This window comes from Erythrolamprus reginae, chromosome 5 (genome assembly GCF_031021105.1).
Source record: "Erythrolamprus reginae isolate rEryReg1 chromosome 5, rEryReg1.hap1, whole genome shotgun sequence".
NCBI lineage: Eukaryota > Metazoa > Chordata > Lepidosauria > Squamata > Dipsadidae > Erythrolamprus > Erythrolamprus reginae.
This window is the reverse complement of record NC_091954.1, coordinates 35,368,350-35,512,528: the sequence shown is the minus strand read 5'-3', so window position 1 is coordinate 35,512,528 and position 144,179 is coordinate 35,368,350. Positions and strand designations below refer to the sequence as shown.

Below are 144,179 nucleotides of genomic sequence, written 5' to 3'. Positions count from 1 at the left end.
CTTGTGTGAAGAAGTGTGCGTGAGCGAGATTTCAGTTATTTTTGCCAATATTTTTGCTTCTATTTCAGGAAATAATATAAGGGCACACTAGATGGACCACGAGGTCTTTTTCTGCCGTCAGTCTTCTGTGTTTCTATGTTTCTGCGCATGCCCCTGCTGAAATCTTGCTTGCACATGCGTCCTCACACAAGATTTGACTTCCGGTGCATGTGCAGAAGCCAAATCTTGCACCAATGCACCCCCATCCCCGGTCAGTTGGAGTTGTGCACACAGTTCCATTTTCGCTATCGGGAGACGATATTCAGTGATGGGCCTACGGGAATGGTCAGGAACGCAGTTCTGGTAGCAAAATTTGGAGCTCCACCCCAGAGCACCCAATTTGCACTGAAAGATGTTGAAACAAAATGCATAAGCCACGCCTACGGTGTGGTAGTAAAACTTTTGGTAGCCCATCACTGACAGTATTGCACCATACCAGCTGCAACCCACTGCTGCCTGGGAGTGCTATTTGCCCAGTGAAGCTGGGCAATGAGTTAGTTTATTTTTTAATCTAATATAGTATGTGGCAACAAGACACGTTAAGATTAAAGCTAGTATTTCATAAATCAAACACATGTAGTTACATGTCCTTGAAACTAGGCTGCTTGGGATAAAGCAATCATGTAAAGCCAAAGTAAATTTACTGGTATCTTTAAAATATCTACAATACCAAACCTGAACAAGAGAAAAGGGACTATATTGTAAATGAGCCAATAATTTCTGGCAGCTGCATGTTGCTAGTTTTTCAAAGAAAATAAGCAGAAATTGTAGGAGTTGCATTTTGCTTAAAGCAATTTTGCTGAAGCTGAGCGCATAGCTGTTTAAGATCGAAACCCAGACCTGGAATTATCTTAATCAGGCATCGCTTATCATTTCTTTGTTATGGTGCCTATGCACTTTCCAAACTGTTTCCATGCCAAGAATAATCTTGCTTAAAACAAGAGATGCAAAGCTTCCCTGTCTTCAGGCAATATGGATAAAGAGAAAAAGCATGAATTGCACGAATCACATAGTTTCCAAACCTCTTCAACTGAAATGAATTGGTAGAAATTTGAATAGGATTTGGATTTATACCGAATCAATGTATTGATTCATTTTAGACCATGGAAGGAAACTTCAGTCTTATCAGAAGTGAATCAGTAGAAATTTGAACATGATTTGGATGTATACCTTTACCTTTATCGTGGTAAGGATATTGTACTTATCCAGATCTTGCTACAGTTTCCCTCATTTCTTCAAAGTCCAGAAGATGGAAAATGGGACATGGTGGAAATCACTGGCTACAAAAGGGTAATTCCTGCATAGTTTATATGAATTGATAACTATCAGTCTTGGACCAAACTACTTTTTACAATTTTGGGAGTTTCTTTCTCATCTCATTTTTAACACTCAGTTACTCTTCCTTGGTATTTAGTGAAATACTTAATCACCAACAATTTGTTGATTCAGGACATCAGTAAGCAAGTGTCCGCAAAATACTTTACTTCACAATAAATCATGTCTGGCCACTGCTGTTTTTATCTGAAGATAAGGAAGAAACAGAAAAATGGGATGAAGAAGAACTAGTTTCCTGTCGCCCAGCTCACTTAGGCAGTTAGTAGATATGGCTACAAGTCCACTTGGGACATGAATCCTTTATAAATATGTTCAGAGAAATCAAGATCTGAGATGATGGACAGCATCAGCATGATCTTTTTTGATTGACTAGATGGACTTGTTCTGTTCCAGCACTGAGCCCCCCAGAAACCAGTTTTAAATAATAAAGGATTTTACTATGTACAAGAAGTACAGTATTTGCAGTTAAAGTCCTTTAACGGCTTTGCCGTACTGCTTAAAAAGTCTTATCAGCAGGCTAGAGTCTCAGAAAGAGATAAGCATGACAATAATATTCTGGAATATTCTGGATATTCAGATATTCTGGATATCTGGATATTCTGAAATAATATTCAGAAACTGAGATGTTCAGAAGTTAGCTGGAAGCCCAGAGCTCCTCAGAAAGCCAAGAATGTGCCTCTTTAAATCACAAGCCAAAAAAACAAGAACTAGAAACTAGATGCTAGAATAAACCATGATGTTCTCTGCACAGAAGCAGTGTGTTATTCCATCTTAAATACCCTGAGGGTGTTAGTCAGCAGTGCCACTCACAAGTAAATCTCCTCCTGGATAACCACTCATGCCTCCTAGAAGCCCTATGAATCTCAGCATCAATAAGAGGCTCCTCCTTTTCACCTCTGTCACTCATCTCAAGAGATGCAGAAGGCCCTGGTTGTTCTTCAGTCTCTGACACCACATCTGCTTCACTGTCAGTCTCAGGTGACAGGAACACAGGACACCTCTACTGCACCTCCACTATTTCTTTTTTTGGGGGGGATAATTTTTTAAATTTTTCTCCATACAAACTTTTTCAATACATTTTCAAATACTTTCATAATACAATAAAAACAGTATTGAGTTAGTAAGCCAATTATAATTATCCCCCAAAATTTATAAGTTCCCAATTAATTATTTCCTGTATTTATCAAACCCACCAGACCTTGACCGCTAATTTGTCATCTAGATATCTAATTTTCTTCTAATTGAATTCAACCTTGATTTCCTTTAAACCTTATTAAGTTAATCAATAACCTCCACTATCTCTGCATCCTCTGGGTCCATGACTAATTGCGCAGGATGTGAGTGGACCCCAACAGGACTGTTACCATATTATATTTAGAAAAGCAAGATATTGATTTTGGATTTCAAAGAAGCAGAATAGGAAGAGGACCATACGGATGCATTTGAATTTTGGCATTGGAAAAGACTCCTGAGAATACTGTGGACAGCCAAGAAAACAAACAAAAAAGATCAGGAAACAAATCAGTGCAAAGTACTCACTTAGGCATAAATGATTGATCTTAAGTGATCTTACTTTGAATACAGGTAGTCCTCAACTTACCACAGTTCATTTAGTGACCATTTGAAGTTACAACGGCAGAGAAAAAAAGTGACTCAGGACCATTTTTCACAGTTACCATCGTTGTTGCATTCCCTGTGGTCACATGATTTGCATTCAGATGCTTGACAACTGACTCACATTTATGATGGTTGCAGAGTCCTGGAGTCATCTGATTCCCCTTTTGTGAACTCCTGACAAGCAAAGTCAATGTCGGAACCAGGTTCACTTAACTAATTTAAGAACTGCAGTGATTCACTTAACGAATGTAGCAAGAAAAGTCATAAAATGGGGTAACACTCATTGAACAAATTTCCCACTTCACAACATAAATTTTGGGCTCAATTGTGGTCATACGTTGAGGACTACCTGCACATGATATGAAGACCAAGCTCTTTGGGGAAGGCTCTAATGCTAAGAAAGAAGGAAGGAAAGAAAAGAGAACCAGCAAAATGTGAATGCACTGAATTGCAGCTATGATGAGTCCCCCACTAGTAAACCAGGTTAGGGACTGTTGTAAGTGGTCCATAACTGGGTCAGTTAGTCACAGATTCTGAGGAGGATGAAACCGGGTCCGTCTTGGTACTCTAGGCCAGTGTTCTTGACAACTGAGTCAGATAGTGAGAGTGAGGGAGAGCTGGAACCTGAGGAACCTGAGGAACCTTTCAGAGACTGTAGAAACCCCAATGATGGTCATGTTTGAGTCAGATGAGGAGGGAGACAAGGGAGATCAGGAGCCTCTATTAGATGCCCGGGTCAGAAGATCAAGAAGCAGATAGAAATATCTTTATGGGGAAAAGTTCAGAAAGTGAGTCTATGAAAGAGTGTCTAGACAGTTATATCTCTAGGAAACAGTTGACCACACCCAGACAGTATATAAAGGTGGATTTCTGGGTAAACGGATGTGGTGTTTCAACATTCGTAATGGTGGCAGTCCTAGATTCGGGGTTCAGAAATGCCTCACTGGCAACCTGCTATTATACTTCTAAATTCATCGGGCAGAGCTGCAGTTGTGTGAGTAAAACCTGGAGAATCGTGGGTGTACGTTTGATCGAAGAACCATGATCTCACTGAGGAATGTGCTAATTAGATTTGACTCTTGGTGGCTGCCGGGACTTTTATCTCTTAACCAATTTGGCAAGGAAACCTGCCAAAATGGACTGAAAGGCTTGAATTTGCTTGTATAAAATCCTGCTTTTCATATAAAAGTATTTAGTTCAAAATCTCAGCGCGTGGATTCTTCCTTTGTTCCGATCTGCGTAGGCCAGAGTAGAACAATTGACATTGTTCAACAACTGAACAACTGCATTGGTTACCAGTTGGTCTCCGAACGCAATTCAATGTGTTGGTTATCACCTTTAAAGCCCTAAATGGCTCAGGGCCAGACTATTTATGGGACCGCTTCCTCCCTCATATCTTGCTGTGGTCGGTAAGGACCCACAGAGCCGGCCTTCTTCAGGTCCCATCTGCCAAACAGTGTCTGTTGGCAGGACCTCGGGGAAGAGCCTTCTCTGTGGCGGTTCATTTAGAAATTGTTTGAAGTTACAAGAGCAGAGAAAAAAGTGACTTAGGACCATTTTTCACAGTTACCACCATTGTTCTCGGTGGAAGAGCCTTCTCTGTGGTGGCTCTGACCCTATGGAATCAACTGAGATTCACATTATCTCCTCCTTACCAGTTTTCCGGAAAGCTGTTAAAACCTGGTTTTTCCAGCAGGCCTGGAATTAAGATTGATTGTTAGTATGTATGGTTTTTAATTATATATATATGATTTTAGTGATGTTTTTACTGTTTTTTACTTGTATTTATAACTGTTGTTAGCCACTCATAATTCATTTTGGAGTGAGTGGCATATAAATGTAATGAATAAATAATAAATAAATAAATGGAGAAAAATCTACTTACGTGGCTGCTAACAGTCAGCAACAACTTGATGGCACACAATCTTTGAAATATGGAAATTATTACCTATGGTCTTCTCACTGAATATTATTAGTTAAGTTTCTTTTTACTTACTGTTGTGAAATAATTATATAAAGTCACAAAATTAAAATAAATGAAATTTGAATTGTTTCCTTATAAAACTTGGAAGGTAATAAAGATGCTTGTGGCAAAGAAAAGAAAGTACTGTAATAGTTTCTATATTCAATTACAGTCTGTCAGCCCATTAAAGAATTCTCAAGTTGTTGAATGTAATGGTTTTAACTGAATACGTGAATAATTAATTTATTGGCTAAATGGGCAGAAATTTCAAGTTAGTTAAACTATAATGGAACACATTAAGGAACTGGCTTATGAATAAAAGGCATTCTATTCTCTGATAGTTGGAAGAGCCATTACTTTCAGAATTGGAAAAAGGGAATCTTTTTAAAAGATTTATGCGTGGTTTTTTTAAAGTATAGAACAATCCTACTCAGCTACTGGAGTAAGCCAGCCCAGAGGAATTCACCATTATCAATACTGTTATTGGTTGAACAACAATGGAGATGCAATAAAAATGAAGAGTTCTTTGCCTTTTTATTTTCCTTCTTTAGTGCATTCTAAACTTCTTTTGTTTAATTTGGATTCAAATTCAGCTGGTTTGAAGTTATGAAGTGGAGTTGGATCACTGAGATAGTTTTTGTAAGATATTTTATGACTCACCAGCCAAGTTAAAGGAAGATAAGCTTTATTATAACAAAACAAGTAAAAAGAAGCGGGGAACAAACCACGACGACTTTCTATATGCAGCTGCTCTCAGTGAGACAGCCAATCATGTTCAGTCCTGGGTGTGGGAGCCAAGGGGAGCCAATGGGAGCCAAGGTTACCTGATTGTTTATACCCTAGGACATTACACTCCTCACCATTCACATTTGCACAGACGTGCTCTGACAAATGTGCCATTGCGGGCAACGACCGGATCTGCAAAGGGCTACTTTCGGCTCCCTTTCTGGATCAGAATCGGACTCGTAGATCTTGAAGTGTCCTTATTCACAGGCAATGGGGGAGGGGCTGCTTGCTCCTCTACCTGCGGATCTATAGGTTGCTCATTTATACTATCTAGGTTATTTCTCACAATAGGCATTGAGGGCTCATCTGCTGGGATATACATCTTAGGTCTGGAAATTACTTGAGACCTTAATTGATCCAGATGTCTATGCCACTCCCTTCAATCCCCCAAAACCACTCTATAATAACAAGGACCTAAAGTAACCACAATTGTGCCTGCCAACCACATCGGGTCCCCTGCATAGTTCCTAGCATACACAGAATCTGCTATGGTAAGAGGCCTGCCAGGTTGGGTTGAATCCAGGGGGGTTTCATTTGCATATTGGGGATGTACTCGATCGAGTAGGGTATGGAGACGTCTTCCCATAAGTAACTCAGCTGGTGATTTATTTATACATATGCATGGTGTCATATGTTGTGCATGCAAAAAGGCAGCAAGCTTTTGTTGCCAATCCCCTTGGCGCATTTTAGCCAGAGATTCCTTTGTAGTGTGCACCATCCACTCTACTAAACCATTTCCCACTGGATGCCATGGCGCTATCAGCCCTTGCCTAATCCCCTTAGATGTCAGGAATTGTATAAAAGTAGATGATGTAAACTGTGGCCTATTGTCTGAAATAACCAGATCTGGGAGGCCATTTGTAGCAAATAAAGCTGTAAGACAGTGAATGATGGCCTCCTATGTGGTGGACGATATAAGACAAACCTCCAACCAACGGGAAAATGCATCCACCACAATTAGAAACATCTGACCTTGCATGAGACCTGCCAGATCCATATGAAGAAGAGACCAAGGTACACTTGGAGTTTCCCAAACCCTAGGTTCTGCCCGAGGGGAAATGGCTGGGATTCCTGACACACTTGATACATAGCCACTGTGGCTTCAATTTCCTTATCCAGGCCTGGCCACCACACATATCCCCGAGCTAAGGACTTCAAAAGTACAACCCCAGGGTGCGCCTGGTGCAGCAACTGCAAAATTGATTGATGAAGTGCATGTGGAATAACCACACGATCTGCCCATAACAAGCACCTCTTCATAACTGAAAGCTCTCCTCTCCTAAGTTTGTATGGATCAAATTCCAAAGTTGACTACATATTAGGCCATCCACGTAAAACTCACGATGTAACTTTAGATAGGGTTGGATCTTTTGCTGTAGCATGGGCAATCTCTGCTGCCATTATAGGGAGATTGAGTTCTGAAATAGCTAACACAGTAGCAGCTGGGGCCAGGTCACCAAGCCACATAGGCAGAGGGCAACAACTCAATGCGTCCGCATGAGCAATGTGTTTACCTGGCCTGCATATCAAGTTAAATTCATAACTTGCTAGGAAAACAGTCCACTGTGTCATTCGCGGGGACATTAGTTGGGGTGACTGCCTGTCTTTAGAAAGAATTCCCAGCAATGGTTGGTGATCTGTAATTAATGTAAATTTACAGCCGTACAGGTAGTGGTGGAAATGGTGAACACCTGCTATCAAAGCCCCAAAGCCTCCTTATCAACCTGCCTGTAATTCCTTTCTGGAGTAGCAAGAGTACAGGAATAAAACGCAATTGGTGCTTCCATTCCATTAGGCAGACAGTGGCTTAACACCACGCCCACCCCATAATAAGATGCATCACAGGCCAGAACCAATGGCAATTGATCAGAATACTGGGCCAAAACAGCATTTGAAATGAGAAGCCATTTGATTTCAGCAAAAGCTACATTTTCACCCTCTCCCCACTGCCACTTAGCCCCCATGTCCAAAAGCTGATGTAATGGTTCTGCTATGGAAGCCTTGTGAGGCAAGAAAATAGCATAAAAATTCAAAAGGCCTAAGAAAGCCTGCAACTCAGCTTTGGAACAGGGGGGAGGAGCATCTACAATAGCTGTTGTTTTAACAGGGGTGGGATGAATTTATTTATTTATTCAATTTTTATGCCGCCCTTCTCCTTAGACTCAGGGCGGCTTACAACATGTTAGCAATAGCACTTTTTAACAGAGCCAGCATATTGCCCCCACAATCTGGGTCCTCATTTTACCCACCTTGGAAGGATGGAAGGCTGAGTCAACCTTGAGCCGGTGATGAGATTTGAACCGCTGACCTTCAGATCTACAGTCAGCTTCAGTGGCCTGCAGTACAGCACTCTACCTGCTGCGCCACCCCGACTCAAGGCATCCACTAAAAAAACCCAAAACTCAACTGAGGGGGCTGAAAATAAACATTTTGATGCTTTCACTCTCAACCCCACCTCCTCAAACTTCTTCAGGACTGCCCTTAATCTTTCTAGCAGTTGCTTTTCATTAGGTGAAACCAATAATATGTCATCAAAGTACAGCAGCACCCTGGGTATTCCTCTAAGGAGTCGCTCCATTAACCCCTGAAATATGCCAGGGGCTATGCTTACCCCAAATTGTAACCTTTTGCACCTAAAGGCACCCCTATGGATAGAAATGGTCTGAGCGTTAGCTGCACTGTTGTCAACCAGTAACTCCTGGTAAGCCTGAGTGAGGTCTAAACATGTGAAAACCTTTCCCTCCCCCAATGAGCGCAGCAAATACTGCACTACCGGAATGGGAAACCCCTGAGGTGCCAAGGCATGGTTAATTGTACACTTATAATCAGCACAAATTCTCACACTTACGTCTGGCTTGAGTGAAGTTACAATTGGAGTCTCCCACTCAGCTTGTTCCACCAGTTTGAGGCCCCCTTGTGCCAACAATTTGTCAATTTCTGCATCAACTTTAAGTCTCAATAGCAATGAGATTCTTCTAGGCTTGAGTCAAATAGGCTGAACCATAGGGTTAAGCTTAAAAGTCACTGGGGGCCCCTTGTATTTACTTAACTGTCCGTCAAAAACTGTGGGGAACTCTTTAATCAATAATTGTTCCCAAGTAGAGGTGTTTACTGAGTCTATGCCCTCAATAGAGAACCCTAGGGCTTTAAACCAGTCAAGAGCTAAAAGGCTGGTCAATGGTGCTTCAACAATTACCAAGGGTAGGCTCCTGGAAAATTCCTTATAGCTGACAGGAAAACACCCCCTTCCAATAATGAGAATCATTGTTCCTTGGTAATCTCTCAGTTGTACTGGACATGAGTCTAGATATTTCTTGGATATGTCAGTAAAAACATGTTTCAATGTGCTCCAAGACATTAATGACAGTGCCGAACTCGTGTCTACTTCCATAGGGCATTCTACACCCTCCAAGTTAACATTAACTGTAATCTTACGTGCAGCCGTCAGACAAGTCTGTTGAACTAGAAGACGTCTAGGAGTGTCGTATACAGAAAAACAATCATGGTGAGGGGTCAAGCAAACTGTAGGTGTCCAATTCCATGATGCAGTTGTTTACTGTCTAGAGAGGGCCTCGCTGGACAATTCCATCTGTCCGTCCATAACCCTGGGGGGGGAATTATTGACCCCCCTCAGAGAGGGTCCGCAATTTGGGTGTCCTCCTCGATCCACAGCTCACATTAGAGAACCATCTTTCAGCAGTGGCGAGGGGGACATTTGCCCAGGTTCGCCTGGTGCGCCAGTTGCAGCCCTATCTGGACTAGGACTCACTGCTCACAGTCACTCATGCCCTCATCACCTCAAGATTCGACTACTGTAATGCTCTCTACATGGGGCTACCTTTGAAAAGTGTTCGGAAACTTCAGATCGTGCAGAATGCAGCTGCGAGAGCAATCATGGGCTTCCCAAGGTATGCCCATGTTACACCAACACTCCGCAGTCTGCATTGGTTGCCGATCAATTTCCGGTCACAATTCAAAGTGTTGGTTATGACCTATAAAGCCCTTCATGGCATCGGATCAGAATATCTCCGGGCCCGCCTTCTGCAGCACGAATCCCAGCGACCAATTAGGTCCCACAGAATTGGCTTTCTCTGGGTCCCGTTGACTAAACAATGTCGTTTGGCGGGTCCCAGGGGAAGAGCCTTCTCTGTGGCGGCCCCAACCCTCTGGAACCAGCTCCCCCCTGAGATTAGAACTGCCCCCACCTTCCTTGCCTTTTGAAAATTCCTTAAAACCCACCTCTGCCGTCAGGCATGGGGGAATTGAGACATCTCCCCCGGGCCTATACAATTCATGTATGGTATGTTTGTGTGTATGTTTGCTTTAATAACGGTTTTTTTTAAATGTTTTTAAATTATTAGATTTGTCTTGAATTGTTCTATTGTTGTTGTGAGCGGCCTGAGTCTACGAAGAGGGGCGGCATACAAATCTAATAAATAAATAAATAAACTCGTGCGATATGTCCCCTGCAGCCACATCGTCTGCAGGAAGCTTCCTTAAATGGGCACTGGTCATGGAAAAGTTCCCTGCCGCAACCGTCACATGGAGATCTTGGCTTAACTAGACGTTGTAGGGGTGAGGCTGCTCGCTCTTTTGATGTCACGCGGCTAGTAAGGCGACAAACCTCCTCCTCAAATTGAAGTTCCCTCTCCAGCTGTTCCGGCAAAGCACTCACAGCATGTGTTGAGGAGCCAGTAGGCAAAACCCCACCCCCGTCTATTTGGGCCAAAGATTGCATGGATAACTCCTCCGCTTCTGATAATGCTACTGAAAAAGTTAAGTCCTTTAAAGTTAGCAGCCGCCTCTTAAGTTGGCAATCTTGCATACCAAAATCCAGGCAGTCTAGCAAGTAATCTTCCACATTCTGGAATTCACAGTGTAAAGCTGCTTTCTTCAACGCATCTATAAATTCATTAATTGTCTCTCCCTCCCCTTGGTTCTGATGGTAAAATAGATAACGCCAAGCACAGCGGGATGGCGGGGGGGGGGGGGGGCAAAATGTTCCTGTAATTTTACAAGAAGGTCTTTCCACTTTACTGAATGAATGGGGGTGGGAGCACACAAGGCATGGGCTGTTTCTAAAACTTCAGTTCCACAAAACCCAAGAAAGAAAGCTGTCTTCCTATCTTCTGAAATCTCTATATACTTGTGTGCAATTAAAAAACAGTCAAACTTTTCTATGTAAGTATCCCACGTATCCATTTGAGGGTTAAAGCCGGTAAATAAAATGAGGCTGGTGAAGCCATAGTAGTCATACTTCCAAACAGGCATTTTAAACTTTCAATGCAGCCATCAGGATCCCATCCTTGTCACCAGTGTAAGATATTTGATGATTCACTAGCCAAGTTAAAGGAAGACAAGCTTTATTATAACAATACAAGTAAGAAGAAGCACGGAACTAACCATGATGACTCTCTATATGCAGCTACTCTCAGTGAGGCAGCCAATCATGTTCAGTCCTGGGTGTGGCTAACCAATCGGAGCCAAGGTTGCCTGATTGTTCACACCCTAGGACATTACACCTTTGATCCATGAGCAGTGGTATGCTTGATAGTTTTGATCCGTATCTGCATGGGTGCATCATAGCTCTGCTGAAACTCACGGGACCTCCAGAGATGCGGAGGCGAGCTCGATTAGGCGTTCCGGCTAGTAGCCCACCCCTGTCCATCAGCCTCTCCCAACAAATTCTCTTCCTAATCTTTGAATTGCCATGATTCTGGAAAAAAGAAGCTATGGAGCCTGGGCAGGAAGTTGACTATGTCAAGGTCATATTTTTATACTGGTCAAAGGGACTTTGATCAATGAATTTTATGATTCCTGGAACATTGTCCCAGGGAATAGGATAGAAATGTAAGAATGCTTTTTCATGCATGTGAGGATAGTCATCCTGTATTTAATAGTGCTCTCTGTGTTTGGTTGTTTTCCTGCAAACGTTTCATTACCGGGTAACATAATCAGTGCTAATAGGGGAATGGGATGTGCTTTCATTTTATATGCTAGAAGTTTGCACTGTCAGTGTTGGTAAAAGTGGCCTTAGTGATTCCTTGATTGGGCAGTTGTTTACTGTTAACATGTTTAGCAGTTCCTTGACTGGGGTATTGTTTGCTTCTTGATTGTTGGTCTAATCCAGTGCTTCTCAAATAGTGGGGAGGGCCTCCCTAGGGGGGCACAGAGCGATGCCAGGGGCGGGCGCATAGTCCCGGGGAATATGCTTTTTTTGTCCAGGGAATAGGGGGTTTTTTTTGCACTGAACAATAGCACACAGCACAGAGCAGGAGATAAGAACCCTTAAGAGACACCATGGAAACATATTTAACAGGGAGGAAAAGAAAGGAGGAGAGAGAGGGAGATAATGAGACAAATGTAAGTCTCCCAAAAGCTAAGATGAGGAAATATGACAACGTGGCTTCACTGTGACTATGGTGGGAGACAAGGAAAGATCGGTATGTTTACTGTGTCTAAAAATGTTGGCAGCAGACAGTATGTAGCCAAATAAATTCAGGCGACACTTAAACACATTGCACCCCAATTGCTTGAGTTTTTTCAGCAAAATGTGCCAAATATTGCAAACAGTTGTCCCTGTGGAGAGTTGGGGAGGGGGGGCGAAGTGATTAGTTCTTCCTGGGGGAGGGCATAACAGAAAATAATTAAGAAGCACTGGTCTAATCTAACAATTAAACCCAAGTTTAACAATAGTTTTATCATGTTCTCTTATCCACATGTACATATGAACTTGTTCATGAGTCCAAGCAGACATGCAAAGAAATCTTTCTGAGAAATGGGCCATGCTCATAACACTGACCAAGGATACAAATTAATTAAAGGATACAAATGAATTCTACTGTAAATGTTTTTTAAAAAGAAGACTGTTTATTTTGTATATCAACAGTTTCGAACAGAGAAAGGAGCACTGTTTTCCAAATGCAACAGTAAGAATTGGGTGGGGAAAAACTAGACATGCAATAGTTTCTATAAAGGAGTAGAAAGGCCAGTGTTCTCAGGCCAGTATGGAAAATGTCAATGCTGGGCTTGAACTATGTACGTAGGAAGCCAAGTGTCGGAGGGACAAGAACCAGAGAAATCAGAAGAGAGATAATTGTGTCCTATCAAGGGAAAGTGTTGTATCCTGAAATGGCTACCTTGTAACTCTGTAAATAGTTTGTTCCTCTTTCCAGCGCTGTCTGAGCCCAAGCAGGAAGTCGCTCCTGATTGGCTCAGACGCGGCCGGCTCTAGCTTTGGCGGGAACCGCAAAAGTATAAAAGAAGCGGTTTCTCCAGGCAGAGTCAGTCGGTACTCGCTGAATTGTCACTTTACCTTGCTGAGCTGTCACTTGTTCTCTGAGCTGAATAAAAGTACCGATTGCTCAAAACCCTGTCTCTGGGTCTACTTCACTGGCGACGAACGAACGGAAGAAACTTCGCGTGCAACATGGACAAAATCCAGATCGGCCAGGCTCCGGAACTCTTCGATCCCGAGAAAATGACATGGGACGAGTACATGGCCACCTTCGAGATATTCCTCGAGGCGGCGGGAATGCAGGACGCCGGAGCCGATCGCAGACGGGCTATTTTTCTTAACTACTGCGGCGCAGAAATCCGTAGACTTGCCCAAACTCTCACCGAACCAGAACAAGCAAGAACCACAGCGTGGGACGTCCTTCAACAGAAACTAGCGAGCCATTTCAAACCAACCAGACCAGCCATGGTTTACCGGCATCAATTTCACATGATGGCTCAGAGAGAAACCGAGTCGATCAGCCAATTTACAACGCGGCTTCGAACGGTACTTGCTCAATGCAAGTTTAAAGACCCGGAAGCTCGCCTCACCGACGCCTTGGTTTTCGGCATGAAGAGCAACACAGTGAGAAATAAACTCCTCACCGAAGAAGAGCCGACTCTACAAACCGTGATTAAATTAGCGCAAACCGCGGAAGCAGCCGACGCAGCGGCAAGAGAATTAAAAGAGCACGGAAGGCGAGAAATCATTGCCAAAATCGACGCCGAGTCTCCCAGCGCCATGGGAACAGACGACCTCAGCCAGCCAACTAGCAACGGGGACAACCGCCTCCTCCTGCAAGACCAGCCGAGACACCCTAGAGCTACTCACCCAGCCCCCTGCGCGGGCTGCCGGGGAAATCACCAGCGCCATCGATGCCCTTTCCGAGACGCTACTTGCCGCCGTTGCAACCGGAGAGGCCACATCGCCATCGCATGCAGGGCAACGGCACCAGAAGAAACTTTTGCCACACAACAATACCAGCGACCTCAAAACCAGCCCCCCCAATCGCGAGAAAGGAGACCGTTCCGCAACTCGGGTCAAAGGAACTACTCCACCGCTAACCGCGGCTACAATAGAGGTAACTCTCAATTTTCCGTGAATAACACGGCAACCAAAAAGGGGGCTAAAATTGTTATCTCATTATTACTAAATAACCAGCCTTGCTCAATGGAGCTGGATACGGGCTCGAGATATACCATCATGCCCTGGGAAAAATTTAAGCTATATATGCCTAATGTGTCTAAGACTGACCTAATTCAAACCTCTTTGGTGATCAGAGACTTCCAAGGGGGGGTAATCTCGGTCCTGGGAACAGCGAATGTACCTATTGCATTTAAGAATGTTAAATGTACCCTTCCCATGCTTATTGTGACGGGGGCCAAACACTCCCTGCTAGGTCTAGCGTGGATGGAACCGTTGGGGATCGAAATTTCGGGTGTGTGTAATGTAAACTGTGATAATATGCCTAACTTTGTGAAAGAGTTCCCTGAAGTGTTCAGCCCCACCTTGGGATTGTATAAGGGACCCCCTATATCTTTCTCTATTGACCCCAAGGTCCCACCGGTTAGACTGAAACCTCGCAGGGTCCCCCTTCCGCTTCTCCCCAAGCTAGACATACAGCTGGACAAACTCATTAGTCAAGGTATCTTGGTCCCTGTGGAACAGGGGCCATGGGAAACTCCCATAGTGACACCCCTGAAGCCAGATGGCTCTTTAAGAGTTTGCGCTGATTACAAATCAACCCTGAATAAGGCACTCCAACACCACCCCTACCCCATCCCGGTTGTGCAACAACTCTTACACTCCCTGGGGGAGGGGAAAAGGTTCGCAAAGATCGACCTGGCGCAGGCTTACCAGCAACTTCCGGTCGATGAACAAACAGCAAACGCTCAAACGATTGTAACACACAGGGGGGCTTTCAAATGCACGAGGTTACAGTTTGGGGTAAGCATAGCCCCAGGAATTTTCCAGAGCATCATGGAACGCCTATTGTCAGGGGTAAATGGGGCAATTCCATATTTTGATGACATCTTAATTGCAGGGGAAAACCAGGAACAAGTGAACAAAAGAATAAGGGAAGTACTTAAGAGGCTACAGGACAAAGGGTTACGAATCAAGCCTGATAAATGTGTCTGGGGAACTGACAGTATTGAATTCCTTGGGTATAAAATAGATAAAGAAGGTATCCACCCCACAACAGAGAAGCTGAGAGCAATTAGAGAAGCCCCAGAGCCACGAGATAAGAATGAGTTGCAGGCATTTTTGGGCCTCCTTAATTTTTATTCCGTTTTTTTAAAGCAGAAGGCAACAGTAGCAGAGCCTCTCCATCGTTTACTCCAGAAGGAAGCCCGCTGGACATGGGGGAAAACTGAACGTGAAGCTTTTTCTCAAATAAAAAATTTATTAACTTCTAAAAGTGTAGTAGTCCAATATAGTGCTTCACTACCCATTAGGCTCACGTGCGACGCTTCACCGTACGGCATAGGAGGAGTCTTAGCTCACGTTCTACCTAATAAGACAGAGGCCCCAATAGCATTTTTTTCAAGAACCATGACCAGCACAGAGAGGAATTATAGCCAGTTAGACAAGGAGGCTCTAGCATTAGTGGCAGGGGTAAAGAAGTTTCACAATTACATATTTGGAAGAAGCTTTGAGCTAGTCACTGACCACAAACCCCTACTAGGCCTGCTAGCCCCCAACAAGCCCACTCCACCTTTTATGTCTCCAAGACTAATCAGATGGGCTCTTTTCCTCTCAGGGTATCAGTATGAGCTCACCCACAAGGGGGGGAAGGAAATCAATCATGCAGACGGCCTCAGCAGATGCCCCATAGCAGACTTAGTAGAAGACCCTGTTCCTTCCACAGATGTGCTAATGATAGAACTCGAGGAAAACCCACTAACCACAGCAAAAGAGGTAGCTGCACACACGCAGCAAGATCAAATCCTTAAACAAGTGGTGAACTGTGTTCTAAAGGGATGGCAAAGTGATATTGTTAAACCTGAATTGTGTGATTTTAAAAACAAAAGGCTTGAATTATCATATGTAAAAGGTTGTTTGCTGTGGGGGGATAGAGTGATCATCCCCAAACGCCTAAGGGAAAAGGTACTCAAAATGTTACACGTGGGCCATCCTGGGATTGTCAGGATGAAGAGCCTAGCAAGGGGGCATTTATGGTGGCCAGGGCTAGATGCTGATATTGAAAGTTGGGTTTCAAAGTGTGACCCGTGCCAAGAGTCAAGGCCCAGTCCCCCCAAAACAACTCCGGCTGAGTGGGAACAGCCTGCTGGTCCTTGGTCTAGGATCCACATTGATTTTGCTGGCCCAGTGGGGTCTCAGTACTTTTTAATAGTGGTTGATGCCTTCTCCAAATGGTTGGAAATAATAGCAATGAACAACATAACCACAAGTGCCACTATCAAGGTATTGAGCAGACTGTTTGCATCCCATGGTTGCCCCGATCTCTTAGTGTCTGACAATGGGCCACAGCTAACAGCCAGGCAATTCGAATTATTCCTAGATGGCCTAGGGGTCAGGCATGCCCTCATCTCGCCTTACTCGCCCTGGGCTAACGGGTTGGCAGAACGTTACGTACGGGTGGCAAAGGAGGCATTGCACAGGTCAGGCCCTGGGGATGTGCAACAAAACTTGGACCAATTCTTATTAACCCAGCACATTACCCCTAACTCGCACACACATGTAAGCCCTGCAGAGTTATTGATGGGAAGGAAGTTGAGGTCACCATTAGACAGGTTAAATCCAAGGTTCTGTGTTAATAATAACCAAATGTGTATGAAACCAGAAAGAGAAATGTATTTGGGACAAAATGTATATGTAAAATGTTTTGATGGAAATGTAAACTGGATGAAGGGAATTATTGTTAAGCAAAACGCACCCAAGACTTATGTTGTTAAACTAGAGGATGGTCGTTTGTGGAAACGACACATAGACCACATTCGGAAACGAACTGAAAATCAATTGCCACAAACCGCTGACATGGACTCTCCCCCTTCAACAGACTTTAGTACATTGCCCGAACTAAGAAACACGCAAAGAGACTTATCGGGCCAGGGGGAACCATCCAGCGACGCCGAACCATCCTCGTCCTCCGAAACCTTCGTTGGGCCTGCCAGGCCAAGTCCGCCGCACCGGGAGAGCGGCGGCGAGCCATCCTCCACAGTCAGTGGCGAAGGAGAAATTGAACTGCGCAGGTCAGCGCGAGAGCCTCGGAGGCCTCACCGATTGGACGACTTCGTCACATGGCTTTCTTGATGGATGAGTCCAACTATGAGGGGAGGGGTGTTGTATCCTGAAATGGCTACCTTGTAACTCTGTAAATAGTTTGTTCCTCTTTCCAGCGCTGTCTGAGCCCAAGCAGGAAGTCGCTCCTGATTGGCTCAGACGCGGCCGGCTCTAGCTTTGGCGGGAACCGCAAAAGTATAAAAGAAGCGGTTTCTCCAGGCAGAGTCAGTCGGTACTCGCTGAATTGTCACTTTACCTTGCTGAGCTGTCACTTGTTCTCTGAGCTGAATAAAAGTACCGATTGCTCAAAACCCTGTCTCTGGGTCTACTTCAGAAAGGACTTTATTTCTTGGTGGGATACAGAATTGCTGGCATTTATGGTGAGCACAGGCCACCTTCTGGCATCTCATACTTTTAACCTCATATTTATTTTGAACTTTCTGTCTCTCTCATTCTTTTCACCTCAGACTTATTTTGTGAGTCGGTCGTATGATGCCTGGTATTAACATCTAAAGGAATTGTTTTTTCTGTGGGGGTTATTGAGTGGGAGTGAACCATTAATAAAGGATCCTGGAGCCAAAACGATTTGGTTGGGGGGGGGAATGGAAGAGCCTGAGGAAAGAAGCAATGGAGGAAAATGAAATAAGGGTGTGCATATGGAGCTGACTGAACTTGACAAAGTGCTCTGCTGACATTTTGATTAGGAAGCTAATGAAATGTGGGCTGAATGAAATGACAATTCACTGAGTGACTTTCTGACTTGAAAACACTATTCAAAGATTGAACGTCAGGAGTTCTTTATATAATCGAGGGCTTCTCAATTATTTTCTGTAACGCCTCCCACACTCCCCCAGGAAGAAGTAAACATTTCACACACACCCCAACTCTCTGATCTGGGCCCCATTTAATTTTAGTGTTAATGTTTATTATTTTATTTATTATAAGCTGCAAGCAAACTATTGGCTGGGGAAGCCTGCTCTATCCAGTTATCTGGGAGTAAATCACACTCAACTCAGTGGAACCTGTTTTCGGTTAGGCAGGCAGAGGCTATCATGGTTAGGGCCCTCTTTTGACATGGGGCCAGGCAGCTTAATCAAGCTGATGTTTTAGGGTCGCCAGCCTGGCCCATAAGCGCTGCCTCTGCTGAGCATTAACAGTGAATGGTTTGGAAGGAGGCTTTAGGGTGCCGTTAGAAGCTTTCGCCCAGCTGCAGAGGATGGTCCTCCTTGTCCAGCAGCAGGTTCACCACACTGCTTATGGCTACTGCAGCACCCACCAATAACAACAAGAACCTATGCAGCCGCCCCATCCTGCCTAGCTGCCTTCTCTTCCGGGCTGGGAGCACCGTCTGGGGGAATCAATCGAGAGGGACCATGCATGTTCCCCAGGGTCACAGGCAGGGGGGGGGCCTGCTGCCCGGATGGGGGTGGGGAACACAGTGGGGTAGCGAAAATGGAGCTCCACCTCAGAGCACCCAATTTGCACTGAAAGATGTTGAAAGAAAATGGAAGGCATCCTGCAGAAGCCACACCCACAGTGTGGTAGTAAAAATTTTGGTAGCCCTTTACTGGTCACAGGTGCCCCTCTGGCATCGCTCCGTGCCCCCTGGGGGGCACCTCACTATTTGAGAAACACTGATGTAATCCAAGGGAGCTATTGAATGACATGCCACAAAATCTTGCTCCTGATACAATCCTTTTTAATATTTTTTATTAGTAACTAAAATAAGGACCTTAGGGGAATGCCATCATTTTGAATTGGAGACTTTGGCCTGACAATAGGTAATCTTTGATCTATGACCACAATTGGGATTGAGACTTCCATTGCTAAATGATGCAATCTTTAAGTGAATCATACCTTGTTTTGCCTGCCTGCCTGGGCAATTATAGGATTTGAAGTTGACAAATTTGAAGTTGCCAAGGTTAAACACCCCTAGTTTAGATTCAAGATTGATGATTCAAAATTTAGATTCAAAATTGGATAGGTCCCTGAGTCCAAGACATTCCTGGTGCTGTTTTAATCAGCAAATTTATTTTGGACTGTTCAGAAATGAAACATTTCTTTTTTTTGGTTAAGATCTAAACTGACTAGTTTCCTGGAGCTTAGGATAGCATTTCCATATACAGTATTTTTTTAAAAAAAAATTGGGGGGGGCGGAGGGTCTATTGTGCTGCTTAATCTGAAGTGCTTTTCATTAAAATTGAGATTTTAGGCATAACAATGCCAATAAACTTTGAAAAGGCAATCTACACATGAATCTAAAATCGTCAAAGTTTGTAATCTAGACTTCGGTAGGAATTGGTGGTGCCCAAATCTGCTACTTTGGAGATTTTCTGCCTAGTGGGACTGTCTCCTTGTTTTCTTGTGCTCTTGTTCCATCTGCCAATGCAGAGCGAGATCTATATTAGAGGAAGAATATGTTATGAAATGCCATCAGTCTTAAGTGGAAACTGGATTTGCCCTTCATAACTCAATGAAATGAGGATAAACAGCACTTAATTTCATAAATAACATTTAGTTTTATAAAGAATAATCTCAATATTCTGAACAATGTGGATTATTTTAATACTATAATCTTTATTTGAGTTAAGATCTTTTAGTGGCCAAAATAGCAATAGTCCCATATTTAGCATCCATAGATTCGGAAAAGCTTTTGATTCCTTTTAGGGGGGAAACATTCATAATGGTGAAACCATCCAAAGATCTCAGTAAGGAATTAGCATGATTACTGGATTAATTATGTTGTCTGGTAGGGGAAAAGGAAAAGATAGGGACTGAAACAGAATGGTATAACCTTGGGGGGAAGGGGTGTCATAACCAGTGGATTCTTAACAGCAGCTCTCAGCAATTTAACCTTTAGTAGGTTGGCAGAATTTCATTCTCCCAGTCTTGGGCTAGTTTTCTATCATAATAATCTAAGAGACAAATTTTCTCTCCCCTTTCTCCATGATTTTGCCACAGCTGTTATTCAATTAACAATGTTAACTAAATGCTGTTACTTGCCAGTACAGACATATCAAAACTATTGTGCACTGTTGCAGTTTTGGTGTTGTTTTTCTTTGTTTACTTCATTATGTTGGACTATGTAGCAGTAAAAACATGCACACAACAGTGCAGTATTAACAATATAATGGAACATCAAAATTATAAGAAATAAATGTGTAATGTGTAAATGTGTAAAGGCAAACGTTTTCATGCACTAGAACCCAACTTATCAAGTTCAATGCAAGATTCTTTCTGTGCCATTGTAATGGACAAGCCTAGAAGAATTTGAGAATAAAGGAGAACTGAATAACCACTAATCTGGAGCATACAGTGATCTGAAATGATTTAGCGGGTGGATTCCATGCCAATATTTTCTCTTTCCTCAATTATGCCAAAGTGAAGCTTGAAGACAAGATCACAGACTTGTTAAGTTGCTCCAAGCAACCATCTCCCTCCACCCCACCTACACACCCGAAAGCCGAAACTCTGAAACTGAGCTTGTGAGCTAGTGGAACTCAATATATTGTTCCTTTACATGTTGCTCCTTCTGGCAGTGGAATAAAGACTCTGCGGAATGATAAATGTGCTATTAAATTGCTTGGAATTGTTAGTCTATAATTGCCCCGCCTTACAATTTTGTATTAGTTGAGAACTCTGGATTTTGTTCATTAGGTTGTCTATGCAGCCCTTGCACAGAGAATTTCCCCGGTGATTTACAAAAGCAATATAGACTTTGATCTTTCCTTTCTGAAAAGACTCTTGAGAGAGCTGCACAGGGCTGGCCGCTGGCCAGAGAACACAGCCCAGCTCCCTTCTTACCCCTGTTCAACTGTTGGCATAGCTGCTTGAAGTCAAAAACAGAGTTGTCAGCGGAGCTAGACAGAAATATTAGTTTCACGCTCTTTGTAGAAAACTAAAACAGGAATCCTGTTTTTAACGGTGCTCACTCTCACCTGCAGATATCCCTGCAGATTATTCATATGGTGGTAGAAATAAATATTAATTGGATTATTTATTCAGTGCTAGGCAGCCAGCCAGCTAATGTTAAGTTCAGCCGTGCCTAATTAATCAGGAAGATACAATCACTGCATAGATCAGAAGGTGTTGTGTTTAATGCTCAAGATTTATTTTTTTTAAAAAAGAGGTCATACAATTCTTATAAAAATCCTAGCTGGGATGGCAGACAGAGGAGTGCTGTGGGCTCTTGGACATCTTGCAGTCATTTGAAGATTTAGTGGCAGCTGGGAGAATGCCAAGTTTTGACATTCCAAATGCTTTCATATGACAGATAGAGGGCTTCATTGTGGGTCAAAGTGACCCAGCTTTGCAGCGAATGCTGGGAAGAATTAAATTTCATTGGCTTGAAGACCATAGTAGCAAAAATAAATACATGCATAAATCATGCCATGGTGGAAAAATGAAGCAACTAAAGTTTCTAGAGGGAAAAGATCCCCACTGTACTTCTCTTGTGGGTGTCAGATGATCCCTAAATCATCTTCATCTCTCCTTGCCGAGAAGAGTTGGAAGCCTTTTCTGACCAGTTACATTTGGACTTACACCCTTTTAAATGAAACAAATATAGCAACTTGATGAAAGTTTTATTATGGATTCGCCTAAATATAACCAACAATTTCTACCAAGGATCGGAAAACAATTAATACTGGAATATCATGGGTTGAAAGCACACGGCAATTGAAAGTTCCTAATATTATTTTTTTATGTTAAATATTGTGATGAGTCAGTTTGATCAAACGGTTAAGGCCCTGAACAGAGATTAGTGAGATCAAAGTTCTAAGCCTTCCTTTTGATTTGGAAGTCAAGCGGGTGATATGGAGTCAGTCATAGTAGGTAGAAAGCAATGGCAAACCACAATGGAAATTTCTCTTATAACACTACATGGAGTAAGAAAATATTTAACACTGCAGTGTCAGAGCTCTCAAAATATGACTTGGGATTGATTGTTTTTTTAAAAAAAAGTGCATTCTTCAAAGTTTGGTAGTGATGGAGGGAAAGGAAGGGAAAGACAGAAAAGATAGAACTCTGCATTTTTAATGCAGTATCTTCTTGTTTTACGTGCTTATGAACCATCAAGTTGGTGTTGCCGAATATTTGATAGAGTTTCTTCAGGATTATTCATCCCCAAACTTGCCCCTCAGGCCTCTCAAAGGTGGATTGAGTTCATCCATTTTGCTAAAGGTCATAGACTATAGACTATTCAACAGAGTCTGTTGCATAATGTGTCTAAAATTTTGTATTTTGAACTTGGTCATTTGTGCCTTGAGTGAGAACTCTGATTTGTTTTTGTAGTTTTGTAGTTCTTTGTAGTTTTGGCTATCCATGGTATTATTCTCAAAATTCTTCTCCAACATAAAAATTCAAATGCATCAGTACCTTTTTCTATCCTTTCTTCTTCTTCTGAGCCATGGTAGCACAGTTGTTAGAGTGCAGTACTGTAGGCTATTTCTGCTGCCTGTTGGCTGCCTGCAATTTGGCAGTTCAAATCTCACCAGCTCACAGTTGACTCAGTCTTCCATCCTTCCGACGTGGATAAAATGAGGAACCGAATTGTTGGAGGCTGACTTTAAAATGGAATAGAGGGCTATAAAGCACTGTAAAATGCTATATAAGTCTAAGTGCTATTGCTATTGAACACCCAACCATAGGAGAAAGAGTGGCAGAGGTACAGTTAGAAGATCGATTAGCCAATGTACTCACAAATGGACTGAGTCCAACCTTCTTGAGTTCCTTAGGTGCTTATCAAATTGTAAGCAGATGCTGTTAGTAGAGAATATTCCTGTGCATGGGGTATTTGACAATACATCAGTTTAATTGGAACTTCTGTTGTAAATGAAGAGTCTACAGGCAGGAGATATCTTGTGGGAAAGCACTCCAGGACAAAGCGTAGCACCCCCTTTTATTGTCCTCAAGTTACATACCATTGTCATTGTTGTGGTTAGCTCTGGCCCAGCTCCTGCCCCAAGGAATGTGCAGGTGGATGTGGGGGAGACATCCACATGCCGCAGGCCTGTTTTGCTCCCGATGGAATCTGCCGATGAAGCCTCCTTTGACCAAGGAAGCATGAGTGACAGGGAAGAGGGGAGTTTGGCAGACAGCCCAGGAGGAGATCAATCATCTGTATCATCCCTAGATTCTGAACAAGAATTAATGACACATCCACGCATGTGTAGAGTGATGCATAGGAGACAACAACTGAAGGATTATTACAAGAGAAAATGAGGCCACCTGTGGTTGGGGGTGGGGCTCCAGTAATTAGGGCTGCTGCTATAAATAGCAGCGTGTGGGTTTGGCCGTTGTGAAAAAGTATCTGATCGCAGTTCTTCAGGAATCGTGTGTTGCTGTTTTCTGGACTTTGTTGATTTTTCACGCCTTTGAAACCACAGCAGAGCAACGTGTATGTGTGTGTGTCTCACTTCGTTGAAGGAAGAAGGGGTGTGAAGTTTCTTCACAGCTGCTAGCTAAGTACTTAATGACTGCTTAAGGGAAATTGTACAACTACCCGGTTGTTTTGGGACGAGTGCTCTTTACAATACAAAAAGAGTGTTAGTTAATTTTATTTTGTGATAAAGAACATTGTTTTGAATTTTCAAATGTGTGTGTGTCTGCAATTTGTACCCTTGAATTTTCAGGAGGCTCCTACCAGAGAGCCTGGCAGAACAGTAATCAAGTTACATCTCATTGGATGTTTGGAAATATTTTTACAGAAGCTCATTGGCAGCTTCATGATCATCTCGTGGTCAGTGAGTGATGAATTCATGTCATTGCCTAAGGTCCATTGCCTACGTGCAATTATGGGCATCTCTCTCCAGAGTTGATTACAATCAAAGAGGAAGTCTGCTCTTTTTAGGGAAAGGGGAATGTGTGGAATGTCACGTCAATGTAGTTGTTGATCTGGTGCCTATCACAGAATGTCACGTCAGCCAGTGTGGTTTGCCAACAATGGCCTAGTGCCCTTCTAGGTGGCAGGTGCATAAGATCAATTCTGGAACTGATCTTACATACCTGGCACCAACTTTGGCATTGTTAGAGTGTCACAAAGAAATCCATTCCCTACAGTCTTTGCAGGCATAGATGTCTCACAGCATCTGAATATTTTTTACAAGGCCATTTTTGCTATCTCACCACTTTTTGGCATATTTATTGACTCTGGGTTCACAGTTGCTCCTAAAAGTGGAAATTATCCACCATTGTAGTGCCTTCATTATTATTTTTAAGACTGACTGATTCTAAGTGCAGATTATTGATGTATTTTCTCCTGATTTTAAAACCATTCAACCCAGCATTCCTCAATAGGTATTAAGCATTTAAATTGAATAAATCATGTGAGAGTATCTGATAAATTTGTTTTCCTACTTGAAGTTAATTTGATTTCCATCTTTGAATGTTCCTATCCTGTGTGGGTTTTTCCTGAAGACAATGAGATATTTCAGAAATTAGTTTCTTGAATATATTGCACAAATCAACATGGTTGACACAAATGAATTACTTCATCTAATCAATGAACTACATACTGACTTATTTTTATTTATTTATTTATCACATTTTGGGAGTGGCCATCTCCCTCAGAGATTTATGGAATTGGTTGGGGTTCTTTCTTTCTCAATTATCTAGTGTGTATCAGCAATAAGTCTACGGAGAGGGGCGGCATACAAATCAATCAATCAATCAATCAATCAATCAAATAAATAAATAAAGTCTTTTATTCCTTGATATTTCCAAAACCAGTCTGACCACTTAGCATTTTTTTACTTTCATTTAATCTGCTTTAGATGATCCTAAGCATTATTTTGGTAGCATTTGACATTAAGGATGTTGTATAAGCATGCAGGATGTCTTCTCCTTTCTTTGGTATGCAGATTGAGCTTTTCCAAACTGTTCACATCTATGTCGTGTTCCACTTTTGATGGCCTAGCTTAGTTACAATTTTTATTCGTCATATTTTTGTAGATATTGTATTTATTTCTGTAGCTTTTTATCTTGATAATGACCAGAATTATGACCTACTGTACTTCATCTTCTAATATTATAGATTCTTATAAATAACAAATATTTTTCAAGGTAATTTGGATGTTGACTTCCATATTGCATAGAATTTCAATATACTCCTTCCATTTTGGTTGATCTGTGAATCAATTACAATTTGTGCATGATCATCCTTTATTGTACCAATCTGAAGTTAGAACCTCCTCCTGATTCAAAAGTGCTTTTTCAAAAGGAAACTGGAGTGTTTTTTCTTTGAGGAAGATGTTTTGCTTCTCGTCCAAGAAGTTTCATCAATTCTGGCTGAATGGTGGAGTTGGATTAGTTCTGAAGGATGGTGTGGAATCTCCACAGATACTTAACCTTCTGAATAAAAGCTTCTTTTGGAAAACTGTCTGTTTCCATCTTCAATGTCATTTTAATACTGCAAAATTGCTGTATCATTCAACCAATCCCTGAAATTCTTTAGGCTCCTCACACAGAATTTTTTCTTGCCTTTGGCTTCTCTTTTCTTCTTGACAATTTCCACAATATGTTCTGACATCTAGATTGGTTTCTTCAGTTTCCAGCTTTGGCACTCTAGACTATAAATTCTGCCTACATTTTCCTCTTACTATTTCCAGTTTGGATATTCTGTCCTCCAACCACAAGCTGCACATCTGTTCTGTTGAATTCAGATTGAATTTAACAATTTGGTAACCTTTCCATTTTCTGCAGCAATGCTGGAGTCTAATGTTGGATAATTGTCATATTAAAGAGTTTAGATATTATTTGAACATTGATTGCATTTTTGTCAAGAATGGTGTTTGCTGCTAACAGATCTCCCAAATCAATAGATTTTAGCAGACACAACCATGCACATGAAACCATTATAAAGCTGATAAGTTGTATAAAACAAAGTATTTGCAGAAAAAGGAACAAGTAATAAGATTTATTTGTCCAAGCTACTGACATAGACAAATTCCCCAAGAAAGCAGCAAAAGGAGCCATAGTGGTATAATGATTAGAAGGCAGTATTGCAGGCAAACATTGCTCATAGCCAGAAGTTCGATCCTGACCAGCCCAAAGTTGACACAGCCTTCTATCCTTCTGTGATCAATAATAGGAGGACCCAGATCGTTTGGGGGGGGGGGATACGTTGACACTGTAAATTACTGAGCCTACAATACTGCATTCTAGCCACTGTGCCACCACAGCTCCCAGTCCAACTTTATAATCAAAATATATTCATGAAAAGAATATCATGGAAATAATGCTTGGCTCTAGTCTGTGATACTTGGAAGAGATCATGATAACAACTTTGAAAATGAATCTCGGGTTTTAAGAACCATTTTGGCTATTAGCTATCACTCCTGAAGGTAAGAAATAAAATAAAAGCTAGAGCATTTACTATAGTTTGGTTACACTCATTTTTATGTTAAAAACTGCTTAGTTTATTTTAAATTTTGTATAAAAAACAATATGGTATTAGTAATGGGAAGATGCATAACTTAAAAATATTACAACTACTTTCTCATTGTGCCAAAGTGATTTGTTTTTAATCAAGTAACATATCCAAATTTGTTATTATTAAGCATTCAGTCTTCTTGTTTAAATTGGTGTTACAAACACATAATAGCCAAATCTATCAATCTGGTATCATATACATGCAATTTAAAACTTACAGTTGGTCCATTAAATCTAGATAAATTTAACATAGTAAGATAGCAGCCTTTGCATTCTTATACAATCAATTCTGTTCAGTTGTAAAAATCTTGAACATTTAACACTGGAAACCCTCTAAAAATAAATCTTTATCTACAAATGGTATTATCAAAAACATATTGGCCCATGGGCAATTATTTACATGATCTTAAATTAATAATTTATTCTGAAAAGGGAATCTAAAATAATATTTAATATATCTTTAAAACATTGTTTCAATTTGTCTCAGATAAATAAGTTACATTTTGTTATTAATTAAAAACAAGCTTAACTGATAATGAAGAATACAATTTCCATATTGCACTTTCCAGTGGAATATAGTGCATATGAGCTATATCAATTGTGAGCAATAATAATTTACTCTGAACCTCACCTTCCCAGTGCAAACAATTTGAGGTGATAGAGATTAATTCTTGATGTTGCCTCACTTAGATTAGATGACTGTATAGCATCATATATTTGATAGTTCTGACAAGTTTCTATCAAATATTGCAAAGATTAAGACTTTTATACAAAATTTCTATAAGAAAGACTAAACCTATTTCTATACAGAAAAAAGAATGCACTCCTTAAAAAACAACAACAGTTCACGCAGTTCTAAGTAAGACTGTCACAGTATTGAGAGATTGAAACATAAGAAGCTTTAAAGGCACAGTAGAAAGCAGGTGCTACATCCGCTGTGCTTTTTAAAAGTTGTTTTATTCTAAACCAAAGCCTTCTGCATTTGAAATCCCAATTGTCAATTTTTGCTTCAGTTCCTTTTTTGTCTTGTATGGAGGCAGGCAGAGCTGGTTGAAGCAAGTATGGGCAATAGGTAACCTAAAATAAGCAAAAGAAGATGTGCATATTAAATATGAAATAATTTAGAAGACTATCTTAAAATGTGGCTCTGATCCACATGGGACATGTGCAAATATGTATGCTGTACTGCAAACAAGATGGCTCTATTCATTTGAATTCAAAGTGACCCACTCCATCACAACAAAGGAAGAATGCTCATAGAACAGAAATAGAATTTCTTTACCAGCAACTGACAGATCTGAAGTATACAATGTTTAGCAGCTCAGTATAATTTTACTTCAATCCTTCTGAGACTGGGGAATAGCTAAATATTATGATGGATCTCCTAATCATGGCAAATTGCAATGGGGAGAAAAGGACAAGATGTGCATGATTTCATCAGTGTGCAGTCCTGAGACTTTTACACTTGCATCAGGCAACAGGATACCTGTACAATCATGACATTTATGGGATAACCTGCCCATGTCAACGTGTTGGCATCATCACATTTACTGAGATGCTGATGACCCAAATTTTGATTAGTGAATTAGTAAATCTGACCTGGGGCCTGAGCCAAAGAAGCAACAATTTACTTTTAGATGTCCAGGTAGAAAGTAAGCAAGCAACTCTTTCAATGACTCATTCACTGGCTTACATGCATTAATTTCATTCTGTAATGTCTGATTACAAGCCAGAATAACAACAGTATAAGTCAAAGTTTTTACCAGTTTGTGGATGCTTCACTCTTTGAAATTTTAAAACTAAGGTCTCCCATTCCTCCTACGGGTACTCTGTCACTTCCTGTAGCAAAATGTAGGAGCTTTTTTTGAAGTTCAAGAGGAAATTCGAGCACTACTTCCCAGAAATTCCTGAATTTTATACAAAACACTGTTAGTTCTAACTCAAAATCAGTTTCTATATTTTTGATTAAAGAGTTGCAAAAAAGAAATACCGGATAGTAAGATCAGTTTTCTGATAGCCATCATACTGTGTGTGTTTCTGGAGAGCATGCATATCCAACTCAGGACTGCCACATACCAGAATTTCAACTTCTTCAGGACGAAGCAACTGCAAAATAAAATGGATTGTATAAACTGATAAATATTTTTTCTTTGTAATATTTGAGGTTTCTTAATCTTTCATTTCAGGCTTAACAAAAGGAAATATTACAGGAAAAATAAAGAAAAGATAGATATTATCAGCAAAAATTATTATTAAATTCAGGTTCAGGCTAAATGTAAAATTTCATGACACTGGACTTAAATTCAGATAATATGAATAAAGTAATTATTAATTAAACAATATTTATCAAATTCAAAGTTGCTTATAATCAAAATTTCTTCAGTGCAATTTTATCAGTAGCTTTACACTCCAATATGCTAGATTTAAACTACTGGTAACTTAGTTACACTCACTGCTAAAGACTTAAATACAATCTTATGTTTCTTAGTTATAGAAATTGATTATAATTACTAATCACCAATTTGTTTCCTTTGGCAATTATTCTGGTTAGAGCAAGAGTAAGTAACACCATCTACATTGAAAAAAATCATACTTTACAAAATGGCAAGCCTTTTCATTTTTCTCGTGTAAGCATATCTTTCTTACAGCAATAATTTAACCAGGTTTTCCTAAGACGAATATTCCACTACAAACTACTGTATACTAACTTCCCAGTCTCTCAGAACTTCAGAACCAAATTGTAAGTACCTTTTGGAGGTGCACTGGGGAATATCTTTTCTAGCTTTGAATAGTAGCTAAACAACCTGTCATAAGTCAAGAACTATATGTATGTATTTTCCAAAATATACCACCTTTCTGTTCAATATTTTTTTATCCTTACCATCAATGCATAGGAAGCACAGACACTGTGAAATCCATAATAAAATGCAGCAAACTGTTTGTAGATTGATTTATTGAGAAGAAAATCTACATAAAGCTGCACATACTCTGAAAAAGAAATAGATTTTCTTTTAGTCACTATTAATTACATCTGTTTAATGCTGTGGTTTTGAAACTGTAAGAGTCAGTATTTAAAATTAGTACATTGTTATCAAATGTAATTTTGAAAACAGCTCAAATTAAATCAAATTATTTCTGTATTATATTATACTATACCTTTTCTATTTTCATTAGTAACTGGTATTTTATCACCACCAGACTTTAAGTCATAAGACTTTATGACACCAAATTCCTCTTGAAAAACCTGATAAGACAAGATATTCTAGTTAGATGCAGTGATAGACTAAAAGTGGAAAACCCCATTGGAAATTAAATTTGCTAATTATTATGGCCAATGTTCTTTTCCCTTTCAATATTGCTGAGATTAAAAGCAGTAAGAGGACATCAAGCATAGTGTCTCTTGAGCCCCTAAGAAAAAGTAGGATATAAATATAATACAGGTACCGTATTTTCCGGCGTATAAGACGACTGGGCGTATAAGACGACCCCCTAGCTTTTCCAGTTAAAATATAGAATTTGAGATATACTCGCCGTATAAAACTACCCCTCTTTTTTTTTTTGCATTGTCTCTTTGCATGATTTCTTCAAGCAAAGCCAAATTCTTTCACTTCCTTTGCCAGCACAGGGAAGTTTAGTTAAACCTTCTCTGCCTCAGTTTGCAAACTCTCTTTCATCTGCGCTTCTATTTCTACTAGTTTTTCTCATCATTCCTATCATCCTTTTCCTCCCACTTAGGACTGTATGACTGTAACTTGTTGCTTGTATCCTAAGATTTTTATTAATATTGATTGTTTCTTCATTGCTTATTTGATCCCTATGACAATCATTAAGTGTTGTACACATGATTCTTGACAAATGTATCTTTTTCTTTTATGTACGCTGAGAGCATATGCACCAATGCAAATTCCTTGTGTGTCCAATCACACTTGGCCAATAAACTATTCTATTATATTCTATTCATGAGCGGGCGGCTGTCTGGTTTCAATGCGAAAGCGCCGCTCGGAGAAAACGACCACGAAGCGCGCAGGGGAGACTAAGATTGTCCCCGGTTTTGGTACGCGTTCCTTCAGCTACGCTACACATAGACGGGCGAACACCTTTCCAAAGCGCAGGTTGAGAGGCGACGAGGACCAGTGGGGGCGAAACTTCAAGCGGTTCAGAGACAGGCGGAGGAAGAGAGAGTGAGAGGAAGAGTGGGAGAGAGGGACGGAGAGAAAGAGATGCTCCTCCGTTCCTTTGGGGATCCGGCTAAAGTCATCCTTGGATTTCCGGCAGGCAGCTCTGCCCTTTCCCCCCCCCTTCCCCGGGAGAAGCCGCAGGCGAAGCGCGGGATAGCGCGGGGCTTACAGGTAGGCGGTGAAGGGCCTGAGGCCGGCGGGCACGGAGCCCAGTGCCCCTTCGGAGCAGTCGGTGGAGAGCGCCACGCCGTCCTCCTCGCAGTGGAAGAGCGGTGGGCAGAGGAGTGTCACCCGCGGCGGCAGCGCCCAAGCCAGAGTGCCGCAGAGCGCCAGGACCAGCCAGCCAGGCAAAAGGCCGCCCGGCCGACCACCCGCAGCTGGCCGCCGCTTGGCCCTCTCCCTCGGCCCGGGCGGTGTGCGGGAAGGCTCCCCCGGGGCTCTGGCGGCCGGCTGTACCTTCCGAAGCTCCCGTGCGCGTCTTGGCCGGCGGCGGCGGGAAGAGGAGGCATGGCTGGATGGTCGCGGTTATTGGGTTTCAGGCGGGCTGGGCTGGGCTGGGAGGTGAAGGCACGCGGGGAGGAGCGCGCAGGGGAGACGTAAGATTGTCCCCAGTTTTGGTACGTGTTCCTTCAGCTCTCTTCCCGCCGGGCAAGAGGCAAAGGCGGCGGCGGGAGTAGTGGAGGCGAGGCGGAGAAGAAAGAAGCGGCGGATAGCTGCAGCAAGGGCTCGTTATGCCGGCTACCCCCCGCAGTTCCTGCCGCCGGGCGTGGCGCTCAACCCCAGCAAAGCCGGCGGCGGGAGCGACGGCAAAGCGGCACGGTCCAGCCCTCTAGCCAGCGCCTCGCCAGCTATCCGCTGCTTCTTTCTTCTCCGCCTCGCCTCCACTACTCCCGCCGCCGCCTTTGCCTCTTGCCCGGCGGGGAGAGCAAAGGCGGCGGCGGGAGTAGCGTAGGCGAGGCAGAGAAGAAAAAAGCGGCGGATAGCTGGCGAGGCGCCGGCTAGAGGGCTGGACTTCGCCGCTTTGCTGCCGCTCCCACCGCCGGCTTTGCTGGGGTTGAGCGCCACGCCCGGCGGCAGGAACTGCGGGGGGTAGCCGGCGTACGCTCCGGCTAACGAGCCCTTGCCGCGGCTATCCGCCACTTCTTTCTTCTCCGCCTCGCCTCCGCTACTCCCGCCGCCACCTTTGCTCTCCCCGCCGGGCAAGAGGCAAAGGCGGCGGTGGGAGTAGCGGAGGCGAGGCGGAGAAGAAAGAAGCGGCGGATAGCTGCAGCAAGGGCTCGTTATGCCGGCTACCCCCCGCAGTTCCTGCCGCCGGGCGTGGCGCTCAACCCCAGCAAAGCCGGCGGTGGGAGCAGCAGCAAAGCGGCGAAGTCCAGCCCTCTAGCCGGCGCCTCGCCAGCTATCCGCCGCTTCTTTCTTCTCCGCCTCGCCTCCGCTACTCCCGGCGCCGCCTTTGCTCTCCCCGCCGGGCAAGAGGCCGGGCGAGCAGGCCGAGGCGCTGGAACAGCGGGCAGGTGGCGCTCGGCACCCGGAATCCCGTCTTCTCGCCACCGCCCGAGCTCCCTCCGGAGCCTGGAATCAGTATCCGGCGTATAAGACGACCCCCCACTGTGGAAAAGATTTTCAGGGGTTAAAAAGTTGTCTTATACGCCGGAAAATACGGTAGTCCTTGATTTACAACCACAATTGAGCCCCCATATTTCCATTGCTAAGCAAGACAGTTATTAAATGAGTTTTGTCCCATTTTACAATCTTTCTTGCCATAGCTGTTACGTAAATCTCTGCAGTTGTTAAGTTAGTAACATTCAGTGAATCTGGCTTCCCCGCTGATTTTGCTTGTCAGGAGGTTAAAAAGAGGATCACATGACCTCTGGAAGCATTATAAGTACAGTGGTACCTTAAGATACGAACTTAATTGGTGCCAGGGGGAGGTTCGTAAGACGAAAGGTTCGTAAGACGAAACATTGTTTCCCATAGGAAACAATGTAAAGTCAATTAATCCGTGCAACCAAAAAACCCCCCGCAAAAAAACGGCTTTCCGGCTGTTTTAAAAGGTGACAGCCGGCCTGGGGGGCTTCTCAGCACCCCCCCAACCCGGGTTCGGGGTTCGGGGGGGTGCTGGCAAGCCCCCCAGGCCGGCTGCGACCTTTTAAAACACCCGCGCCGCTTCGCAGCTGTCTCCTGAATCAGAACGCGGAAGTTTGGCTTTAGCGTTCGGCTTCAGGAGACAGCTGCGAAGCGGCGCAGGTGTTTTAAAAGGTGCCAGCACTCCCCCGAACCCGGCGGGAGGTGAAGCATTGGGGTGGGGGGGCTGTCAGGACACCCCCCACCCCAGCACTTTGCATCCCGCTGGCTAAGAGCAATCGGGCAGCAGCTTCTGCCGGACATGAGGGCTGGGGGCTGCCTGGCTTTGTGTTTTTGGCTGGGGGGAGGAGGGAGTTAGGAAGGTCCTACTTCTCCCCCCCAGCCAAAACCCCAAAGCATGTTTGCTGCCCTACGATTTAGCCAGGACAGGAGCGAAGTGACGTGGAGGAATGGGGAGCTGAAACCGGGCGGTTTCAGCTCCCCATTCCTCCACGTCACTTCGCTCCTGTCCTGGCTAAATCGTGGGGCAGCCAAAACCCCAAAGCATGTTTGCCGCCCTACGATTTAGCCAGGACAGGAGTGAAGTGACGTGGAGGAATGGGGAGCTGAAACCGGGCGGTTTCAGCTCCCCATTCCTCCACGTCACTTCGCTCCTGTCCTGGCTAAATCGTGGGGCAGCCAAAACCCCAAAGCATGTTTGCTGCCCTACGATTTAGCCAGGACAGGAGCGAAGTGACGTGGAGGAATGGGGAGCTGAAACCGCCCGCTTTCAGCTCCCCATTCCTCCACGTCACTTTGCTCCTGTCCTGGCTAAATCGTGGGGCAGCCAAAACCCCAAAGCATGTTTGCATCACCGCGGCTCCTGGCTCGGTTTCCCTCGCCGCCGCAGGCAACAGGGGCTGCGATTTTCCGGGCGGCCAGGCTCAGCGGATCAAGCCGTGCCTCCCGTATCAAGCCGCGCCTCCCGTCACTGAGCCTCGCCGGCTTGGGTTCCCTCGCCGCCGCAGGCAACAGGGGCTGCGATTTTCCGGGCGGCCAGGCTCAGCGGATCAAGCCGCGCCTCCCGTATCAAGCCGCGCCTCCCGTCACTGAGCCTCGCCGGCTTGGGCTCCCTCGCCGCCGCAGGCAACAGGGGCTGCAATTTTCCGGGCGGCCAGGCTCAGCGGATCAAGCCGCGCCTCCCGTATCAAGCCGCGCCTCCTGTCACTGAGCCTCGCCGGCTTGGGTTCCCTCGCCGCCACAGGCAACAGGGGCTGCGATTTTCCGGGCGGCCAGGCTCAGCGGATCAAGCCGCGCCTCCCGTCACTGAGCCTCGCCAGCTTGGGCTCCCTCGCCGCCACAGGCAACAGGGGCTGCGATTTTCCGGGCGGCCAGGCTCAGCGGATCAAGCCGCGCCTCCCGGATCAAGCTGCGCCTCCCGTCACTGAGCCTCGCCGGCCCGTGCTGCCTGCGGCTGCGAGGGAAGCCGAGCCAGGAGCCGCGGTGATGCTGCTCTCGGCTTGGCTTCCCTCGCCGCCGCAGGCAACAGGGGCTGCGATTTTCCGGGCTGGCGAGGCTCAGTGACAGAAGGCCTGGGAGGCGCGGCTTGATCCGCTGAGCCTGGCCGACCCGAAAGATCGCAAGGCACGTTGCCTGCGGCGGCGAGGGAAACCAAGCCGGGAGTAGCGGCGACGCTGCTCCAGTTGCCTGGTCCTCTCCTGCCTCCCACACTGATGTTCCCCGCTGCGTCGGGCGCCGCCAGCCCCGAGTCGGACGCACCCTCGCCGCCACGCCCAGCCTCTGCCCGCCCCGTCCTAGCCGGATCCTGAGCCGGGCCCGCTCGGTCACGCCTCGCCCGCCGCCCGCCCGATCCTGCACCTCCTGCTTCCCCCCCCAAGCCAAAAATACAAAGGCGGTCTGCCACCGCCCGCGGAGCAATGGGAAGCTGAAGCCGCTGGTGATTTCAGACTCCGTTTGCTCCATGCTGCTCCGCCCTGCCTGTCATGCGGCGGCAGACTGTCTTTGTGTTTTTCGCTGAGGGGGGAGCAGGAGGACCTTCCTGACTCCCTTCCCCAGCGCCGGACCTCCTGCCTTCCCTCCCAGCCAAAAACCCAAAGCGGTGACAGCCGGGCTGCGGGGCTTCCCAGCAGCCTCCGGAATGCCGAACCCGGAAGTTCGGGTTTGGCGTTCGTAAGATGAAAAACGTTCGTAAGAAGAGGCAAAAATTTTCTGAACCCTGGGTTCGTATCACGGGTTGTTCATAAGACGAGGGGTTCGTATCTTGAGGTACCACTGTACAACCATGTTGCCAAACACCCAAGAGATTGTATAACAGTTATAAGTGTGAAAAACAGTCATAAGTCACTTTTTTAATGTCTTTGTAACTTCAAGTAGCCACTAATTGAATGGTTGTAGGTCAAGGATCACTTCTCCTACACACAAAGAAAAAAAATCTGTTACTTAGAATTTAGAATCATGTTAAGCCTTTCAGTCAGATCATATGAGATTTGGTAAATGTGTGCATTTCTTGAGCTATGGTGGCACAGTGGTTAGAGTGCAGAACTGCAAGCTACTTCTGCTGATTGCCAGCTGCCAGCAATTTGGGAGATCAAATTACACCAGGCTTAAGGTTGACTCAGCCTCAGCCATCTTTCCGAGGTGGGTAAAATGAGGAGCCAGGGGGGAGGCAATATGCTGAGTCTGTAAATTGCTTAGAGGGGGCTGTAAAGCACTGTAAAGCAGTATATAAATCAAAATGCTTTTGCTAATTCTAAGAAAAATTCAAACTCATTTACACACAAACAACGTGTTCCTTGGCGGTAGCTACAATTATTTTTCAATTCTTAAAATGGTATTTGCACAAACATTTATTTAATGGAAAAGTGTTCTGAGCTGTACATGGACATTAAGTAGAGGCTATAACCTTTCAATAGCTTACTAAAAGATGGAATGATTAAAACCACACTAAAATAAAATCTGAACTCATTACATAATTTTGGCTGACTTGCTATCTAGCCCCCAGCTGAAATGAAGAAAAGATAAAAAGCAAGCAGCGTAAAAAGAAAGATAAATAGCTAAAACATTCTAAATGATTGTAATAAATCGCTTGGGAAGATGGAAAAAACTAAGTTTGGATAATATAGAATTTTGGACAATGGGAGTATATTTTGAATGATGTTTTTCACTTCCACCTTTATTCTTAAGCTAATTAAATGCTGCTGTTGTCAGAAATGATTGAGAAGTGTTTTCCAAAACAATATTAATATAATTTACAATAATGTATAATAGTGGGAACAATTTAATGGATCCCTGAATTTAGCAAGGGGGTTGGATTAGACAATTATATAATATATAGTTATAATCTGCTAGATTCCTTTCAACTTAAACATTTTGATTTTATTAATATTATACCTGGAAGGTTGAATAAAAGTCTTCTTCAACATTCCCTTCATAGGCTAGCAGCTCATTTAATCCATGAGCTAACTCCTGTAAGAAAAGTTTTTTGAAAATTAAAACACAGAGAATGTCCTTCTTCCCTTATGAATCCTAGAAATGTTATGTAGGCGATCAGCTGAGTAGCCGCAAGCATTTCATATCAGATACCAAATGACACTCTTACTGCAGCAAATACGATTTACATCACTGATTTTCCTTTTGAAGCAGGTAAGTAAAGGCCACCAATTTTTACTTTCTGGATCAATGTTTTTTAAAAGGAAAAAAAGTGGAAATTAATTTCCTGCACAGCTAATACTATATACAGAAAGTAAGATGATGCCCGTTGTTTAATGGCTTCAATGCAGGATGTAAATTGCTCCAAGTAAAACTGCAGAAAACATGTTCGCCTGAGAACAAGGACAGAAACACCAGCCTGAGTTGACGAGTGGGACCTCGTCGAAACGTCGCCAGAAATTTCCAAATCCTACACGGGAAGAAACCCGAAATTTCTGATGACCGCGAGATAGCAACAAAGAAAAACAGAAAACTAAACTTTACTGCCAGTTATTAACCATCAAGCTTTTTGCAGTCCAGACCTAGTTGCCCAAGTATTACAGATTTTATAAAACATTAGAATAGGATTTCTCCTATGTAGCTTTAAAAATGCAGCATTTTTATTAAAATCAAGAACAGTAATTGATTTGTTTGACATATTTAAATACTGCCAAATCTCAACAATTTAAAGAATATTAGGCTATCGATCTAGGCTACTTTAGATCTAGACTGCCATTTGATGAAAATAAGAAACTAGTGTATTCTATTTAGTGATTGTTCAGAGTTGTGAAGCACAGAATTGCTAGTTCTAAACATTAATAGCTTTCTGTAAATACAGTAGTGGAATGGACCACAGGCAACCCTTTCATTCCAAATCATCCTAATTGTACATTATGTGCTCAATGGCAAATATTTTTCTGAGATAGATGATAAGCCTCTTGGAGAGGATTACTAAATGTTGTTTCTGATACTTAATATAGTGAAAATAGATTTTAGATATTTGTAGATATTAAGAAAGGATTTTATGTTGAACCTACACCAGAGGTGGGTTCTTCCCGGTTCAGACTGGATTTTCCGAACCGCTAGCAACCCGCTGGGGATGCTACTGTTGGTGCCTGTCTGCACACCACCATCTTTTTTGTGTGAATTTTTCCCTGTTTGGATTGTTTCTCCTCTTCCGCTGCTTGTAAAAGGGCCTGCCCGCTCGCTCGCTCTCAGTTAAACACTGATCTTTATTTCTTCACCCAAAGCACAGCTGATTAGCTCCTCAGCTATGTTTTGGGCTGATTCCTGCTACTGAGCATGCACGGAAGTCAAATTGCACAAGGGGATGAATGCGTGTGTGCACACACAAAAACCGCCACAATGCAAACCAGAGAAGATAAGTAGAACCCACCCCTGACTTATGCATGTACATGGTGCTCAGAATGGACTCTTTCATATTTCTTTAGTGCTGTTTTTATATTGTTACTTATATGTGATCTGAAATTTAGAATACTGTGACAATTTAGTAGGCAATTAAAATTACTAATGTATAATCCTGGAGGCACAAAACTTCTTGGGTTTATTCAGAGCCAACGCAACATTCCTAAACTGATTACCAAAGGAGGCCCCCTAATCTTTAAGAGTGGAATCATGTATCTCCTATTCTCTCCAGGAATTATGCTGAAAGGGGAAAAGCCCATGTTTTTATTATCCTGTTGTAACATATGACTAGTTCAATTTCTGGCAAAACATCAGATGATTACTTACACATGTGGAAGAACTATCAACTGAGCCGCACAGAAACTTAAATTGCCTGACACTTTTTCACTTTTTAAATTGCCTATATACTGGTAGTTATTTGAAGTCATTTCTAAATAAAATATGTTATGAGCGGTCCTTGATGTTCTCTGTGCTTTCTTGTTTTCTTGCAGACATTTTATTACCCAAACCATCATCAGTGGCTAGTGAGGAGTGTGGTTTGCTCTCAGTTTATATTCTGATGACTTCCCTGTCAGAGTTGGTGAGGGTGTTTTGAAAGGACTTAGTGTGTGCTATACTGATACCATGAGGTTGATGATTTCTGAGATATTCTTGATGCACGGCACTGTAATTCTTTTTAGGGTTTGCATTGGTTGTGCTGTATTGGGTTGAGTGAACAGAGACCTTTTGAGGAAATTGCATGGATATTCATTTTGCTGGAATATGTTATAGAGGTGCTCTATTTCTTTTTCATGCTGTTCTGGATTGCTGCAGTGGGTTTGGGCTCATCTAAATAAAGTCCTTATAATTTTTCTTGTGGGAGGTTGAGTTGTTGCTTTCGTAATGGAGCACCTAGTTAGCACAGGTTTTTCTGTAGACTTGCATTTCTAGTTTGCCTTTGGGGTCTCTGCTGATCAGGATATCCAGGAAAGGTAGCGAGTTGTTGTTCAAAAAATGTTTTGGATGGTTCTCTGGGTATTCTCTAATTGGTTCTTTTTTATTGTGGTGAAGGTGTCGTGTACATATCTGATTGGTGTTTTCAGTTGTATTTGTGGAAGTGCTGTGGCTTCTAGACATTGGATGATGACCTATGCCATAAGTCCTGAAAGAGGTGATCCCATAGGTATCCCTTTAATTTATTGATAAATGTCAATCAAATTGGAAGTAGGCAGTTAGGTAATTGGGAAATGAAACCTCTGCAAGAAAACAAGCAAGCTCATGTCAACCTTGACCTATAAATATTCTCCTTTATAAATATGTGTCAGTTATGAAAATTAGGGTAATTTTTCATGTGAATAGTATTTGAGTACAGTGTATCCTAAAGAAAACTTACAATTGAGTTTTCAAAAATTGCATTTTGTACTTACCTACAATAGTGCTATATTTGTTAAAATGAATAATTTTAATAATGCACTAGAAATAGAAAAGGCTATTTGATTTGGAACTAAAATAATATACATAACATATACAACAAGTATAACACCAACACACAGTATAAACAAAGCATGGGTAAAATATTATCTGTTATCATTGATGTATAAAATGTATGCTATTTCTGGGCTTTATGGTGTTATAACAATGTATGAATCTGCTAATAATAAACAACAACTTTATGAAATAGAAATAGTATTTGCTGCTTTATAAGCTCAATCAAAAATTATGCAGTCAAACCACCAATACTGTACTAAAAAAAAGTTCGCATTTCAAAATAACTCTTATACCTACCGGCATAACCCGCCAAAGGTCATCAATAGTAACATTTCCAATTCCTACAGGTGTATTCAGGTCACATGGTGCAATGGGAGGACTAAGTAATTTTTTGTAGCAGCACAGTGGAAATCGAATATCCAGTGTTATACTATTATAGACAGCTAGTCCCATAAGCTGGATGATTAATATTAAGTTTCAAATCATACTCTCATCTTATTGCATGCTATCAATTTTATTAATCTTATATGACTTAATACACATACTAAACAGAGATGATAAAAATATTGAAGATTTAGAATAATCTAATTTCTATAGCAAATAATTCACTAACAAGCTTATTAACAGGACATAAAATTCCACCTTAGCGTAAGAATTCTTTTCAAAAAATACTCCCAGAAAGAAACAAGCCATTTCCAAAATTTCAGACAGCATTGTTTGGTTGATGGGATCCGGAGAAGGCCAACTCTGTGGGATCTAATTGGCCGCTGGGATTCGTGCGGCCAAAGGCAGTCTCATACTTTGAAATACCTGCTGTAGAAATACCTGCTGTAGAAAATTGATGCATCTCATGGAAACACTAGGGATATATTTATTAAATGTTCAATATGTGCTACAATATTTCCTATGGTCTATTCTTATATGTTTATTTCTATAATACAGTGATACCTTGTCTTACAAACTTAATTGGTTCTGGGACGCGGTTCTTAAGGTGAAAAGTTTGTAAGATGAAACAATGTTTCCCATAGGAATCAATGGAAAAGCAATTAATGCGTGCGAGCCCAAAATTCACCCCTTTTGCCAGCTGGAGCGCCCATTTTTGCACTGCTGGAATTCCCCCGAGGCTCCCCTCCATGGGAAACCCCACCTCCGGACCTCTGTGTTTTTACGATGCTGCGATTTCACTGAGGCTCCCCTTGCTGGGAAACCCCACCTCCGAACTTCCGTTGCCAGTGAAGCGCCCGTTTTTGCGCTGCTGGGATTTTCCTGCAGCATCACAAAAACACGGAAGTCCGGAGACGGGGTTCCCCATGGAGGGGAGCCTCAAGGGAATCCCAGCAGCGCAAAAAACGGGTGCTTCGCTGGCAACGGAAGTCCGAAGGTGGGGCATCCCAGCGGTGGCGGTGGGTTTGTAAGGTGAAAATAGTTTGTAAGAAGAGGCAAAAAAATATTAAACTCCGGGTTTGTATCTCGAAAAGTTTGTATGATGAGGGGTTTGTAAGACGAGGTATCACTGTAAATGTCAAGTAAAATTATTTAACCATGAGTTTGTAAAATGGAAAACTACCAACACATTATTTTACAACCAGCTTAAGATGTAAACAGGAACATTTCTTTAAAACATAGTTTTAATAGAAGTAGTAAATGCCAGATTTTTAAACTGAAATTCCAGAGAAAGTCATGTTGAGTGCAAATTTTTTGGGTGATATTAAGATAAACAAAATTATTGTATGATATAGCAATTTATTTATGAGCCCCTTCATTAGATATTCTGGCCATAAAAGCATGTATCATACATAATAACCAAAGCTGTATTTCAGTTCCTGAAAATCCTGAGAATTTTGCAGTGGAAGTGATGTGCTGGTGTCTGGAGGCTGTCAGGGTCTGGATGGGTGCCAACAGGCTCAAGCTCAATCCAGACAAGACGGAGTGGCTGTGGATACTGCCTCCCAAGGACAAGTCCATTTGTCCATCCATTACCCTCAGGGGGAAATTATTGACCCCCTCAGAGAGGGTTCACAACTTGGGCATCCTCCTCGATCCACAGCTGACTTTAGAACACCATCTTTCGGCTGAGGCAAGGGGGGCGTTTGCCTGGTGCAACAGTTGCGGCCCTATTTGAACAGGGAGTGTTTGCTCACGGTCACTCATGCCCTTATCACCTCGAGGTTCGACTACTGCAATGCACTCTACATGGGGCTACTTTTGAAGAGTGTTCAGAAACTTCAAATCGTCCCAATGCAGCTGCGCGAATGGTTATGGGCCTTCCAAGGCATACCCATATTTCGCCATCACTCCGCGGACTGCATTGGCTGCCGATCGGTTTCCGGACACAATTCAAAGTGTTGGTTATGACCTATAAAGCCCTACATGGTATAGAACCAGATTACCTCCGAGACCGCTTTCTGCCGCACGAATCCCAGCGTCTGGTGAGGTTCCAGAGTTGGTATCCTTAGGGTCCTGTCGACCAAACAATGTCAATTGGCAGGGCCTAGGGGAAGAGCCTTCTCTGTGGGGCCCGTGCTCCTCTGGAATCAGCTACCCCTGGAGATTCGTACTGCCCCCACCCTCCTTGCCCGCCAAAAGAGTTTAAAAACTCATATTTGACGCCAGGCCTGGGATTCCTTAGATCTTCCCCCTTGACCAATGAATGTTTTAGTGTCATTATTGAATGAATGTTAATGAATGTTTTAAGTTAGAATTTTTAAAGATCTTTTTAGTATATTATTGGATAAACTGTATTGCTATGTTTTTATATTTGCTGTGAGCCCCGAGTTCTCAGAGAGGAGCAGCATACAAATCCAATTAAACTTAAACTTATTGAAATTGCAATCATTCATTGAAAATGTAATAGCTGCAAAATGGCTCAAAGCAGAGTAAATGAAGCTTAAAATGTAAATGAAATAAAGAAAATATGAATAAAGCTGAAAATGTTCTGTCATTCATGCCATGATCATCTTGTGTTTGGACTACTGCAATGTGCTCAACATGGGGTTATCCTTGAAGAGCATTCAAAAGCTGTAGCTGGCACAGAATGCAATTGCGCAAACAGTTTTTTGAACCCCTAGGAATGGTCCATGTAACTTATCTAATTCAAGTTGTTGGTTCTTACCTCAAAAGCCTTTATGGCATGGGGTCAAGGCTACCTGAAGATCTGTCTCAATGCCCCCACCTTCTTGCCTTCAGAAAATGCCTGAAAACCTAGAACTGCTGATTGATTTGGGGCCCACACTGGAGGTGGCTAAGAAGAAGATCCCACTTCTACTCTGTTTATGAATTGCTTCGTTTCTTATTCAGTTTTTTAATTAATTATTCATATTTTTAACATTTTAACATTCTAATTGTTTTGTATTGCAATTTTATGATGTGGTAAGCCATCCAAAGTTGCTCAACAATGAGATGAGTGGCATAAATAGTTAACAATTAGATAATTGTTTTTTAAAAATGTATCTTTTCAAGCAGCTGATGGAATTCTTTAATTGATCAGTGATTGGAAAAGATACGTAGATGTTTTAGAATAATGACATGCTCCAAATTAATTCTGTTAAAGATTATCTGCTTACTTATATCATATATGAATAGGCATTTTTATGGGAGAAAATTATTCAAAATTAGAGTATTAAACAACAAAATATTATTTGTTAATGCAGATATGTAATCTATGGGCCAGTTTGGCACAGTGATTAGAAGATTAGAAATAAGAAAACTGTGAATTCTAGTTCCACTTTAGGCACAAAGCCAGCTGCATGAATTTCAGCCAGTCATACTTCTCAGCTCACAATAAAAATGGCAATGGCAAAACCATTTCTCAAATGCTACCAAGAAAACTGCAGGGACTTGTCCAGACAGTTTCTGGGAGCCAGGATTGACTCAAAGTCACACACAAACACATGTGTAATATATTTTACTGAACAACTGCTTTAAAAATACATTTTTTGGCAATTATATTGACACAACAGCATTAAAACCATGCAAATTTAAATTTTATTCAAAAAATTTCTCCTCAGTGAGGTTTTATTTTTTGCAACCAAGTTCAGTCTCCATCATGTCAAGTCAATACAGTGGCACCTCTACTTACGAACTTAATTCATTCTGTGACCAGGTTCTTATGTAGAAAAGTTTGTAAGAAGCAATTTTCCCCATAGGAATCAATGTAAAAGCAAATAATGCATGCAATTGGGGAAACCACAGGGAGGGTGGATGCCCTGTTTCCTCCCAGGAGATTCCTAGAAAGGCCCCATGGATGCTTCTCCCCACCTTTTCCGGCTCTGTTTCTTCCCAGAAGATTCTTAGAGAGGCCCCATGGAGGCTTCTCCCTGCCTTTTCCGGTTACAGTTTCAGAGGCTTGGGTTTGTAAGTGGAAAATGGCTCATGAGTAGAGGCAAAAAATCTTGAACACCCAATTCTTATATAGAAAAGTTTGTAAGTAGAGGCGTTCTTTGGTAGAGGTACCACTGTATGTGGCACTGAAAAGGGCTGAACCTTATTTTGTATGTGAAATAATAATTTTTTAGGATGGGATTTAAACATATGATCCTTATTTTTGTACTCTTAAATTAAGACATTTTTGAATGAAGATATAGCTAAAGGTAGGGCTTATTGGGTGACTACTTCATTTAATGACTTTTTGCAGTTGCAACAATGATGGGAAAGTAACTTTGTGATCAATCCTCTCATTTACAAACTTGACGGGTCTGTAAAACAAAGAAAATTTGAAATACAGTGTTCCCTCGCTTTTCGCGGGTTCAAACTTTGCGAATATCCTATACCACGGTTTTTCAAAAAATATTAATTAAAAAATACTTCGCGGGATTTTTTTTCTATACCACGGTTTTTCCCACCCAATGATGTCATACGTCATCGCCAAACTTTTGTCTGCCATTGCTGATTGGCCGAAATCTCGACCAATCAGCGTTGTTATTGCAAAAAAAAATGTATTGTTAATAAATAATTATGTTTATAAATATCAGGATCACTAAGTGTCTTATTCAATGGTGAGTACCAGTAATAATGATGAGTAAATGGTTGTTAAGGGAATGTGAAATGGTAATTTGGGGGTTTAAAGTGTTAAAGGAAGGCTTGTGATACTGTTCATAGCCAAAAATGGTGTATTAACTTCCGCCTCTCTACTTCGCGGAAATTCGACTTTCGCAGGCGGTCTTGGAATACATCCCCCGCGAAAATCGAGGGAACACTGTAAGATCATAAGTACAGTTGCAGATTCATTTAGTGACTGTTCTGCTTAATGACAGAGTTGCTGATCCAAATTGTGGCTTCTATATGAGGACTATCTAATATGTATTTGTTCTATAATCCTCAAGTCCCGCAAACAACCTTTTAAAAGTATTTGGGTCTAAAATCTGGCCAGCATGACTCAATACTGAATCCAGAACTCTTCTTTTTGAACATATTAATTTATGCCAATCTTCCTTTATTAATAAATTGTGACAGGAAACAGCGGCTAATTCTGTTGAAATATATTATTTATTTTCATATTTGAACCATTCTGTCAAATATGAAAAAATAATATTTTTATCATAACTAATGTTTGTCTCCATTATACATAAATCAATAGATACAGTCAAATGTATGCTATGAAAATAAAAAATACATTAAAACTGCAAAGAATCTTACTATGGGCTATCAGCTGTGTATACAGCACCTTCTAGTGGACAGAAAAGGATACAGCTCCAACCAATCGGAATTCAGAGTAATTATCACAGTTCAAACTACTAAACCAATGACAGTGAGAATCTTTGTGGTATGTAAACATCCCTATAAGAGAGAATAAATGTTTTTAAAATAAAATTCTATTGTTGTTCTCAAAAGATATTTTGAACTATGTCTAAAATTTTCATTTTCATCTTTCAAAGATTTTCAAACAATGGTTTTAAATAAATGTATACCTATATCATTACAGTAAGAGAATAATTTCACTTTTCACAAATTGCGTTGATGGTTTTATTTTATATACTGAAATATAACAAAACTGGAAGGTCAGCTAGAGAAAACAATATATGAAATATTCTAATTTCATTTTTATTTGAGAGTTTATATCAATTTTGTAAAATAGTTAACATTAATATTTAATAAAATACAGTTTATACAGTATATTTCCTTATATATAAAGCTTACCATGATTATAGGTATAGTGATAATAATTCTTTAAAACATTTCAAAGAAGATTTACCCATTAATATTATTTCATACTTTAGATATCCTCTCCTGAGTTTCTTAATTTCTTTTAGCTTCCCTGTTAATTGAGGAGAAATTCTCAATTCATTCTCTACCCAGCAAGAAAATCTGATATCCTTAGTATGACAGTAAAAGGCTCTGCTATTGAGAGGATACAGGGCATACTTTAGATCAGTGATTTTCAACCTTTTTTGAGCCGCAGCACATTTTTTACATTTACAAAATCCTGGGGCACATCACCAATCAAAATGACACAAAATGACACTCTAACGCAGTACACATTATACATATAGTTAATAATATAGTTTCTAAATGTATTTATACTCAGAGTGTGAAATTTGGGCCTGTTTCGATGAACACAAAAGGGATATCCCGGCAGGAATGGTAGTTTGGGGACCCATGCTTAATTTCTCCATGGCACACCTGACCATGTCTCCGCGGCACACTGGTTGAGAAACACTGCTTTAGATATCCTCTCCTGAGTTTCTTAATTTCTTTTAGCTTCCCTGTTAATTGAGGAGAAATTCTCAATTCATTCTCTACCCAGCAAGAAAATCTGATATCCTTTGTATGACACTAAAAGGCTCTGCTATTGAGAGGATACAGGGCAATGCTATCACAAATTAGTGAGCAATACATTGACAAGCAATTGGGTGACTTAAAGGTCCTCCTTTAAAACTGTCACAAACAAACAAGTTTGAATTCATTAATTATTATCTTATTTGGTTAAATATTAAGTAGAACTTAAAAGCTCACCATAGTCTGGCTGAAAAATTTGCCTAATTAGAAGAAGAAACCATTCTTTTGTTAGACCACCCATGTCAAGACCAGCTTCTCCTACAAATGTAACTTTTAATTTCTTTTTTAAATCCGCTTGCTTCCTTGTGAGCTAATGAAAACAAAAGTGAACAGTTAAAAACTATCATCTTATAAAATGAAACAAGATAATAATGCTATTTTAAATTTTTTTTAGAGAACAGGGAATATAAATGCAACACTTACAATGCAAACTAACACTCAAATGTAAAGAAAATCCAATTTTTGTTTTAGAGGGTTCAGCTATTAGGGGTGTCGTTAACCTATACAATTTCTATTTCTAATACTAGAAATCATTTTACTTTATTCATCATAGATCATATACCACCTCTTTTACATATATTGTAAAAAATATGCAAAGAAATTGGAATAGATGTTTAATAGATTGAAAACTAAGCCTTAAAAGAGAATAATGGAACATGGTATGTTTAATTTTAAGAAAGATAATATGTGTATATTTGTGCTCATCGATTACTTGAACAAATATCATGCAAAAAAAAAAGCTTGTTCCCCATTATTTTGTCTATATGACAATATTATTGGAAGGCAGGTTTTGGTTGAACTTGAAGATAAAAATCCTAATAAAGAAAGCAATTTTTTAAAAAAGTGGAACAATTCTGCGGAGAGGGGCGGCATACAAATCTAAATAATAAATAAATAAAGGTAATGATTTCAACTTCCCTGGATCTACTGATACAGAGGCCATTTCCTGAGGATGATTTAATTTGGTACTCTGCATTTGACATAGAGTTGGACATGAGGCCCTGAAGTGCCCTTTGGGTTCTACGACCCTGTGATTTACATGGTCTCTTCTCCACAAATTCCTTCCTGTCCTCAAAGGCCAGAAATAAAGATTTCTGGACTTACCAAAGCATAGTTGTCCATTAAATCTGAACTAGGAACTGTGGACAAATCAAAACAATTTATGACTTGCATATAGCAAGGATATCAATCTGAATCCATCAGACTATTTCTTTCAACAGTTTTTACAGAAACCATTTTGCATACCTCATCCAATGAATCACTAACTAGGTGCATTCTTCTCACTTTCACATTTAGGAATAGCATATTCATATCTGGTCTCTGCCTCCGAGATACTTTATCGACAAGGCTTTGCTGTTCGAAATCCAAAGAGGTTGAGGAAGGAAAAAAATAATTGTCATATATTGTCCTCTAAGAATTATGAAAGATACTATGATACTGTAAACAAATCTTTACAACTAAAATATATAATATTAATGCCAGTTATACATGTTTCTAACCTGACCTTAATTGTGTATACATAATTAACAAAATATATAAAAAAGATATATCAAATCCAGTGTTAAGTTAAGCAATAAGATTTGATTGAAATAATTTTTGACGTAGAAAATAAGTATTACGAAATAACTATAAATGTATGCATTCAGTGACATAGGCATCTTTCTTTTGTGGATTGTTTTGACAGCAATTATAGTACTGATACAGAAATTAAAAATATGCTCTACACTTTGCTTTCAGAATTTGCTAGCAATTAACTCCTCCTTACAATCCTTACGCCTACATATCTTATAATACACTGTAGGAAAGAGGGACACTGAAGTGAAGTATAGTTACATCTCTCCGTATATGTAAAAGTACAATTCTAGCAACTGTAAAGTCATCCCATCCTGACATTTCAAAAGAACACAATCCTTTACAGTTTGTTCCATAATTATTTTAGATAAATATCTTTTCTCTTTGATATTATAAGTATTTCCTCATACTTGTTGGCTTTAGTAGGAATTCAGTCAGCAAATAAGCAGCAAATATTATTTCAAATTGCAAGATACCTGGAAGAGTTCCCATCCCTCTATACAGAGTAAACCATACCAAATACATTTTTGTAAATAATGCTTTATTAAATGTGTATGTTGCCCAACTCTGAGCAACTCTGCAGTTAACTTAAAGCATAACTTAAACTGTATCATATCAGAAATCTAAATACAGTGGTACCTCAGTACTCGAACGCTTCCTTTCTCGTACATTTCGGATAGCGAACAAAATTTTCGGCAAAAATTTGCTTCGGTATCTGAACAAAAATTCAGATACCGAACAGCCAGAGAAAATTTTGTTCATTATACGAAATGTAATCCCGGCAGCTTCAGGGGGCTGAGGAGCTCTCTAAGAGCTCCAAGCTGCAGGAAAGGTGGGGGCTGCTGCAATCTTGGCAGCTTCTGGGGGCTCCTTTTCTCATTGCTTCCTTTTATTACATGTAAGCAGCTTCAAAAACTTTCTCCTTCCCTGTGGCTGCAACAGCGGTGATTTCCCTTCCAGTAGCAAGAGCGCCGGGAAGTCACGTAATGAAGGGAAGCTGCTGGAGTGGCAGCAACTGCTGAGATGGCTCCGGCGGCTTCCCTTCATCACATGACGTTCCCGGCGCTGTTGCTACTGGAAGGGAAATCGCCGCTGTTGCAGCCACAGGGAAGGAGAAAGTTTTTGAAGCTGCTTACAGGTAATAAAAGGAAGCAATGAGGAAAAGAGCCCCCAGAAGCTGCCAAGATTGCAGCAGCCCCCACCCTTCCTGCAGCTTGGAGCTCTTAGAGAGCTCCTCAGCCCTCTGAAGCTGCCGGGATGGCAGCTTCTGGGGGCTCCTTTCCTCATTGCTTCCAGCAGCCCCCACCTTTCCTGCAGCTTGGAGTAGCGAATGTATTTATCCCATTGGAAATAAAGAAAATAGATTTAATTGGTTCCCAGCGAGTTAACAGGGGCTGGGAACCAATTAAATCCATTTCCATTATTTCCTATGGGATAAATAAATTCGGTACTCGACTAAATCGGTTCTCGACCACACTTCTGGAACGAATTGTGGTCGAGTACCGAGGTACCACTGTATAGTTAAAAAAGAAGAGACTGAATACCAAACATTATTTCAATTTTAATACCCAATTGCTTTAATAAATAAGAATGCTTACCCGTGCAATATTTATCATTTGTTGTTCTGAATCCTTTTGAATTATAGCTTTTTTTGCTGCTATAGAAATAATGAATGGATATTGACAGAAGGAAAACCTAAATGACAAAATATTGCATGTCTGTGTATATATTTATATTGAAAGGTACTAATGAAGTAATATATAAACATAATAAACTGAATTACTGTAAATATACGTAATTCTTGACTAATGATCACAATTGCTATTTGATTCTGCTGCTAAGCCAGACAGTTCAGTGAGTTTTGCCCCATTTTATGACTTTTATTGCCACAGCTGTTAGGTGAATTACTGTAGTTGTTAAGTTAATAGCATAGTAGTTAAGTGAATCTGGCTTGCCCATAGACTTTGCATGTTGGAAGGGCGCAAAAACGTGACCCAGGAACTTTGCAATTATGATAAATGTGTTAGCTGCAAAGCATCTGATCACATGACCGTGAGGATGTTGCAATGGTCCTAAGTGTAAAAAACAACCGTAAGTAATTTTTTTCAATGCTGTTGTAACTTCTAACGGTTACTAAATTAACTGTTGTTAAGTCAAGGATTACCTGTGTTAAAAAGGCAACTTACAAAAGAATTTAACTGCTTAATAGTTCATAACATAAAAATGTTTTAACTAATTCAAAGGACATAGATTTCCAGTGCTGTATTTGCTGAGCAATGTAGATTTCATTTCATTTTCATAGGAAATCTTTTTATTCCTTTTCCTATTCTATAGCTTATTTTTCTGTCTATTTTGTCTCAGTTTATCTACATTTGCATTTTGGAAACTTGAAATAACACTAGTTAGAGGCAACGTACTTGTATCCTATTGAAAAACCACTGAAACACATGTTAGAAGCCATGAAGAAAAATTGGATAAAATCTCTCTTAAATGAATGAACCGTTGTACATACCTGAACGGTCTTCTCGATGCACTGGAAGGAGAGTCCAACATGGGTAATTACCAATCCTATTGGTAGAGACTGAGTTAATTTAAATATTTAAATGCGAGGTAGCCACCGCCCCTTAGCAGCCCCCAATACCTCAGTTTTAAAAACGAAGACAGTATAGAGGTAACACAATTTATTGAACTTTAACCATATAACAATTAACATATAAACCTCGCAACCCAAATACTCCGGCGACCTGGCCACTACGCCGGGTGGGTTTGGACTCTCCTTCCAGTGCATCGAGAAGACCGTTCAGGTATGTACAACGGTTCTTCTCCACTGCACTGGGAAGGAGAGTCCAACATGGGATATACCAAAGTTCACATCCCTTGGGAGGGAAAGGGCTGTGCCACGGTCGACGGAGAGGAACAAACCCTCTGCAACACACGTCTCCCAAAGGAAGCTTCAGCCGAAGCAACCGAGTCCAGTCTATAATGACGGATGAAGGTTGTAGGCGAAGCCCAAGTCGCTGCCTTGCAAATGTCCTCAATAGATGCTTGGGTATTCCATGCGGCAGACGCAGCCGCACTTCTGGTGGAATGCGCAGTTATGCCCGCCGGAGGCGATTGAGACCTGGCTTTGTACGCTTCAGCAATACAATCCTTAAGCCAGCGACTGATCGATTTAGATGAGACCCCTAGTCCCATAGATCCCTGAGCAAATGATAGAAACATCCTGTCAGTCTTCCTGAACTGAGCAGTCCTCCTGATATAAATCTTTAAGGCCCTCCTAACATCTACCTTGTGCCACCTCAACTCCAACGGATGTTGACCATGAGTACAAAAATCAGGAAGGACCAACTCCTGCAATCTATGAAACCCAGAGTTGACCTTGGGAATAAAGGTCGGATCTAGTCTAAGTACCACCCTGTCCGAGTGGAACACACACAAATCTGACCGAGTGGACAGAGCAGACAATTCTGATACTCGGCGCGCAGAAGTGATCGCCACAAGAAATGCAGTCTTTATTGTCAGCAGACGAAGTGAAATAGTCCTGAGCGGCTCAAAGGGAGGTGAAGTAAGAGCTTTCAGTACGAGAGTCAAGTCCCAGGTCGGGAACCTATGTACCGGAGGAGAATGGGAATTGACAGCTCCTTTAACAAATTCCCGTATCCAAGGGTGTTGTGCTAGTGAACGGGAAAACGGTACCTGTACAATGGTTGCCAGAGCCGCTATTTGTCTTTTCAATGTGTTTGGCGCTAAACCTCTGTCAACACCTGCTTGCAGGAACTGTAACACCAAAATGACCGAAGCTTCTTGAGGGTTAGCACGTTGTTCTAAACAAAACCTACAAAAAGCTGCCCATGTAGCTTGGTAAATCCGGACCGTAGACGGTCGACGGGCGGCCTGCATGGTATCAACCACATTGTCCGGGATACACTGATTCGTCAACCTGAGCCTCTCAAGTGCCAGGCGGTCAGCTGGAACCACTGCGGGTTCGGATGACACACTGACCCCTGGCATAACGATATTTCGCAATCCGGAATCCTCCACGGGGAGGACACCGAAAAGGCTGTCAGGTCGGCAAACCAAGGGCGCCTCGGCCAATGGGGAGCCATCAATATCAACTCCGCTCCCTCTTGCACCATCTTGTCCAACGTTCTTTGAATCAGGCACGTAGGTGGAAATGCATAAAGGAGGCCTTTGGGCCAGGGAGACAACAGGGCGTTGACCCCTTCCGCACCTGGAGTCGTGAACCGGGAATAAAACCTGGGCAATTGGGCGTTGGCCGGGGTTGCAAATAGATCCACTGATGGTACCCCGAAGCGGCGGACTACGCTGTGGAAAAGAGCCGGAGCGAGTCTCCATTCCGAAGGATCGATGGTCGCTCTGCTCAGCCAGTCCGCCTGCACGTTGCTGGTCCCTGCAATGTGCTCCGCTCTCAATGAAGACAGATGACGTTCGGCCCAATCGAAGAGAGCTGTCGTCTCGAGCATTAGACGCTGTGACTTCGTGCCCCCTTGGTGATTGAGATGGGCCCTGGTTGCTACATTCTCTGTTAGAACCAGTATGTCTCTGCCCTGAACCCAGGAGGAAAAGGCCTGAAGTGCCAGAAACACTGCCCGGAGCTCCAGAAAGTTGATATTGATAGGAGCTAGGTCTTCCTGGGACCATAAACCCTGAGCCATATGGGGCCCCATGTGAGCCCCCCAACCCGACAGACTCGCATCCGTGGTCAGAACCAGATGGTCGTGACTGTGGAGAGGCGAGCCCCGAAACAAGGCTGGGGACAACCACCATCTGAGAGAGTGTTTCACGCTTGCTGGAATCCTCACCTGTCGGTGAGAATGACTGACCTTGACCTTTTGGTACGGGAGCAGGAACCACTGGAGCCTCCTGATGTGATATCGAGCCCACGGCACGATTCCAATAGCTGAAACCAGAGTCCCGAGCACTTTGGACAACATGGCCAGCGAGACCTGATGTTGTCGACACAGGTCGCTGACCAGGCGCCGAATGTTGAGAAGCCGCTCCGGTGTCAAAGAGACCGTGTCCTGGGTGGTATTTATAATCGACCCCAGATGTTGGATACTTGTAGAAGGCACAAGATGACTCTTTCCCTCGTTGATGGTATAGCCGAGGCTCTCCAGGACTTCCCGTGTGAGAGCCAAGTCCCGCTGCGCCCGAGGCAGTGACTTGGACATCACGATGATGTCGTCCAAGTATGCCATCACCCGCACAGACCGGGCCCTGACATGCGCCGTCAATATGTCCATCAATTTTGTAAATGTCCGAGGCGCAGATGACAGGCCGAACGGCATTGCCCGGTACTGGTAGTGAGTACCGTTGAGGCAGAACCTGAGGAAACGACGATGAGCCGGCCAGACAGGAATGTGCAGGTAAGCATCTTTCAGGTCTATTGACGAAAGAAAGTCGTGATGACGAATCGAGGCGAGAATCGACTGGAGAGAGTGCATCCGAAATCTCCGATACCGGATGAAGACATTGAGAGATTTCAAATTGAGGATCATGCGGAACCCTCCTGATGCTTTTGGTACAAGGAAAACGATGGAATAAAACCCTGTTCCTTTGGCATGCTCGGGCACTCTCTCTATCGCCTTGATGTGCAAAAGATGTTCTATTTCCCGCTGTAAATGAAGATTTTTCAACGGATCGCGGGTAGATGGACACTGGACATAACGTTGAGGTGGGGGCTGAAGAAACTCCAGACGCAACCCTTGTGCAATTGTGGCTATCGCCCATTTGTCGGTGGAGATACTTCTCCAGGAGGCACTGAAAAGTTGTAGTTTGCCTCCTATGGGCGCAAGCGAATGAAAGTCACTTGGCGTTGCGTTTGAAGCCCCGTTGGTTTCCTCTGAATGGCCTCCTAGCCTGCTGATACCCCCTTTGTCGGTCCGGAAATGGGGCACGGTCACCTCGAAAGGATGACTGTCCATACTGGCCCTGCTGAAAAGGCCTAACATTCTGCCCAACCGACGAGGAGGAATCCCAGCGAAAAGGCTGGCGACGATTATAAGGATTAGTACGACGCTCTTGCCGCCTGTACGCTCTGGGAAGGGACTTCCGTTTGTCCTTATCTTCAATTAGGACCGGATCCAGCGACTCCCCAAACAATTTCTCACCTTGGTAGGGGGAGGAAGCCAGGTTCCACTTGGACTTGAGGTCCGCTGGCCAGTTCCTCAGCCAGAGAAGTCGCCTGGAAGCCAGAGAGGTCGCCATCCCCCGAGCCGAAAACTTTGCCGCATTCAGGGTGGCATCGGCGGAAAATTCAGCTGCCGCTAACAGCTTACTGATGTCCTGCCTTAAACGGCCATCATCTGGGCCTAGACGGGCTTGAACCTCTTGTAGCCATATTATAGAGGCCCGGTTGAAAAAAGAGGCCGCCGCTGCTGCCCGAAACCCCCAACTGGCCATTAAGTGAGACTTACGCAATAATATCTCCGCCTTTCTATCTTCTGGCTTTAGGCTGTCGCCAGTCTCAGAAGGAACTAAAGCCTTTGAAATTAGAGTCATTACAGGCTGATCAATGGGCGGAAACTCCAATAATTTCTCCATATCGTCATCCAGCGTGTAGAATTTACGCTCCATGACTGAAGGTCCCTGTGCAGCTGCTGGAGTGAGCCAGGGACGCTTAATGCCTTGTATGAAGATGTCTGAAGATGGCACATGGTCAGTCTCAGGCTGGGGTTCTTTAAAGAGGACAGTAGATGGTTTGGGGTCCTCAGTGGAATCTGTAGGTTTGCTAGGACCTGGCAAGTCCGCTGTTTGTTTAGCCTTATGAAGCAACACCTTAAAGAAGGAAGCCTTGAAGAGACCTGCTACAACTGGTGCTTCAGGAGCGGTCTCGTCATCAGAAAAGTCATACTCCTTCTCGGTGTCTTCCAACTGGGGAGGTTCCTCTACCCAGGACCCCATACCCGAGAGGGGCGGTACTGACCAAGGGTTTCTGGATGGAACAGGGCGTGAATCCTGCACTCTTGTTGCCATCCCCTGTGAATAAGCATCTGTAACAAGCTCCTGCAAGGCTGGAGACATCTGTTGCCAGGTATCAGGGTTTACTCTGAGTCCAGCTGCAGTGGGAGTAAAGGTTGCTGAAGGCCCACTTTTAAAGGCATGTGCAGCAGAAGCAGAAGCAGGTCTAGGTTGACTAAGGCCTGATGCAGAATAAACAGGTTGAGGCAGAAAGGGAGATTGCCTTTCTGGGGACCAATCCCTCTCTGACAAGGCCTCCACTGTACCCAACTGGGGAGCTTGTAAATCCCTGGCCTGGAACATCAACTGCGCAGGGAGAGGCGAGGCAATCCTAGGTGTCAGGATGGCTGCCTCCAGCCTCTGCTCTAGTGCCATAATCCTTCTTTCTGCCTCTTTAAGAGATGAAGAGGAAGGCTTTGATTTCTCTTTGGGCTTTGGCTTGCCCTTATCCTTGGGCACTGTGCTGGGGGAAGATCCTTTTTCTGGCATTTTATCTTCCATGCTACTTACAATTAACAGTAGTTAAGCAAACAAGGCCTCGAGAGTCACAGAAAGAATGTTCTCCTTACAAAGAACTCTCTCCAAAATGGTGACTAATCACCTCATAAAGGCCACACATACGCCCTGTAGCCTGTACTCCGCCTGCTGATTGGCTGCAGAAATATCTCCTGACAGCAATGGCGGGCGCGGGAAAAATCGCCCCAAAATGGCGGCCCGCGAACATTAACCGTCCCCTGGGGCTTATTATAGACCCCCCTGGAGGGAAGAGCACACCGTTCCTCCTTTTAAAACCTTCTTCGCCGAACACAGCGGCTTTCAAGGCTCCCGGAGGCGGCGATTCCGGCGGCGGCGCGGCGGCGGCGGCGGCTTTATTCTTCGCCGCCGAACAGCTGAGAGGCGCTGGCGCCTTGCCAAGACCTTTCCTTCGCCGCGAAGTCCTTCCAAAAGCCTCACAGTGAGGGGGACGGACCCCCTCACCTTCGGCTACCAGCCTGGTTTGGCCGCTGAGGCCAGTGACCTCAGGCTGGGTCGCTCCCCGATTGGCATGGTACCCGCTGAGGGAAGGGAAGCCCGGGGAGAATAAAGGTGGGGGTGGTGTCCACGGAGGACAGAGACCCCTTCAAGAATCCACTTCTTCTTCTTCTGTGATCTGTCAGGAATAGAAGAAACAACATTAAACAGGTTATTTATTTACAGATTCTTATTTTAACTTATTTTAACTCTTTACACTATTCCCTCATTACAGAGGAACAAAACTCAAGTCTCTACACTTAGACTGAGTTTTTAAAACTGAGGTATTGGGGGCTGCTAAGGGGCGGTGGCTACCTCGCATTTAAATATTTAAATTAACTCAGTCTCTACCAATAGGATTGGTAATTACCCATGTTGGACTCTCCTTCCCAGTGCAGTGGAGAAATTGATATTCTGGACAGTTGCGATTAAAAAGAATTATTAAATCAGGTTTTTTGCAGCATAGTACCTTCCATGTGTATCAGACTGATGTTTCAGAATTATGGTAATTGAAAATTATAAATGATGTAGTCCAGGACATATTAATTAGATAGAGAAAATCTAGAGCCTAAAGAATAACTTGATATGACTAATAAAGGACACTGAAGGGGCTACTGATAGAACACCATATAGAGCACTGATGGTGAATCTATGGCACAAATGCCACACGTGGCACGTGGAGCAATATTTGAAAGCATGTAAGGTGTTGCCCTATTTCAGCTCCAGCAGCCTTTTTTTTTCTCATTTTCTCTCTCCTGAGGCTTTCCAAACTTCCAGTTGGCCTGTTGGGCCGTTTTTCGCCATCCCTAGCATTCAGGAAAGCCTCCATTTTTCACTCTCCCTAGGCTTCAGGAAGCATTTCTGAACTCTGGGGAAAGCAAAAAAACAAACAAACAGCCCAATGGGCCTACTGGAAACCCAGAGGTTTTTAGTGAGGCCTGTGCACATGCATGCCCGGGTGGGAGGGGGGCAACACGGGGGCTGTGTGCATGCGTGAGGGGCAGCAGGGGGGTTGTGCACATGCACAGGGGGAGGGCTTTGTATAATGGGTGCAGGTACACATGCACACATTCTTTTGGCACCCGAGCTAAAAAATAAGTCAGCTATAACAACTATAAATGACACACAAAAACGATCCTTAATATTTTATCTTTAGATAATCTCTACTCAAAAATTGAAATACTTTTTATATTCCACACAGCATTTAAAGTTTTAAGAACATTTAATTCTCTCCTTTCCATCTTTAGAGAGCTACACACAAAAAGATGACAATATGAAATGTCAAGAAAGGCTATATTCCTTTTACACTAAGTTTCTTGGAAAGTTGCTTTGGAAAAAAAAAATCCTTTATCATTTGTATTTCGAAATTGTTCAGATTGTGCCAAATACTAAGAAGGATCATTGAACTTACCTGAACGGTCTTCTCGATGCACTGCAAGGAGAGTCCAACATGGGTAATACTTCAGCCTAATTGGCTAGGGACTGAGTTAAATTAGAAAAATTATAATTAGCTCAACCCCATCGCTACCCCCAATAGCTCAGTCAATAAAAACGAAGGAATAGTGTAAACAACACAACTTTATTAACTCAACAGTAAGGAGCAACTGCGCCCCTGGGCCAACTGGGCAGGTTGGGTTTGGACTCTCCTCGCAGTGCATCGAGAAGACCATTCAGGTAAGTTCAACGGTCCTTCTCCAATGCACTGCTGCGGAGAGTCCAACATGGGATATACCCAAGATCATGATGATAGGGTGGGCAACGGCTGGACCAGGGGCGCATGTGTTTCACACATCCTCTGTAGCACTCTTCGACCGAAGGCCGCTTCGGTGGACCCAAACAAGTCCAGTTTGTAATTTATTTATTTATTTATTATTCGAGTTGAAAGGGACCTTACAGGTCATCAAGTCCAAGCCCCTGCCTGAGCAGGAAATCCTACAGCACCCCAGCCAAATGGCAGTCCAATCTCCTCTTGAAAAGTTGGGGAGTCCACAACCTCCACTGGCAGGCCGTTCCACTGGCTGATCGCTCTCACTGTCAGGAAATTCTTTCTTATCTCCAGGTTGAATCTTTCCTTGGTCAGTTTCCAACCATTGTTCCTCATCCGGCCCTCTGGTGCCCTGGAAAACAGTGTGTCCCCCTCCTCTCCGTGGCAACCCCTTAAGTACCTGTATACAGCTATCATGTCCCCCCTAGCCCTTCTTTTTACTAGACTATCCATGCCCAGTTCCAGCAACCTTTCCTCATATGACCTGGTCTCTAGTCCCCTTATCATTTTAGTTGCTCTTTTCTGCACCCTCTCTAGAGTCTCTGTATCTTTTTTGAAGTGTGGTGACCAGAACTGGATGCAATACTCAGGGTGCGGTCTGACCAGGGCCTTATAGAGTGGTATTATTACCTCTCTGGTCTTGGAGTGTATCCCCCTGTTTATGCAGCTTAGGATTGTGTTGCTTTTTTAGCCGCTGCTGCACATTGCTGGCCCATGTCCATCCACTAAGACTCCAAGATCCCTTTCACAGTCACTCATGGTGAGTGTGGTTTCGTCTAATTTGTATGCATATTTTGGGGGTTTTTTGCCTAGGTGCAGGATTTTACTTCATTTTGTTCATTTTGGCCCACTATACAAGTCTGTCTAGATCTTTCTGAATTCTGTGTCTATGCTCTGGGGTGTTGGCCACTCCTGCCAGCTTGGTGTCATCTGCGAAATTAATTAATTCCCCTTCTATTCCCTTGTCTAGGTCGTTGATAAATATGTTGAAGAGTACTGGGCCTAGGACTGATCCCTGTGGTACCCCGCTGCCTACCTCTTTCCATGTGGATTTAGTCCCGTTGAGGGCTACTTGTTGGGTGCGATTGGTCAGCCAGTTTTCAATCCATCTTGTTGTGTTACTGTCGATTCCACTCTTCTTTACTTTGGAGAGTAGAAGGTTGAGGTCCACCTTGTTGAATGCTTTGCTAAAGTCTAAGTATATTATGTCCACTGCATTTCTCTAGTCAATTGATTTGGTCACAGTGTCGAAAAATGAAATGAGGTTGGTTTGGCATGATTTGTTTCTGACGAATCCGTGTTGGCTGGTGGTTATTACGTTGTTCGATTCAAGGTGGTGGCAGATCTGTTTCTTGATTATCTTTTCCAATACGTTAGGCTGATCGGTCTATAGTTTCCTGGGTCTGTTTTTTTGCCTTTTTTGTAAATAGGGACCACGTCGGCTCGTTTCCAATCGTCTGGTAGGTCTCCTGTAGTCCAGAATTTTTGAAAGATGTGGTACAGAGGTTCAGTGATGACATCGGCTAGTTCCTTTAGGACTCTGGGATACAGGCCATCTGGTCCTGGTGATTTGTACTCATTCAGTTCCAATAGGTAGTCTCTTACTGTATCCTTGTGTAGCCAAGCTGGTTTCCTTTTGGATTTTGGGTGTTTCTTTTTCATCGGGATAACATTGTTTTGGGCTTTTGTGATCGTGGTTTTTAAGATTTCCCAAGCTTCTTGCGTGGTTTTGCCTTTTAGGACTGTTGTCCAAGGGATCACTCTCAAGTTTTCTCTAAGTTTATTGAAGTCTGCTTTTTTAAAATCTGGGGTTTTGGTGTTGTTGGGTCTAGTTGATTGTGTTGATATTATATTGAATTTGAGAATGTTGTAATGCTTTATGAATGTATCTGGAGTAGTCCACGTTGCCGCTCTACAAATGTCCTCTAGAGGGCCTGAGAAGACCACACCGCTGATATTGCCACGCTCCTTGTAAAGTGAAAGGTAATGTTTTCAGGCACCTGTAAAGATTGTGTTTCATAGGTAGTCACAATACACGATTTCACCCAATGGCTAATTGTCGCAGGAAACACTTTAGTGCCCATGGAAGAAGGCATAAATGATACAAACAAAGCTTCCGTTCTACGGTGCAAAGCCGTTCTCCGAATATATATTTTCAAGGCGCAGCGTACATCAAGCTTGTGCCAGCGCAGTTCCAAAGGGTGCGAACAGTGTGAAAAAAAATCCGGTAGGTTGAGTTCTTTCGCTCTATGGAATAGCATGTTAACCTTTGGCAAAAAGGTCGGGTCCAGACGTAGTACCACCCTATTTGGGTGGAATATGCATAAATCCAGCCTGACGGAGAGGGCTGCTAGTTCTGACACCCTCCTGGCCGACGTGATGGCTACCAAAAACGCCGTTTTAAACGATAAGAGTCTTAAGGAGATGTGTCGTAAGGGTTCAAACGGTGGAACAGACAACGCCTTTAAAACTGACGGAAGATCCCACATTGAGAATCTTTGTACTGTCGGTGGCTGCAGATTAGAAGCTCCATTTAAGAAATCCCTAATCCATGGATGATGAGTCATGGATCTCCAGTTATCAAACTTCAGAATGGTAGAGATGGCAGCCACTTGTCTGTGCAGACTGTTAGGGGCTAGACCCTTGTCGAGTCCAGACTGCAGAAATTGTAACAGAGTCTCTACTGACGAAGATTGTGGATCTACATAGATACTTGCACAGAATTGACAAAAGGTCACCCAAGTGGCCTGATATATTCACGTAGTTGATGGTCTACGAACTGCTTTTATGGTTAGAATTACGTTGTCTGGTAATGATGCTTGTCCATGCAGCTAGCTTACACCATTGAGGGTCCGGGTGGAACACTGACCCTTGGCTGAGAGAGACTCGATGATTCGGGAAGTGCCATGGTGGTGCGACAGCTAGGTCCATAAGATCTGCGAACCCTGGTCGCCGAGGCCAATACGGAGCAATGAATATGATTTCGGCCCATTCCCATATGAGTTTGGCAATAACCCTGGGAATGAGGGACACTGGCGGGAAGGCGTACAGGAGACCTGCTGGCCATGGTGACCTCAGGGTGTTGACCCCTTTGGCTCCCGGTGAGGGGAAACGGGAGGAAAAGCGAGGCAGCTGTGTATTTTGTGGTGTGGCAAACATGTTCACCAGTGGCATACCGAATTTGTTGGCAATGTCCTGAAAGGTCTCCGTACCCAGGCACCATTCTGCTGGATGTACAGTCGATCTGCTAAGCCAGTCCGCCTGTATGTTGTCCACACCCGAAATGTGCTCGGCTCGCAGCGAGAGGAGATTTATCTCTGCCCAAGTCATTAGGGCTTCTGCCTGCATCATTAGCCTGTCCGATCTCGTCCCACCTTGATGGTTTATGTGGGATTGAGTAGCCACATTGTCTGTGAGTATCAAAACGTGCCTGCCCTGGCTCTGTGATTGAAAGGCTTGAAGGACTAGGAACACGGCCCTCAACTCCAGGAAATTTATGTTTATCTCTGCCAGTTCCTTGTGTGTCCATAATCCCTGGGCCACCTGTGTTTCGACGTGTGCCCCCCAACCAGTAAGGCTGGCATCTGTGGTGATGATGACTTCCTTCTGATTCAGGAAGGGGGTACCATGAAGAAGCGCTGCTGATTGCCACCTGAGAAGGGAGAGCTTGACCTTTTTGGTTATACTCACTAAACGTGTGGAGTGACTGGTTCGGTTCCGTTGAAAGGGTAGTAGGAACCATTGAAGTGGCCTGGTGTGAAGGTGGGCCCAAGGAACAATGTCGATACACGAGACGAATGTCCCTAATACCTGAAACCGAAAGGCTAGGGATACTCGTTTCTGGTGACGGAGAAACGCTACCATACCTCGGATCCTCTGCTTGCGATCGTCTGACAGGTACACTTCGCCTGCTCGAGTGTCTATTATTGTGCCCAAGTGTGATAAACACGTAGTTGGTGTTAAATAGCTCTTGGGTAGATTTATTGAAAATCCATGATACTGCAATGTCTGGATGGTCAGTTCGAGATCCTCCCATGCCCGCTTGGGGTTCTTTGAGAGGATAACAATGTCGTCCAAATATGCCATAAGGCGAATAGAACGAGCTCTGAGAGACACTGTCAGAATGTCCAATAATTTGGTGAATGTCCTTGGTGAGGATGAGAAGCCGAAAAGCATCGCCCGGTATTGATAGTGTTGGTTGTTGAAACAAAACCTGAGGTACTTCCGATGTTCGGGATGCACCAGGACATGAAGATACGCCTCCTTCAGGTCGATGGAGGTCAACCAGTCGCCCTGTCTTATTGCTGAGAGAATGGTGCGTAGGGAGTGGATTTTGAATCTCAAATACATCACATAGAGATTGAGTTGTTTTAAGTTGAGAATCAATCTGCAACCCCTGAGGCTTTGGGTACGACAAAGACTATGGAATAGTACCCCAGCCCGGTGGAACTGGTTCTATGGCACTAATATCGAGCAGATGGTTCACATTGTGAAGTAGGAGTGCTTTTTTTTGGGAGCAACAACTCTCTGGGCACGGAAGGAATAGTTGAGGAGGCGTGTTGAGAAAGTTGATTCGTAGCCCTTGGGATACCATGGTAAGCGCCCACATATCGCTCATGATGTCCTCCCAAGTCTGGGAGAAGGACTGGAGCTATCCTCCGATAGGAATGTCTCTCACCGAGTCATTTTTGTCCTCTGAATCCCTTCTTGTTGTTGTACTTGAAGGGCTTCCTGGACTGCTGATACTGTCTACCTCGGTTGCTGAATCCTCTGTCAGCTCTGAAGTTTCCTTGGTTGTATCCCCCTTGTGCATACGAACTTGGAAACTGGGAGTTCGCCAAGGCAGAGTACTGTCGAAAGGGCTGCCTATGGAAAAAGGGAGTCTGACATCTGTTGGATCGTCTGGCGGATTTTGGCAGCACCTTTCGCTTATCCTTGTCTTCCACAAGGACCTTATCAAGTGAGTCCCCAAACAGTTGGCTTTCTTTGAAAGGTGCGGAAGCTAAACGCCACTTTGACTTGGCGTCTGCTTGCCAAGTCCTTAACCAGAGTAAGCATCTGGAGGCAAGTGTTGTGGTCATCGCTCTGGAAGCAAATTTTGCCGCGTTCAGCGTGGAGTCCGCTGAAAATTCAGAAGCGAGTATTAGCTTACTCAGGTCTTGTCGTAGACGACCCTCCTCGGGTCTGACCTTGGCTTTCCTGTCTTGGAGCCAAAGTATACAGGCTCTATTTAGAAAGGATGTGGCTGAGGCTGCTCTCAGCAGCCAGGCGGCCATCTGAAGCGTTTTGCAGATTAGGTTCTTGACCCTCCGATCATCTGACTTCAACCCTTCGGCAAGCTCTGATGGTACTATTGTGTTCGAGACCAAACTGGCTATTGGTTGGTCGATGGTGGGAAATTGAAGCAATTCCTCTATCTCTGGTTCGAAGGTATAGAAGCGGCGGTCCATCGCAGAGGGTCCTAGTGCTGCTGCCGGGTGTTGCCAAGGTCTCTTCACATTTTCAACGAAGATTTGAGAAGACGGGATGTGTCTCGATTCTTTCTGCTGTTCTGAAAATAGGTGAGCCGCTGGTTGGAGGCCTGCTGCCGCCTCTGGTGGTTTAGAGGAGCTGCTGATGTCAGTGATTAGTTTGGCCTTCTTTAGGAAGACATTGAACAGTGCCGGTTTAAAGAGTGATATAGAAACCGGTTGCTTTGAGGGAGGGTTCTCGTCCTCAGACAGTTTATGATCTGGACCACTGTCCATCTCCTCCTTTTCCTCCATCCCCAATATGGGTGTCAGATGAAGGATCTGCCATTGCGTATATCTGTACTCACAGAATCTGCAGAATAAATGAGCTCAGAGTCCTTCCAGGAACAGGAATGTACTGGGACAATCCTAACTGTTCGCTGTGAGGCTTGAAGGACGCACCCAAAATGGCTCTCTGAGCTTCGTGAGGGGGCCGAGCTGACCTTCCAGGGGTCCAAAATGGCGGGCGGAATGGCTTCCTGGCAAAAATGGTGGGCGCAACTGATTTGGCGCCCAAAATGGCGGGCCCAACTGATTTGATGCCCAAAATGGTGGGCGCAGCTGTTTTAGCGCCCAAGGATCCCAAAAATGGCGGGCGCAGGACCTCGCTGAGGAGGGCAATCTCCAGACGCTCCTCGTATCCTCTCAGGCTCACCGCGTGACGGGTGCTGTAGCTGCTGCAGGCGGCTTTAGAGTAGCGCGCCTGTCAGCTGTAAGGCGATCCGCTTCCCTGCTGAGTCTGCCGCCATTGCCGCCGCTGATTCTCGGCGCGTTTGCTCGTTCGAGGCTTTCCGAGCCTTTTAGTGAAAGGCTCTTTCCTCTCCTCACTTCCCTTAGGTAAGGCTGCCGGAGGAGCCGCGGTATGAGGGGGGCGGGGTTGCCTTTGGGGCTACAAGTCCCCACCCGTGGTATCTGTAACAGGTATGGCCACGGAGGCCAGGGACCTCACCACCGCTGTTGAGCCACCTTGGATGCTCGACTGGAGGGGAGGGAAAGAGGTATTGCCATGGAGGCCAGGGACCTGGTCCAGTAGGGGCCCAAACCTCTGGGCAGTGCTCAGAGGCCCTGAGGAGGTAAACTGGGTGCAGGCTATACCCACGGAGGGCAGGGGCCTGAGGTCTTCTATCTTCTCTGGATACCTGCATAGAGAAGGAGAGAAAAAGAAGAAAAAACATTAAGGCATTAATTTAATACATGAAACAAGCAACAATGAAGAAGAAGAAAACTCTAGTCCCTATACTACGACTGAGTTTTTAAGACTGAGCTATTGGGGGTAGTGATGGGGTGGAGCTAATTATAATTATTCTAATTTAACTCAGTCCCTAGCCAATCAGGCCCATGTTGGACTCTCCGCAGCAGTGCATTGGAGAATAAACTGATTCCAAATACTGGGAAAAAAACCCTGTACAGTTTTGTTGTGAATGGATATGCAATTTAGTTTGAAACCCCCCCTCCCCCCCCCACACACATTTTAGCTGTCAGAACATGACACATTAAATTTGATGTGAACCAAAGGCTAAAGAAAAATTGTAAGGAAACTATAATCTGGTGTAGGTTGATAACCTGTGCATCACTAATAAAGTGTTATAAAATGGATATTTTATAAATAAAAACTATTAAACCTTTTAAAAAAATAAATAATCCCTTACCTTTGAGAATTTCCATAACACTGCCAGTTATGATAATCTTCCATGAGATCAATATGATCTAGCGTAGAATTATAAAAATCCGTATATGGAATAAGAGAAGGATTAGCTAGACTATTTGAAGCATCTGCAATGACATATTTAGTTATTAGTAATAATGTTTGGCAACCAAACATTATTCTTTTTAATTAATATTTGTAAAAAAACCAATAATATTCTTTGATGCAACAATATTCTCTAACAGAAGGGATAAGTTTAGACTTTTAAAAGTATGAGTGGAACCAGAAATGTTTACATAGTTTTTGGTGGAAACATACAGGTAGTCTTTGATTTACAATCACAACTGAGCCCAAAATTTCTGTTGCTAAGCAAAACAGTTGTTAGAAGAAATGGCCTTACTATACTGCTCAAAAAAATAAAGGGAACACTCAAATAACACATCCTAGATCTGAATGAATGAAATATTCTCATTGAATACTTTGTTCTGTACAAAGTTGAATGTGTAAAACAGCATGTGAAATTGATTGTCAATCAGTGTTGCTTCCTAGTGGACAATTTGATTTCACAGAAGTTTGATTTACTTGGAGTTATATTGTGTTCTTTAAATGTTCCCTTTATTTATTTGAGCAGTGTATATTTTATGACCTTTTTTCGCCATAGCTATTAAACATTTCCCACACTGACTTTGTTTGTTGGAAGCCAGATGAGCTGGTTACAAATAGTGATGTCATGACCCTGGGATTCTGCAATTGTCATAAATACACTGCACAAAAAAATAAAGGGAACACTTAAACAACAGAATAAATCAAACTTCTGTGAAATCAAGCTGTCGACTTAGGAAGCAACACTGACAATCAATTTCATTTTGTTGTCAGCACATTCAACTTTGTACAGAACAAAGTATTCAATGAGAATATTTCATTCATTTAGATCTAGGATGTGTTATTTGAGTGTTCCCTTTATTTTTTTGAGCAGTGTATATTCTAATTGCCAAGCACCTGCATTTTGATAATAGGGATGTTGCAATGTGGTTACTTCTGTCACTAAACAAATCGTTGTAAGTCAATAAATACTGTATGTAATCCTGATCTTTTTAATAAATTAATAAAAAGAAATACTTAAGCTACTGCAGCATTCTTTTTAAAGTAACAGCTTCATTTTTATTCTTAGATAAGTGAAACAGGATCATTGCTGTAATATATTAATTTACAATAGCATTCTTTGTAATAGCTGTACAGTAATTACAAATCCTCCAAACCATTAGAAATATTACTACTATTACAATTTGAAACCTTTAAATATTTTCTCTTAAAAGTGGCTAAAAATAATTATAAAATACCGTACCATATAAAAACTAAACATATATGTTCTTTTGAAATGTTTTCTGCTTTTTTGCAATATGTTGGTTTTAAGAGAAAAAGACTAATTTTAAAATGACATAATTTGTGGTGATTTAATGCCCTACAGCTATGAGAATTCAGAAAATATTAACTGCATCTAAACTAACTTACTAAATAAAGATAAAACTTTGGTTGCTGATGGAATCCACCAGGTACACTTCTCCATAGGAGGCAAATCTTCAGGTTTTGCCGGAAACAGACGCAAAGAAATAAATTGTATGATTCGCTCTATAATTTGCTTGAATTGCTTCTGTGATATCCTATGAAATATATTAATATTGTTATATAATAGCATGAGTTGCTAATAGAATTCTTTCTTCTTTCTTCTTAATAACAGGCCACAAAATATTTCTACAAAATATTCATGAGGAATATAAATATTGTAGAGAAAATGTATTCAGCAGAATTATTAACTATTTCTATGAAACATAACAGTTACTTTTTCTAACATATTGCTGCGAATTCTGCATGTAGTCATAACTAGATAACTATAAATTGGTGAATTTATGTCGTTGAATTTAGTGGGTTTTACATTTTGATTTAGGCACAGAATTTCCTTGTCCAATACTTTGGGAAAGTCAGGATACTTCATTGCACTAGATTGTGTGGATTAATACTTCTGTTGTAATAATTATGAATAAAGTTTAATTGATATAAAACATAATTCATGGAGTTCATAAGTCTTAGCAAGATTTTCTTCAATAGTTGTGAGTACTCCAGGGTATTTTGACTAGCATACATAAATAATAACTATATATAATAACTGAAAACATAAAACTCATAATAGCCTTACTTCTTAAACCAGTGAATTAGGTAGTGATGATCATCTTCGGGTAAAGCAGCAATTTGTCTTAGCAAGTGAGCAAAAATTACATATGTTGTTGTGTTACTAAACAGAGGATTCTGAAAAAGATAAAAAAAACAAAAAAACTATCTGTCTTCAAATTATAAAAATATTACTGACATAATAAGTAAGTTATTTGGATTGGTTCTGCTAAAGTATAACCCAATCCAACTCATTGTGGAGCAACACATGGATTGTTTTATGATTATTTTCCTTTTAAAAAGTAACATTTCCTCTGACTCTTGATGATTTCATCAATGAATTCAATTTAGTGAATTAACCATACAAAATCCCTAGTAGTTAAAAGGCTTTCTTTTCCTTTGCACTGAAAATAGAGTACTGTATGATTTTGTCAATGATTAATTGCTATACAAGCAATCTTACACAACAGTGCTGTTGAGTAACGATGCAATTAAGCTAGAAACATAATAAGATGAAGCTATCCCTGTTCTAATCATATCACTGGGATAAAAGCATACATATAAGCCAATTCACTGGTTTCAAAAGTGAACTATTTCAGCACAGCAATAACCTTTTAAACACAGCAGTGCCAAAGTTTGTTTTGTACATGAACAAAATCCAGTCAAGATAAAAGCTCCCCTCAATAAATTTCACTCCAGAAGATACACAAGCAACAAAAGTTGGCCTACAAAGACCCCTGAATAAATACTTTTCCCCCTTCTTACCTGTAGAAGAACAAAATATGCTCTGAGATCATCTTTTGTTTGTGGTCTGAAAGAACATGAATAAGTGGAAAATGAAACGCACAATCTAAGAGTGTGAATTCATGCATGCATAGTTAAGTGGAATTACAGCTATTTTTTACTAGCTAGACTGTACCTAAATGATGTAGTTGCTTAATTTAAGAATAAATATAAAGGCATATCACATAGATGTTAATAGTCTCAGGTTATGTGACAAAATTATTCCTAGTTATATGCAACACTCTGGAGCTATAAAATTGAATAAGATTTTTCATCAGAAAGAGAAAACGTTTTGCATTTGTTCATGTGAGTTTTTATTTATCAAACTCACATGTTTAAAATTATATATTAATAAGCTTGTGAATTGTGAGATACAGAGAATATAAATATGTCACAATTTTGTACAGGGACATATCATTTTTTTATAAAAAGTTTTTTTATTTATAATAAATTTTAAAAACATAACATATACATAATAATATAACACAATACAGACAGATAACAAAAAGAAAAGGAAAGGTACATGATGGTCCATTCAGTATATACATTGGTTATCCCCCCTCCATTAATTTTCCAATATCTGTTTAAGTTTCAATAGATTTAAAACTTCTCCATTATACTTTCTAAGCTTTAATCTTGATTTTCCTCTCTATCCAATTATATAATTTATTCCAGGTTTCAAAATAACCTGTATCCAATTTGTCCTTTAATTCTAACATCAGTTTGTCCATCTCTGCGCATGTTAAAATTTTAAACAAGATTTCTTCTTCTGTAGGAGCTTCTTTGTTTTTCCATTTTTGGCAGATGCTATTCTTGCTGCAGTTAAAATATGTAACATTAAGTATACTTTATTTTTCTCATATTTTTCAATGGTTATTCCTAATAAAACAATTCGGGTCTCAGATTGAGTTTCATCTCTAAAATCTCTTCTAGCCATTGTTTAATTTTCTCCCAATAATCCCTTACTTTGTGGCATTCCCACCACATATGATATGTTCCGATAGTCATTTGGCATTTCCAACATGTTCTCCATTCTCAGAGACCTAATATTGATATCTGCTAATAGACTTATTGCGAGAATTGAAAGATCAACAATGTAACTACTCAATTCAACTCCCTCCTTTCTCTTCTTGTTTCCATAACAACCCCATGAGGTGGGTTTTACTGAGACTGGCCCACAGTCACCTAGAGGTCTTTTGTGCCTAAGGCAGGATTGTGTAGAATTCACATTCTCCTGGTTTTTAGGTCAGCACATTAACCACTGCATTAAACCAGCTGTTATGTCTAATAAGTTATGTTCAAATTCTGTGGAAATTGAAATGTCATGTTATAGAGATACATAAAAGTTAGTTGTATTTACCCTTTCCATTCATGCAATAAACCGTTAATTATTCCTTTTAGGACACACTTCTGGATATCGTGAGGCTAGAACAAATGAAAAAGAAGTGAAACAGCAACTCAAATTTATTTTTATCAATAGCACAGTTGAAACAATTATTATTATTATTATTACAAAGTGGTCAGATCCCAATTGTTCAAACAAGAATTTAAAAATATTTACATTAAATGCCATATATATTTTAAAGCACACTGTAATTCTGAAATGTAGAAGGAATCTCAAAATGTAACTTTTTTTCAAAATTACCAAAATCTCTTTCAAAATCTCTTTTCTAAGTTCAATTTTTCTATTTGAAACTCACTGATATACCGGTAAACTGATTTTTATTTTTATATAGTAGGGCAATCAGTTTCCTGGGCTCTATCATAGCATAGGAACAAACAATTTTTACCACTTTCTACTGGCAATAAGATACTTTTGTATGTTCATATAATTGTTTAAATAGTTATTTAAGATCATTTTCAAATGTTACTTCTGAGACTGATGATGATAATAAACACACATACACACACTATGTATACACATAGATAAGTAAGTATGGAAAAAAGATGATAAATATATGTATTATGGATGATAAGATTCCAGTTTTTAAAAGATAATAGTTTTTATTATAATGGAAAAATCCCTTTATATTTAAAACTTTACAAAATGTCTATTTTCCATTTATAGATTTATTTTAGGAAAAATATTTCATTGTAAAACACCAATTTCATTATAGTACCACTTAATTACAGAATAGCCTATAATAACATTCTAAATCAGGGATGTCACACTCGATTTCATTGAGGGCCACTTTAGGATTGTGTTTGATCTTGGGTGGTGGGACTCCCAAGCTCCATCTTTGCTGGCTGAGGCACTGTGGGCTGGTCCTTCGCTGTTTCCAGGGTTGATCTGTAGGCCAGATCTAAGCAATCTGCGGGCCAGATACAGGCCCTTGAGTTTCACACCGCTGTACTAAATCATAATGCTGAAAGTTATGACTAAAGGAAAAGGTGTATTTTTTCTCTGATGGAGAAAGGGAGTAATTTATCTTGTCAGAATTTACAGATGTTCTTTCAGTCTGTTTATATAAAAGATATTTCAAGGAAAAGTGAAGGACTTAGTGGCCGTATGCTAAGAAAGCTTTCTTTTCTAGCCCATGCACTGTATATTCAATCTCCTAATGTTATAAAGACAACTTTCCTTCAAGCTTTATCACTTGCAGTGGACAAGCAATTTCAACAACGAGTAAAGCTTTCGGACAGTGTTTGATGTTCTCATTTCTACTCAATGTTTTGTGGTAACTTTATTTACAGATATTCTTAGTTTATTTTTCTAGCTACCTACTGAGATTGCTAATTGGGAACCATGTGTTTTTAACCTGAAGATCAGTTCATACTTTCTTTTTTTAACTACTGCATATATAATAAAGTAGATTTTTAAGGATTGTTTTTATGTATTAATTGGATTGATTTTACTATTGTCTCTTTATATATATTGTGAGCTGCCCTGAGTCCTCGGAGAGAGGCAGCATCCAAATCCAAATCCAAATCCATCCATCAATCAATAGCTAAAAAAAATAAAGGGAACACTCAAATAACACATCTTAGATCTGAATGAATGAAATATTCTCATTGAATACTTTGTTCTATACAAAGTTGAATGTGCAGAACAACATGTGAAATTGATTGTCAATCAGTGTTGCTTCCTAAGTGAACAGTTTGATTTCACAGAAGTTTGATTTACTTGGATTTATATTGTGTTGTTTAAGTGTTCCCTTTATTTTTCTGAGCAGCGTATTTTTGGTAGCAAAGCTAGAGCATGTAAGACTAAATGACATTTAAATTAATGGACAGTGAGCACATTTAGTCATATATTTTACTTTGTTCCATAATACAGATGAATAGGACTTTAGTCATACCTATTTATCTGAATTCTACTTATTGAGCTATTAAATATTACAATTAAAAAATAATCATAGTTTTCTACACGCTCTTAAGGAGTAAATAATTGTTAGTAGAATTTTACTTTTAAATGTTTCTCATATTTATAAATCACTAGCATTTAATATCCCAAGATAATAATTTTAAATATTTTGAAGCTAGGTGGCAGTGATTACTCAAAATTTCTCACTCTTATGTAGGTAGATAAATTGCTGTAACTCAACAACGCATTTGTTGATCATCTTCATCCCTAAGTAATTATTATTTTGATTTTTATATATCCTATATTGCTATGAATATTAAACTTTACAAAAATTAGGTCTTACCCCTAAGTATTTACGAGATAGATCATGTTTATTTTCATGCATGATAATATTATTTATAATTTTTTGTTTTAGTTATATTATACGGTCTAAAGTTTAGGGCTATACAAATACAGATTCAGAAATTTAGGGGTGTAATTAGATTGAATCTCCAAATTAAATCAGATTTCAAAACTGTCTTTCTAAATTGCATTATAGTGTCAAATACAGAACTGGAGACTCTGAATTTATTTGGAATTTTGCGGAGGTGCACAGTGCCCTTTTAAAAAATCAAACTGTCTCAATCCAGATTTAATTTTACTATAAACTTAATTACAATTAGAAATCTCATTAAATATTTCAAAATAATTTTGTGTAGTTGGTATTTATATGTGTTAGAAATCTCTTTTTATCCCGCTTCCTTATTTTCTCTCTTTTCTGCTCAAAGTACAGAGAGCATTATAAAAACAGTTGCATTTGTTCGTTCGTTCTTTCATTCATTTATTCTTATATGCTGCCCCACTCACAGCTAAATAGATAAAAAATACAGTATAAAACGCTATAAAAACAGTATAAAACAATTTAAAACCTACAATTAACAACCAAAACAGCTAAAAAACAATGCATGTCTTTCCAGATCAGATCTGGATAGGGTACCATCTGATCAATGACCCCAGGTCTGCCAGAAAAGCCAGGTCTTTATGGTTTTCTGAAGGCCAGTAGGATAGGGGCAGTTGGAACTCGGAAGGTGGCTGGGTTCCAAAGAGACAGCTCCAGCAGTCACAGAAAAGGCCCTCTCCCGTGTGCCTGCCAGCCGACACTGTTTAGCAAGCAGGACCCAGAGAAGGCCAACCCTGTGGGCCCTTATCGGTCACTGGGAACTATGCGGTAGGAGGTGGTCTCGAATATAGTCTGGTCCTAAGCCATATAGGACTGCAAATGTAATAACCAACACCTTGAATTGAGCCTGGAGACCAATTGGAAGCCAGTGCAGTCCACGGAGGATTGATACAGCTTGCGTGGCTGCATTTTGGATCAGCTGCAGTCTCCAAACACTCTTCAAGGGTAGCCCCATGTAGAGCGCATTGCAATAATCCTAGTGTGAGGTGAAAAGGGCATGAGTGACTGTGAGAAGAACCTCCTGATGGTCGCAATTGATGCACTAGGCGAACCTGTGCAAAGGTCCCCCTAGTCACAGCTGTCAGATGATGATCTAATCCTAGCTGTGGATCAAGATGGACACCCAAATTGCGAAACCGTTCTGAGTGGGGTAATTCCTCCCCCCGAACCAAAGATGGACAATTACTGGAATCTTTCGGAGGCAATGCCCACAGCCACTAGGTCTTGTCAAGATTAAGCTTGACCCTGTTAACTCCCATCCAGACCATGGTCAATGGTAGCGAAAGCAGCTGAGAGGTCACGTAGCACCAAGATAGAGGAGTGACCTCTAGCTCAGGCTTGCCATCAGGGTGACCAAAGCTGTTTCTGTGTTGTAGCCAGGCCTGAAGCCAGATTGAAAAGGACTTTCTCCACAACATTTCCCACAAATGGAAGGTTGGAGATTGGACAAAAGTTGTTCAATCCAGGGAAGGCTTCTTGAGGAGGCGTCTTACAACCGCTTCCTTTAGAGATTGTGGGAAGGACCTCTCCATCAAGGAGGTGTTGACCAAAGCCTGGAGCCAGCCTCGTGTCATCTCTCTGCTGGCCAAAACCAGCCAGGAAGGGCATGGGTCCAATAAACACGTGGAGGAACTTTCCACTCCCATAGCCTTGTCCACATCCTCAGGAGTCACAGCCTCAAATTCATCCCACACAACAGTAAGACCTACCCCTGTCATCTCAGTTGGAATTGCCCAATCAGTTGCCCAATAATCAGCAATTATTTTCAATCTCTAATTATGAATAATAATTTAGTGCTGAAGAAGATTGTATGATTTATACTGTCATGTAAACAGATGAGTATTTTCTTAGAAATTCTTCAGATACAGTACAATGTATCTATAAAAGTATTTGTATTGTATAACATATGTGATTTTTATTCTTGTACATATAATTTTTTTTATTTCTCTATTCTTTTGTGCTAGAAAATAACTTAACTGTTGATATTTTCATTTAATTTCATATCAACATAGTATTTTTCTCTTTATCTCAGTTTTAGAAATGAACGGCTGACCATTCAACATTGATTAGGGTCTACAGTATAGTCAAGTGAGTATTTGGAATGAAACTGAAAGAGGGAGAGAATTCACAAAACATTGTGAATCAGCACACCAGTTCATTTAAAAATAAATACATAAAACATATAATCGATACCAACCACTTCCAAGAGATGATAATATTTCATTTTCCCATGCAATTTTTTACAGAAATGATTTTGTCTCAACTTCAAGTGAATCATCTGTATCTCTGTACAGTTTGCAGAATTTCACAGACCCAAAAGCAATCACTATTTTTTCAAGCGCTTACAGATAAATAGTTTGCCACTAGACCAATATCTATAACTATTTTGAGATGTGGAATTTAATTAAAATTCAGAAACATTTCAGTCTGAAAATATTATTTAGATATGTTAGACATGATACAATGATTTGCATTTGTTATTGGAAAATTATTTAGATCTACAGGTATTCTCTGTTTAAAATGAATATATGTTCAAATTCATATTTATCTTTCTCATATAAACTTATTTCATGGTTCAGTTCAGGTTTATGTGGGTAGATTAAATTAAATTATGCAACTAAGATAATTTATTTTTAAAATAACATTACACACAATACTATATAAAATAAAATTCGCATTTATTATTTATAGTGTTCTGCAATTATTATTTCAAAGGCAAAAAGATATTTCAGACCAAATGGGGACATTCATGTAGTACTAATCTGTTTACTTTTGTTTAGATTTAATAACCATTAAAGAAACCTCTCTGCTGTTTATAGCATCATAATCTTTTCGGTTATAATTTAAAAACAAATGAGGCAAATTCAAAGGCATTACAAATCCTGGTAATTATTAAAGTGTACTTTAGAAATATTGACACTTACAATAACTGTATAAACTCAGAAGGTACTCAATATTTAAGCCTGACAAGACCGAGTGGCTGTGGATACTGGCTCCTTCTGGTGGAAGAGAAATTAACAGAACGAGTTCGCAATTGGATGTCCTCCTAGACTCACAGCTAAGATTGGATCAACACCTGGTAGCTGTAGCTAGGAGAAACTTTGCACAGGTTCAAATAGTGCACCAATTGTGAACCTACTTGGATCGAGGGGCTCTTTTGACGGTTACTCATGCCGTTATCACCTCACGGCTGGATTATTGCAATGTGCTCTACATAGGGCTACTCCTGAAGAGTGTTTGAAGACTACAGTTGGTCCAGAATGCAGCTGCGTGAGCTGTTGTGGGTGCACCCAGATACACCCAGACTACATCAATTATTTGCAAGCTGCGCTGGCTTCTTATCAATCTCCGGTCACAATTCAACATGTTGCTTATTACCTTTAAAGCTCTACATGGCTCAGGGCCAGAGTATCTTCGAAACCGCCTTCTACGACATTCCTCCTAGAGACCAGTAAGATCCCAGAGGGTTGGTCTTCTTCGGGTCCCGTCAGCTATACAGTGTCGGCTGGCGGGTCTGCAGGGGAAAGCTTTCTCTGTGTTTGTCCCGACTCTCTGGAATCAGCTACCTCCTGAAATCCGCATTACCCCCCTTATTGGCTTCTGGAAATTCATAAAGGCCTGGCTTTTCTGACAGGCCTGAGGCCATTGACCTCAGGAGAATGACTAGCAAGGTTGGCCCAGGAATGTATGGATGGCTGCAATTATTTTAAATTTAAATGTTTTTATACTGATTCATGTTTGTTTTTGTTGTGAGCCACCCTGAGTCTCTAGGGAGTTGGCGGCATAGAAAAACAAACAAACAAACAAACACATAATAAATAAATGAAATAATAACTATTCTACGCTTGGTCTCCGGTAATTTTCCAAGGCTCACAAAACCCACTTCTTTGAAATAAAACTCTATTGTTTCACACATGCATAATATTTTGCATAGCAAAGTCCATTAGCCAGGAAATAACACAGTGTATCTCAGGTCGGGCTCAAAACTCTGGGAAGTGTGCCAACATTCCAATCCTCTGCAACTTCTTAGATTACAAGGCAATCAATTAAAGCTTAAAATCAAAGGCTCACCGCAAGCTTCATTACAAACACACAGATGCAGTTTTCAGAACATCTTGGGAAGGCAAAACTCAGGATCTTAGCATATTTGTTCAGGAACGCCACAAGTTCTCAACCATACTTTGTCACAACGTTGTCAGACCACACCTTCCCTTTCCCAGCCACCCTTCTATATGTCTCCTGGAAGTGACATCACACACCACAAATCTACTACTTTAGTACCTTTTACTCTGGATTTCCTCTCGTCTTCTTGCCATCCTTCTATAGCGTAGATTAATCCAAAGACCATCTCCTGATAAATCTTCATGACTATCTGACAGACTAATTTCCCATTGTCACTTCAGCCCTCTGTCTCTCCCAAATTACTGTCTGCCTCACTCTTGATTTCAGCTTCCTCTGACAGCCTCCCTGGCCCAGAGTATCCTCAGGGGCCTGGCTCATTGTCCTCAAAATCAGGCATAGCCTGAGGTGCACAAGGATCATCCACAACAATTGAACTCTAATATAAAGATAATATAGTATTCTGCACAAGATTACAAAGCACAAAGCAAACAGTAGTTGACTTACAGCTTGAAGTAAGGTATCATAAACTGCATTCACATAATTGGCATCAATTCCACAATCTTCAATGGAATTATAAAGAGTTTCAGTATATTTCTGCAAATTGAAATAATAAACATGATAACCTTCTCTAATGTATTTTCAACTTGTGTTACAACTATAATTTTCGTAATAGTATTATTTTTTTAATGTTATAATTAAATGTTTAAAAGTTTACATTGAAAAAAGCAAAGCAGCAATATCATCATCATAGAACCTCAATTCAGCTTTGGCCAAAAATTGTGAAAAGACTGAAGAAGGGGAGTTATGTGTGTTTCTGGGAAGAATGGTCGTCCTAAATTAGCAGTAACAAGAAAGAACTCCTGCCATCTTGTCTGTATCACATACCTCAGATGATAGAGGGGATTCCAATGGACTCTTTTTTGATCAGCACTTTGAGGAGGCAGATCCCATTCTGGGAAGGGTTGCCTGATATAATCTAGTGCTGGGCCATGTAGGGCTTTAAGTGTAATGACCAGCATTTTGAATTTTGCCTGGAAATCTACAGCAATCTCAAAATGGGTATCACTTGCCATGGTGGAACTGAACAGTCAGTGCTACATTCTACATTTTGTACCAGCTATACAAAATTCAGGGTTGTCTCTAAAGACAGCCCCACATAAAGCATATTGCAGTAATCCAGGGGTCTCCAACCTTGGCAACTTTAAGACTTGTGGACTTCAACTCCCAGAATTCCTTAGCCAGCTTGCTTCTGGGATTCTGGGAGTTGAAGTCCACAATAATCTCACTTGATGTGTAAGTTACTAAAATGTGTAAGGTCCAGATAGGACTGCAACTGTTGCACTTCAGAAGCTGGGTGATCAGTTTCTGAAGTGCACCAGTTCAGGATGATGTCCTGCCAGTCAGAATTTCTACCTATTCTTTAAATAGGAAGTCTCCCAATTCTTCCACTAACTCCTTCAGTGTGATCATCTGGAAATAGGGTGGGAAACCGTGGCAAGATTAAGATTCTTGCCTCCTGAATAGATGCATACTGTAGCTCTGAAAATGCTAATCTTTCAACTAGTATTATGAATATATTTCATCTATTCCATCTATATTTCATCTATTTCATCTATCCCATCTATATTATGAATGTATCCCATCTATTCCATCTATATTTTCTTTTTGGAGTTCATACTTTTTTGTTTTCATTTATTTACAGATACAGTTTTAGTTTCATAATATTTACAAAATACTGTGGGGTACCTCTACTTAAGAACTTAATTTGTTCTGTGACCAGGTTCTTAAGTAGAAGCAATTTTTCCCATAGGAATCAATGTAAAAGCAAATAATGCATGCAAACCCATTAGGAAAGAAATAAAAGCTCGGAATATGGGTGGGAGGAGGAGGAGGGAGAAGAGGAGGAGGACAGTCGCTGCCAAAGGAAGAAGGTGAGGTGAGGGGAATAAAAAAAATCCAAAACTTTAAGGCTTAAAAAAAAGAAAGAGGCACTCTGAGGCGGCGAGGAGGAGCATGCGCCTCCAATACACCCGGCACGAGGCTTCCTCCTATACACTGCCTCCCATACACTGGCTGTTCCTGTTGCTACCTGCTGCCTCTTCCTTCCCATGCTGAAGGGCTCCCCTCTCCTCTCGCTTGCTTGCTTTGTAGCCGGCGCCTTTCCATCACTGTGGTGACTCCTCAGATGCCCAGAGTGAAGGGAGGGTTTCTTTCCTCTGGGCGCTGGTTTATTCCCTATCCAAGCACCCAGAGAAAGGAAAATGCTTCGCTCGCTCTGGACTGCCTAAACCTCCTTAAGTGCCACCAAAACGTTCCTCTGGCAGCCCAGATGACCAGGATTAAAGGGGGAATGGCAGGAAACTGGCCGGGCCTTTGTGCTGCTCTCACATTTCCTGGGAATTTTTTCCAGGCTCAGGTTCTTAAGTAGAAGCAAAAAAATCTTTAACACCCCGTTCTTATCTAGAAAAGGTCTTAAGTAGAGGCATTTTTAAGTAGAGGTACCACTGTATACATTTCCAAAAACACAAAGCTTCAATTGAGAAAATGACTTTGAAGCAATATAAAAACAATGCATTTCATAGTATTGGTTTCTTTAAAAAAAACATTTTTTCATAAAATCTATTCATCTTCTGTTTACGTATATTTGGTTTTAAACTGTCAAATTATTCATGAAGGCTACATTACTATTACTATAAGTCTTCTCATCGTTCCTATCACCTATGTCCTCCTATTTATGACCATATGAATGTAACCTGTTGATTATATCCTTACCATTTATATTAATATTGATTGTTTCCTGATTGCTTATTTGTACCCTACGACAATCATTAAGTGTTGTACCTCTTGATTCTAGACCAGTGGTTCCCAGCCTTTTTTTTGGCCATGCGCCACCTAAGCATCTCTAAATTCCTGAGGCCTCCCACCCAACATATAATTTTTATTATTCAAAAAGTGAACTACTCACTCGGAGGAAGCCTAAAAGGCTAATAATTAGGTTTAAACAAGGCTCCAATTGCCCCCATTAAAAATGAAATTGCCCCCCTGTTGGGCGTGGGCCCCATATTGGAAACCAGGGTTCTAGACAAATGTATCTTCTCTTTTATGTACACTAACAGCATATGCATCAAAGACAAAATCCTTGTGTGTCCAATCACATTTGGCCACTAAAGAATTCTATTCTATTCTATTCTATTCTTACTTTTATCTTAGTAAGGTTACCAGTATAATAATTACTGTTGGTAATTATTGTTTTTAATTCACAAACTGGACAAGAAAAGAAAAAGCAGTGAAAACATTGCCAATTTTACCTTAAATGCAGTGTTAACTTCTGGAAAAGAATCAAATGTTTTTGAATAAAAGTCATAGATTTCCTTCCAGTCTCCTGTCAATTTAGCTTTTTCTATGTCATCCCTAAGAAAGTCCAAAATGCAACATGTTATAAATTAATCTCTTATTGAATTTCTGTTCTATATATATTAAAATGATAATAAGCATTGTTTATATAACATTAATAAAAACAAAAACAACTCAAAGACATTTTTATTAATGCTGAATAACATAAAATAAGTTCCAAATAATTTGCTCAAAAACAAATGACCAGGAAGAACAAACAGAAATTGATTAGCTTAGTATTAAATAGCTGAGCAAACAGAATCTGAGTATAGATTTGAAGGATCATGATTAGCACTTTTCCTGCAAGATGCATAGCCAGAAAACTGTACATTGTTTATTGTGATTTATTGCTTCTAGGTAAGTACAGGCTGCAGCAAATATTGCAGGAAGATAAGTTCACTGAGCAAACACTAAAAATTGTTTGTCAATGAAGTTGAAGAATCTGGGAAACTTTTCCTATAAGATGATAGTGAACTCTTGGCTAACCTGAGAGCTTGAGATGGGGACAAAAAGAAAAAAAAACTTTCTAAGGTTAAGAAGTAAAGATGAAGATAAATGGACATGACCATGAAGTTATTATGAATTATAATACCTGCGATGTGTTTTTGCAGTTGCCTACAAATCTAACATAGATTTGCAGAAAATGTAAGCTTTTGAGGTTCTTAATTAAAAGGACTATAACAGAGAGAGAATGGATTTTCAAGCCAAACAAATGAACCTGTCAATAGAAAGCCACTCTTGATAAGAGAATCAAAGAAAGGAGCAGACCCAGTGGATTTAATTGACCAGAAATGTTTTTTTTTAAACAACAGTCAACAGAAACAAGATACAGTATGTAAATACATATTCTTCGTCCCTTAGGCTCCATAATAGTCTTTAGGCCTTTGCAGAAGACTGCAAGCTCCAGAAAAGGAATAAGCGACTCAGATGAACAGCAGCATCTCAAATAACAGCAACTGTAAAAGCCCTGAATAACAGAAGGGATACAACTGTTATCTGCAAAGGACAAATTGGAGAGAAATAATGGTTGACGTTTTCCTACTATGAAGATTTAAAAAATGAATGTTTGCTAAGATTAGCTGGCTTATGAAGCTTACTACAGTATCTTGTATGATGTTCGTCCATTGTGTTCGAAGGGGACCTTGACATCTAATGGGTTGTGGGCTGTATGTGATGCGTCAGCACATGGTAAGGCCTATAAGGGCACAAAATGTTCTATTACATGTTGGACAGACATGTGTGGGCCCCATTGTCACAGCATTTGCAGCTCTGGCTTTGCAGAGTGCTCGCTTCTTTCCTGCTATGAATGTTCTTCTGGCCTCAGATGTCTGGCAGCCTTGGTGGATCAGCATGTGCCATATTGGTCAATCTTGTGCCATAAGGAAATGCCATAAACTATCTTCTAGGGATGAGATTAAATAACTGTGAATATATTATACCAGGTATCCACACGAGAACAATAGATGATCACCCTGCTGATATGAGTCAGCAACCCAACATGATTGCTAAAAGACAGATGCAATTTTGATTGTGTCAACAGAAGTTTAGTTTGCAAACCACAGAAAGCCAATCTGTTCTAGTGATTAGCACCAGGCTATAAAGTGAGAGACAGTTATTTCAGGTCCTACTACAGCCATGAAAGCCAGATGGGTGATTTTGGACCCAATCTGTTTCTTGTTTTCAGGAAACTAAGGAGAAAAGTATATTTGGTATGTTTGCTGCCTTGAGTTATTTGAAAAACTAATAAAGGCAGGATACACATAAATAAATAGTTCTACTAGACAGCATTCTGTACTGATGAATCCTTATTTTGGGTTTCTGGGCATTCGTTTTTATAAAAGATTCAGAGGAAACAAAAAAGATGCAGAAGTTAAAAAGAATAAGAGGAAACTATATTTCACGAGAAGAAATTAAGGGAACTAGATATGTTTATCTTTGCAAAAAACCGACTTTCCAACATCTTTCTTCAGCACAAGTCTATAATGTATTTTAAAAAACCCTCTAGACCTAAGTGTAAAAGTAATAACTGGTTTAGTCAGAAATTTTACGTAACATTTTAAAAGTGAAATTCAATCCTCAAACAAGTGGGACTAGATGATAAAGGCATCTGAATAATAAAGAATCTATATTGGCATCAGGTAGCAAATGTGAGGCTAGGCCAAAAATACTCAGATGATGCAGAAATACTAAGAGGGGTCAGACAGGACTGTATTCTGTCATCCTATTGTTTAACTGAGTTGCCCCTAGGTTATGCTAAGGCTATAGTAGAATTGTGCATGGTTTGTCTGAGTTGTATGGTTTTAATAATGTGTTTTTAATATATTGGATTTGTGATACTGTATTCTGTTGTGAGCCGCTCCGAGTCCCCGAAGAGAGGCGGCATACAAATCTAATAAATAATAATAAATAATAATATCTACTCTGAGTCAATTTTCAACGAAGCACTGGAAAACATTGATGCTGGCCTCAAAGTAAATGGTGTTCAGATCAATAATTTAAGATATGCTGATGATACAGTTCTGCTTGCCAGTAGGCATGAAGGCCTTCGGCTCGTCATCAATAGTCTCAGAAATATCTGAAAAATATGGCTTGAAGTTTAACAACTCAGAAACCAAGATCATGGTTGTCAGCAAACAACCCATTAATTTACCACCAATAAATTCAGAAGGTACACCACTAGAAAAAGTTGAAAGGATCATGTGCCTCAGTTTTAATTTACATGAAAGCTCAGTGAAGTAAAGACAAGGATAGAGAAAGCGGAACAGCATTCTTTAAAATGAAAATGGTCTTCTGCAGTCATGATAGGCTCCAGGCACATTGATATCAATGTGTCAAGCAGTAGAAAAATTTGGCTTTGATGCTTTGGCAGGGCACCAATTAACTACCAGCCCCCCTCCCCCCGATTATGATAAGATAAAAATTGTTGCCCCAAATTTGTCTCCAATAGGACCTTCAGCTCCTCCTGGAGAGGCTAATTCTTTTGCCTCTCCACAGCCATTGTACACCCCCATAAGGCAAATATTAGAAGAACAATTAGACAAAGAGAGGGAGAATGTAGAAAAAAATATTGACATGCTTTCTGTTTGTCCAGTGCATGCCACGGGACAAGTAGGTCAGAATGGAGCTCAAGTAGTGGAATATTGCCCTTCGTCATATGCAATTTGACAAAAAAATTGACAATCGGAACTTAGAAAAGGAATTAGAGACATGGGGTTGGGAAGTACCTATGTGAAGGGAATGCTGAAAGCCACTATGAGAAATCATATCTTAGTACCTGAAGATTGGAAAACTACTTTTCGCATGTTGCTTACTGCAACGCAATATGTAGTTTGGGACAGCAAATTTAAACACCAACCTGCTGGGTGTGCCCTTCATTCAGAGGGGGAATTTCATTCCTGATCAATTGTATGGATCTGGGCCCTTTGCTCCAGTGGATGCCCAGATCCTTTTGCTGGCTGCTACTTTACAGGCATCTTCTGAATGTGAGTATAGGGCATTTGGAATGGTGCCTCATCAAGCTTACTCGAATATCAGGCAGAAAGCTACTGAGCCTGATTTTTATCAATAGACTTATAGCCTGATATCCTGATTTTTATCTATAGACTACAGGATGCCTGATGGAGGCAGATTGATAGTCCTGAGGCTCAGTAGGAATTGTTAATAAGGCTGGCAAAGGACAATGCTACTTCTGAATGTTGGAGGGCTATTATTGGTCTGGGAAAAAACTCCTGATTTGGCAGATATGATTAAAGCGTGTCAAGATATAGGAACAGTATCCTATCAAACCAATTTATTGACAAGCACTTTATCACAATGCAGCAAGTTCAAGGAAAGTGTTATAACTGGCAAACATGGTCATTTAAAAAGGGAATGTAGAACTGCAGTGGGGGGAGGGGGGGTATGTCTGCAGCATCTCGCTCCCCTTTCCATTAGAGATCAAAACCAAAACCAAAACCAAAATGCCCAATGTGTCAGAAGGGTTATCATTGGGGAATTCATTACAGGTCGGGAAATAGCCAATCCAAACAGAGACAACAAACCAACAATAGAAAATACTCCTGCAGCTGCAAAAGGTAGTGCTGGTATTGATTTGATACTGCAGGAGAAAGTGCTCACACTCACCTTAACATTAACACTGTTGTGTGTAATTTAGCAAAAACAATTAATGCTAGTTCTTCAGCTATTTCAGCAATTAACCATGAGCTGCAAGCTTTGAGAAAGGCTAGTTTACAAAGTCATGCTGCTATTGATTATTTGCTTTTGTGTCAACATTTAGGTTGTGAAAGTTTTGATATAATGTGTTGCTTCAGCCTTTCAAATGAGTCACGAACTATCCAGCACCAGCTCAATATTTTAAACAATTTGACCTCTGATTTGAAAATTGATATTTTAGGATCTTGATGGGAAAACCACAGGCTTATTGAGAAATGTCCTACAGTTTTTAGTCATTATTTGTGTTATTTTGATTGGGAAGTGATGCTTTGTTCAGCATCTTCCTTCCTTTTTCAAGATATGTATCACAGCTTTTTGCCCCAAATCTCCTCCCATGTTGCCTCAAGATCAGGTTTATGCCCTGTAAAAGCAATTGCAGGGATATTCTTTTCCTGATTATTAACCCCTCTTATGACAATGTATTGTCAAACAAAATAAAAAAGAGTGAGATATAAAGATGAAGGCCAAGTGAAAGTTGTGTGTAACAAATTGCCTACATCTAACGGGCCTCTCATGATTACATGATCTCACTCAGTTCACATAGCCAGGATGATTTATGACATTATTCCTGGCTGCTACGTGATCTCATCTAGGTTGTGTCAATAGGATATTCTTAAGTATTTTCTGGGAGAATTCACCAATAAAAATGTTCTATCTTTTGCTGTTTGAAAAACTGTATAAAAAGCAATAAAACACTGCGAAGGCAGCCAGACATCTTAGCATCCTGCAGTGCCTTTTCTCTAACTCCATCAGAAGAACATAATGGCTTAAAAACCTAAGGGACTGGTGTGACAAAATTCAGCAGCACTTTTTCATGCGGCAGTTGACAAAAATAGGATTGCCAACATGATCATCAATGTCCAATGACAGATATGGAAAAAGAAAAAGGAGGACGAGGATGAGTAGGAGAAGGAGAAGAATCAAAGTAATTTCTGCGATAATTGGTCTATTACTCACAAAGTCCTCACCAAGTAATAATAACAATAATTATCATAAGCAGACCATATACTGATAAGTTGAACTTAGCCGTATATCAAATATCTAGCAACACTGCTTACCAAAACTCTTTCAAAGTTTTTACTTGGATGAGACAGGAGGGTTCCAATGGGATTGAAACTTTCATTTCTACTGGAAGGATATCCACAGAGGTGCGCTGCTTTTGTCTGACACCAAGGCCAAGGGACTGCTCTTTCACTAATTTAAAAATAAAAGAGAAAAATGAAACAACCAAAAAAAAAATCAGTATTACAGGTAAAAAACACATGAAAGTAGCTATCCAAAACAGTATAACCTTGAGTAAATATTATTAATATATATATTTATTTTAAGTTGGAATTCTTATTTAAGACTTTAAAACTAGATTATGATGGGAAATAACCACATATTTTTACAAGTCATAAAATGTATTTTTTCTGCACCCATGTTGAATTTGAAGAAACAATGGCAGAAAAAAAGTTATAAAATTTATTTCAGATCCTGGAGAGATACTTAAGAGGGGGTGTTGTTTTAATCCTAGCCTCTAAACTACCTCATAATTCTTTTTCATTCCAGAGTTTCCTTGGAATGGGTTTAGAAATCTGCTGGGGAAGAAAACTAGCATTTTAACATAATAAACAGTCCATATGAACATATATTCTCAGTTAAAAAGCCATTACAAGAATAATACCATTTAACTAAAATAATATTTTCACAAATTATCTTATAAATATTCTAATAATTTTTATTGGCATTGCAGAAACCTCTTACCTAAGGAAGACAATGTGATTTAGAGTTTAGTTGTCTAGAGAGCTAATTGAACTATTTATATGTAAATAAGAACTAGAAGAGGGCAATACAGTGGTACCTCGAGATACGAGTTTAATTCGTTCCGGACCTGGGCTCTTAAGTCGAGCAGCTCTTATCTCGAACGACTTTTCCCCATAGGAATTAATGTAAATAATTTTAATTGGTTCCAGCCCTCAAAAAACTCACAGTTAGTCTAAATTATGCAGAAAGACATGTTTTTAATGAAGAAATGTACATGTACATATAAATGAATAATGAAGTTTCTTTCACTTAACTTGTAAACTTTTTTTAACTTTTAAATTTACATACTGTATGTTCAACTTCTCTGCCACCCAATCCTGTAGGACAGAGGTCCCCAACCCTTTTTGCACCAGGGACCGGCTTTAAGCGATCAAGAGAGGAATGGGTGAATGAATGGACGGAGGGTGGGAAGGAAGGAAGGAAAGAGGGAAGGGACAGGAACAGAGGAAGGAAGCAAGGAAACTTATGAAAGGGGAGAGTAAGAGAGGAATGAGTGAAGGGAGGGAGGGAGGGAAGAAGGTGGGAAGGAGAAAGAAAAGAAGAAATAGAGGAAGGGAAGGTAAAAGAGAGAAAGAAAAAGAGCAAGAAGAAAGAAAGAAAGAAAGAAAGAAAGAAAGAAAGAAAGAAAGAAAGAAAGGGGGAAGGGACAGGAACAGAGGAAGGAAGCAAGGAAACTTATGAAAGGGGAGAGTAAGAGAGGAATGAGTGAAGGGAGGGAGGGAGGGAAGAAGGTGGGAAGGAGAAAGAAAAGAAGAAATAGAGGAAGGGAAGGTAAAAGAGAGAAAGAAAAAGAGCAAGAAAGAAAGAAAGAAAGAAAGAAAGAAAGAAAGGGGGAAGGGACAGGAACAGAGGAAGGAAGCAAGGAAACTTATGAAAGGGGAGAGTAAGAGAGGAAGGACTGAAGGAAGGGAGGGAGGGAAGAAGGTAGGAAGGAGAAAGAAAAGAAGAAATAGAGGAAGGGAAGGTAAAAGAGAGAAAGAAAAAGAGCAAGAAAGAAAGAAAGAAAGAAAGAAAGGGGGAAGGGACAGGAACAGAGGAAGGAAGCAAGGAAACTTATGAAAGGGGAGAGTAAGAGAGGAATGAGTGAAGGGAGGGAGGGAAGAAGGTGGGAAGGAGAAAGAAAAGAAGAAATAGAGGAAGGGAAGGTAAAAGAGAGAAAGAAAAAGAGCAAGAAAGAAAGAAAGAAAGAAAGGGGGAAGGGACAGGAACAGAGGAAGGAAGCAAGGAAACTTATGAAAGGGGAGAGTAAGAGAGGAAGGACTGAAGGAAGGGAGGGAGGGAAGAAGGTAGGAAGGAGAAAGAAAAGAAGAAATAGAGGAAGGGAAGGTAAAAGAGAGAAAGAAAAAGAGCAAGAAAGAAAGAAAGAAAGAAAGAAAGAAAGAAAGAAAGAAAGAAAGAAAGGGGGAAGGGACAGGAACAGAGGAAGGAAGCAAGGAAACTTATGAAAGGGGAGAGTAAGAGAGGAAGGACTGAAGGAAGGGAGGGAGGGAAGAAGGTAGGAAGGAGAAAGAAAAGAAGAAATAGAGGAAGGGAAGGTAAAAGAGGGAAAGAAAAAGAGCAAGAAAGAAAGAAAGAAAGAAAGAAAGAAAGAAAGGGGGAAGGGACAGGAACAGAGGAAGGAAGCAAGGAAACTTATGAAAGGGGAGAGTAAGAGAGGAAGGACTGAAGGAAGGGAGGGAGGGAAGAAGGTAGGAAGGAGAAAGAAAAGAAGAAATAGAGGAAGGGAAGGTAAAAGAGAGAAAGAAAAAGAGCAAGAAAGAAAGAAAGAAAGAAAGAAAGGGGGAAGGGACAGGAACAGAGGAAGGAAGCAAGGAAACTTATGAAAGGGGAGAGTAAGAGAGGAATGAGTGAAGGGAGGGAGGGAGGGAAGAAGGTGGGAAGGAGAAAAAAGAAGAAATAGAGGAAGGGAAGGTAAAAGAGAGAAAGAAAAAGAGCAAGAAAGAAAGAAAGAAAGAAAGAAAGGGGGAAGGGACAGGAACAGAGGAAGGAAGCAAGGAAACTTATGAAAGGGGAGAGTAAGAGAGGAAGGACTGAAGGAAGGGAGGGAGGGAAGAAGGTAGGAAGGAGAAAGAAAAGAAGAAATAGAGGAAGGGAAGGTAAGAGAAAGAAAAAGAGCAAGAAAGAAAGAAAGGGGGAAGGGACAGGAACAGAGGAAGGAAGCAAGGAAACTTATGAAAGGGGAGAGTAAGAGAGGTTGGACTGAAGGAAGGGAGGGAAGGAAGAAGGTAGGAAGGAGAAAGAAAAGAAGAAATAGAGGAAGGGAAGGTAAAAGAGAGAAAGAAAAAGAGCAAGAAAGAAAGCAAGAAAGAGAATGAAAGAGAAATAAAAAGCCTCCCCTTAAAACCTTAAGACGAGACAGTCTTGGGGGGGGGGGCGAAACGCCTCTGCAGTCCTGGAATAGGTCACTCGCTTCATACCGGTCCCTCCGTCCCACCCCATCCTGAACTCCGGCGGGTGTAAGAAGCCGGGAGGTAATCGCCCCGTTAGCCAGATGCGTTTGGAGAGGGCAGAGGGCTTCATCTATCAATCTATCAAATTAAACCCAATCAGAGGTGCCTATTCGAGAATCCTAACTACGCTCTCCCTCCCTCCTCATAGATTCAAAGCCTTCCCAGACCTTTTTCCATCACGTGCGGCCGGCCACCCTCGCGCAAGCTAACCCAGTTCTGAAAATGCGCCGTAGCCTCGGATTGCAAAACACGCACACGATCGGGGGAGGGGGGGATCCAGATCTCTCCCTCTCTTTCTCCTTCACGATCGATCCCTGGAACTTATGAAAGGGGAGAGTAAGAGAGGAATGAGTGAAGGGAGGGAGGGAGGGTAGAAGGTGGGAAGGAGAAAGAAAAGAAGAAATAGAGGAAGGGAAGGTAAAAGAGAGAAAGAAAAAGAGCAAGAAAGAAAGCAAGAAAGCAAGAAAGCAAGAAAGCAAGAAAGAAAGAAAGCAAGAAAGAAAGCAAGAAAGAAAGAAAGAAAGAAAGAAAGAAAGAAAGAAAGAAAGAAAGGGGGAAGGCACAGGAACAGAGGAAGGAAGCAAGGAAACTTATGAAAGGGGAGAGTAAGAGAGGAAGGACTGAAGGAATGGAGGGAGGGAAGAAGGTAGGAAGGAGAAAGAAAAGAAGAAATAGAGGAAGGGAAGGTAAAAGAGAGAAAGAAAAAGAGCAAGAAAGAAAGCAAGAAAGAGAATGAAAGAGAAATAAAAAGCCTCCCCTTAAAACCTTAAGACGAGACAGTCTTGGGGGGGGGGGGGCGAAACGCCTCTGCAGTCCTGGAATAGGTCACTCGCTTCATACCGGTCCCTCCGTCCCACCCATCCCGAACTCCGGCGGGTGTAAGAAGCCGGGAGGTAATCGCCCCGTTAGCCAGATGCGTTTGGAGAGGGCAGAGGGCTTCATCTATCAATCTATCAAATTAAACCCAATCAGAGGTGCCTATTCGAGAATCCTAACTACGCTCTCCCTCCCTCCTCATAGATTCAAAGCCTTCCCAGACCTTTTTCCATCACGTGCGGCCGGCCACCGTCGCGCAAGCTAACCCAGTCCTGAAAATGCGCCATAGCCTCGGATTGCAAAACACGCACACGATCGGGGGAGGGGGGGATCCAGATCTCTCCCTCTCTTTCTCGTTCACGATTGATCCCTGGAACTTATGAAAGGGGAGAGTAAGAGAGGAATGAGTGAAGGGAGGGAGGGAGGGTAGAAGGTGGGAAGGAGAAAGAAAAGAAAAAATAGAGGAAGGGAAGGTAAAAGAGAGAAAGAAAAAGAGCAAGAAAGAAAGCAAGAAAGCAAGAAAGCAAGAAAGCAAGCAAGCAAGCAAGCAAGCAAGAAAGAAAGAAAGAAAGAAAGAAAGAGGGAAGGGACAGGAACAGAGGAAGGAAGCAAGGAAACTTATGAAAGGGGAGAGTAAGAGAGGAAGGACTGAAGGAAGGGAGGGAGGGAAGAAGGTAGGACGGAGAAAGAAAAGAAGAAATAGAGGAAGGGAAGGTAAAAGAGAGAAAGAAAAAGAGCAAGAAAGAAAGCAAGAGAATGAAAGAGAAATAAAAAGCCTCCCCTTAAAACCTTAAGACGAGACAGTCTTGGGGGGGGGCGAAACGCCTCTGCAGTCCTGGAATAGGTCACTCGCTTCATACCGGTCCCTCCGTCCCACCCCATCCCGAACTCCGGCGGGTGTAAGAAGCCGGGAGGTAATCGCCCCGTTAGCCAGATGCGTTTGGAGAGGGCAGAGGGCTTCATCTATCAATCTATCAAATTAAACCCAATCAGAGGTGCCTATTCGAGAATCCTAACTACGCTCTCCCTCCCTCCTCATAGATTCAAAGCCTTCCCAGACCTTTTTCCATCACGTGCGGCCGGCCACCCTCGCGCAAGCTAACCCAGTTCTGAAAATGCGCCGTAGCCTCGGATTGCAAAACACGCACACGATCGGGGGAGGGGGGGATCCAGATCTCTCCCTCTCTTTCTCCTTCACGATCGATCCCTGGAAGCCCCCGAGCCCCCCAGGCCGGCTGTGACGTTTTAAAACACGCGCGCTGCTTCGCAGCTCTCTGCTGAATCCGGAACGCTAACTTCCGCGTTCGGATTCAGCAGACAGCTGCGAAGCAGCGCGCGTGTTTTAAAAGGTTGCAGCCGGCCTGGGGGGCTCGGGGGGAAGCCCCCGAGCCCCCCAGGCCGGCTGTGACGTTTTAAAACGCGCGCGCCGCTTCGCAGCTCTCTGCTGAATCCGGAACGCTAACTTCCGCGTTCGGATTCAGCAGACAGCTGCGAAGCAGCGCGCGTGTTTTAAAACGTGGCAGCCGGCCTGGGGGGCTCGGGGGGAAGCCCCCGAGCCCCCCAGGCCGGCTGTGACGTTTTAAAGACAGCTCCTTGGCGCTCGTATCCCGAATGTGAGCTCGGGAGGCGAACAAAAATGTCGCTCCCCTCCCAGCTCTTATCTCGAGTAGCTCGTAAGTAGAGCTGCTCGTATGTCGAGGTTCCACTGTAATATGCAACTTCCTCCAATTTTAAACTAGTCAGAATTCCTTATAGAATTCAAAGTCAGGAAAATTTAATTTCTGTAGAATTTGAGATCAAGCTGAATCCAGTTTTGATCATGCCATGTTTTCAAGGAATAAAGCTAAAAGTTCTTCAAATTCAGATGTATGGAATACACACTTCAGATTCTAAACATAATAAAACAAAATGCTTTAGAAATAGCTGAAGAGACATACAAGAGTTGCAAAATGCCAAATCTGATGTAATATAGGTTTCTCAACTAACAAATATGTGAACACAATAATAAAACTCTATTTCCTTAGAGAGGGGCGACATATAAATCCAATCAATCAATCAACCAACCAACCAATCAATTAATAACGGCAGAATTCCATACTGGAAATAATACATTTTCAACATAAAAATGGAATGCGTGAAATCTCTAATTAACACCCAAGAATGTTTGTTTCTTCATGTCAAAAACATCATAACTAAAATGAGGCATACGACATAATGTAACATTTAAAATATAATTCTACAGCCTCTCTGAAAAATATGTGCTGTTACATTCTGGCATCTCCTGGACAGCTAGCTACTCCTTTCAATCCAGAAGCATCCGTAGCATAGTGAGATACACATTTCTACCTGTGACACCCAATAATGAGCAAACCATTGAACCACATTTTAAATATACAATTTGATTGTTAAAAGCATTATTAGCTCCAATAATTCCAGAAAATGATATTACAAGATGACAAGTGATAGATTGGGATCAATCACATATACCTGTCCAAGCTAGCTACTAAATTTTCAGTGCTTATCAGTTGTAAGGTTTCAAGACATGGCTCTGGATTTCTAGAGTCCTTTATAATTAATATTATTAATTAGACTTGTACCCCACCCTTCTCCAAGGACTCGGGGCAGTAATGCTAACTGAAAGACTGCAAAAAGATGGAGATGGGTTAAGAAGGTGGGAAAAATAAATATTTGTATATATACAATGTAAAAACCCATTATACCAAACAGTGTTCCCTCTAATTTTTTTGGGGGGTGGGCGGAAAAGTATAGTGTCTGAGCGGCAGTCCCTTCGGGACTGGGCGGCACTCTTTCTCTCTCACTCTTTCCCTCTCGGCTTCTGGGCAGGTTTGAAAAATTCTGAGTTGATTATGATTTTTAAGTGAGCCATTGCTCACTGCTCAGCTTAGAGGGAACTATGATACCAAATAGAGTCTGTACAAGGTAATCCTTTATTCACAGCTGTAATGGACAGGAATTTCTGTTATAAGGTGTGGTGGTTATAATTTGAGTTGAACCTGATTTTATGTTGTTAAGTGAATCCAGATTCCCCAGTGTGCATTCTGTTCTTGAAATCAACAAAAAAGGCTGCAAACCACAATGACAACACCATAGGATGCTGCAACAGGTCATATATGCAAGTCTGTTGCCAGATGCCTGAATTATAATCATGTGATCATGGGGATGATGTGATGCCCATAAGTGTGAGTACATGCCATAAATCACTTTTTCCAAGGACAACTTAACTTTGAATGTTATAAATGGTCATAAATCGCGCACTACCTGTAACTAACTCTGATGATTTGACTTTTATACATTACTGATAAAAACAACTAATGTACCTGGAAAACTGATAAAATACAAGATGATTGGAGGACAGCTATCTTTAAAAAGCAGATTTTGTGTAGTGAAAACTCAACTGTCGTTTTTTCTAATTCTCTTTACAAATAGGAAAATTGTATGCTTAATTCCTGCCATTAACTTTGTGATACGCTCATATACACTGTTTAAATTACTTGTAACTTATAATAAACTTTAAGACCCATTTTCTCCTACATTCCTTAAGAGATTCTGAGAGAATTCATTTTATTATAAATGCATGGTCTTGACAGGCAATTTGGATGTGTGTATGGAGTATGTATAGGAAGGCCCAAATATTCAACCTCAAATATAGAATTCAGATCATTTCTATTCTGCAGTTAAAGTTAGATATCCATATGAATGAAGCATGTTTCACAATGTCATGATGCAATTCTGCTCTTTCATACTTGCTTTGATTATTACATTTTACTTCACATATTTAGCCTGTGAAGCTAACATGCCTATTTAATAAAATTTTAAATTTTTTATAATGAGGGTGTGTAAAGGATAAGAATCAGAAACCACTTTATAAATGGGCTATAAAATAATAAAATATAAATATAAAATAAAATACTACAAAGTTCCAACATTTGGCATATTCTTATGTTTGTTTGTTTGCTTATTCATTCATAATTCTTCTGTTTATAAAGATAGATTCAACTCCAGTTATTCTTATATGTAATTTTAAAAAGATTTTTCTAAACATACCGTAATTATAAAATCTTTCTTGCAATCAAAGTTTTATAAAATCTTTGGAAGAACAAATACTGTTTGAAAACAATTAAGCAGGTGGCAGGTTACTATTATTACTATTCATTAACTTACATGTGCAAATTGAATACCATCTGTGTTAAATTCATTCCAATTACTGCATCCTACAATCCCTACTGAGCTATTATAACTGTACTTACTAGAAGATTGTTTCTTACTGTGCTGTGTCATCTTAATATTTCACACAAAGACAGTTCTACAAAAAGTATTGAAAGCATTGTCATAAAACAAATAAAAAGAACATCTTCAAATACCAAGTACCCCCTTCAGCTAGAAATGACTAAAAATTAAATATTTTATTTTCTCACCATTTTTTATATCAGTAATAACTAATTGTTCAGGTGAATTTTCATTTACAGAATCTTCTTTCTTTTGGCTGATAGTTGAAATGAAATTGCTGAAAGGAGAAATATCATTTTTGTGTCCTCTCTCTGTTCCCTGAAAATAAACAAAGTGCTTGATGATGTACTTTGACAAGGTTCTTGTTCATAGAATACTTTTCTTATGAGCCATGCAGTGGCAATGGTTTATAAAAAAGGAATACATTAAAAACTTTCATATTTAAAAGCAATACAACTTGGAATACAATACAGAAAAAAATATCCATATTTCATTGATGAACGAGAATTCAAATGTAAGTCAATATTTATGCTACATATTTAATGTTGATTGATTTCAAAATGAATGTGGAGCCAGGGCTGTGTTGTTACTGCACATACTAGAATGCATGATGAAATTGTTTTAAAGTTAATGTGAAATGACGTGTAGAAGAGACTAATTTTAATTTTATTACTCTAAGAAATAAATGTAAGCTGCTGGGAGATCTCGATTAGAATGGCATATAAAAATCCACTAAATGAAATAATGAATGATAGAAAAGCAGAGTCACACACTACCTGCCAAAAAGATGTATACATTTTAAAACAACATTTTTCAGAGTTTCTCATGTAATGGTTTGATAGCAAAAATAATGGAAAAACAATAATAGGTTGCTCTGTCTACAGCCTTTTGAGAATAAATGTTAAAACTGTGAAGGACAAACACAAAGACTGTATAAATATACATTATTATTTTCACACACATTCTAACATCCATCAACACATTTATCACATTAATTTTCCACTTCTCTCATTTCTCATACCATGTTATCTTTTCATATGGAACACCATACAGGTAGTAGTCAATTTACAAGAGTTTGTTTAGTGATCATTCGAAGTTACAATGGTATTGAAAAAAGTGACATGATAATTTTTGTTCACATTTATGACTGTTGCAGCAACCCCATGGTTACGTGATTCAAATTCAGATGCTTGGCAAATGAACCATATTTATGAAGTTTGCAGTATCCTGGGATACTGGTCACCTTTTGCAATCTTTTGACAAGCAAAGTCAATGGGCTATGCATTCTTCCCATCTTTCCTTCCTGATCTCCAATCTTTGTAAGCAATAATCCTGATTCCCTATCTTCTAGTCCTGTCGATGAGGTGTGTGTGTGTGTGTGTGTGTGTGTGTGTGTGTTGCAGAGTTAATGAAACTGGTAGACTGTAGTTGTATTCAAACTGCAAGGGCAAAGGATTGCTGGACATCATAAACAGATGCTATACTAAAAAGGAAAACAATGACATGAAAATTCCTCTAAGCATATTTCCAAGCATACTATATTTGACACAGTTCCCTTGCTTATACAATCTAGCTTTGTTGTGTGTCATATTTCTTTGGTGCAAAATATAGAAAATCGTGGAGACTTAAGTAATCTAGAAAGTAGATAATATATTTCTTGCACCAATTTCTATGCATTTGGCAGTCTTTATCAGATTATGGTATTCAAATTATCCCCATCCTCTGATACTATCTGACCTAGAAATCTAGTTGTTGGGTTCTTTACATGGCCCCCAGGAGCACTCTACAAGCCTCCCAAATCCTCTGCAAATGTTGTTTTTTCAAAAACGGGGCAATTTTTCGCAAAAGCTTTAGGAGGCCAAAAATGGCTGTATTTGCTGCATAAGACGCACTAACCCTTCGACCCTTTTTAGGTGCGTCTTATACTCCAAAATATGGTATATCAATAGTGACTACCAAAATAACATGGAAAATACATAATATGGTGTAACAAATGTCTCACATGAACTAGTTGTGTTGTCTTTTCAAAGCTGGCCCTTAGAATTTTACATTGACCACATTCAAAGAATGTTCTTTTTTACATGTATTTTAGGTTTAATGGTCTATATTAGTCTCTGATATTTAATTTTGATACCTGAATTTGGAATGGTGCATTTACCATGTTTTCCCGAAAATAAGACTCTGTTTTATATTTTTTGAACCCTGAAATAAACGCTTGGCTTTAATTACCATGCACTCAAAAGCCCAATTGGGCTTATTATCAGGGGAGTAACTTTGTCACTGAATTAGTTATAAGTCAACTGAATTATCTCAACTTAAATTATATTTTAATGTTACCAAAAGTTTTAACAAACAAGGTAAGCCTAAGAAAAAGTAATATAGAATAGAAAAAGAATGAAAAAGACAGAAATCAGAAAATCTATACTTCTGTCTTCATTTTTTAAATTTTTTAAATACAGTATAATTGATTCAGTGTTAGTTAGAAATATTAGTTCATCTGTGGATGTTCAGTACTTGATGAAATAATAGCTAGTGATTCTCTTTCTCTGCTGCCTTTCCAGACAGCAAACTAAGTATTTTTCTGAAAGAAAAGCTTAAAGTAAAAAGCAGTTCACAAATGAAGCTAGGAAAAAAGGAAGATAGTTGTTTTAAATATTCAACCTCACACATGAACTAATACAGCCATTGAAATATAAAGGTTTTTACTTTTATTTCTGTGCTGTTGGAACTGGCAAATACAGTTTGCAAATACATCATGCAGTGATTGCCATGCATTTTTACTTTCCACTTATAACTACTTGTTCTTAGTAATATAGCATCAAGGTACTGATAATTGAAGACTTTTTCCATTATACTATGCCTGTAATATTCAGCACAATGAATTGAGTATGAGTAACTATGACACTGTTAGTAAAGATCTCTACTTCAAATAATTTTATCTTTGTGTTTTTTTAATCATTTAACATTGGATATAGGATGAATGCTTTTCCCCACTATAGTATAAATGTTTTTTTCCACTGTGGAGATGCTTATGTAATATTTTTTTAAAAAGTAACAGCAAGTACCTTTCTTCCAACAGCAAGTACAATATTCCTTGAATATCATTGCTTGTTTTTTTTCTTTTTCTGTGTACCCTAAATGTAGGTTTTTGAAACCTATGTATTTAATACTATAATATATATAAGACTTATTCTTTTATATAGAATATAATGTAATAGAATAGAATTCTTTATTGGCCAAGTGTGATTGAACACACAAGAAATTTGTCTTTGGTGCATATGCTGTCAGATAATATATTTGTCAAGAATCATGAGGTATAACACTTAATTATTGTCACAGGGTACAAATAAGTAATCAGGAAACTATCAATATTAATATAAATCATAAGGATACAAGCGATAGAGAAGCGATGGAGGAAGAGTAGGTCTGAATCTGATCGAACACTTGTAAGAGCTTTTATTAAGACTTACAAAGTGGCGCTCAAGGCGGCAAGATGCGCGTACCATGCCGCCTTGATTGCATCAGCGGAATCCCGCCTAGCCGCTCTGTTTAGGGTGACCCGGATAAGACGGAGTGGCTGTGGGTTTTGCCTCCCAAGGACAATCCCACCTGTCCATCCATTACCCTGGGGGGGGAACTATTGACCCCCTCGGAGAGGGTCCGCAACTTGGGCGTCCTCCTTGATCCACAGCTCACATTAGAAAACCATCTCTCAGCTGTGGCGAGGGGGGCGTTTGCCCAGGTTCGCCTGGTGCACCAGTTGCGGCCCTATCTGGACCGGGACTCATTCCTCACAGTCACTCATGCCCTCATCACCTCAAGGTTCGACTACTGTAATGCTCTCTACATGGGGCTACCTCTGAAAAGTGTTCGGAAACTTCAGATCGTGCAGAATGCAGCTGCGAGAGCAGTCATGGGCTTACCTAAGTATGCCCATATTTCACCATCACTCCGCAGTCTGCATTGGCTGCCGATCAGTTTCCGGTCACAATTCAAAGTGTTGGTTATGACCTTTAAAGCCCTTCATGGCATTGGACCAGAATATCTCCGAGACCGCCTCCTGCCGCACGAATCCCAGCGACCGATTAGGTCCCACAGAGTGGGCCTTCTCCGGGTCCCATCAATTAAACAATGTCGGTTGGCGGGCCCCAGGGGAAGAGCCTTCTCTGTGGCGGCACCGGCCCTCTGGAACCAGCTCCCCCCGGAGATTAGAACTGCCCCTACTCTTCCTGCCTTCCGTAAACTCCTTAAAACCCACCTTTGCCGTCAGGCATGGGGGAACTGAAACATCTCCCCCTGGGCATGTTTAATTTATACATGGTATGCTTGTGTGCGTGTCTGTTAGTATATGGGTTTTTTAAAAAAATCTTCAAATATTTTAAATTTAGTCGGATTATTTATGATTTGTTCCACTTGTTGTGAGCCGCCTCGAGTCTTCGGAAAGGGGCGGCATACAAATCCAAATAATAAATAAATAAATAATAAAAGCAACAAGTTACAGTCACACAGTCATAAGTGGAGGAGATGGGTGATAGGAATGATGGGAAGACTAATAATAATAGTAATGCAGTCTTACTGAATAGTTGGACAGTGGTGTGTGTGTGTACGCGCGTGTGTGTAATGTTGAATACTTAGGTTTCTATTCCTTTCTACTTCTGTTATATACCGTAATCAAGACAGTGAGCACTAAAATGTGGCAAGGATGCCATAAATGTCCAATGGATATTTTACATCATAACTAATACAGATTTGTTGATTATCACTTTAATTCATAGCAAACAGTTCCAATTCCTCATTCTTCTTGTAACAGTTACTCATAAAATGTAATCATATAAAAATAAAACTTATTTAAATTAATCTGAAGGAGCAAATATAGCTGAGAAATTAAAGTTATATGATAAGATTACTTTTATTATATCAATTAAATTAGAATATTTTAAATTATACATGTACTGTATACTATATGTGTTTATAACAATCTTGCCCTGATATGATAAGTATGCAAAGTACTTGTCCCGAGATTCAACAGTTATAAGGAAACTCCTGGCTTGCTTTTCCAAAATATTTCTTACTATAATTTTTAATTTTATTAACCATTTTTTGATTATGGTGAAATATAGCTTTTGAAAGGTAGCACAGATGCTTGGTGTCAGAGAGCAGTTGTGGAGATGAAACAAAGTAATCTGGAGCTCTATTCCTTCTCAAAATAAGACTACAATGTCTTATTGACATTTTCCAAGCAAAAATACAACTGCAAATCCTGTAAGCAGGAAAAATACACTTCTAAATCCAAGCCTCAATTAGCAGTTGCCTCAGTGATACTTTGAATACTTCCTATTTCTTCTCAGAATAAATTACCGGTAATGGAAGTGGAAATAGGCAGGAGTTAACAATGTATCCCTCCAATTTTCTATTTCAGCTGTAACTAGGCAGCTATTGTAAGAAAGGAAATAGTTGGGCAAGAGACTAGTTGACTTCTAAAAATTATTTTTAGAAATGCAGGTATTTTTAAATTTGTACTATTTGCTGATTTGTATTCTTTGCTTTTATCCTGATTATTCCAGGGAGAAAAAAAAATCACAAATGGGAATTGTTTTCTATATTTTCAAATGTAACAGTAATTTGGTACTGTTATTTCTCATATCCTCAGCTGAACTGTTTTGTCTCTAAATGACCCTTAATTTAGTACATGAGTTTATCCAGAAGAGCGGGAGGGGGCTAGAAATCAGAACAAGTGACTATGGTAGAAAATAACAGCCTATGTTCAACTTTTTTTAAAAGCGGTAATAATTCCCCTGCTGTTTTTCATGACAGGCATGCACCTTCCCATGGGAAGTAAACAAATATACTATCAGACTAATACATGATGCAACACACAGTAGTTCCAGAAGCTAGTTTCCTATTCTTGCATAACCTTCTGCCCTCTGCATTAAAACAACAAAAAGCAAGTTCAGAAAGGACACTGATTTGTTAATGGGCTAGATTAATTTTGAAGGAAACAATGTGGATTGAACTGATCCTTAATACCATAAAATTTGAGAACTATCACTAGCCTGGTACTCTCCTTGGTGACTTGCGGATGATAGTTCTCAACTCACAAATCTGGAAGACACCAGGTTGCAAAAGAAGACATAAATTATAAGGTATTTGTGTAAATATTTGTTTTATAGCAGTCTTCTATGTTTGGTTGCTCAGTGGCTAAGACACTGAGCATGTTGATCAAAAGGTCGGCAGTTCAGCTCTTCAAATCCCTAGTGCCATGTAATGGGGTGAGGTTCCATTACTTGTCTCAGCTTTTGCCAAGCACATAAAGAATGCAAGTAGAAAAATAGGGACCACCTTTGGTGGGAAGTTAACAACATTACTTGTACCTTTGGCATTTAGTCATCCTAGCCATATGATCACAGATACATCTTTGGATAGTGCTGACTCTCTTCAGCTTTGAAACGGAGATGAGCACCACCCCCTAGAGCCGGGAACGATTAGCACATATATACAAGGGGAACATACATACATACATATATACATTAATTAATTAATTCATTCATTCATTTGGATTTGTATTCCGCCCCTCTCTGAGGACTTTATGTTTGGTACTACCGGTATAAACTAATTTAGACAAACTTGTGTAATCGGGTTACATTTATTTGTTGGAAAAGTGATGGAAATCATTGTGTACTTTGCATCAGGTCTAAACAGGTGCTTATTTAATATCCAAGACTTGTTTGATGGTCAGGGAAGGGCGGCATAGAAATCTAATAAATAAATAAATAAACAAACAAACAAACAAACAAACAAACAAATAAATAAATAAGTTTTTGAAGTTGTCCCTGCAACTTACTTCTCACTCCAACCCTTCTAGATAACTTTTCCTTGATATCAATCCATGGGAAATGGGAAAAAAGAGTGGATAAGAAAAATCCACATAAATCACATAAGAGGTACTCAAGCTAGCCTAATCCACAAGCTTTTTAAAAAAGTTTGCTTGGCTCTCTCTACTTAGATGGAATACATAACTTCTAATATCAGATGGAGGAACTGGAAAACTAAGGCAAGAGACCAGGAGATCCAAATCCAAGGAAGGACCGAATTCTTTGCCAAGCAAAAGACCCAACTTGGCCCCATCCTCTTCTCAGGGGAAAAAACAACAACCCCAATTTCCCTCCCCGTATTATGGCCACTTTATGGGTGAATATGTTATCATACTCGATTCATAGTAAGGTTTAATAAACATATTTTAGCTTCTATCCCCCAAACCCCAACTGCTCTTAAACTGGGTAACCTTCCCCTCTCCATGAAATAATGTAGAAATATGGAAACAGAAGATTGGGGGGTTAAAAAAGACCTCATGGTCCATCAAGTATGCCCTTATACTATTTCCTGTATTTTATTTTAGGATGGATATATGTTTATCCCAGGCATGTTTAAATTCAGTTACTGTGGATTTACCAACCATGTCTGCTGGAAGTTTGTTCCAAGCATCTACTACTATTTCAGTAAAATAATATTTTCTCACCTTACTTCTAATCTTTCTCCCAACTAACCTCAGATTGTGCCCCCTTATTCTTGTGTTCACTTTCCTATTAAAACACTTCCCTCCTGAACCTTATTTAACCCTTTAACATATTTAAATGTTTCGATGTATGTATGTATGTATATATATGTGTGTATGTGTATGTATATATATATATATGTATATGTGTGTATATGTATATATATATATATATATATATATATATATATATATATTCTGTTACTATATTCTATATATTCTATATATTCTATTTCTATATATTCTATTCCTATATCTTCTTTTCTATTCTTTCTTAGATATATTTTACTATGAGTATCTCCTCTATAACCTTCATCATGTATTTTACTATGTGTATATTGATATATACTCACTAAAACCCTCATTGTGTATTGGACAAAATAAATAAATAAATCATGTCCCCCCTTTCCCTTCTGTCCTCCAGACTACACAATGTATTTAAGCCAGCAGTCCCCTTGGGACAAGGAGGCATCTCCGCAAAAGGGAAGCCTCCTATTTCGGTCCCTTTCTTGGAACAGGAGCCAATCCTTACCCCAGAAGCCGACCTCGGTTCAGGCAGGTGAGGAACCAGTTCCTCGCCTTCTCCCACTCCGAGTTTCTCTCCTCTTTCTTCTTTCTTCTTCTCCTCCTCCGCAGCTGCCACCCCTTCTTCCGGCGGCTGGGATCCCATCGCCTCCGCCCGCGGGAGATCCACGCTTTCCAATTTCACGCCGCAACCCAGCATGAGGCGTTTGTCGCCGACTGCAGGCAGGAGATCTGAAGCGGCGGCAGTGGTCGCAGGCGGCGGGTTGGGCAGCGCCATGGACTCCCTCCACTCCTGGCTTCTTTCTTTCTTTCCCTCGGTGTCTCCCCTCTCTTCTCCCTTCCCATCAGCCGGCTCTGGGGCCGCCTGCCATCCTCTCCTCGCTCCGGCTCCGCTCTGCCCAGCTCGCCTCCGCCTCCCTCGCCCGCGGTTACCTCAGGCAACCCTTCCGCACTCGCCTGGAGGTGGCGGCGGCGGCCACTGGAGCGGGGCTGTTAACGTCCCCTCGCTCCCTCCCTTGCCTTACGCTTCTCTCCTCACCCCTCCCGCCAAAAAAAAAAAAATTCCTTGTCTTTTTTTCCTCCCCGCCCGGCAAAAGAAGGGGGGAAAATGGAACTCCAATCTTGGCGCGTGCCGCTTCTTCCCCGTCCCGCCAAAAAGCGCCCGAGCGCCGCCGCTCCGTCCCGAAGATGCCTGGCAAGCTCTTCGCTCCCGCTCTCTCCCTCCGCAATCTGAAGAGGGCCTGACTAAGCGCTCCTTTGCCCTGAGCGGAGCGGAGGCGGCCGTGGTGGGTTCTTTTTTAAAAATTATTATTTATTTATTTGTTTATTTTAAACGCGTTGGTCCAAGCAGCCCCGCACTGGTCAAAACAGTGAAGGCGAGAACGTGGCAGCGGGCGGCGAGCGCCTAACCGCCCTCCCTCCCTCATTTGGCTTTCCCACCGGGCGACGAGGGAGGACGACCCATCAGCCGGGTTGCCAGACTGCGGCGATTCCTCTCACCCGCCTCGCCCGCGACCTCCTTCCGTCCACGCTTCCCCACCCTTCCCGGAGCTTCGATAACACAGCCCGCCATGTTGTTTTGGGAGGCAAGAGCGCCGACGAGAAGGGCCGGGTGGGAGTCGCCTCTCCCCCCCCCCCCCCTCTGGTTACGAAAACTCCGTATTGTCAAGAGAGGCTTCCCGAGCTGGAGCGAGAGGAGGGAGCTCTCGTTACGCAACTGCCGCAATTCAGAAATTTATTATTGTTGTTGTGAATAGAACTGACGTCACGCAGGGCGAAGGCGGACGACAAGTTGCTAGTTGGAGCGGGGAGGATGCGCGTGGTTCCTTAGCTAGGGGGAAAAACCTATGTAAAGTCGTCCGGTTAATCCTTCTGCCTTTCCCTTCGCCTTTCTTTCTCCTCTGCTCTTAAGGTTTTAGGGACCTACGTACTTTTGGCTTTGCGTGCACGAGGGCTGCGAAAATCCGGACGGCCACTAGGTGACTGCAACAAATTTAAAGAGTTTTATGCATGGCTTTGCAAAAAAAAATCCAACAACTTGGGATCCGCCCGATGATCACCTTCGGATCTGATACGTCCCATTGAATATGGTTTATTGCAGCGGTTCCATTTTTAAAGAAAGCTGATGACTGTGCTTTTATTATTTGAATGTGCAGTGCATATCTTTGAGGCCTTTTATGAAAGTATATCAACATTTTAATTGGGTTTCATAGGGTTCATTTCTTACCAAACGGAAGATGCTTAAAATGGCAAATGCTGTGTGGCACCTTTTAGTTAGCATTTTAATAGTTACCAAATGGATTCGTTTACGCAGGCAGTTCAAGTTGAAAAGTGCAGTTTCACCTCAAATCCAATAGCTGTGCTATGCAATTAACAGTAAACTTAATTTTCTTAATACCGTATGTTATAAAGATAAAAATAGTCAAGAATAAGAGAAAGAAAAAAGTTTAGAACAAAGGTTCGGGAAGAATGAAGCCAAAAGTGTAGAAAGAAGTGAAATTATAAACAAATTATTTCCAATTTTCTTTTATAAGTATAAATTTAAATTTAACTTATTCTAAGATTACATTGATTTCATTTTTTCTATTTTCCATTATTTCCTCTAATCATCAAATCTATATATTAAATTTCATTTCTTAATGTCTCAAAGTGCCTATCAGCATTAAAATAAATTAATGTACTTTCTATAATAAAAATAATTTCACCATCTGAGCAAGTTATATCATCTTCAGTAACCACACTTCCATTGTAGGTACAGTATTGTCAAATCTTTCCACTGATGTACCTACAAACAGTCTTGTTGCTGTTATATATAAAAACAAAGTTCCATAACTTTCTGCAGCTTTTTTTTCAGCATCAAAACAGTATCTGTGGCTTCTGCTGTATGTTAATCTTGAAGCTCTTCTGAATTAAACCCCAAAGGTGCTTTTTCAAGAGGTAACTGGACTTTCTGCTTTTTCTTTGAAGACGTTTCACTTCTTAATCAAGAAATTGCTTCAGCTCTGAATGGATGGTGGGAAGAAGCTTTTGGGACAAGAAGTGAAACATCTAAAAAAAACCCAGAAAGTTCAGTTGCCTCTTGAAAAAGCACCTTTGGGATAACCATGACCTGGATGACTGAGAATCTCCATAGACACATCTGAATTAAAACATGTATTTAAATCCAAAATGTTTTAACTTTTTTACATATCCACCAAGCACAATAAAAGGTCTACTCTTGTTCCCAGTCTTCCTTACTTCCTCTTTTACCACTTTGGGTGTCAAGGGACTTGTTCATATTTCCAACACATGCCATATTTTTTGGAGTATAAGAGGCACCTTTTCCCTCCCTAAAAGAGGCTGAAAATTTGGGTGAGTCTTATACTTCGAATGTAGCTTTTTCGAAGCTTTTTTTTCACAGCCCTAACTAGGTACTAAAGAACCTCCCAGCTTCCTATTCCCTCTGAAGAAGATTTTTTCCTACCCTAAGTCTTTGCAAGCTTGCTTTCATTCCTACTCCCTCTGAAAAAGGATTTTTCAGCCCTAATGCAATGCTAACAATCTTCCTGCCTTGCTGCATTTTTAAAAATTCCTACTCCCCCCAAAGCAGTTTTTTCTCTCTAAATCTTTGCAAGCTTGTTTTCATTCCTACTCCCTCTAAAAAGGTTTTTCCAGCTCTAACCAGTGGATAAAATAACGTGCTGAAGCCGACCAGGCTAAGAATGCTAGCCAGATGAATACCTGATAGGTAGATTTTTCCCCTTATTTTCCTCCTCCAAAACTAAAGTGCGTCTTATTACACTGGTGTGTCTTATGTTCTGAAAAATACGGTATTTAAAGTGATTACAGTGATCCCCCGAGTTTCGCGATCCCGATCATTGCGAATCGCTATATCGTGATTTTTTCAGCAAATGTTACCATCTCGATCTTCGCGAAACGCTATATCGCGAATTTTTTAAAAAAAATTACTTAAAAATACGTGCACGGTTTTTCCCGCCCGAACTGACCAAACTGACGTGTACCATTGCTGGTTGGCCGAAATCTCGGCCAATCAGCTTTGCCATTGTAATAAGTTTGCCCGGCAATGGTGATACAGCAAGATTTCAGCCAATCAGCGTTGTCGTTGCAAACATTTCGCCCGACAATGCTGATTGACAGAAATCTCGGCCAATCAGTGTTGTTTGCTCAGCGTGCTTTGCTTTGAAACTTTTGGAACTTTTTGAGCTGTTGGTTGGAGCTGTTGGTTGGAGCTGTTGGTCGGAGCTGTTTCTTGCATCTGTTACTTGGATCTCTTTCTTGGATCTGTTTCTTCGATCTCTTGCTTGGAGCTGTTTGTGAAGACTTCTTGTAAGATGGCACCTAAACGTGGCATGCGGAGTGGAGTCGGGGACGCTAAAATGAGCAGGAAGATGCTCACAATCAAGGAGAAAATTGAACTTTTGGACATGCTGAAAGCGGGACGTTCTAATGTAGATGTTGGTCGGCATTATGGGATCAACGAATCGACTGTGCGATACATCCGGAAAGACGAAAAGAAGATAAGGCAAACTTCTCAGATAACATTCAACAATGCTGCAAAAAGAATGGTGACGCCTAGAAACAAACGCCTTATGAAGATGGAAGCTGCTTTGTCTGTGTGGGTACAAGACTGCCGCAAAAAGAGCATTGCTTTGGATACGAACACTATACGAACCAAGGCGCAGCAATTGTACAACCGTCTTGAAGACACAGAAGGAGGCGATGCAGATGAGGGAAACCCAGGTGAGGGCTGGGGTTTTTTATTCTGTCATTATTTAAGTGCTTTTTAAGGAAGGAGGGAAGGAGGGAGGGAAGGAAGGAGGGAAGGAAGGAGGGAGGGATGGATGGAAGGAGTGATGGAAGGAAGGAGTGATGGAAGGAAGGAAGGAGGAATGGAAGGAGGGAGGGATGGAAGGAAGGAGGGAGGGATGGAAGGAGGGAGGGAGGGATGGAGGGAGGGATGGAAGGAAGGAGGGAGGGAGGGATGGAAGGAGGGATGGAAGGAGGGAGGGAGGGATGGAAGGAAGGAGGGAGGGATGGAAGGAGGGATGGAAGGAGGGAGGGAGGGATGGAAGGAGGGAGGGATGGAAGGAGGGAGGGATGGAAGGACTGTATGCTTTCATTCAAGTCACTTCTCTCTCCCTTTCCTGTCATTCTCTGTAGATGAAGGGGCTGGTGACTCTGAAGACCCCCAGCCATCAACATCTTCTGCTTCTTCAGCCCCAGCCACATTCACATCAAGCAAAGGGTGGTTTTACAAATTTCAACGGCGCTATGGCCTGAAGAGTGTGTCATTGCACGGAGAAGCTGCCTCAGCAGATACAGGTGCAGCCGAAAACTTTGTCCAGCGCACGTTTAAAGATCTAATTGCAGAAGGGGACTACCTTCCAGAACAGGTGTTCAACATGGACGAAACAGGCCTGTTCTGGAAGAGGATGCCTTCACGGACTTTCTTGATGCAAGATGAAGCCAAAGCCCCTGGCTTTAAGGCCATGAAAGATCGGGTGACTTTGATCATGTGTGGGAATGCAGCAGGATTTTTGCTGAAGCCAGGGCTAATTTATAAGTCACGAAATCCAAGAGCCCTCAAGAACAGAAATAAGAATGCATTGCCAGTGTACTGGATGCATAATCCTAAAGCATGGATTACAAAACCCCTCACGCGGGACTGGTTTCATCAGTGCTTCATCCCACAGGTGCAGGTTTATTTGGCTGCCAAAGGACTCGATTTCAAAGTGCTTCTCCTAATGGACAATGCTGGAGGCCATGATGACCTGGCACATGAACATGATGGGGTGGAAGTCGAATTCTTGCCACCAAACACCACATCGCTTATCCAGCCGATGGATCAAGGTATTATCCGTGCATTTAAGGCACTGTACACGCGCAATTCTCTTGGAAGCATCGTGGAAGCAATGGATGCTGATGAAAACTTCACATTGAAGGCCTACTGGCGTCAGTACACAATTGCATCTTGTCTGAAGAACATTCAGAGTGCCTTAATGGATATGAAGTCACAGACAATGAATGCCTGCTGGAGGAAATTGTGGCCAGAAGTGGTGCATTATCACAGGGGATTTGCTCCCGAAGAAATTCAAGATGCTGCAGTCCAGAACTCTGTGAAGCTGGCACAGGCAATGGGTGGAGAAGGCTTCGATGACATGACACCAGAGGAAGTCAATGGTTTGCTTGATGAGCATGGCCTACCGCTGACAGACGGAGATCTGGAGGAGCTGACCAAGTCAGCGAGTGAAGAAGAGGAGGAAGAAGTGGAAGCTGAAGAAGCTGAGGAAGAAGAAGATGTTGGCCTAACGCTTGAGCGGCTTGCAGAAGTGAACAGAACTGCTGCACATCTCCAACGCATGGTGGAACTTTGGGATCCCAACATGACTCGCTCTATACACTTTAAGGCCTCCCTTGACAACACCATTGCACCATACAGAGCCATGTTAGCCAAGCAAAAGAAAACGCGCCAACAACTGCCCATAACTATGTTTGTCACGAAAACCAAGAGGTCTGCCACACCATCACCTGCAGCGTCCATTGTAGACATGGTGATAGAAGAAGATCCCGATTTATCCTAGTTATGCTAACCCCCCAAAAAAATTTAAAAATGTAAATAAATATTGTTATTGTTTCTATCAGGATGACTAAGTGTGTTATTCAATGTGTACAGTACAGGTACAGGTAGAGGTACAGTACAGTACATTAAGGGGATGGGAAATGGTAATTTGTGGGTTGAAAGTGTTGGGACTGAGTGGCATAGAGAAGAATGAATGAATGACTGAGTGAATGAAATTCAAACACAGGTGAGGGCTGGGGGTTTTTATTCTGTCATTGTTTAAGTGCTTTTTACGAAAGGAAGGAAGGAGGGAGGGAGGGATGGAAGGAGGGAGGGATGGAAGGAGGACATGAGGGCAAAAAAACCAGGTTCAAATTGGACTTGAAAATCAGAAGTGTGGAAAGTGTTCTCACTGAGAGCTAGCAACTTGAGAGGGCAAAAAAACCAGGTTCAAATTGGACTTGAAAATCAGAAGTGTGGAAAGTGTTCTCACTGAGAGCTAGCAACTTGAGAGGGCAAAAAAACCAGGTGCAAATTGGACTTGAAAATCAGAAGTGACAGAAGTATTCTCACTGAGAGCTAGCAACTTGAGAGGGCAAAGAAACCAGGTTCAAATTGGACTTGAAAATCAGAAGTGTGGAAAGTGTTCTCACTGAGAGCTAGCAACTTGAGAGGGCAAAAAAACCAGGTGCAAATTGGACTTGAAAATCAGAAGTGACAGAAGTATTCTCACTGAGAGCTAGCAACTTGAGAGGGCAAAGAAACCAGGTTCAAATTGGACTTGAAAATCAGAAGTGTGGAAAGTGTTCTCACTGAGAGCTAGCAACTTGAGAGGGCAAAGAAACCAGGTTCAAATTGGACTTAAAAATCAGAAGTGTGGAAAGTGTTCTCACTGAGAGCTAGCAACTTGAGAGGGCAAAAAAACCAGGTTCAAATTGGACTTGAAAATCAGAAGTGTGGAAAGTGTTCTCACTGAGAGCTAGCAACTTGAGAGGGCAAAGAAACCAGGTTCAAATTGGACTTGAAAATCAGAAGTGTGGAAAGTATTCTCACTGAGAGCTAGCAACTTGAGAGGGCAAAGAAACCAGGTTCAAATTGGACTTGAAAATCAGAAGTGTGGAAAGTGTTCTCACTGAGAGCTAGCAACTTGAGAGGGCAAAAAAACCAGGTTCAAATTGGACTTGAAAATCAGAAGTGACAGAAGGACTCGTGCCCCAAGAAAGCCGGTGAGAGGGGCGAATCGGGCGGGCGGGGGTAGCGGCGAGGAGCCCGGAGGCGCTGGGGGGGTGTGTGGCCGGCATGAAAAATAACCATTGCCAGCCTCCGAACTGCCGTCGCCCCACCATCTGCGCATGCGCGGCCATGGAAAACAGGACGCGCATGCGCAGATGGTGTTTTTACTTCTGTGCCGCTACATCGCGAGGTTACGATTATCGCGAGGGGTCTTGGAACGGAACCCTCGCGATAATCGGGGGACCACTGTATAATGATGAAATTCAAGTAATTGTGTCCAATCCATGGTGTAGCTAATGATACATTTTCAGATCTTGTATGGCTTCTTTCAGTTGTTTCATGCTCTGACTGATGCTGGCTTTGAAGTTTAAAGTATCTCTATACATTAGATATTACAATCAAAATTTCAGTCCATTTTATCATACATTAAAAGTTTATACATTTTAGCAATAATGTCTACATTTGTACATACTATAGTTCTATTTCATTTTACAATATTCAAAATAAAGTCCTTTTATCTTCTTGAAATCTTTCTAATGCATATAATAAAACCATTGACATGAATATGAAATAAAACCTTTTTTATTTTGAAATCAGAAAAGAAGAAAAAGAAGAAAACCTATAAGAAAAAGGTTCACACCAAAAATATAGTAAAAAGCACTTAGTGAAAACTTGTTTAAAATGCCTGTTATGTGATGCTGGATAGCTGTAAGGCTTGCTCTCATTCTGCTCATATCAAGTTAGGATGGCAAAGAACATTCCAGATTAACTGAAATCTGTCCAGATAGAGAGATAAGATGTTAGTCATTTCAAACCCAAAGAAGCATGAACAAGTTTTGGATGTAAATTTACAGATTTCATATTTTTTTAGTTCAGAACAAAGCATCCCATGTTCCAGACTTTTGCAGTAACTTGGGGGCAAAATGGAATGTTCTGTTTCAGTTATTTTAAGCATTCTGGTGCTTCATGACTGATTTATTTTTAAATAATATTTTTCCAAGCCAAGGAAGTCAGTGCACTAGGCAAAAAATGGCACTGATAATTTCCATCCCTGTTGTCCCTGTCTGGAGCTGATTAAGTGGGGGAAGGATACAATGGGTTTGAAGAAGCAGTAAATAGTATTGTTTACTATTGGTTTTAATGTATTTTTATTCTTGCATATTCTATTGCTTTCCTTTGGGCAACTTTTTGCAGCTGTTTGCACCCTGTTTTCCCCAAAATAAGACATCCCCTGATAAGCCCAATCAGGCTTTTGAGTGCATGGCAATAAGGCCAAGTGCTTATTTCATTTTTTTAAAATATCTTTTTATTAAATTTTCATAAAATAGACAAACAGACATACATACATTTAACATAAAAAAGGTGGGGATGTATATTCCCCGCTGATCCGAAAGTATAAATTTCAATACAGAAAAAAGAATACATAATTGAGTATATAATTGGACATTAGAAAGAATAATTTGTTAAACTTTTCATTTAAGAGAATTCTTCTCATGATAATTCTTAATAGATAACCTAATTCTACTATATTTCTAAAACCAAACTTTGTTTATCTAACACTACTATAACCAGAAAAAATCTTATCCTTACCAAAACAATTACACATTTGTATCTTAATAGTCTATTGTTTTTTCTTATTTATCCATATATAAACTTTGTTCCACGTTTAATAAAATTTCGTATCTTCTTGATCATTTAAGCGTCTTGTCATCATATCCATCTCGGCGCAGTCTAATATTTTTGTAATGACTTCTTCTTTGGGGATATTTTCCCCTTTCCAATTTTGCGCATATATAATCCTAGCCGCAGTTAAAATATGTATAATTAAATATAAAATTTCTTTCTTATAACTCTGATTTGTAATTCCTAATAGATAGAATTCCGGGGTAATTTCTACGTCTTGCTTTACTATTTCTTTTATTGTTTTCTCTATCATCTTCCAATACATTTTAGCTTTACTACATGTCCACCATTGGTGGTAGTAAGATCCTATCTCTTTTTTACATTTCCAACACATCGGGGAAGTTTTCGGGAACATTTTAGCTATCCTATTTGGTGGGAGGTGCCATCTATAAAACATTTTAATTTGATTTTCTTTTAGGGACACTGATTTTGTTATTTTCCAATTATAAGTCCAAACTTTCTCCCATGTATCTATGTCTATTTCTTTTCCAATATTTCTGCACCAGCTTATGATATTATCTTTTAAGGTCAACTCTATATTTTTATGTGCAATCAAATATTTGTAAGTTTTCCCTATTGTTTTAGTTTGATTAGTAGTAATTAAATTACTTAATAAATTTCTATTCTTGTTAAAAATATAGAGCTTGCTATCTTTCTGATATCTAGATCGAATCTGTGCGTAATGCCACCAATCAATTATTTTCCCTTCCTCTTGTAATTTAATCCTGGGTTTTAATTTCATTTGATCATCTAATAAATCCTCATATCTTATTATTTTCATGTCTTTCATGGACTTAGGGTGTATTATTGCTTCTAAAGGGACGACCCATTCAGGGATAGTTAAAAAGTGATTTTTTCTTATATCTTTCCAAACTTCTAATAAATATTTTCTTAAAGTGTGTCTTTTAAAATATGAGTGTTCTTTCTAAAATTTAGTGTTCTTTTATCTTCTAAGTTTATCCAATCTTTAATCCACGTTAAGGCGGCTGCCTGATAATATAATTTCCAATTGGGAAGTGCAAATCCTCCCCTTTCTTTAATATCCTCTAACATATTTATCTTTATTCTTGCTTTTTTCCCTTGCCATAAATTTTTTTTAACTATATTTGTTAATTCTTTAAAAAAGTTTCCCCCTGGATTTACTGGGATCACCTGAAACAAAAATAAAATTTTGGGCAAAATATTCATCTTGATTGTGGCCACTCTTCCCAAAAAGGATATTTTTAAATTATTCCAAATTTCTAAGTCTTTTTTAATTTCCACCATTAATTTTGTATAATTATCATTTTTTAATGTTATTGTTTTTGCTGTTAGCCAAATTCCCAAATATTTAACCTTTTTGACTACTTGTATTCCAGAGATATGTTCCAATTTGCTTTCTTGTATTTTGCTCATATTTTTGGTTATGAATTGAGTTTTACTTTTATTTATTTTTAGACCTGCTACCTTTCCAAATTGTTCTATTGTCTGAATTAATATTGGGACTATCGTTATCGGATCTTCAATTATGAAAGTCAGATCGTCTGCAAAGGCTTGGACTTTGTATGTCTCCTTTCCAACAGTCAAACCTTTTATATTTGAGTCTGCTCTTATTTTGATTAATAGGGTTTCTAAGGACATAATAAATAATAAAGGTGATATTGGACATCCTTGGCGAACTCCTTTATTTATTTCAAAAGCGTCCAATTGTTTGTTATTTAATATAATTTTTGTAATTTGTTTTGAATAAATAGCATCTATTAAATTTGAAAATTTAGGACCAAATCTCATTTTATTCAATTGCATTTTTATAAAAAGCCAATTGACGTTATCAAAGGCTTTTTGAACATCTAGAAACATTAATGATAATGTTTTCCCAGGATGTTGCTCATAATATTCTAATGTGTTAATAACCATTCTGAGATTATTTTTAATTTGTCTACCTGGTAAAAAACTATTCTGGTCTTGATGTATTATACCATTTATAACCCTTTTTAGTCTGTTTGCATATACAGTGGAACCTCGACATACGAGCAGCTCTACTTACGAGCTACTCGAGATAAGAGCTGGGAGGGGAGCGACATTTTTGTTCGCCTCCCGAGCTCACATTCGGGATACGAGCGCCAAGGAGCTGTCTCCTGAAGCCGAACACTAACTTCCGCTTTCGGCTTCAGGAGACAGCTCCTTGGCGCTCGTATCCCGTGTGTTTTAAAAGGTTGCAGCCGGCCTGGGGGGCTGGGGGGGTGCTGGCAAGCCCCCCAGGCCGGCTGCAACCTTTTAAAACACGCGCGCCGCTTCGCAGCTCTCTGCTGAATCCGGAACGCTAACTTCCGCGTTCGGATTCAGCAGACAGCTGCGAAGCGGCGCGCGTGTTTTAAAATGTCAGAGCCGGCCTGGGGGGCTCGGGGGCTTCCCCCCGAGCCCCCCAGACCGGCTCTGACGTTTTAAAACACGCGCGCCACTTCGCAGCTGTCTTCTGAAGCCGGAACGCTAACTTCCGCGTTCGGTTTCAGAAGACAGCTGCGAAGCGGTGCGCGTGTTTTAAAACGTCAGAGCCGGGCTGGGGGGCTCGGGGGGATGCCCCCGAGCCCCCCAGGCCGGCTCTGACGTTTTAAAACACGCGCGCTGCTTCGCAGCTGTCTGCTGAATCCGAACGCGGAAGTTAGCGTTCCGGATTCAGCAGAGAGCTGCGAAGCAGCGCACGTGTTTTAAAACGTCAGAGCTGGCCTGGGGGGCTCGGGGGCTTCCCCCCGAGCCCCCCAGGCCGGCTCTGACGTTTTAAAACACGCGCGCCGCTTCGCAGCTGTCTGCTGAATCCGAACGCGGAAGTTAGCGTTCCGGATTCAGCAGAGAGCTGCGAAGCAGCGCGCGTGTTTTAAAACGTCGGAGCCGGCCTGGGGGGCTTGGGGGCTTCCCCCCGAGCCCCCCAGGCCGGCTCTGACGTTTTAAAACATGCGCACCGCTTTGCAGCTGTCTCTGAACGCTAACTTCCGCGTTCGGCGGCAGCGGGTTTTTTTGTTGTTGCACGGATTAATTGACTTTACATTGTTTCCTATGGGAAACAATGTTTCGTCATACGAGCGTTCTGACTTACGAGCCTCCTTCCGGAACCAATTAGTCTCGTAAGTCGGGGTTCTACTGTATTGCTGTAAATATCTTATAATCTACATTTAGTAATGATATGGGTCTATAATTTTTGATTTTTTCTATTGCTGTGCCCGGTTTATGAATTAAGGTTATTAAAGATTCAGACCAAGATTTAGGGATTTTACCATTCAGTCTACATTCATTAAAAATTTCTAACATTATTTCTTATTGTCTCATTTTCTATTTTATACCATTCTGCCGGTATGGCATCTGGTCCAGTGGCTTTGTTATTTTTCTGTTTTTTAATTATTGTGAGGAGTTCTTCCATTGTTATTGGTTCTTCAATGTTTGCCTGTTGCTCTTCCATTAATTATGGTAACTCAGCATGTTCTAAATATTTAAAAACATCATCTTCACTAATATTTTCTTTTTTATATAATTCTTTGAAAAATTTTTGTACAATCTCTGCTTTCCCTTCCATATCATATTTTATTATTCCATCTTTATCTTCTAGTTTTTTAATTACTTTTGACTGCCTCTGCTTCCTAAGTTTATATGCGAGCCATCTACCTGGTTTGTTAGCATGTTCGAAATAATATTGTTTAGCTCTTTTTATTTTTTCCACTACTTGGTTCTGTTCCATCAATCTAATTTTATGTTTGGTTACCTCTATTTTTCCTTTTAATTCTTTGTTTTTTACATTTTGTTGTGATAAAGATTCTAGTTGTTTTAATTCATTTATTAATTGCTCGTATTTTTTTCTATTTTCCTTATTATGTTTTGCTGTATAGGATATCGTTAATCTTCTTATGTATGCTTTGGTTGTATCCCATAAATTTTGTGGAGTAGTGCTTGAGTTTTTATTAATTTCGAAAAATATTTTTAGTTCTTTCTCAATCCAATCCTTATATTTTTTTCCTTTCAATATATTCCTGTTCCTCTGCCAATTGAGATGTTTTTTATTAGCTCTCATATAGACTACTACAGGGTTATGATCCGCCCATGTATTAACATCTATTTCTACCTCTTTTATTTGTTCTGCAGTTGTTTTTGGGGCCCATACCATGTCTATTCTTGTCCAAATTTTATGGGGGTTAGAATAAAAAGTGTATTGTCTTTTTTGAGGGTATCTTTCCCTCCAAATATCATTTAATAATAATTCTGCTTTCATTTTTTGAAAGGTGGTAGGTAGTAAATTCTTTTTTTTCTTTTTGCTATTCCCCCCCCCGAATGATCTAGCTGTCTATTTGTAATAGCATTAAAATCTCCAATTATTAACATATTTTCAATGTTTAACTCTGTTATTTTTTTATGTAATTTTTTATAGAAAGTCATTTGGTCAACATTCGGGGCATAAATAGAAACAATAGCAAGAGGTCTAGAATCAATAACTTGGACAATCAAAATTCTACCTTCATCGTCTATAAATAATTGTTTGGAATTTATAGAATTCTCAACATACATCACTACTCCTCTTTTTTTTTGATCTGCTAATGCAGCACACATATTTTCAATTTTAGGATTTAATAATAATTTCCGATTGCTTTTTTTAATATGTACTTCTTGTAATATTGCAATTTGAGCTTTTTGATTTTTAATCTTGGAGAACATTTGTTTTCTTTTCTTTGGTTCATTCAGTCCATTTACATTTACTGAGAAAATTTTTAGATCTTTCAGTGTTGTCATTTGTTTTGCTTTTTGGTTTCGCGCTGTGGTTGCTTTCTTCTGTCACCTTGGTCCTGCTCTACTTCTTGAGCAGCTGCCCCCATGACTTCCTCCTGTTGTACTGTCAATTCCTTTACTGGTTGCTGTTGTACTGTCCGTTCCTTTACTGGTTGGTCCAGTTGGGATATTCCACTATTTTCAAAAAAATCTCTTGCTTGGTCCATATTTTCCAATTTGTATCTTTTAGAGTGCCAGGTTAGTGATAGTCCTTGTGGAATAAGCCAACAAAAAGTTATGTTTTCTTTGATCAAAACTCTGGTTAGGAAATGGTAGTCTCTTCTGCTTTCTCTGACACTTCTTGGGACTTGTTTTAATATTTTTATTTCTGTTCCTTTGTGTTGCAGTTTTTCAGTTCTTGCCCAGTGTAGTATATCATCTCTTAAAGTTCTTCCTGTAAACTTGATGTGAATCTCTCTCGGAAGATTGTGGCGACGTATGTAGCTATTCGAAATTCTGAAAACTTCATCGATTTCTTTCATTATTTCCATGGGATCTGCCTGGAGGATTCCTCCAATGGTTTCCGCCATGGTCATCTTTAAATCTTCATCTTTTTCTTCTACCATTATATTTTGAAATCGTAGCCCATACGAAGCACGTTGCATTTCCAACTGAGTGATTGATTCATCATATCTTCTGTATCTCGAATCAGCTCTGTCCTCAAGATAGTCCATTCTTTTTTCCATTTTATCAGTCTTCTCTTCAACTGTTTTAACACGATCTTCGCTTTCTTTCAAAGTTTGTTGGATCTCCTTCATCTGTGCTTTCATTTCTCCCGTGTCTGCTTTGAGTTCAGCCATCTCTGTTTTGAATTCAGCCATCTCTGTTTTTATGGCTTCTCTTTGCTGAGTTGCATCATCTTTTATGGCTTCTCTTTGTTGAGTTGCATCGTCTTGTGATTTAAGCATAAAATCCTTCATTGCATTCAAAGTCTCTTGTATTGTTGTAAGTGTAGGCTGTTGTGGTTTCTCTTTCTCCTTCTCTTTAGTAAACATGGTTACAGATACAGTCTGGTGTGCCGGAGAAGGATGGGGTGAACTTTGGGGTGATGAAGCTGCAGCTGTTGTTTGCTTTTTAATTGTTTTAGTATAGGTTGAAGTACTCGACATTTTCCAATTTACAATTCTTATTATTTTATATTTAGCGAAAAGAAAAGAATCACTATAAATTCCAAACCTGTTCAATTGATTTTTCAACAAATTTTCTTTAAAATATCACAATAAAGTGTTAACTAATAATGTAGCAAAGATATCAATAAAATTGTTAACAAATTTCACAATAGGTTATCTTGTTTTCTTAATTTAACTAGACCAAAGAAAGGGCAAACAAATAAATCAATTTAAAATCAATTTAACAAGGGGGGAAAAAGCTGTAATTCAATATAGAGAGGAAGGATAGTAGTAATAAAGAAAGAGGAGAAGTGAAAAATTAATTATATGACTAAAAAGAGGAAGGAAAGGAGAAAGAAAAAGGAAAACAGAGAAGAAGCAGTCTTTGTAAAAAGGAGGTTTTAATTTCAGTAAAATAGAGCAGGAAACCAAGGATAGTTAGCAATGCATATATTCTAGGTTAATTTTATTTTAAAAGAACAAAGGGAAAAAGGAAAAGAAAAAGAAGTTAGAAATTAACGTTGTAAAATTTAAGGAGTAAAATGTCAGTGTTATATACCAATATTATCTACTTATATTCTTCTTATATAGCTAAAAATCCTTGTAGATGGAAAGTCACGTTAGTCCAACGATGTCAAAAAGAAAAAAGATTTCAATGTTTTTATATTTTATGCAGTCACGGTTTTCCAATTAGTGTCAGGTTGAATTTAAAATTATTAAAATGGAGTCAGTTTTTATTTCGCAGTCCAAGACAAAGCAGGCAGTCTCTCTGCTACAAATCCAAAAGTACAGCAAGTAATCCAAAGGGAATACAGTAATCCAAAGAGAGTAATCCAAGAACAAACAGTCCAAGAAATAAGTCTTCTTAGTTTAATGTATCAGTTCATTTCCTTTTCATTTATATTCAAATAGTTAATTTATTTCATTTTATTGTTTGAAAAAAGAAGAAAGTGAAGCAAAGACGTTCTTAATCCCTCCGCTGTCAAAAATTAAAACCCGGAATGCAGTTTCACAAAAGATTTGAAGATTCCAAATTTTATTCAATTTTATTCAACTTTGCAGATTATGTCTTTCATGGTATCATATCAAATTTGCATTATGTGGTTAATTTTCCAAAATTTTTAGATGTTCGAAAGTTCAAGTTCAAGGCAAGAAAAACGAAAGTGAAAAAAGTAGATCTGGCTGTTATTTCGCGGTTGGATATGAGTTTTTTAATAACTTTCACCTTCGCCTTGTTAAGGAAACTTTCACTTGTAACTTTCTCTATATTCCAATCTTCTATTTGAAAACATGAAACAATAAAATTTTACCTTGAATTTTTCTTGTCTTTTGTATTCTTTTTCGGTCTGAGAGGCTGCAGAAATCGTTACTTTCTTTTAACTTTTTCCTTGCTTCCCGCTGGGTTTGGAGAGATCGCCCTGGCCGTATCCTCTTATGGAAGAGGATCGGTTCTCCCTTCTCCGAAGCTGCGGGGCAAACCGCTGTCTCTGGAGCTTCGGCGGTGGCTCCTCGGACAGAGGGGAGCCCCCTGTTCTAGGATCGGGCCATCCGGACCTGATCTGATCGCAATCTGCGACCTTCGGAGGGGTGAAAGGAGTCTCGGGGCAGAGCCCTGCCCGGGAGACTCCGCTGCGGTCTCAAGCCAGACCGGAAGTCCCCAAGTGCTTATTTCAGTATTCAAAAAGATATAAGACAGGGTCATATTTTCAGGAAACACCGTATTGTAATCTTTATTATTTAGGAATTTTAATCCTGCTGAATTATTTTAAATTATTCTCTTGGACAATGTGTGTGATAACATTCATAAGAGTAGACCATTATCTCAATTAACTTTGTCAAGCTGGTAATAAATAAGTTTCCAAAAACCCATTCCTAGATATTGTAACAAGAGAGGATTCATAGGCTTTGATAAATTGCTTTATTGTAATCAAAGAAATAATTCATATATATTATGTACAGAACATAAACCTAATAAAGAGCACAAGATTAAATTCCAAATTTCTGTCCATCCCAGAGTTTAATCTTAAGAGTTTTCTACCTACTTTTTCAAAGGATCTTTGGTTCTGAGATCTTGGCTATCATCTTTGAAAGTTGTAGACATCTGTTCCATGTTTATACAATAGTTCAGACTCACTGCTTCTGTTCTTGCCAGGACAGTACACTATAGATCAAGAAGCTTGTTTTGATTCCAGCTGTTACCTTGGGACATTTAAGTTCCACCAAAACACAATTAGGGGAATCTGCAGCAAAAGTCTTTGACTTTGAAATGGTGATTATTACCAGAGAAAAGAAAAGAAAGATAAAGAAGTCCATGCGGATTTTAATCCACTAATCATTGACTATAGATGCTCCTATCCGTTTCAAGGTCATTGAGTGGTACCTATTTAACTACTTGCATTTGCATGCTTTCAAATTACAAATTTGTCAGGAGCTGGTTTGAAGACATGAGCTCACCCTGTCACATGGTGCTCGGCAGTGGTGGGTTGCTGCTGGTTTAGACTGGTTTGCCCATACCTGTGGCAGGAATTTGCTACCACTCACCGAACTGGTACCAATGCCCAGCTGGCCACAACCCTGAACCTCAGGTCGCCAGTCCTCAGGTTGCCAGTTCTAGACTGTGGCTGGCAAAGAACCCTCTATGCATGCACTTCCAATGTGATGTGAATCAGTAGGGAAGGTAAGTAGGACCCACCTCTAGTACTGGAGTCTCGAACCTGGGCTTTCCAGCTTAACTGCTGAATCACCGTGCTGCCCAGACAGTAGAAGCAATGTTCCTTTTTACATGCATGCACTGCATGTGACAATTAAAAAAAAGCAGGGCTTTGATTACCAACTTATAATTCTTATTTTGAAGTCGGTGATCATCACTGCCAATACCCCTTCCAGAAGATCTGCTGGATCATATATTTACAAAATCTTAGTATGGCCACACTTGGAATACTGCATCCAATTTTGGTCACCACAATATATACAAACAATGTTGAGACTCTGGAAAGAGTGCAGAGAAGAGCAACCAAGATGATTAAGGAGATGTAGGTTAAATCATATGAAGATCTGTTGCAGGAATTGGGTATGCCTAATCCAGTGAAAAGAAGGAGTAGGGCAGATATGATAGCAGCATTACAGTATTTGAGGGGCTGCTATAAAGATGAGGGAGGCAAACTATTTTCTAAAGCACCAGAAGCAACAAAAGAACCAATGAATGGAAACTAATCAAGGAGAGAAGCAACCTAGAACTAAGGAGAAATTTCCTAATGGTGAGAAGTTGAACAATCAACCAGTGGAGTGCCTTGTCTCCAGAAGTTGTGGGTATCCCATCACTGGAGGCTTTCAAGGACAGACTAGATAGTCATTTGTCTGAAATGGTATAGACCATGGCTGTCAAATTCATCATCACTCGCAACGTTTTCTTCTTTTGCAGAGCTGGGGTGGGCACGTGACACATCCAGCCAGTGGGCCTCCAGTTTGACATTCCCAGTATATACTTTTCTCATTGAGCAGGGGAGTCAATTAGATGACCTCCAATGTCCCTTCCAACTTTGTTATTCTATGTTGAAATCCCCCCTCTTGACTGTTCAACATTCTTCATGAAAATCCTTACGTAATTCTTTATACAATTCTTTATTTCATGCTTTGCCTAAATGACATTATTATATTCTAAAATGATAATTATATATTGTATGAGGCAATTGCTTTTACTATGTGGGTTTGGATTGATCAATACCATCCATATAACAACAACAACAACAACAACAACAACAACAACAACAGAGTTGGAAGGGACCTTCGAGGTCTTCTAGTCCAACCCCCTCCTTAGGCAGGAAACCCTACGCTACTTGAGACAGATATTTATCCAATGTGGATATGGATATGATATGAAATGACCGTATGCATATGATCAATTCAAGACAGGTGGTCTTCATTAAGCTACCTTTAATGATAAGATTATACAGCCCAAATTACAGTAACTGGAGATATGTGGTATTGTGATTAGGGTTTTTCTATGATCCTGGTTCAGTGGATAACTGGTGGTATAAGTGAACAGCCACCAGTTAAGTTTTAAGTTTTAGAAAAAAATAGCAGGTACTGTATAAATATTTTTTAAATGCAAAAAAAATGCAAATACAAACAGAAATAGACAGAAAAGACATACTAATAGGTAATGTCATAGATGTACATGAAACATCCCAGTTCTTAAACCAGGTAAAATCTTGACTAGACAATAATGTTGACTAAAATTGTCACTACAATGATAAAATAATAATTTATAAGTATACATTGAAGGCATGTTTTCAATCTAGGGTATGAAATTGTGTCTTTCCATCACAATAAAACCATATTTCAGTTATCAGCTGTGCCCATCCAGAATCTTTATACTTCAATAGATTCTAATTTTTTCAGTGTATAATTTAAAAATACATTGGTATCTTTTACTTGTATTTCTCTTCTCAGTTCTCAAGGCCACACTGATAATGTTGAAATAAAATTGTGTAATCATAGAATGAATGTCAAACATATGAAAGAGAGAAACTGTTCCATAATATTTTACTTCAGTAATATTCTATATACAGAATATAATTCTGTAATATAGGCATTATACACTTTTTTAAAGACTTATGATCTTCCCATAATGATCCATTTGTTTGTTTTATACAGGTATTATATAAGAACAATGGGAGGTTCTCGCATTCTCATTTTCCTAAAGACATTCCATGACTTGATCTGGATCAATACAGTAGTTGTTGACTTACAACAGTTTGTTTAATGACTGAAAAATGTGACTAATGGCTGTTTTTCACAGTTACGACCTTTGCAGCATCCCCATGATCATGTGACCACAATTCAGATGCTTGGCGGCTGACTCATTCTTATGACCATTGCTGTGTCCCAAGGTCACGTGATCCTCTTTTGCAATCATCTGGCAAGCAAAGTCAATGGGGAAGCCAGATTCACTTAACAGCCGGGTTACTAATGATCAACTGTGACTATTCACTTAACAACTGTGGCAAGCAAGGTTAGCAAAACTCACTTAACAAATGTTTCACTTAACAACAGAAATGTTGGTCTCAATTGTAGTGGTAAATCGAGGACTACCTATGCCTGTGATGGCAAACTTATGGCACGCATGCCACAGGTGGCACATGGAACCATATCTGCTGACACATGAGCCATTGGGCTAGCTGAGCTCCAGCGCGCATGTGCACATCGGCACAGAGGGGTCTGAGACAGTGTTTCCTGGCCTAACAAGGGCCTTTGGGGAGGGGTGTGTGGGGGAGGCTATTTCCCTGGGCTCCAGGGATGCCTCTGCATGCACAGGGGTTAGGTCACATTTCGTGCGCACTTTTGATACCCGAGCAAAAAAAAGGTCACCATCACTGACCTGTACAATTGAAGGTCTTTCTATAATCAGTGGACAATATTTTTGAAATTGCTTGACTTTGTCAATTATCTAGTATTCATAAGCTATAACGTGACATTGACGATGATGATGATGATTATGATGATGATGATAATTCCAGTATCTTCCTGGATTGCTACTGCCCTATGTATATGCCTGCTTGTTTTAATTGGGCACAAATGAATGACATTTGTGCCTTGGGTCTATGCTGTTAACTCTCCTGCCAAATAATGTTGAGATTACATAGCAGGCTATAAAACCTTGCCTACCAATTTATTATTATTTGTTCAAGTTTCTGGCTAGCTTCCTATATCTATCTAAACAAATATCTTTCAATTGTTTATTGACATAACTTGTAGATTTGAGATCTTTCAAATCATTCCCCAGTAATATTAATATAGGAGTTCATCTCAAAGTAATCTGGTTTAAGGAAATCCAAATTATTTTTCCAACACATCAGATATTTTAAAGGATTGATTGACAATAGACAGATCCAAAATATCAACAGCAATTTTTTGCTCTGGGACTTCAGAAGGAACATTTAAGGCTAAGATGCCCGAAAGGATCTCATTATGAAAATACTTTTTTTATTTCACAAACCTTAATTGGTTAGGGTTGTCATTGTCGGAGAGAGAGAGGGGGGGGGGGGGGAGAGTGGAAAAGAGAAAGAACAAATAGTGATCCAAAACTTTTTTTATGTATTACTTTTGTTTATTTTTTTACATGGCAAAGATGTCTAAACCCAAATACTTTGCATGAATAAAAAAAGGAAAACACATGAATTAATGAAATTTGGCAACTTCTTTAAAAAAAATAATAGATGGATATATGTAATTTTGTATGGTTTGGGGGGAAAAGATGAAGCACAAAACTAGCACTTCAGGTAACAGGATTCTATTCTTCTCCATGCCATCAAGTGGCAGTCATAGACTACAGTTTGCTGGAACTGCTACAGAAACTCCACTCACTTCACTGGGTGACAAAAACTGCATTTTTCAACAAACGTATCTAGAGTGCTACCATAAATGTTCTTGTAAATGTGTCATAAAACTTTGATTAAGGTTGAAGGATGCATCTAACATGGAAAGTCCAGAACCATATATATCCATTTATTTGTGATGTGTTCTGTTTTACATCCTATTTATTTTTTTTAAAACCCACAAACTTCTCTTTGTCTCTTTCTTTCAAGCAACTTCTCTGTCTTATTTGAATCTCCGCATGGATTCAGTGGCTCTTCCACTAACATGATTACAATCTCAACAATTTGAGATCACAATCAGGTAATATTCAGCAGGATTCTTTCCCTTTTTTTCCCTTAAGTTGCTATGAAAAGTGTTTATGCCATTGCTATTCAATGTGTGTTTAAAACTTCTATTTATAACAACTTTTCAAATACGGTAGCTGGTGGCTGTGGTTATAAGCAACACTTGTGACCTACAACATTTAGCGCTGCAGAAAAGGTATACCCACCTTATACAGTGGTACCTCTACTTAAGAACTTAATTCGTTCCATGACCAGGTTCTTAAGTAGAAACTTCTTAAGTAGAAGCATTTTTTCCCACAGGAATCAATGTAAAAGCAAATAATGTGTGCAAACCCATTAGGAAAGAAATAAAAGCTCAGAATTTGGGTGGGAGGAGGAGGAGGAAGAAGAGGAGGAGGACAGTCGCTGACGAAGGAAGAAGGTGAGGTGAGGTGAATAAAAAAATCCCAAACTTTAAGGCTTAAAAAAAAGAGGGACTGTGGCGGAGAGGAGGAGCATGCTCCTCTCCAATACACCTGGCGCGAGGCTGCCTCCCATACACTGGCTGCCATACACTGGCTCCCATACACTGGCTGCTCCTGCTGTTACCTGCTGCCTTTTCCTTCCCATGCTGAAGGGATTCCCTTTCCTCTCACTTGCTCGCTTTGTAGCTGGCGCCTTTCCTTCGCTGTGGAGACTCCTCGGCTGCCTAGAGCGAAGGGCGCTGGCAGAGGTTTATTCCCTATCCAAGCACCCAGAGAAAGGAAAATGCTTCGTTTGCTCTGGACTGCCAAAGTCTCCTTAAGCGCCACCAAAGGCTCCTCTGGCCCCCAGAAAAGCCCGAGATGGACGGAATTAAAGGGGGAATGGCAGGAAACTGGCTGGTCCTTTGAAATTTTTCCAGGCTCGAGTTCTTAAGTAGAAAATGGTTCTTAAGAAAAGGCAAAAAAATCTTGAACACCTGGTTCTTATCTAGAAAAGTTCTTAAGTAAAGGCGTTCTTAGGTACAGGTATAGCCAAATACCATTAGTGTATAGCCAAATACCATTAGTTTTGAAAATGCTTATTTGGCTGTGAAAGTTGAAGGGTTGCATCTATTGTGTCACCCAAGTTTGATTGTATAAATGGAATATAAAATCTATGTATGTATGTATGTATGTATGTATGTATGTATGTATGTATGTATTTATTTATTTAGTATGCCGCTCCTCTCCATAGACTCAGGGCGGCTAACAACAATAATAAAACAGCATATGACAAATCTAATATTTAAAATAACTAAATACCCTTATTAAAAGCCAAACATACACACAAACATACCATTCATAAATTGTATAGGCCTGGGGGGAAAGGAATATCTCAATTCCCCCATGCCTGATGACAGAGATGGGTTTTAAGGAGCTTACGAATGGCGAGGAGGGTGGGGGCAATTCTGATCTCTGGGGGGAGCTGGTTCCAGAGGGTTGGGGCCGCCACAGAGAAGGCTCTTCCCCTGGGTCCCGCCAGACGACATTGTTTAGTCGACGGGACCCAGAGAAAGCCAACTCTGTGAGACCTAACTGGTCGCTGGGATTCGTGCGGCAGAAGGCGGTCCCAGAGATACTCTGGTCCGATGCCATGAAGGACTTTATAACCAACACTTTGAATTGTGACCGGCAACCAATGCAGACTGCGGAATGTTGGTGTAACATGGGCATACCTAGGGAAGCCCATGATTGCTCTCGCAGATGCATTCTGCATGATCTGAAGTTTCCAAACACTTTTCAGAGGTAGCCCCAAGGTGGTGAGGGCATGAGTGACTGTGAGCAGAAATAGAAATAGAAATAGAAAGGTATTTATCCCCAAACAGAGTAACAGTTGGAAGGGGCCTTGGAGGTCTTCTAGTCCAGTGTTTGCCAACCTTGGCAACTTGAAGATATTTGGACTTCAACTCCCAGAATTCCCCAGCCAGAGAATGCTGGCTGGGGAATTCTGGAAGTTGAAGTCCAAATATCTTCAAGTTGCCAAGGTTGGCAAACACTGTTCTAGTCCAACCCCAGGCTCAGGCAGGAAGCCCTATATCAGTGATAGCAAACCATTTCGGTACCAAGTGCCCAAGGATGGATTCCCATTACCGCTGCTACAGTTGCGCTGTGCATGCAGCTTCAGTTCTCTTGTATGCGCGTGTCCCAGCCTGTTTTGCTCCTGGTGCATGTGCAGGGAGCAAAAACGCTCTGAAATCTCACAAGGGGCCACTTAGGCACATGATATTTTGGTGGGGGTTTTTTGCTTCTGCACATGCACAGAAGCAAAAAAAAAGTTGCCAAAAGTCTCACACGCGTGAGACTTTCCATTCGGAAGATTTTGCGAGACTTTCCATTCGCAAGATTTTGCTTCTGTGCATGTGCACGAAGCAAAAATACACTGGGATGTACACACGCACATGCAAGAGAACTGAAGCTGCACATGCAATGCGCCGATCACTACCAGTGTGCCGTCCTCTACCACAGTGTTTCCCAATCGTGGCAACTTGAAGATATTTGGACTTCAACTCCCAGAATTCCCCAGCCAGAGAATGCTGGCTGGGGAATTCTGGGAGTTGAAGTCCAGATATCTTCAAGTTGCCAAGGTTGGGAAACACTGCATTACTTGACAGATATTTGTTCTCATTCAGGAATATGGAGTAAACAATATGATAATAATATACCGGTATTTGTTCTTCCTCTTTGCTCCTCTTTCTTTTTCCTTTGGTCCTTTTCATTTAACTGCACTTCTCTCGCCTGCATCGCTTTCTCTCTTCTAGGTTTCCTTGAAATGGTACGTCTTCTTCCTGTCATTTTCTGCTGCCAATGACTCTCCTGCCTTCTCATATCCCACATTTCCATAATTCCTTCCTTTCTTCCCACTCTTAGAGCATCTGGTTCCTATAAAGTGGGTTGCTGCATGGCTAACATCCTGCCAAAGCATTGCTGTTAAGCATTTCCTTCGAACTTCCTACTCACAGATCCATTTTATTAGTTGTGATGCAGTGCAAGAAAAATCTCTGATCTCAGTCAGTAGATCTGTAAATCCAAGCTGAATAAAGCTGGTAAAAATAAGTAGATGTTGTATTACGTATTGGTCTCTTTCTTTCCAAAAATACTGTAATAAAAATGGTTGTAGAAAAGGGTTATATAAACAATGAAGATGGTAGCTTGATGTGGAGTCTTCAAGCCTAGCTGCCACGTTAGTCAGTAATATTTAATATAAAGATCAGTAAACATTTTGTAGATGAATTTGTAGACTTCACTAAAGCATGAGAGTTTTCCAGAAATGGGGAATTTGTGTCTGGTTGTTAGAATACATCTCCCATTTGCTTTATTATTATTATTATTATTATTATTATTATTATTATTATTATTATTATTTATTAGATTTGTATGCCACCCCTCTCTGTAGACTCGGCAGCAAAATCAATGCCAGGATGAAAAGAATTCATCTTATTTATTTATTACTTATTTGTTAAATTCTTTTGCTGCCTATCTCCCAATGAAGGCTACTCTAGGTAGCTTACAACAATAAAAAAGAAGAAATGATAAGAGTGTGAACAGAAGTAAAATAATGGAACAATAAAATAAACAATCAAAAAGAACACAATGAGGATATAGCAATATGATAACAAAAAAGATGGACTGGTGGAGAGCAGAGATCAAGAGGGGGAGGTGTGGGAAGTCAGCAACACCTCCAGCTGCAATTCTCCATCTGGTCCCCAAGCCAACCAACAGAGCCTGTTGTGGCCCACCGGTGGCCAGCATAGCTGGCAGCAGAGTCAGACAGTGAGGAGGTTGAGGAGGAACATGGGCCAGCCTGGAGGTTGGGGAAGGCTTGGACAAGGGCTCTGCATCAGAGGCAGAGAGGGGGCCAAGGCTGTCTGGCAGTTATCAGCTGCCTCCGGAGCTGGATAACAATGAGGCAGAGGAACTGCTGGAGCCTGACCCAGTGTGCACATGTGCAGAGCTTCCAGAAGAAAAGAACAGCTAAGGAATCAGGGGCGACTTGGGAATAAAGCCACAGGTGGACGATGAATGGCTCCTCCCATAGGAAATAAAAGAGGAATGAAAGGGCTTTTGCGGGAAACAATTCATTTGTTTGGTTAGTTCAATTCATGAGGGGGAGGATCTGTTCCTGATTTCTTGCCAAGTAATTGTTGCTACAGCATGTGGAAGATATCAGACTGGCAACTCTCCAAGCCTGATAAAGGTCTGTAGTTGTGAAAGTTCATTAAAGATTGTTTGTCGGGACTTTATTGCAGAGGAATTCCCTTTAATCTAAATAAAAGGGGTTTTACCAAGACGAGGAGTCTGTTTCATGGTTTGGGGAAGCCTAAGTCAGAGCAGAGCCATGTCTTCAGGCTCTTGCAGAAGGATAGGAGGGGTAGGGAGGATCTTATTTTAGTGGGTAGGGTTTCCAAAGAGCAGGTGCTGCAGGAGAAAAGGCTCTTCTTCTGGATCCTGATAGTTGGAATTCTTTGACTGCTGAGATCCGAAGTAGATCCTGTCTGCTGTCACAAGTAGGAGAGGCTTGTCCTAGTGGGATGAAACATTGAGTAGCCTGAACCTATGCCATTCATGGCTTTAAAGATCATAATCAACACTTTGAACTGCACTTGGAAGCGAACCGGTGCCAGTGATGTTCACAGAGCACAGCTGTAATATTAACCATCTTAAGGGCTCCAAAGACTGCTCTCACTGATGAAGCCTCTGAATGGATTTCAAGGGTAGCACCATTGAGGGTACATTGCAACGGTCCAGACAAGAGGTGACCATGGCTTGAGTAACTGAGTGCAGGCAGTCATGATCTTGGAAAGGTCATAGCTATTGTACAAACTGGAGTTGTGTAAAAACTCTTCTAGTCTCTTGGAGCAGGACACACAAGTCCATGAGAACCCCTAGATTGCAAACTGGGTCTGAACAGTTTGTCAGGTCGAAGCCATCATGAAGAGTTAGAGACTTTGGCCTGCTACAGTAGAATACTATTAGGGGAACTGGGAAGGGTAGTTGCATGAGAGGGAAAGTTACTAGCCACAACAAATTCCTATCTTAGAGTCCAAGGTCATCTTTTGTTCTGTATCAACTGAAGTAAAGAGGAAGTCAGTGAAATCCTTGCACTTGGACTGCTTCTCATGATGAACTTGTGGGTGTGGGGATGTGGGATGAACCTTAACCTGGGTGGGGTACTGGAAGGAAGTTAGTGTTGGGATAGCAATGGCATGACCAACATGGTTCTGCTAATACATGGAACCTTGGATGAGAGAATTGGATTGGAATCTGATTTATTTCTCAGATGCTATTTGGGGTGCTGACACAAGTAGTGCAACCCCATCCATAAGTAAGGAAGACAAACACATGGATTCTGAGTCTCCATGCATCCAAAACTACTCAGTTTTGCCAGAGTTCAGTCAAAGTCCATTGTCCCTCAGCCTCACTCAAGTCACCGTGTGTAGAAATGTTGAGCTGGGTATCATTAGCATGTTGATGATATCTCAACCCATGGTGATAGATTATTATTTAGTTGAGAGAATGATGGCATTCACCTATCCCCTTCCATAATATTGCAGCATCATTCTCAGTGTGTTGCGAAGGATGCAAAATAGCAATCGGGCTGTTAGAACGACCACCTCTTACAATTAAGGGGGGGGGGGTACCGTTTTGTTGGAAATTGCCAGAGAATTTAACTCTGTCTTGGAGAGATCAAGAAACATCTTCTTTCATTTATTCTGCTAGCCAATTAAGTAGACATTTTTATCAGGCTGTTTGCACACTGTTGTACCTAAAGTTCTCTCTTACTTGGATTCTTGATATTAAGATTGGCCTCCCTTTGATGTTGTTTCCCTCCCCCCCCCCCACTTTCCCTTCTGGAGTTTACTTCCTGATTCTGGTATGTATTACAGTCCAAATCCTTTAAATAGATTACCAGCTATTAAAAGACCATCTAGCCTTAACTTCTATCAAATGTTTGACTATTTTCCAGAAATCAATTGAACAAAGTGGGAGTTGTGAGCGTTGGTGTGCATCTACAACAGCAAGTTAATGAGACATTTTCCCACTCAAGGCATTTGCCTCAACAACTGAGGAATGTGGTCCTTTTGCTCACCTTGGAAACAATATGTAGAAAATGAACTTTGTTAGCATGGTTTGGTAAACCAACTTGTTCTGGAGAGACATCAGCTGATTGTTAATTTTGATTGGTGGTAGACAGATCACTTCTCTGCATGGTTTATTTATAATATCACTGGCACTGATGCTGATACTACAATACTTTTTTATTGTCATCTTAGTGCAATCGTTGGTTATACAGATAGTCCTTGAAGGATGACGATAATGGAACCTGCTCATTAAGGTTGTAAATTGTGACAGTCATAAAAGAAGTCATCCATATGACTGATCCAATTTTTCAACCTTGTTTTGCAGCAATCGTTAAGCAGACATTGTGATTGTAACATTGTGATTCTTGACGTATGCATATTTTCTTTTATGTACACTGACAGCATATGCACTGAAGACAAATTCCTTGCGTGTCCAAACATACTTGGCCAATAAAGAATTCTATTCCATTCCATTCCATTCCAAGGTGAACATGGTAGTCATAACCAAACCAATTGTTCACAAAGGACTGGCTTTACTAAAAATGCCAGATTTGGGCAAAAACATCATAAAACATGTTCATGACTGTAGGAGGACCCAGAAAATGGCTTTAAGTGTGAGCCAGATTGGTTTCCAAATGCAATTCAAAATGTTGGTTATAACCTATAGAGTCCTACATGGCATAGGACCAGATTACTTACAGGACTGCCTTCTGCTGCATGAGCCCCAGTGACCAGTCAGGTCCCACATAGTCGGCCTTCTCTAGGTCCCATCAACTAGACAATGTTGGGGCCTAGGGGAAGAGCATTTTCTGTGGGGGCTCCAGCCCTCTGGAATCAGCCCCCCCCCAGAGATTCATACTGCCCCCACCCTCCTTGCCTTCTGCAAGACCCACTTGTGGGCCTGGGGACATTAGACATCAGCTGCTGCCAATGAATAGAATGTATGTTTGGTTTGTTAGAATGAAAGTGACTGGTTTTTTAATAAATTGGGGTTTAGATTGTTAGTTTTAGTTTAAAATTGTATTGTTCTTTTATATGTTGTAAGCCGCCCCGAGTCCTTGGATAGGGCCAGCATATAACCAAACAAACAAACAATAAATAAATAGATAAATAAATAAATAGTATAAGTAAGTTGTCAAGTTTGAAGAACTCTGGTTTAGAGACAATATAAGTGGTCAGTGTTGGGTTAGACTCAGGAGTACTCAAATGTTCCCTCAGCCATGAAAGTTCATTGAATTTTTCAACATTCCCCACCTCATAGAGTTATTGCTTTAGGGATAGATTAAAGAGAGAAGTACAATGTTTCCTTTTGAAGAATGGCAGACTATACCTGCAGAACTAGAAAGTCAACTGACTAATTCATTTGTCCATGTAATTAAGACTTTCATGATTAAAGCAAGCATCTTAGTTAGCCTCATTTAATTGAAGAGGTGTTGTCCCTTCCAGTAGAGAAAATAAATCAATGTACAGATGGGCAGAATGGTTCTCAGAGTCTTATTTTTGACTTATTATAATGAAGTCTTGGCTTCCTCAATGAGGAGGGAGGAGAGGTTGGCAGGTTCAGTGAGATCTGGAGAGCCACAGAGGTTAATTGATATGGAAGAGGCAAATTATATCAAATAGTCCAATTATAAAAGTACACTGGTTGGAGTGGTGTGGTGGCCTAGAGGTGGTGCTCTCGCCTCACAATCAGGAGGCTGTGAGTTCAATCCTAAGTAGAGGCAGATATTTCTCTCTCTGGGCACAATGAGAATATATCTGTTGAGCAAAAACTCTGCAATAGCGACAAGAAGGGCATCTGGCCATTAAGAACTCTGCTAGCTTCATTCAGTTGCCCAAAGTTGGCATATTCCTAATCCTCCAATTCATCTTCCAGGTTCATTCTTTGGTTGCGAGAGCAGCAAAAATCAAAATGAGGCCACTTGTCTACTTGGCAGTGGGGATGATGAATGATATGTTTAGGTTATCCTCTTGATCTACCTATCATTCATCCTCTTGATCTACCTATCAACCATTAGTATATAGGAATATCTCAGAGACATTGGGGAATTGTTCCCGGACCACTGCAATATGGGTGAATATCACAATTGGCAGGTCATATGAATGTTTTGGTTTTTTAGTGTCTTTAAAATTTATGTTTATATAGTGATCGACTTAGTGTGTGATAGTATTATGTCTAAAAAAAGAATCCAACATATATACAGTAGAACCCCGACTTATGAGATTAATTGGTGCCGGAAGGAGGCTCGTACGTTGAAAAGCTCATATGATGAAACATTGTTTCCCATAGGAAACAATGGAAAAGCGATTAATGCGTGCAAGCCCGAGGGCGGAGGCGGCGGTAGCGGCGGTTGCGGCTGCGGGGAGTCCAGCGCTGCCTGAGCTGTGAAGGTAAGGGCCAGGGAAAAGGGAGCCAGGCTGCTTTTTCTTTCCTGGGGGAGCGGGCGGGAAGGGCGAAGCCTCTAGGCTGATCTTTGCGGGTGGAAAGTGTGGGATCAGGCAGGGCGTAAGGCAGAAAGCCTCATTTTTTTGAGGGGAAAAGACGTCGGCTGAGGAGTGCCCGGTGCTTCCCGGCGAGGAGGAGGAGGAGCTGGGCTCCGGAGGGGCGCACGGGGAAGGGCTTGAGCCGCCGCCTTCTCCTTTCCTGCTGCTGTTGTTTCTCGCCGCAGCCTCATGTGCTGCTTATCCCTCGCTGAGGCGAGAAAGCCGCGGGGCAAACAGCCGGCACCGGGCGCAGCCTTTTGCGAGGGAAGCCACCGACGCAGCAGGAAAGGAGAAGGCGGCGGCTCAAGCCCTTCCCCGTGCGCCCCTCCGGAGCCCAGCTCCTCCTTCTGCTCTCCGGGAAGCACCGGGCACCCCTCAGCCGACGTCTTTTCCCCTCAAAAAAATGGGCAGCACTACCGCCGCCGCCGCCGCGGGGAGAGGCGGGCATGTGGGCTGGCGGCATTGGGCTTGGTGGAAAGTCCGGGGGCAGCTCCAACGACTCCCCTCCCGTGGCTGCTGTTGAGGCGGCAGCGGCGTCCGCCTCCAGCGCGCGGCTCTCCATTCTTCTCTTTCCCCCTCTCGGGCTCCAAATGCGTCGGCAGGAAGAGGAAACGAGGCGCAAGGCAGCACGTCTGCAGGAACGGGTGGTGGGGCGCCATTGTTATCCTCACGGCACAAAGCCACACAGTCCCGGATCGCTTGCTTCCCCGGCCAGCAAGCCGGCTGCCTGGGAAAGCGCTTTTCAAATGCGCTGCTTTCCCAGGCAGCCGGCTTGCTGGCCGGGGAAGCAAGCGATCCGGGACTGTGTGGCTTTGCGCTGTGAGGACAACAACGGCGCCCCACCACCCGTTCCTGCAGACGCGCTGCCTTGCGCCTCGTTTCCTCTTCCCGCCGCCGCATTCGGAGCCCGAGAGGGGGAAAGAGAAGAATGGAGAGAGAGCCGCGCGCCGGAGGCGGACGCCGCTGCCGCCTCAACAGCAGCCACGGGAGGGGAGTCGCTGGAGCTGCCCCCGGACTTTCCACCAAGCCCAATGCCGCCAGCCCACATGCCCGCCTCTCCCCGCCGCAGCGGCAGCGGTAGTGCTGCCCAGCGCTCCGGCGTTGTCCAGGCTTCTCCCGCCACGCGCAGTCCAGCAGTTCGCTCCGGCTGGCGGCGGCGGAGGAAGGCGAATGCGGCTTAGAAGCTGGGAGGGGGCGAAACGTCTTTGGCCACTTAGCTCTTCCTCTGAAAGGAAAGCGTGGAGGCTGCCTCTCTCCTCCCATATTCCGCCCCCCTCCCAGCTTCCAAGCCGCATTCGCCTTCCTCCGCCGCCGCCAGCATCCAGCTCTTCCTCCGCTTCTTGCTTCTCTACAGAATGACAGCCGGGCGGAGCCTGGCGGCGGCGGAAGGAACACTCATACCCCGAATTTGGGCTTGTAAGTAGAATCAAAATATCTCTCCCCTCCTAGCTCGCATCTCGAAATGCTCGTATATAGAGCAGCTCGTATGTCGAGGTTCTACTGTACTTTAAAAATACTTAATTGCTAAAGATGCTAACGATCACCTGAGCCTTCAACAAGTCACAATCTTTTTGCTGGTCGAGAGTATTATTTAAAAAATGGTTGTGACATGCAATAAAATGAAGCCCAGTAAAATGAGATACGCCGGTATTCTATAATGTTGTGTAGTAAAAAGAGTTGGATCGAACTGAGTCATCAGTAAGCCTCTATTTCCCAGACAGGTATTCTTTTTCTAGTTGAAGTGTCCAATGAATTTAAGCTTATTATCTGGGCCAATATGTTTATGTATTTATTAGATTTGCAACCTCTTTTGTGGGGTGTATGGGGGGCTCAGGGAAGGGTAGCACCTCTGGTGTTAGGGGCATGTTGTGTCCTTTTAAAGCAGCTCATTTAGGGCAGCTTGTTCATCTTTGGTCCCCATCTGTCACTCAGCTCTCACTTGTGGCTCCTAGTAGCTGCAGCATGCATAGCGGCCATACCCTGGGCAACAGGTTCGACAAGCTGGCGAAACCAGACTGAGAGTAGCCGATGGGTCATTGACCTTAGGCAAGATAGGGACTTGTCTATCCCGAGCATGTGAAGACAGATTCCAACGGACTGAGTGGATGACTCAGCCAATGATCATGAAGGCGGTCTCTGCAAGCAATGTGGTACACTAAGAGTACGGCAAGACAGGTCAGCTACTAGAGAAGGGAAACTGACTGCAAACCTCCACTGACCTGTGGCTATATCCATCATTGGAAAAGGCTTCAGGAGTAAACTTTGAGGCAAAATCCAGAGCTGGAGCAGTTCACGACTGTGCATTCTGATAACTCCTGCCACGTAGCTGGGACCAATCGTATTGGCCTTTGCCATTTCATTGGACTATTTCAGAGACGTAGACCAGGGGGATCTGCTGCTTGGGTAACAGTCTATCCTCCATACTAACCTACCAGGCTTCATGCTCTGGGGAGTCCAGAGCATGATACCATGGTCTTTCGAGATCGAAAGAGGCCGATTCAAACCCCTTTTATTCAATCTTCTCTTTCTTAACCGCTATGCCACATTGGCTCTCTATTTAGCTTACCAGACTGTGTAATATGTGCAGCTGGCTTCTCAGTGCTTAACAGCAATCAGATATTTAAAACAGATGTATATGATCCTACCATATGCTGCATATGATTACTTAACAAGACATGTTGAGAAAATCATAAGAGGAAAATGGCATTCCAGATGTCTTTAACAAGCAAGGGGAATCATGTAGTTTGAATTTTTTTAAATAATCAAAACACAGGATATACATTTTAGAAATAGACACATATTCAGATACATAGGAGATCATATAGCAGAATTTCTCAGAGATTCACATTCAGTGAAACAGAAATTCCCTAGTTTGAGTGTCATCTCTGCTATAAATTCACTGATTGTCCTTAAGCATGTAATTTTTTCCCTCAGTATTGTTCTCAGCCTCTGAGAATAAGAGAACTGACTCAGGGAGAGCCCAATATATTTTTTTACTTAGAGTAAATATGATGCTTTTTAAAAAATCACACCATGAGCCCATTGCACACACCCAAACTGAAGTTTTCCCACAATGTCTCTTTGATCTCTGCTTAAACTGGTGGAAAGGGACCTGTTCACTTTCCTAGATAATTTATTCTACCCCTATAAGGTTTTGGAAGGTTTTCCTAATATTCAACCAATGTTTGCCCTGATTTATTTTATTCTATGTCTGCTTTCTGGGATACTGGGCAACAAGCTAATGCACTCTTTGGTGCAATGATGGTTTAGGGTGTTACTCTTTTCCACTTCAATCTCTTCTTCTGAAGGTGAAGCGTGACTAGATCCAACATCTCACGTTGTAGAACTTGCTTTTCTAGTTTCTGATGTGCTTATTACCTAACTATTCCAGTTTATTAGAAACCAGATCTGGAGCTAAAACCAGAGGAATGCTGTGGATATAATTTACTTGGACTTTAGTAAGGCATTTGATAAAGTAGACCTATTATAGATAAGTCTCTTGTCTCTTTTTTTGTCTGAAATGATACAAGGCAGTGGTGGCAAACCTTTTTTTGCTCGGGTGCCAAAAGGGCATGTGCACATACACACCCATAATGCAATGCCCTCCCCCCGTGCATGTGCACACAACATCCCTGATGCTGCTTCCCATGCATACATGCAATGCTCACTGAAGTCTCCGGATTTCTGATAGGCCCATTGGGCCATTTTTCTTCCTCCCCAGGCTTCAGGAAAGCCTTTGGAGCCTGGGGAGCCAAGAGGCCTATCGGAAGTTTATTTCCAACTTCTTGTAGGCCTGTTGGGTCTGTTTTTCGCCATCCACAAGTTCCGGAGGCTTTCCTAAAGCCTAGGGAAGGCGGAAAATGGCCCAAAGATCCAACTAGAAGTTTGTCTCCAAACTTCCAGTAGGCCCGTTAGCAGGGGTGGGCTGCTGGCAGGATGGCATGGAACGCCGTTCCACCAGTGGAAATGGAATTGTGCGTGCATCTCCATTGCCGCCCACCATACACGCAGTGTGCACATGCCATGCACGCAACATTCGGCTTCTGCACATGTGCAGAAGCTGAATTTCGGTTCCCCAGCCAGCAGCAGCACCGCCCCTTGAGCTCCAGCCATGCAGCCTGCTGTACTCTCCCCCACCACAGGCATCTCTTGGAGCAGCGATGGCGGCTGCCCCAAATGAGTCATGGCCTTCAGGAGCACAGCACTGGAGGCCTGGCTGAATCTACTGCTGCTCGGAGGGTGAGGGGAACAGAGAGAACGCCCCTTTGCTGAGCAAAATCCTCCCTCCTCCTCGCCCACTTCTGCACAGGTAAGATGTTGCAGACAACAGGGGAATGAGGGAGGTGGTCTTACTTGTGCAAAAGTGTCAGAGGGAGGATGTCGCTTGGCAGAGAGGCACTCTGTCTATTCCCCTCGCTGTAGCCAATTCACCAGATCTGGCCTCCCGGAGCTCAGAAAAATCCAAATCCAGTGGGCTGACCTCAGCAGAGTGGGGGCTGCCCAATGGCCAGGGAAGCATTCGTTGGCCCTTTTCTGTCGTTGCCCGGCTGGGCTGCTCCATGGAGTGGGTCACAAGTGCCCGCAGCCGGCAAGGAGGAAGCGGGGCGGCTGGTGTGTCTCCTGGCCAAGCAGCGGATGGCCAGGTGCAGCGTCTCATTATTGGTCAGGTGCTGGGTGGCCAGCGCCACCGAAGCAGGCAGGTAGTGGTGCAGTGCATGCAGGGCCTAGGCCAGGCACCACATGCAGAGCTTCTCATGCTAGCTGGCTTTTTTACTGCTGCCTGCCACCCAGTCCTGCCCCGCCAATTTGTCAGGCCCGCTCGCCTGCCAAGGAACCACAGGAGTCCAGGAAGGAGACCAGCGAGGCACTGCTGGCTCCGCCCTTGGCCAGGCAAGACAGCAGGAGGGCCACGGGAAATCGGGGCCTTGGCTGGGGTGCTTCGGGTCTGGATTTGGTAGAGAGCACAACTGCATGGTCGGAGCTGGAAGGGGAGGCACTGCTTTTCAGTTGCTTTCCCTCGTCTCCTTTCCGCATTGTCACCTGCAGCTCTATAGCAACCCGGCTTGGCTGCCAGGCCACGCAAACCAGGCTGAGCACCCAAAGTGCAAACTCTTGGCAAAGCCCCTCTGTGGTCAAAAAGTCGGCTTGGAAGTTCCCCGTAAGGTTGCCTCTCCTGTGGCCCCAACTGGAGGAGGGTCATTCTCCCCCCCCCCCCCCATTCCACCCATGATCGCAGGAGAAGAATGAGGCTTTAACTCAACTTGGGGAACGTGGGCAGATAGGGGACGACAACAGGACTTCTGCAGAGCCCGGGCGCATGTCCTCACTATGGAAGAGAAGAAGCTCACCACCAGTAGGTGCACGAACTGAGAGGCTGCCTGGGGCTACGCCGCCTCATGATCCGGAGAGGGTGGGAAAGAAGCAGATGCTGGAAAAATGCCATTTGCCACCCCCATTCCCCGCCCCCCGTTCCCTCCAGTGTTGTCTCACTGTTCTAAAGAAAGGGCATGGTCAGAAATGAAAGTAGTCAGTAGTCCTCTGCGCATGCGCAGGAAGCCGAAGGGGAGCGTTCCAGTAGTGCCGCAAATGGCTGCCCTTTACTGCCCATTAGGCCTGTTTTTCACCATCTACAGGCTCCGGAGGGTTTCCTGAAACCTGGGGAAGGCAAAAACAACCTCCCCCTGTCCCCCGGAAGGACGAAAATCAGCTGGCCAGCATGCACATGCGTGTTAGAGGTGACATAGGGCAACGCCTCACGTGCTCTCAGATATGACTCCCCATGCCATCTGTGGTACGCATGTCGTAGCTTCGTCATCACAGATATAGAATGTCCTACTTGAGCAGAAGGTTGGACTAGAAGACCTCCAAGGTCCCTTCCAACTCTGTTATTCTGATTCTATTATTTTGATCTGCACTACTTTTCCTACTTTTCAGAAAGCTTGTGAGAGCTAAATGGTGAGTAATAACATTTAGTCTCAGTCCCTTTTAGGGAAAAATAGACCAGGCAGTCCCGAGGACAAAAAGATCCCAATGCAGTTAAAGCAAAACAATGACTTTTTGTTGTCACCAAGGTGATAAATTTAGAAAGAAAAGAAAAGCATCCATTGGACTTTGACAGAGCTCTTCGGTAGCTTTTGTTAATCTGGCAAGTGATAGGCTGATACCTGCCTGCCCAGAAAAATATGGTTGTGTGCTCAAAGGATATACAATTTTAGCATATTACTGTTGAATTGTGCATAATTAATTAGGCTTACTTTCATGAGCAACATTTCTGCCTTCATATTTTTCAAATAAAATTGAAAGGGTATAATATAATTCAATTTGGATGTGAAGAGTTACACATAATACAGTGGTACCTCTACTTACGAGCTTAATTCGTTCCATGACCAGCTTCTAAAGTAGAAAAGTTTGTAAGAAGAAGCAATTTTTCCCATAGGAATCAACGTAAAAGCAAATAATGCATGCAATTGGGGAAACCACAGGGAGAGTGGAGGCCCTGTTTTGTCCCAGAAGATTCCTAGAGAGGCCCCACTGAGGCTTCTCCCCACCTTTTCTGGCCCTGTTTCCTCCCAGGAGATTCTTAGAGGGGCCCCACAGAGGCTTCTCCCCGCCTTTTCCAGCCCTGTTTCCTCCCAAGAGATTCCTAGAGAGGCCCCCACGGAGGCTTCTCCCCGCCTTTTCTGGCCCTGTTTCCTCCCAGGAGATTCCTAGAGAGTCCCCACAGAGGCTTCTCCCTGCCTTTTCCGGTTACAGTTTCGGAGGGTCGAGTTTGTAAGTGGGAAATGGTTCTTGAGAAGAGGCAAAAAAATCTTGAACACCCGGGTTCTTATCTAGAAAGGTTTGTAAGTAGAGGCGTTCTTAGGTAGAGGTACCACTCTACTTCCAGAATTATAATTACTTGCCCACTTCTGATTCCCATCCATGAATGTCTGGCTAAAAATACTTCGGGTAGGGCGCATTGAAAGAAGGAATGCTATCTTATGCAGCGTGGAAAGACCAGAGGGAATCGGCTGCAGGAGAAGAGTAAGCATTGAAAGCTTAGATTTTAAATTTTAAAGGCGAGCAAAGGGTGCCAAAGCTTGGCTTAAATTCTTTGCCTTCCTTTCTCTAATGAAAAGTGATCTATATTTAGAAATGAGTCACAGGTACTATGTGTTAACCTAATCACCATATAAAGGTCTATTTTTACTGCAATACATAATGCATGTTTATTTGTGAATTAAAAATAGTTTTCATGGATTTAATTGAGAATGATTATAAGCTACTGACCTGCGTAAATAACATAGATGAAATATGCAAAAATGTCAATTTGAACAACAAATCCTACAAACTCTCTCTCAGTGGTTTTCAACCTTTCTAATGCCACGACCCCTTAATACAGTTCCTCATGTTGTGATGACCTCCAACCATAAGTCTAGCGCCAATTCTCCCAAAAGAGCTTTAAGCTGATTGACACCCCCTGTAAAGGCCTGATTGGTTGGATTGTAAAAATACGTTCCAAGGTGCCAGAATAGAAACTTTAGTTCCTAGGCGACCCCTGTGAAATGGTCGTTTGACCCTCAAAGGGGTCCCGACCCCCAGGTTGAGAACCACTGCGAGTCTAAATGGATTAAATAAATTTAAGATTGAGTTTGCTTATTACTGGTATTATAAGCTATGGGTTGCTTAAGCACAAAAAACTGGTTTGAAAAGCATACCAACTACAATTTCACATAATAACCCAAGCCATTAACTATGTCATGTTTCAAAGCAATATTTGAACCAGGCTTAGGATTAGCTTCTCACAATACTTTTAACCGTGGGAGGGCAACCTGAGGCCCTTGGACTGCCAGAATCCCCCAAGGGCCTTTTCAGGGTCCTCTCTGATTACGAGTGCTGAAAATGCAAGCCATAGGCAGAAATTATGGGAAACTCCCCCTCCTAGAAAAATGAAATATTTTGGGCAATATTAAATGAAGGCAGAATATTATATATTCCCTAAAGAAGGAATGGAGAAATATGCTTTTAAAGACAGAAAGCAGCTCCCTAAGTCTTTCTTAATAGCCCACAGCAGATGCCAGCACTTAAGAGATAAAGATTTATTGCAAGAGGAAGACAAGTATCTAGATAGCTCTATTCATAAGCATGGCAAATACTGCAGGCAGAAATTTATTCAAGGCAGGATATTTTGAAACTCCTTGGCAGAATGATAGGATTAGAAAAGAGCCCCACACTCAAAATCTAAAACAGGATGAAAGCCACTAGCCACAAAAGGAATTAAGAGCCTTGGTGGTGCAGTGGTTAGAGTGCAGTACTGCAAGCTACTTCTGCTGAACACCAGCTGCCAACAGTTTGGTAGATTGAATCTCAGTAGGCTCAAGGTTGACTCAGCTTTCCATCCTTCCAAGGTTGGTAAAATGAGGACCCAGATTGTTGGGGGCAATATGCTTGCTCTCTGTAAACTGCTTAGAGAGGGCTGCAAAGCACTGTGAAGCGATATACAGTAATCCCTTGCTATTTCGTGGTTCATCTTTCGCAGATTCGCTACTTCACGGGGGGCTTAAATCCATTAAATCCATTAAAAAATTTAAATCCATTAAAATTCATAAAATTCTTCTACGGTACTACTGTACTCTATTAAAGAAACTGGTAGGATATCACATGTAGTTCCAGCTGAGAAACATTATAGAATGACTGTTTAATGCAAAGGGTGGGTTTTAAAAGTCCAAATACTCGTTAAATACATAAAAAAATATCTTTCCTTTATTTCACGGAAATTCATTTTTCATGGGTGGTCTTGGAACACATCCCCCACGAAAAACGAGGGATCATTGTATAAGTCTAAATGCTGTTACTAATTGTCCAACACCCTTTCAGAACACAAGCCCCTTCATTGGACCACCCTCAGTACAGTCCAAACTTCAGAGTCACAGAAACCTATAACGATCCATCTTTTTACTCAACCATTTTGTTCAGCTGACGTGGAACTGTCTTTGTAGTTCTGTTCAATGAACCATCTTTCCAATCAGCCTTCTTGTTGTTTTCAACGTTTTCCCTCCAGCTTGGAACTGAACCAGATGGATATTTTTTTCAATAGTATAAAATGAAGAAACCTTATAAACCTCACCCAAGCATAGATGTATTTAGTTTCTATACTGTATAATAGAGAAGTTGACAGTTCTCCTATCAGAAAGAGCCTTTGAATGAATGAAAACATAAAATTTCACAATATTCTTGCATGCTTTGCTTTGCTTCCTATTTTGGAAGTACTGTATTTTTTAAATCAGCGCCACTAGATGGAGTTGCAAAAGAGGAAGAAGCATCACATCTTTTTTAAAAACCTGAGTTAAAATTCTATAGATCAAAAAGAATAGGATGGATAGTTTTATATGTTTTGGCTTCCTTATCAAAGGTTGATGATTATTTCTGAATGGTAGATTTTTGTGGCAATTGTAGCTTGCGATAAGATTTGCAAAACTCACCCGGAAAAAGCCTGTGCTGTTCAGAATGCTTATAAAAATAATTGTTGGATTCCTAGGAAAGACTAAAAATGTCAACATTAGAAGCTGATAATACTTTTTAATATATACTCTCTCTCTCTGTGTGTGCGTGTATATGTATGTATTAAGGTGAAGGAAAGCAAAAGGAAATACTTGCTTATTTTTGTGCCTTGGTTATAATCCATTCAGAATTATTTGTTTAAGATGGGCAACCATATGAATGTTACAAATTAATAAAAAATAACTGGCCTTCCCACACTATGAATACATACTCCATTGGCTGCCGACTGGTTTCCAAATGCAATTCAAAGTGTTGGTTATGCCCTATAAAGCTTTACATGGCATCAGGCTAGACTACTTAAGGAACTGTCTTCTGTCTCATGTGTCCCAGCGGCCGGTCAGGTCCCACAAAGTTGGCCTTCCCCAGGTCCCGTCAACTAAACAATGTTGCCTGGTGTGAACTAGGGGAAGAGCCTTCTCAGTGGTGGCCCTGACCCTTTGGAACCAACTCCCTCCAGCCTCCCCGCCTTCCACAAGAGTCTAAAAACTTATCTTTCCCAACAGGCTTGGGACTGCTAAGACCAACATCTAGCCCCGGCTGACAAATATGCCTGAATATGAGTGACTGTTTTTTTAAGAAATTGGTCCCACAAGTAATCTTATATGATGCAACCTGCAAAACACCAGCATCTCCATTTAAGGAATAACTTTAAAAGCACCAATGTTTTGCAAAAACTCTAAAAATGTTGGGGCTGGAGAAAGAGAGATAGACAGAGACAAAGAGATACACAGAGGGAGAGAATTCTGTCCTCACTACATATTGCTCTGTGTGCAGCTTGAAGTGCAGCTAAACCCACCTAACTTCCAATAAAATAGACCCGGTGCATAGATCTGAATGCTTTATTGAAAGAACAGGATATGGTGAAACTGGGGAAAATAGGGATACATGCAATGAGAACCAAATACAAGATAGGCAGTATTGAGTTTCTGCTGAACATAACAATTAATAAATGCATTAATCTAAATCTCACTAGCAATATTCTTTGTGGGGGATTTGCAGTTGACCATGCGCCATAGATTCAGATGGATTTTTATTTGTGCTTTTGCCTTTTCCAAATGCTAAAGGAAATGGAGCTTCCCTGCATGCATTTGTTTTGAGAATGGAGGCTAATGGGTAAAGATTTCTAATAATATAATTGGTATTTGTCTCTTCCACCACTAGATGGGGCTAGAGAGCAACAATAGTATATAAAGGTTATATGCTGGTGCATGACAGAGAGGGAGACAGGCAAAACACAAAGCAATATAAATGTTAAAAATGCTGATTCTTCAACTGAGAAAGTGACATCTGAACAAAACACGGACTGTGCGATGACCATAAGATTCCCAGACATGTAAAGGTTTAAATGCCTTTCAGAGGATGCGGTACGTATTTCCCATGTTAGATCCAGAGCCTACACTTCCCAATATTTGAAGCAGAAAACAAGCCAAAGAAATTACTAAACTGTTTACGATGATTAAGAACGACTCAGGGAGGAAATGGAGATTGGAAAGGACCGGGTGGCTTTTCTGCATCTGTTCTTTGCTTCAGAAAACTGAGGATGCACATTGCAAACTATTGGACCAATTAGATGATAAATTCAAAGAGGGACTTGGACCGTTTGGAACAAAATGAGATAACAAATACTGGGAAGAAGTCACATCCTTCAATTATTCTGTCTTCCCACCATAAGTGGCAAAAGGTTAAAACTCACACTTACAATGGCCTCTACACAGAGATTAAAAATGCACCAGCAGACATCAATGTGATCAGGCAACTATTCCTTACAGGTTGAGTTTAGCTGGAGAACTCTGCAATTAAATGAGAAAAGATCTTTTCCCAAAGAGAATGGCAGGTTTAATCAGCACAGTTAGAAAAGCAGAAAGTGAGATCCAGCAGGGGGCCTGACTGCAGAGCAGGTGGGGGTTCCCACTTACCATCACTCTCAGTGCAATGCACAGACAGCTTCAGGTGACCGGGCGCAGGCATCCTGGCTAGATTTTGCTTCTGCGCATGTGTAGAAGCAAAAAATTGCCAAAATCTCACATGTGTGAGTGCATTCTCTCATGAGATCTTGTTTCCTGCGCATGCGCAGAAGCAAGATCTCATTGGGACATGCCCACCCACCCGCCAGTCACCCAGAGCTGTGTGCACTTCGCCGTTTTTACTACTGGTGCACACTGTGGTCTGTACCGGAAAGGAACCCAATACTGTTGCAAAGGGATGAAATACACTTTCTCGGAGTTCCTAACAGTTTTGGAACCCTTTTGAACAATAGTTCTCAACCTGGGAGTCAGGACCCCTTTGGGGTCGAACAACTGTTTTGCAGGGGTCGCCTAACAACCATGGGAGAAAAAATTCCCATGGTGTTAGGAACTAAAGCTTCTATTCTGACGCCTTGAAACATATTTTTACAATCTGACCAATCAAGCATTTACAGTGCGGATGTCTCTCTGACAATCAGCTTAAAGCTCTGTTGGGAGAATTGGCGCCAGGTTTATGGTTGGGGGGGTCAGCCCAGCATGAGGAACTGTATTAAGGGGTCGCAACTTTAGAACGGTTGAGAACCACTGCTTTTGAAGAACCAAAAGAAGGTTTCTCTCTGTAAAGGAGTTTCAAGAAGGACTCTGCACATCGGCTTCCAAAAGCTAGCTCTTTATTTTATGCTTTTGCAAATAAACTCTGGTTCAAGCAATTGCCAGCATGTTTAATTCTTGGCTCGGAAATCATCCTGAAACGATTTCTTTCAAGAATAGGTAACAGAATAACAGAAGCTGGAAGGGACCTTGGAGATCTTCTAGGCCAATCACCTGCTCAGTCAGGAAACCCTATCCCCCACCTCTGTTTATGACCCTGTAACTCCTTAATTCAAGGTAGAATTGGAGTAACTGAGCGGAGGTGAGCATTGCAGGAAACCCAGTAACGGATTCCTATCAGTACAGTCAACACCATCGTACCAAGAGTGAAAATAGAACTGTGCAAGCTCAGGAAGCAAAATCTCACAAGGGGATGTGCATATATGAGAAAGAGTACGGCGATTTTTTGCTTCTGCACATGCACAGAAGCAAAAAGAAAATCACTGAAATCTCTCTCTTGTCCGCATCCACTCGTGAGTTTTTTCTTCCTGCACACGTGCAGAAGCAAAATCTCACTCGGATGCAGGCGCACGCTGGACACACGGAGCTGCACATGCAGTGCACCTGTCGTGGCGGTAGCGGCAATCCCCACCTGGGAGACTCTATACCTGAGTCTGTGGAGAGGGGCGGCATACAAATCTAATAAATTATTATTATTATTACTATTACTATTACTATTACTATTACTATTGCTATTGCTATTGCTATTGCTATTACTATTACTATTACTATTACTATTACTATTACTATTACTATTACTATTACTATTACTATTACTATTACTATTACTATTATTATTATTGCGAACCTATGGCAAGAGTGCCAGAGGTGGCACGCAGAGCCCTCTCTGCTGGCATACATGCTGTTGCCACAGGTCAGATCTCCGTGGTGAGCTTCTGTTTCCCTACAAACAACAAAACAAAAGCTCACAAAACAAAAAGATCTTGCCTCTTGCCACGGTCTTGGGATGCCCCGTCTCTTGCCAGTCAGCTGGTCTTTGGGTCTTTGCTGCGCATACATGAGCCTGTTTGCACACATGCATGTGAATGTCCATGCACACACATGACTATGCATGTGCACATTCATGCACATCCACACACATGCACATTCACACATGCCCACAAATGTGCATATTTGCACATGCCCACATGCATGAACCATTCAGTTTGGGCATGCACTCGGTGTCCAAAAGGTTCACCATCACTGTCCTATACTATTTCACACAAATCATTGCCCAATCTCTTCTTAAAAATTCCCAGTGATGGAGCACCCACAACTTCTGAAGGCAAGCCATTTTATTGTTAATTATCCTCACTCAGGTGGGGGTTCCTACTTATAGAAACATAGAAGATTGACAGCAGAAAAAGACCTCATGGTCCATCTAGTCTGCCCTTATACTATTTCCTGTATTTTATCTTAGGATGGATATATGTTTATCCCAGGCATGTTTAAATTCAGTTACTGTGGATTTACCAACCATGTCTGCTGGAAGTCTACTACTCTTTCAGTAAAATAATATTTTTTTCATTTTGCTTCTG

The 144,179-nt window shown here is 41.4% G+C and overlaps 2 protein-coding genes across 3 annotated transcripts; one reads left to right on the top strand and one right to left on the bottom strand.

The window, feature by feature from the left end:
* Positions 1-26,753: 26,753 nt before the first annotated feature.
* HECTD2 (HECT domain E3 ubiquitin protein ligase 2) lies at positions 26,754-100,805 on the bottom strand. 2 transcript variants are annotated; one of them, XM_070752357.1, is made up of 21 exons: positions 100,395-100,805; positions 92,499-92,628; positions 84,049-84,184; positions 78,694-78,796; positions 75,890-75,979; positions 68,881-68,945; positions 67,503-67,548; positions 66,766-66,875; positions 66,084-66,232; positions 64,576-64,699; positions 49,258-49,354; positions 47,333-47,440; positions 46,265-46,397; positions 45,000-45,088; positions 39,611-39,769; positions 36,344-36,418; positions 29,847-29,934; positions 29,572-29,678; positions 28,681-28,796; positions 28,454-28,597; positions 26,754-27,767 (listed from the first exon to the last, which is right to left on the bottom strand). In XM_070752357.1, exons 1-21 carry the CDS (start codon positions 100,662-100,664, stop codon positions 27,647-27,649), a joined length of 2,460 nt encoding a protein of 819 aa, XP_070608458.1. In that variant the 5' UTR covers positions 100,665-100,805; the 3' UTR covers positions 26,754-27,646. The 2 variants fall into 2 exon arrangements, with proteins under 2 accessions (XP_070608458.1, XP_070608459.1); XM_070752358.1 differs by lacking the exon at positions 28,454-28,597 and having other exon boundaries at positions 100,395-100,758.
* A 3,271-nt stretch (positions 100,806-104,076) lies between these two features.
* On the top strand, positions 104,077-106,522 carry LOC139168394 (tigger transposable element-derived protein 1-like). The gene is made up of 2 exons (XM_070753973.1): positions 104,077-104,626; positions 105,047-106,522. Exons 1-2 carry the CDS (start codon positions 104,218-104,220, stop codon positions 106,465-106,467), a joined length of 1,830 nt encoding a protein of 609 aa, XP_070610074.1. The 5' UTR covers positions 104,077-104,217; the 3' UTR covers positions 106,468-106,522.
* Positions 106,523-144,179: the final 37,657 nt, after the last annotated feature.

Coding starts and splice junctions, on each gene's coding strand:
- LOC139168394 (XM_070753973.1), top strand. CDS start 104,218: ATGGCACCTAAACGTGGCATGCGGAGTGGAGTCGGGGACGCTAAAATG. Junction 104,627..105,046: donor TGCAGATGAGGGAAACCCAG/GTGAGGGCTGGG, acceptor CATTCTCTGTAG/ATGAAGGGGCTGGTGACTCT.
- HECTD2 (XM_070752357.1), bottom strand. CDS start 100,664: ATGGCGCTGCCCAACCCGCCGCCTGCGACCACTGCCGCCGCTTCAGAT. Junction 75,980..78,693: donor AAGTTAACACTGCATTTAAG/GTAAAATTGGCA, acceptor TTCAATTTGCAG/AAATATACTGAAACTCTTTA. Junction 39,770..44,999: donor AATTCCGATTGGTTGGAGCT/GTATCCTTTTCT, acceptor TTAATCATCCAG/CTTATGGGACTAGCTGTCTA.